This window comes from Schistocerca gregaria, chromosome 9, assembly GCF_023897955.1.
Source record: "Schistocerca gregaria isolate iqSchGreg1 chromosome 9, iqSchGreg1.2, whole genome shotgun sequence".
Lineage (NCBI taxonomy): Eukaryota > Metazoa > Arthropoda > Insecta > Orthoptera > Acrididae > Schistocerca > Schistocerca gregaria.
In genome coordinates this window covers 173393020-173537198 of record NC_064928.1, presented here as the reverse complement: position 1 = coordinate 173537198, position 144179 = coordinate 173393020, and the positions used below count along the sequence as shown (strand labels likewise).

At 41.4% G+C, this 144179-nt stretch overlaps 1 protein-coding gene across 1 annotated transcript; it reads left to right on the top strand.

The window, feature by feature from the left end:
• Positions 1 to 39547: 39547 nt before the first annotated feature.
• LOC126292019 (delta-like protein 1) lies at positions 39548 to 140951 on the top strand. The gene is made up of 7 exons (XM_049985812.1): positions 39548 to 39688; positions 103539 to 103716; positions 109833 to 109952; positions 117719 to 117910; positions 119466 to 119526; positions 124223 to 124353; positions 139867 to 140951. Exons 1-7 carry the CDS (start codon positions 39587 to 39589, stop codon positions 140100 to 140102), a joined length of 1020 nt encoding a protein of 339 aa, XP_049841769.1. The 5' UTR covers positions 39548 to 39586; the 3' UTR covers positions 140103 to 140951.
• The last annotated feature ends 3228 nt before the right edge of the window (positions 140952 to 144179 follow it).

Sequence of the window (144179 nt, the reverse complement as noted above, 5' to 3'; positions counted from 1 at the left end):
ATAATAATAATAATAATAATAATAAGTCTGGAAACAATTCTGTCTATAAGCTCAAGTATTTGAAACACTTCAAGCATGCCTAAATTCTTATACAATGCCATAGGCATTTATAACCATATAATCTCTGAATCCCTATCGAGTTTTTTTATTGCAGTGCAAAAATCCATAACAGATTACAAGCAGACATCAGGTAAGAAACTGAAACTACTCAGCTATTTGAATTACTGTCTCATCAGCCATTCCTGTAACTTACCAGTATGTTTGTCTGTGTGATGTAAATTTCATTGAACAGTTAAATATATCTTAGTATATTTGTTGCCATCTACTGTCATATTTCTGCTTATAATGACTACCATTTTCATTCAAATTTAGGACACCCTATAGATCTGTTGTAATTATAGAGTAAGCCATGAGTCATACCTGTACATGATGAGCTCAGCCTCCACGAGTCACTAATGGCTTAGTGACACATCTGAAGATGTCCTAAATACAAGTGAAAATGGTAGTCATTATAAACAGAAATGTGGCAGCAGATCGCAGTCAGAGTAATGGAATAATTGTTATCATTAATATATCTCCATTTCACATCCTGAGAAGCTGTACCTCCTAAGAGTCATTAGGCACATTTTCTATGGTGTTTTTGCAAATAATGGCAAAATTGTTTCACAATGTGTAGATGGAGTCACCCCCAAACAGATACTGCTTGCCACATATTTCAGACAACATGTAGAGTCAATGGGAAGGTTTGGTTTACTTGCTTGTTATGAAAAAACTGCTTTTCAAAGTGAAATTTTATGTGCCCATTTATAACACTGGTCCAAATTATTCTAGTGCAGTGGTTTCCAACCTGGGTGTAGTTACCACCTAAGAAGTAATTTTCTGAGGGGTAAAAGCATAACAGTGCAATTACACTTCAATCTTGAAGCTAGATAAATTTTAAATACCATTACTATTACCACTATTTTGTAAAACTGTAATACTGATTACATAAATTACCAGTAATTACAATTTATTTTAAAATACTAGCATTAGCTTGAGACACAGTATGTTGGAGGTTATATGAACAACATTTTCCTCACATAGTCTACCCACTAAACACATTTCTTTGTTCTTTGTACTACACATCACATGTATAGAAACATCTTATTAAAATGAATTTTCAGAATGGTTGATAGTTCCCAGAATAGACTAGAAATTGCTTCATTATGCACTTTGTGTCAATAAAAGAACTAATTGACAGCACAACAGTGAATGCACTGAGGTATCAGTCATGGGATAGCGCTATGCACATACACAGATGGCATTAGTATTGTGTGCACAAGGTATAAAAGAGCACTGCTCTGCCAAAGCTGTCACTTGTATTAAGGAGATTCACGTAAAAATGTTTCTGAAGTGATTATGGCACCACAACAGAAAATAACAAACTTTTAACATGGGTCATTCCATTTTGGAGACCGTTAGAGCATTCAGTATTCGAAGATCCACAGCTCAAGAGTGTGCCAAGAATACCAAATTTCAGGTATAACCACTCACCACGGGCAATGCAGTGGCCAATAACCTGCACTTAATGACCAAGAGTAGAGGCTCTCCATAGAGTTTTTAGTGGTGACAGACAAGTAGCAGTGCCTGAAGTACCATCTCAAATAAATGTGGGACATTTGATGAATGAATCTGTGAGAACAGTGCAATGAAATTTGGCATTAATCGGCTGTGGCACCAGATGACCAATGCAACTGCTTTTGCTAACAGCATGGCAATGTCTGCAGTACCTCTCCTCACCTCATGACCATAACGACTGCACCATAGGTGACTGTAGAACTGCAGCCTAGTCAGACGAGCCCTGATTTCCGTCGCTAGGAACTGATGGTATGGCTCGAGTGTGGTGCAGATCCCACAAAGCCATGGACCCAAGTTTTTGAAAAGACAGTGGGCAAGCTGGTGGCAGCTTCATAAGGGTGTAGGTCATGTTTACATGGAATGGTCCAACTGAACCGACCACTGACAGCTGCTCATTGACTTCATGCTCCCAAACAATGATGGAATTTTTATGCTATGACAATGTGCCATGTCACCGGGCCACAACCTTTTGTGATTCTGGACAAAGATTTGGTCACCCAGATCACCCAACATGAATTCCATTGAACATTTATAGGGCACAATCAAAAGGTCAGTCCATGCACATAATCCTGCACCAGCAACACTTTTACAATTTTGGATGGCTACAGAGGCAGTATGGCTCAATGTTTCCACAGGGGACTTCTGACTTTTTGGGTCTGTACCACACTGAGTTGATGTGCTAAGCCAAAAGAAGGTCCGACATGATATTAGGTGGTCTTCCAAGACTTCTGTTACCTCAGTCTATGTAAAGACTACTAAACTACAGTAGTGCCAAAACATTATTATTATTACTATTAGTAGTAGTATTAGCAGTAGTAGTGGTTCCAGAATGAGATATTCACTCTGCAGCGGAGTGTGCGCTGATATGAAACTTCCTGGCAGATTAAAACTGTGTGCCCGACCGAGACTCGAACTCGCGACCCTTGCCTTTCGCGGGCAAGTGCTCTACCATCTGAGCTACCAAAGCACGACTCACGCCCGGTACTCACAGCTTTACTTCTGCCAGTACCTCATCTCCTACCTTCCAAACTTTACAGAAGCTCTCCTGCGAACCTAGCGGAACTAGCACTCCTGAAAGAAAGGATATTGCGGAGACATGGCTTAGCCACAGCCTGGGGGATGTTTCCAGAATGAGATTTTCACTCTGCAGTGGAGTGTGCGCTGATATGAAACTTCCTGGCAGATTAAAACTGTGGGCCTGACCGAGACTCGAACTCGGGACCTTTGCCTTTCGCGGGCAAGTGCTCTACCATCTGAGCTACCGAAGCACGACTCACGCCTGGTACGCACAGCTTTACTTCTGCCAGTACCTCGTCTCCTACCTTCCAAACTTTACAGAAGCTCTCCTGCGCAGGAGAGCTTCTGTAAAGTTTGGAAGGTAGGAGACGAGGTACTGGCAGAAGTAAAGCTGTGAGTACCGGGCGTGAGTCGTGCTTCGGTAGCTCAGATGGTAGAGCACTTGCCCGTGAAAGGCAAAGGTCCCGAGTTCGAGTCTCGATGGGGCACACAGTTTTAATCTGCCAGGAAGTTTCAGTAGTAGTGGTGGTGGCAGCAGCAGCAATGGTCAAACACAAAACATTCACAACCCAAAAACTTCTAGTTTCTGCTAGTTCAGAAGTAAAGAGTTCCACAACCAAGTGATTTACAAACAACAAATGTAGTGAACAAATTTTCATTTGGTTGATATTAAATGGGGTATGCTAGATGGGTGAAGTAAGTGACAGAAAGGAGAGAAGTGGTACAGAAGAATCATGTTTTGTAACACATGTCTACCCTCAACGCGGATAGTTGTTAGCTTCCTTAATCGTAAAGGAGTTGTTGATAGATCTTATGATTCACTGAGAATTGTTTCATCATCATATAAAAAAGGGTTATTAGAAATAAGCATTTCCAATTGTCCAGCTGATCAATAGTTCATGCTAAAAAAAAAAAAAAAATATGTCATTTATCATTTTAAAAACTGGAGTGTTCAAAGGAATTGGTTAGAAACTTGGAAGACTTAATTCTCAGTATATCTTGGTCACCACATTTATTTCAATATCTTCCTGTTTTTGTTTGCTGTTTGAAACTCAGTGGACTGAGTCTAGTTAGTATTAATGGAACCAGTCTAAAGCTTCTATGAATATAGTGATCACAGAGTTCTCTAGACTACTGTTTGGTACTTTCTGTATCACAATGATTGTGTTGTCTGCAAATAGGGTGAAGTGTGCTTTTATGTTTTTCTTACACAATGGCACATCATTGATAAAAATTAGAAAAAGTAAGGGACCAAGCACTGAGGCCTGTGGTACTCCAAATTTCGATATGACCCAATCAGAGGAAGCAAGTTCAGTTGCTGAATTATTCAGTACTACCTTCTGCCTTCTGTCATCTAGATATGATTTGAGCCATATCCCCACTTTACCATATAAGCCACAGTGTTCAGCCTTTGTAATTAGGCTTATGTGATCTACACAATTGAATGCTTTACACAGATCAAAAAACATTCCAACTGATTACATTTTATTGTTTATCAATCTGAGAAGTTAGTTGACAAATGATAAAGTGGTGTGTTCAGTTGAAATACCCTTTTGGAATCGACACAGTTTTTTTTTTACTTTTTATTTTTTTATCAAGGATGTTATGTTTATTCAGAGATTAGATTAGATTAGATTAATACTTGTTCCATGGCTCATGAATACGACACTTTGTAATGATGTGGAATGTGTCAGGTTAATGAAAGATGTCTGTACACGATATTACATTACACAACATATTGCATGACACTAATGTTTAAGTTATATTAAAAACAATGATTCCAAGACTTACCACTGTGTGTGTGTTTGCGTGTTTTATTCATTGTGCCTATCTACCGGCACTTTCCCGCTTGGTAAGTCTTGGAATCTTTGTTTTTAATATATTTTTCCCATGTGGAAGTTTCTTTCTATTTTATTTACCTCATCATTAATGTTTAAGTTAGTTTTTTTTCCCCTCCCTTAATTTATATCTAAAAATTGAGCCAATGAGTAGAAGGAGTTGTCATCTAGAAATTCTTTTAATTTATTTTTAAATGTTGGTTGACTATCTCTCAGGCTTTTGATGCTGTTTGGTAGGTGACCAAAGACTTTTGTGGCAGCCTAATTTACCCCTTTCTGTGCCAAAGTCAGATTTAACCCTGCATAGTGAAGATCATCCTTTCTCCTGGTGTTATAGCTATGCACACTGCTATTACTTTTGAACTGGGTTGGATTATTAACAACAAATTTCATAAGTGAATATATATACTGTGAGGATGCCTAGATCCTTAAATAGATGTCTGCAGGATGATCCATGATTCTCTTGAACATAAGTTTCTCTAGGATTTTAGAGAGAATTGTTAGCAATGAAACAGGCCAGTACTTGGAAACCTTGGCTTTATCATCTTTTTTGAACAGTGGCTTAACAATTGCATATTTCAGTCTATTAGGGACAGCGACCACTAATAATGAAACGCCTCTGTAGTTATTACAGTCTACCTTGTTGATCTTTTGTGGAATTGGTGAACCAATGCACATTTCCAGTCCTGTGAACTTTTCTGTAGAATCTTTATTTTTGAGAGAATTTTATGCATCTTTCGGTGTATGAGTCTCCAGATCATGAACATAAATCTTCACCTGAGGCTCTGTTGTTTTATAGTTGTTTTATGATTTCCTCTGTCTGTGTGATCGTAGGTGGTTTCAAATCTAGATTTGGTATTGTCTTCATGAAGTGTAATTTTTCTTCAGAGTTCTCACAATTGAGAAGTTTATAAAACTACTTTTTAAGACTTTTTTAGTTTTCTTTAGTATTTATTTCCAGACATATATCTGTTCTTTTGAAGTAGACATTTGAAAGCTGAAAACCCTTCAGATTTTCACTGAATATTGTCTAGAAATTTCCTGCCACGTTTCTGTTGTTCTGTTACTGCTTAACTTCTTCCATGCCTGGAATGTATGTCCAATGACCTGATCACAAGTTGCAATCCACCATCTATGTTTGTGTTTTGTAGGAGGCTGACATCAACATGCTGCATTCCGAATTGTCTTTGTGAGATCAGTCCAATTTTCAACTGAATTTTGATTAATTTCTTCAATAATTTTGTCTTTATTTATTTTTAAGTATTCAGCACCTGATCTTTTAATTTTGTCCTGTGCTGTCCTTGTGCTCCTTGGAAAGAAACTAATCTTTACTTGCAATAGGTGATGGTCAGACATGAAGAATCTTTTGCTTGTTCTAACATTCAGTATTTCTCTTGTATATTTGTTTTTATGGCTACATGATCTATTTGGATTTCTTACCATATCTTTTTGGGGATTTCCATGTCCTCAGTTTTGGCTTTTGAAATTGTATTGCCAAAATTTTTAATTTAAAATTTTGGCAATTATGTATGAAATGTTCCCCATTCCCACTCATGTGTTTGTTTGCTGTGTATGGACCTGTGATTTGCTTTTGCTTCTTCTCTTTAACTAATTGATCGTTGAAGTCTCCCAATACAAATTTAATATGTGTTTCTGGTATTTTGTTCATTATTTCTTCCATGTCTTTCCAAGAGTCTTTGACTTATCAGTTTCTCTTGTTATGATCATTTCTCAGTGCATGTGTGTTGATGATTCCATGCCTTTTTTACACTGACTTGAGGGCTTTGGTGGAGATCCTATCTTATAGTGAACTTATATGTAGGATATTGTCTGTAACTGTTCTGTGTACTGCAAATCTTATGCCAAACATTGTTTGTATTCCTCTTCTGACAGTAGGTTTTCCTTCACATATCACATAGTTTTTCTATGTAGAAGTGTTTGTTTGTCTATGAAATGTGTTATTTGTATTGTAAGGATTTTCCTGTGAAATTTTTGTAGTAAAATTGTAAGTTCTTTAAGTTTGACTAGTTTGACCACTATATCTGCAGTGTACTGTTTGTAAAGAGCTTCCAAGAAGCTTTGCTGTTCTCCTTTTCATGATGTTCTCAGAATTGATAACCAGAAAAGTTCAATGTTTTAATGGGTCCTGGGGTAGCAGATATTTTCCCTGTTGTTCCATAATGATTTTTCAATTTGAAGGTGGTGATGGTCATCTCTGTTAACTTGATTGTTCAGATCAAGCCATATTTCTGGCAACCGCACCCACTTGGTGGGCAGGTGCTGATCACTAGCCACTGGCAGGAGGAATGGTCAGTATTCAGGAATATAACAGGAACGGTCATTTGAAGCAAAACAAACCTAGTGAATGTGGGCTTATTCACAACTGTACTAAATTTGAACACATAATCAAAATTAGAAATCTATTATATGTACATGATTCAAGTAAACTCTGGCATTAACAAGTAATTTTTTCTATATTATATTTCTGACCAGGTGGTTCATAAGTGTATCAACTTTACATAGATAACAATTTTGGTTTATTTGAATTGAAGAGGTCATTTATTATATTAATTTCTTGTGGCAACTTATTGGAGATAATCTCACCATTTCCTTTTTAACAAAGACTTTTGTCACTTGGTTCATGAGAAAATTTGTTTCCTGTCTCATGTAATGATGAGTAATGTTTTGATGTTTAGGGGCAACATTAGAACATACTGATGTATATTTGTTAACAAACACCACACTTTCAAGAAACTAAATAGATGGTACAAGAAGAATTCCCACCCTTTTAAACAGTAGTCTGCAGAGTTTGATTCTTTTTATTCCTGCTATGGCTCTCATTATTCTTCACATGAATCCAAATGCTCCAATTCTCCACCTGCTCTTTAAAATAATGGATAACCTTCCTCTACCATGTATTTACAGGGTGTTTCAAAAATGACCGGTATATTTGAAACTGCAATAAAAACTAAATGAGCAGTGATAGAAATACACCGTTTGTTGCAATATGCTTGGGACAACAGTACATTTTCAGGCGGACAAACTTTCGAAATTACAGTAGTTACAATTTTAAACAACAGATGGCACTGCAAGTGATGTGAAAGATATAGAAGACAATGCAGTCTGTGGGTGCGCCATTCTGTACGTCGTCTTTCTGCTGTAAGCATGTGCTGTTCACAACGTGCAAGTGTGCTGTGGACAACATGGTTTATTCCTTAGAACAGAGGATTTTTCTGGTGCTGGAATTCCACCGCCTAGAACACAGTGTTGTTGCATCAAGACGAAGTTTTCAACGGAGGTTTAATGCAAGCAAAGGACCAAAAAGCGATACAATAAAGGATCTGATTGAAAAATTTCAACGGACTGGGAACGTGACGGATGAACGTGCTGGAAAGGTAGGGCAACCGCGTACAGCAACCACAGAGGGCAACGCGCAGCTAGTGCAGCAGGTGATCCAACAGCGGCCTCGGGTTTCCGTTCGCCGTGTTGCAGCTGCGGTCCAAATGACGCCAGCGTCCACGTATCGTCTCATGCACCAGAGTTTACACCTCTATCCATACAAAATTCAAACGCGGCAACCCCTCAGTGCCGCTACCATTGCTGCACAAGAGACATTCGCTAACGATATAGTGCACAGGATTGGTGACGGCGATATGCATGTGGGCAGCATTTGGTTTACTGACGAAGCTTATTTTTATCTGGAAGGCTTCATCAATAAACAGAACTGGCGCATATGGGGAACCGAAAAGCCCCATGTTGCATTCCCATCGTCCTTGCATCCTCAAAAAGTACTGGTCTGGGCCGCCATTTCTTCCAAAGGAATCATTGACCCATTTTTCAGATCCGAAACGATTACTGCATCACGCTATCTGGACATTCTTCGTGAATTTTTGGCGGTACAAACTGCCTTAGACGACACTGCGAACACCTTGTGGTTTATGCAAGATAGTGCCGGGCCACATCGCACGGCCGACGTCTTTAATTTCCTGAATGAATATTTCGATGATCGTGTGATTGCTTTGGGCTATCCGAAACATACAGGAGGCGGCGTGGATTTGCCTCCCTATTCGCCAGACATGAAACCCTGTGACTTCTTTCTGTGGGGACACTTGAAAGACCAGGTGTACCGCCAGAATCCAGAAACAACTGAACAGCTGAAGCAGTATATCTCATCTGCATGTGAAGCCATTCCGCCAGACACGTTGTCAAAGGTTTCGGGGTAATTTCATTCAGAGACTACTCCATTTTATTGCTACGCATGGTGGATATGCGGAAAATATCATACTATACAGTTTCCCAGACCGCAGTGCCATCTGTTGTTGACAATTGTAACTACTGTAATTTCGAAAGTTTGCCTGCCTGAAAATATACTGTTGTCCCAAGCATATTGCAACAAACGGTGTATTTCTATTGCTGCTCGTTTAGTTTTTATTGCCGTTTCAAATATACCGGTCATTTTTGAAACACCCTGTAGCTTATTCAAAGTTGAATGTCTATTAACAGATTTATAACAATACATCCCAGTAACTTTCTTAAAAATTAAAAATGATTTTCATAGCAAATAAAAAAACATTCATTTGATTTAGATTTTTTTATTCATCCAAGGATTATCTTATAATGATGTAGCATTTGTTGCCACAATATATTGAAAATAAATACCTGAAAATGTAAACACACATAGAATATGACAAAAGAGCCATACCAGCATTTGCCAGAAGTGATTTAGAAAAGCCATGGAAAACCAAAATCAAAATGCAAAGGCAAAGCAAACTCCATATTCCCAAATATTAAGTCATTGTCTAAGCAACTGCAATGTCTTATTCATTTGGTCCACATTGTACAATGAACTTTGATTTACACGTAATTTGCTCCAGATAATGCTGTAGAATGTGCCAGTGAGTATGGGCAAACAAAGACCTATAGTTCTCTACTGTCAATATGGGGTGTCCGTACACTCATGCTCTGAAGTCCAAACATTGAACAGAATAATGAACATGGAAAAATTATGGCAATGACACAAGGTAGCGAAATAAACTAGCTGAATAACAGTTGGATCCAAAGGACAATAACAGAGCCTAAACGAGATTGCTTTTGCATCCTTAATTAAACATCCTGAATTAAACATTTATTTAAAAATTGCATGATATATGCAGGTGGTGGCTGCATACAAAATACATATCTCAATGGACATCTAGCCAGTGTTTCAAACAGCAAGCAAATGAAACTAATGTTCACATGCACATGCCCTTATTAAATCGACTGTTGAATGAGACCAGAAGCCAGAAAATTACAGAAGTTCACACATGACCAAAATTATTTTAAGTCCGCACATGAAATATTCATGGCACACGCACTGCCATAATGACTGTAGGTTCTAGCTCCATGACACAAGACCCAAAGACTCATGCAGTCCGTTGTGCATACAGTCTGGGTCACATCACCACTACTTGACTCAGTCTTGATGCTTTTACACTGACCACAATCCAATATTAATACAATAGTTTCATATAGGTAGTTATGAAAAACGTTTAGTAATTCTTTATGATCGATTTATAATGTCTGAATTAAACATTTATGCACTATTTCATGAATTTATAATGAATCTTATACCTATACTTTGCTACATCCAGCACCCTGGTCGCTACATTAACTTTACTTATTTCTATATCTCGTGCATATTAATAAAGAAACATCAAAAATTAATAGATTATTCAAAGAAATATTCATGGTGATAATATATTTGTGTATGTTCAGAGAATTTTGTAGTTATGGTACCATATACGTTCAGTCAACTAAATTGACTATGATATTTCTAGTTTTACTGGAATAATAATGTGTTCATGATATTACTGGCATTATCCTCTTACATCTGGTGCACCAGAAGCGTTACTTTTGTAAACGTTCAGTCATTACAATTTAAAATTAACAATAATAGAAAATATGGTAATAAGTTTTTAATTGTTAAACCTTGCAACATGGATTTATATGCTGTGAGGTTGTCCCATTGACACAGTGCCATAGTTACCAGTGCTTTTTTAAAGTGTTCTTTTAAGGCATTACATGTATTTTCATTAAAATTATATTAGTGATGATATTCGATGTCACAAGTCCATGCATCTTAGCTTACCCAGTGACCTTACCACCAGAACTCAGACGCACCTCTTTCCACACAGGAACACCCAATGACCTCTGTGCCTAATGCTGACCACCCCAATAAACATTCATGCCAGTCCACAGCCAACATGTCAGATTCAGCCCACCCTGCTGCAATCAAGCAATGTGCTCATAATGTTACAAGCCCTCAAAGAGTGGTTACTGATCCACTGGTTGTATAGTCTTGGAAAGTTCCTCCAGAAATCTTCAGTCAGAAATCTTCATAATGAATATCACTACAAATTCATATGTCATTAATTCAATCACAATTAACTTTGAGATAATTGTTCATGAGGCACTACAGTAATCTATATAACAGTGTAAATATAATAAAGAAAGTTCTAGGAGAAAGTAAATATTTTACTGAATACCAGAAGCAGTGAGTCATTGACAGGCAAACACAGAACTGATTATTCACAGCACAAATGCCAAGTAAACAAGGGCTTTAAAAGGAATACCTTAAGAGTTCATCTTCAACGCTGTGAAACAAATCTCTTCTACTACAAGCTCTTTGCTTTTCTTTTTTGGAGCAAAACAAAAAGAAAAATTCTAGTAAACATGGGCTCTAAAACGTATACCTTAAGAGCATTGAGCACTTGTTCAGTAGAACAGATGTGTTTCACAGAGCAAAGATGAGGAACTGCTCATAGCTGTTAATGTACGCACTCCAGAGACCATGTTTACTAGATTCTTTTCTTGTTTCAGTCTATACTATCATCTCTTAAAATATGGAAACCTTTAGTGGGCTCTTCTGTGTGTACAGGATGTCCAATGAGAAATGATCACTGTTCAGGGATAGGACAGGAATTATCATTTGAAGCATAAAAGTCTAGTAAACATGGGCTCTAAAATACATACGTTAAGAGCTATGAGCACTTTTACAGCTTTGATACAATGAAACAAATATCTTATAATCCATGCTCTTTGCTTTCCATATTTTGAGAGATGATAGTATGAACCAAAACAAGAAAAAGGTCTAGTAAACATCATCTCTAGACTGCGTACCTTAACAGTTATGAGCAGTTCCTCATCTTCGCTGCTGTGAAACATGACTTTTTTGCATGCTCAATGCTCTTAAGGCATGCATTTTAGAGGCCATGTTTACAAGACCATTTTGTTTCTTTTTGGTAAAAAAATATGGAAAGCAAAGAGCCTGCAGTAGAAGCAGTAGAAGAGATTTGTTTCACAGTGTCAAAGAAGATAAGAGGCTCATAGCTCTTAAGGTAGGCATTTAAAGCCGATGTTTACTAGACATTTTGTTCTGAATGATCATTCCATTCCTGTCATATCACTGAATATTGACCATTTCTGCTGGGACATCTTGTAAACTTACTTTTTGTTATCTGAATCAGAATGTGTAATAATTTGGTAAGACTGTGTGTGTGTGTGTGTGTGTGTGTGTGTGTGTGTGTGTGTGTGTGTGTGTGTGTAAAAAAAAAATTTTGCATCCCCCGGGTTCCCAGAACACCCAAAGATAGACATTGACTTTGGATATCACAGACACAGTCCCTTTGACTGTTTACAGATGTCATTAAACCATCCCAAAGATGTAAGTAACCATGCAGAAGCAGCGCCTACTTGACGGAGGGGGTCCGATGGAAGTACATGGCTCGTGTTGTCTTTAGTTCAACCATGCCTAGATGGTCAATACCACTATTCAATCATGTCTGCATTGTTACTTTGTGCCAGGAAGGGCTCTCACCAAGGAAATGTCCAGGCATCTTGGAGTGAACAAAAGCAATGTTGTTCTGTTCTGACATGGACGAGATACAGGGAGACAGGAACTGTGGATGATATGCCTCACTCGGGTCCCTCAAGGGCTACTACTGCAGTGGATGACTGCTACCTATGGATTATGGCCCAAAGAAACACTGACAGCAATGCCACAATGTTGAATAATGCTTTTTGTGCAGTCACACTATCCAGCGAGTGCAACAAGGTAGAGGTTCCCTGCTGTTTTGGGGTGGCATTATGTGGGGCTAACATATGGCACTGGTGGTCACGGAACATGCCGTAATGGCTGTATGATACGTGAGTCCCATCCTACGACTGATAGTGCAACCACATCATCAGCATATTGGTGAGGCATTCGTGTTCGTGGACAACAATTCGCACCACCCATCGTGCACATCTCGTGAATAGCTTCCTTCAGGATAATGACACTGGTCGACTAGAGTGGCCAGCATGTTCTCCAGACATGAACTCTATCGAACATTCCTGGGACAGATTGAAAAGGGCTGTTTATGGACGACGTGACCCGCCAACCACTCTGAGGGATCTATGCCAAATCGCTGTTGTGGAGTGGGACAGTCTGGACCAACAGTGCCTTCATGAACTTGTGAATAGTGTGTCATGATGACTATAGGCATGCATCAATACAAGAGGACATGCTACTGTGTATTAGAAGTACTGCTGTGTACAGAAATATGGACCACCATCTCTGAAGGTCTCACTGTATAGTGGTACAACATGCAATGTGTGGCTTTCATGAGCAATAAACAGGGCAGAAATGATGTTTATGTTGATCTCTAGTCCAATTTTCTGTACAGGTTTTGAAATTCTTGGAACCGAGGTGATGCTATACTTTTTTTTGATGTGTGCATGTGTGTCTAAATATATTCTCACACACACATACACACACAAACTTTTGCTTAATAGCTTGACAATGGACTTATTTCAATTGCTAACGAGTTTTATTTCTCTTTTGTGTGGGCCTGTCAATGCTATTCGGCGAGCAGCTTCCCTTACTCCTACTGCCTTACACGCATCCTAACTGTGTCAATATTGGGACAAGCTCACTGAACGTAAATTTCCATTTCAAGCTTTAACAGTTAAGAACTTATTGCCAATTATACTATTACTTTTTAATAACAAATTGTAATGACTGAAGCTATTACAAAAGTACCACTTATCATACAGCAGATGAAAGAGGATAATGTCAGCAAAATCATGAACACATTACTTTTCCAATGAAAGCCACATCTAAACCAGTATAAGATATTGAATTTATTGAATATAAATGTGCTATAACTGTGAAGTTCTCCACAGATACACAAATATGTTATTAGGATGAACATATCTTTACATAATGTAACTTTTTTTATTTTTCTTTGTAACATTCATGAGGTATAGAAATATGTAAAGTTAATATTATAACTAGAGAGCCAGATATGATCATTCCTCATGGGACATAATAACACACACACACACACACACACACACACACACATGCTAGGTGCTGGTATTAGTGTGGCACCATAGGGTTGCAACATGCTTTAATGTGCATTACAGTTGCAGACAGTCAGCAAGAATCAGGACAAGATAAGCAGGGCTTTACTCATGAATCTGTTGTATCAAAACAAAACCAGTAATGCTTCTGTTTGCAAGTATCAGTGCATTAAAGGTATATGGAGAGGTCCTATTTCTGCTCCAGGTTTGAATAACATGACGTGGAAGTTTGAATTAACTGGTGATTTGGGAATTGCTCTTGAGAGAGAACGACAGCCAATAGCATCACAAATTGTTGAAGAAGTTTCTGTTGCCATAGCTGAGAAAGCTGAAAGCAATATGTGATACTACATGAGTTGTGTCATAAAACCTGAAAGTTCCCTCCAATCTTTGATGCTTTGGGCAGTACTAGGGAAATCTCTTGTACAATTCCAGGCTGTTGTGGGTGCATTTGGTCATCACTCTGAGAACCATTTGTAACCTGCAACATAGTTGTGGTACACAATTAATAAAATATGTTACCCTGTCATGTGAAAATTGGGATGAGTTTCTCTGAATGTTTTATTTGTTTTTCCTCTTCTGCACATCCTTACCAATATTTCCACAAAATTTCATTGTCATGCAATCTCTTGTTTTTCATGAGGGTCTCTCAAGTAAGGAAAATTTAATTATAACTGCTCTTTAATTACTACAATTATTAGTATGAGTAGATTAGCACTGTCACTAATTTGTTGTTTGTTTACTTTATGCTTTTACATCCATAATCATTTAATTTATTCATCATGTCCTCTTGATACTATGAAGAGAGAGAGCCCTCAGAGAGGTGGAATGAGTTAATGAACACGTTATTGTAAGACAAAGATATTGTAACTCAATTTAACAATGAAAACTCCAGATTGGAATACCAACAATACAAGGTAAAGGTTTCATTGCTACTCACCATAAAGATGACATGTTGAGTTGCAGACAGACACAATGAAATGCCTGTTACATATTTATCTTTTGGTCAATGCCTTCGTCAGAAAGGTTGTGTGTTTACTTTCCTGAAGAAAGCTTTGACTGAAAGCAAAATGTGATGTGCTTGTCTGCAACTGAGTGTGTCATCTTTACTGTAATTATCAGTCCATCTTTTTTCCTTATATTAGCAGGGTATGTAAATTACCACTATACTGCTTCCTACTATTCTTGCTTATGTCATCTATATTTAATCAAGTAAATTAAAAAGTAAGCTGCTTTTTATCTGCTGTCTGTAGATTAATGTGTACTCGATTACAATGGTATTCTTCAAGGAAAATATAGACCCACATCTCCAAATACTGAACCCTACTTACATTAGATTATTACTTCTCATCATGTTACTTGCCATGTAGCTAGCAGAACTTTGGGATCACTGAATTGTAGTATTAGTTAATTTGTGAAAGAGAGGCTGATGAGGTGAGTTTTTAGTTTTATTTTGAATTTATAGGGTTTCCCAATTTCTTGCATTATGCTAGATGGTGACTCATTGATTATCTTACCACATAATAATGTAACTCTATTCTGACCTCTGAACAAGGAGGCGAAGTCTATATGAAAATTAATTTTGTGTATTGTATTGGGGCTGTATGTATCCCAGTTCAGTAGGAACTGGAATTTATTTTCAGCTACAAAAACCATTGAGGGATAAATGTATTTTGAAGTGAGTCTAAGAATTTCAGCTCTCTGAAAAGGCTTCTGCAACATGTACAGTTATGTGATTTACACAATGTTGCTACTGCTCACTTGTGTTGAATAAACATTTTATTTATTTAAGGTGTGCTGCCATAGAGGAAACTTTCATAGACAACAGGGAATGAAAATGCATAAAATGTTAATACTTTTGATTTTGGATTAACACAATGAGACATGCTTCTAGGGCCATCACAGGTGGTATTGATTTTCTTGATTACTTTAGCAATCTGCTGACTTTTTTAACTTGTTGTTCACCTGTACTCCCAAGGAATTTTACACTGTGTGTTTCATTTGGTGTATGGCCATTGATGTAACTTCTGGTATTAAACTGCTGTTACTTCTGGTTTGAAATTGAATAACATCAGTCTTTGTCAAACTGAAACTGTTACCTGTAAACCCATTGTTGGTTTCTTCAGTCATCATCTGAGCTGTGTACACTAAGTTTGAATTTGGGTACTTACTTAGTATGCTTCTGTCACCAGCAACCATTGCAGGTTTTGAACTGCCCTTTGAAGTCACTGGAAGATCAATTATGTAAGAAACAAGTGTGGAACCAGTACTGACCTCTATGGCATTCCACATTTTCTGTTCTTCCATTGAGAGATTATTTTTTGACAGATACATTCTGCCAATGAGACCATCTGTTTTCTGTTATAGTGAAGACTCCAACAACCCAAGAGGACTGCCATTAGCACCACAATGTTTTAGTTTGCCAAGTAAGAGTTTGTGATTTACACATTCAAAGGCTTTAACAAAATCAAAAAATATACCAATAGGATATTTTTTCATTGGTTAGCTCTGCTAGCGCTTCATTTCCTTGTTTTGTTCACTCTGTGAAAAATTGTTTCTAAAAATTTTATTTTTCTGACGTTCAAGGTCTTAACATGTTTTGAGAATGAAAACTAGGTCCAAGTAGCCTGTAATCTGTTTATTATCCATGCAATTAGCCAGTTTCAACTGTGGGTTACTTTACAACACACATTTTAAGCTTCACATTTCGTTTCATATTTTACATCAGTGGAGCATGTGGACAAGTATACATCATATTTCTGTGGATACATCACACAAAAACAATACAATAGTGTACATGATTACATCCATTAGCAGATGCATATTGTTTCCATGTTGGTTCAATTTTCAAGATCTCTTGCAACATAAAAATGTCTGCTTAAGTTGCATTAACATTTTGTGTGTATTTAAAACATTTTGTTCATTCTTAATTCAAACATGCAGTTAACATGAGCATTGAAATTTGTTATGATACTCTTTTTGTTATTTGTAAGTAACTAGTCCTCATGGCCCACCTGCTGATTTGCTTTGTGACACATTTTACAGATTGCTGTGCGGTATGATTGCAACTCAAGGCTTCTAGTAAGAGTAGCTAAATACCAGCAGCATCAAGTTGCCTATCCTCCTCAGTGTCTTGTAATGTTGCATTGGGTTTTTCTTAGGATAAGTTCCTTTCTAAAAAAAATGCTTTCAAAGCAACTTTATCCATGCACCAAAGAAATGTTGTTCATGTTCTAAGTAATGACCTGACAGACAGTATTAAAAAAAGCCTCAGATATTTTGCAGATGATGTAATAATATACGAGGGTCACTCCAAAAGAAACGCACACAATTTTTTTTTAATCCATCTTTTATTCTACATGTTTGAAAGTTTTACAGTGTGTAGATACATCCCCTAGAAACAATATTTTTTATTTCTCCACATAATTTCCATCCCTCTCACCTGCCTTATGTCATCTTGGAACTAGCACCTGAATACCCGCACGGTAAAATTCTGGACCAACCTGTTGGAGCCACTGTTTGGCAGCATTCACAAGGGAGTCATCATCTTCAAACCTTGTTCCACGGTAAAATTCTGGACCAACCTGTTGGAGCCACTGTTTGGCAGCATTCACAAGGGAGTCATCATCTTCAAACCTTGTTCCATGGTAAAATTCTGGACCAACCTGTTGGAGCCACTGTTTGGCAGCATTCGCAAGGGAGTCATCATCTCCAAATCTTTTTCCACGAAGAGAGTCTTTCAGTTTCCCAAATAGATGATAGTCATAGTCACATGGAGCCAGGCCAGTAATGTAACGCAGGTGTTTCAGTGTTGTCCATCTGAGTTTTGTGATTGCTTCCATGGCTTTTTGACTGACATGTGGCTGTGCATTATCTTGCAACAGCAAAATATCCTGGTTTTTGCTGATGTGGTAGATCACTACTCAGTCGAGTATGGAATTGCTTCAGTGTCGTCACATATGCATCAGAATTTATGGTGGTTCCACTTGGCATGATGTCCACAATCAAGTCCTTCAAAATTGAAAAACACCGTAGCCATAACTTTTCCAGCAGAAGGTGTGGTTTTGAATTTGTTTTTCTTGGGTGAATTTGCATGAGGCCACACTATTGATTGCCTCTTCGTCTCTGGTGAAAAATGATGGAGACATCTTTCATCACCTGTCACAATTCTTCCAAGAAATTCATCTCCACCATTCTGGTACTGTTCCAAAAGTTCGCTGCATACCATTTTTCTTGTTTCTTTGTGAGTAACCATCACCATCCTGGGAACCCACCTGTCACAAACTTTTCTTAATGCCAACACTTTCAGTATTCTGCAAATATGTCGTTCCCCTATCCCAACGTAGTGTGAAAATTCACTCACTGTGATGCGTCTGTCAGCAATCACCAATTTGTTAACTCTCTGCACATCATCTGGGGTGTGTGCAGTATGAGGCCTGCCACTGCCAGGACAATCCTCAATATTGCTGATCCTTCTTTCATTGCGTAACCGGCTTGCCCACCAACTAACTGTACTGCGATCAACAGGAGCATCTCCATACACCTTTTTCAAGCTCTTTTGAATGTTTCCCACTGTCTTGTTTACACAGCACAGGAATTCTATGACAGCACGTTGCTTCTGACGAACATCAAGTGTAGTAGCCTTCTTGAAGGCATGCTCTGATGGCGCTACTCACAGGAACAGGTTGAACTAAGTTTGATAGCAAGCAGGAAGGATGTATCTACACACTGTAAAACTTTAACACATGCAGAATGAAAACTGTATTTTTACAGAAATAGTGTGCATTTCTTTTGGAGTGACCCTTATAGTATGAAGCTGCACACCTATTCAGTAAGACTTTAGTAAGATTTCAAAGTGGTGGAAAGACTGACAGTTTGAAGTAAATTTTCAGATCTGTAAAGATATACATGTCACAATATGCAGAAACATAATAATATTCTACAACTCCAGTGACTGTAATGTCAATAAGTCAGATCTTACTCAAATACCTGGGTGTAACAGTTTGTAGGACTATGAAATGGAATAATCACACAGGCTCAGTTATAGGTAATGCAGCTGGCACATTTTCAACCATTGATTGGAGATGGCAAGAGTGCAACCTCCCAAATATGGAGACTGCTTAAAAACACTTGTGTGACCCATCCTAGAATACTGCTCAGGGGTGTGGGTCTAGCACCAAAATCTACTACTAATGGATAATGAATATCTACATAGAACGGGAGCATAAATGGTCACAGGTTTGTTTGTCTAACAGCACAGCATCAGGAAAACGCTGATAAACCTGAACCAGTAGGTACTTGAAGCTAGATGCCAATAATCCTCAGAAGCCTATGTGCAAAGTTTCAAGATGAATACACTACAGCCTCCAATCTGTTACTCCTATAACAACCTAAAAAAAAGGATTACATTAAGTACATCATGCACAGAAGCATTTGGGCAGTCATACTTGCTATGCTCCATAGATGAAGAAACTGTGAAGAAACAGGTGCAAGGGGTAGAATCCTCTGCCATGCATGCTACATTGGTTTACATAATTACTGTATGTATAATTACATTTACTTTGGAATGAGCTACCAGAATATCAAAAACTGCTACCTCAACAAATCTTCTGGAATAACACTTATTTAATATCTTTCAAGAAAGCATAACAAGTGTAATAAATCAGAACTGTTGACTGCTAATATCAATAGAGAACAATTAAAGGACAAGGGGAATATCATATTTTACACATCATAATATTACTTGGTAGGAACTGAACTGGACAGATACAGCTAGAGTGATACAAGTTTATACAATTATATTCAGTAAATCTGTCAATCTGAAAGTTGCTTTGAATCCCTCAGTGCTTTAATAGGAATGGTTCTATTAGATTACCTTGCATTTCTCTACCCACACAGCTATAGTAGTTGACTCCAAACCATGGATCAACTTCACATTTTTCACACTAACCAATCATTAGAGTTTTGACTTCATCAGAATGGAATGGACTGTAGAATAACATATTAACAGAAACTGATGTTGAAGCCAAAAGGCTCTTGTCTAATACACTGTGCTTATCAACCACAAATATAAACAGATAAAATGCATAATTGGAGATAGTAGCCCAATGTTGAAGGGCATTCTCATTTTTAAATAGTTCTTTAGAATGAGCCTGATTACTACTTTCAGTAGTCAGAAACCAAACTTTCACATGTAGCACATAAAATGAAATATTTGCAAGAAAGGAACACTACACTACGGTGAAAGTATTTGTAATAAGTTGCTAAAACAAATTCTTCTCCATCTTTTCATTGGATCGCCAATATATCTCTTACCAGCTGGTGATTTATTTCTTGCACTTCTCAGTATCATCCTTTGTCTTTTCTGTGTGTTCATCCCATTCATGCTTTCTCTTATGTACCCACTTATCAATTGAGTCTGCTTTACAGCTTTTTCTAATACTTTCACTTCTGTCTGTATTTCTCAGTGTCTTCCCTCTAATCTTTCGTAGAATTTTCATTTCTTTGGTTTGCAAAAGTCTCCCAGTTTTTATGCTTGAGGTCTTATCTCAGCTGTGTATGCCATAACCAGTTTCACTATTTTTTTATTTTTTTGGTATATCTTGTCTTTGTAGCTTTGTATGTTTGTTTTTCGAAGTAGTGTCATTTACATAACCTGTCACTCTGCTTCTGCTACCCATTCTCTAACTTTAGTTTTGACACTTCCAGTGCTGGTCAGTTCAGTACCAAGATATTTTAAATGACATTAACTACTGAATAATTTTTCCATCCATTTCTAGTTTGCTTCTTGTTGGTTCCACAGGTATGGTCATACATTGTTTTTTTGTGTGAACATGACCTTATTTATATTTTTTGGTTGCCACATTAAATATATTTAAAAGTTTCTCTTGGTTATCTTCACTGTATGCTAGCACAACTGCATCATCAGCATCACAAATAATTTTTATTTTTTTGTCAGTCATTCTATAGCCAATCCCATCCAATACCTTCTTCATCACCTTGACCATAACTGTATAAGAAAGTAGTGGGCTCAGAGAGTCACCTTGTCTAATTCACTGTTAACTGCTATGCAACAATTTAACCTGGAACTAATTTTTCTTGGATGTAGTAGCTGGAATGAAAGTGTTTCTCACAGGATTAATGTACTATGAAGATGTATAATGGTGATCAAATGTGTTGTTTAGTTGTTATAATGAATATGAACTTAAATCAATACAGTTGTAATACAGCTATGAGTAGAACAGAAATGACATTTAAGGCATTTACTAAACATCTGACTCTATATCTCAAGTTGCATAATGTTTTGTATTTCCTAACTCTTCGGTATGTCAGAACTGTACATGACTCTGATGGGCCAGGAATATCTTCATCTCATTCATTGCTAAATATTTTGTTAATTAGTTCAAATCAAATGTGTGTGAAATCTTGTGGGACTTAACTGCTAAGGTAATCAGTCCCTAGGCTTACACACTACTTAACCTAAATTATCCTAAGGACAAACACAAACACCTATGCCTGAGGGAGGACTTGAACCTCCGCCAGGACCAGCCGCACAGTCCATGACAGCAGCACCTTAGATCGCTTGGCTAATCCCGTGCTGTTAATTAGTAGTGGACACAGGTTTACAGAGCAGCTAGGATGCAACTGTTTGAACATTGCTGGTGGCAGCAGCTGAAAACATGATGCCATAGTCACGAAGACCACCGACTTGGGCCAATATGCATCAAGCAGAACTACACAGCAGAGTGACTCTGCTGTGGGGACAGACAGTAGCACCTGTTTATATTACAGCTTGAGGTTTTATTGTTTTGATTTTAATAAATTATGTTTTACAAACCTGAAGTTAACAACAGTATTTTGAAAAAAAATATTTCTCATTGTGAGTTTTATCACAAGTTTTCATAAATCGAATTCTTTGATTCTTATGGCTGGGGAGATGGGTGTTGTATGCTTAAAGGGGTCTAAGTATCCAGAAATTAATATTCATAAATAAATCTGGCTCAATGTCGCAAAAGAGAGAGTTAATGTTGTATACTAATTTAGGGATGGAACCCAACATATAGAATTATATTGCCTTACGCATTATAAAGTTTACTGAGATCCCTGTCATGACTCTTTTCCTAATTACTGGAGATTAACAGCTAAATGTTTCTCTTTGATATTAATGACTGGGTTAGATGTAATTATGTACCCTAGCACAATTAAGTTCACCTAAATGTCATTTACTCGTGCGTAAATAATATAATCGAAGTACCTTTCTCACATGCACTTGCTTTCTTGACCGATCGAGGTAGGGAAGACTTTTCATATACGAACACCATTTCATTTTTCATTCGTTGTTCTAGAGAGTAGAAAAGAATATCGCACGGATCCCTAGATTTCTGGTCATATGGTGTCTCTGAATTTCTGCTTGCACACCAGCAGTGATGAAAACCCCGCTAAGTACGCTCTCGCAACTTTATCCATTGAAATGAAATGAAATGTCGTGTGACGATGGCCTCCCGTCGGGTAGACCATTCGCCTGGTGCAGGTCTTTCGAGTTGACACCACTTAGGCGACCTGCGCGTCGATGGGGATGAAATGACGATGATTTGGACAACACAACACCCAGTCTCTGAGTGGGGAAAATCTCCGACCCAGCCGGGAATCGAACCCGACACCTTAGGATTGACTTATTACTACTCTAGTTCTAATACTTTTGGATGTGGAATCTTTTTTTACATTTTGTAAACATCATTGAGAAACCTTCGTCTTTCTTGCTACATTATTTTGGTTACACAAAACTGCTAGTCCAACAGCAACGAAATTTTTCCTGCTACTACACTCCTGGAAATTGAAATAAGAACACCGTGAATTCATTGTCCCAGGAAGGGGAAACTTTATTGACACATTCCTGGGGTCAGATACGTCACCTGATCACACTGACAGAACCACAGGCACATAGACACAGGCAACAGAGCATGCACAATGTCGGCACTAGTACAGTGTATATCCACCTTTCGCAGCAATGCAGACTGCTATTCTCCCACGGAGACGATCGTAGAGATGCTGGATGTAGTCCTGTGGAACGGCTTGCCATGCCATTTCCACCTGGCGCCTCAGTTGGACCAGCGTTCGTGCTGGACGTGCAGACCGCGTGAGACGACGCTTCATCCAGTCCCAAACATGCTCAATGGGGGACAGATCCGGAGATCTTGCTGGCCAGGGTAGTTGACTTACACCTTCTAGAGCACGTTGGGTGGCACGGGATACATGCGGACGTGCATTGTCCTGTTGGAACAGCAAGTTCCCTTGCCGGTCTAGGAATGGTAGAACGATGGGTTCGATGACGGTTTGGATGTACCGTGCACTATTCAGTGTCCCCTCGACGATCACCAGAGGTGTACGGCCAGTGTAGGAGATCGCTCCCCACACCATGATGCCGGGTGTTGGCCCTGTGTGCCTCGGTCGTATGCAGTCCTGATTGTGGCACTCACCTGCACGGCGCCAAACACGCATACGACCATCATTGGCACCAAGGCAGAAGAGGCTCTCATCGCTGAAGACGGCACGTCTCCATTCGTCCCTCCATTCACGCCTGTCGCGACACCACTGGAGGCGGGCTGCACGATGTTGGGGCGTGAGCGGAAGACGGCCTAACGGTGTGCGGGACCGTAGCCCAGCTTCATGGAGACGGTTGCGAATGGTCGTCGCCGATACCCCAGGAGCAACAGTGTCCCTAATTTGCTGGGAAGTGGCAGTGCGGTCCCCTACGGCACTGCGTAGGATCCTACGGTCTTGGCGTGCATCCGTTCTTCGCTGCGGTCCGGTCCCAGGTCGACGGGCACGTGCACCTTCCGCCGACCACTGGCGTCAACATCGATGTACTGTGGAGACCTCACGCCCCACGTGTTGAGCAATTCGGCGGTACGTCCACCCGGCCTCCCGCATACCCACTATACGCCCTCGCTCAAAGTCCGTCAACTGCACATACGGTTCACGTCCACGCTGTCGCGGCATGCTACCAGTGTTAAAGACTGCGATGGAGCTCCGTATGCCACGGCAAACTGGCTGACACTGACGGCGGCGGTGCACAAATGCTGCCCAGCTAGCGCCATTCGACGGCCAACACCGCGGTTTCTGGTGTGTCCGCTGTGCCGTGCATGTAATCATTGCTTGTACAGCCCTCTCGCAGTGTCCGGAGCAAGTATGGTGGGTCTGACACACCGGTGTCAATGTGTTATTTTTTCTATTTCCAGGAGTGTAGTTTCAGAATGGATCAGACACCTTGGTGGGCAAATGCCCAGGCCAATCAACCCACATAAACTGAACCATCAGACAGGGCGCAGGATCCTGACAGGTGGCGTGTGCTATGCGGTAAGCCGTTACTGCGAGTTGATCCACCACTTGCTGCAAACGATCATCGATTTGAAAAGAGACAACATTGTCGAAGGTTGGGTTGGGTCTCACGTCCAAATGGAACTTCCAGACTGCGTACACCATCGCAAAACTCTTTCCGATTTTGCGTTGAGCAGCTGTCAACGTCTTGGAAGCGTAATATAGGCTGTTGAACATTGCCAGCATTTTTGTGAGCGGAGACTGTTCCAACCCCCTTGCGGGGAGAGGTCTGTGAGTAGGACACGACAGGCGTAGAAGTACCAAGGCATGGCGATGACGTGAGCAGTGACTCCATGCTGGCGAATGCCTTGCCACAAAAAAATGGTTCAAATGGCTCTGAGCACTATGGGACTCCGTGGGACTGCCGTGGTCATTAGTCCCCTAGAACTTAGAACTACGTAAACCTAACTAACCTAGGGACATCACACACATCCATGCCCGAGGCAGGATTCGAACCTGCGACCGTAGCAGTCGCACGGTTCCGGACTGAGCGCCTAGAACCGAGAGACCACCGCGGCCGGCGCCCTGCCACAATCTGCCGACCAAACGAAAGGAACATCTTTCCTATTGAAGCTGCTGAGTGGATGAATGATCAACCACCGTATAGAGGACAAATTCTGAATAATAACCGAACTTCACAAAAGACTGAAAAACTACGACTTTTGCAAACTGCAAACTGCAAGTGTCGTCATCTTCATAGTTTTCACAGCAGGTTAGATCCCGCGTTAATTGTTAAAAAAGCTCTTAAAAATGACGGAGGCATTCGCGATGCCGAAAGGAAGGCACTTATATTGGAATAACCCGAAGCGAGAGTTAATGGCCATAATTTGTTTGGAGGCAGTATCGAGAGGAAGCTATATTTAAGCCTCGGGCGAGTTTTCTAAAATCACTCACTATCCGCCAACTTTGCGAGACTTTCGTTGATGCATGGAATGGGGTGTCGGTCTACTATCGACTGGGCGTTGATGGTGGGCATAATCCCCCCTTCCCCCATCGGAGCGGCCCCGAAAGCTTAAAAATAATGACCAGAGGTGGAGCCCATTGTCTGGAAGCAACTGGTTCAGTGATGTCCAGGTCTTCCAGCCTGTCCATTTACCCCTTGACAGCCTGCCGCAAAGCAAAAGTGATAGTCCAAGCACGACAGACTTTGGGAGTGGCCACAGTTAAAGCTGATGTGAGCCTCTCAGTCTTTTTGGGTGCCCAGACGTGGCCAAAACTGAGACCCAACTCACGGCAGACAGAAACAAGATGCACAGAATCCTGAACGCGACATCCGAAAACGGTGAATGCGTCGAGACCAAAACTGTTTTCCACAGCCAAAAACGTGATCGTCCTCGTGACATGCTGATAAACAACGTCGATGCTGAACTGGCTACGAACAGGTAGCCGTAACCGAACAAACGACGGTGGGTCGAGGAAAGAGCGGGGGAGCCCCAAGCGGCGACAGATTTCACGAGATACACATTGGGCCCGGTGTCGACCTCAAACGGACCGGCTGCAGCTGAATGTGCAGCGTAATGCATGTCTGGCTGGGAACGCCGAGCTTCCGGTAACGCACTGGTGCAGCGCTACGGACTTCGTAAACTCCACGTCTGGCCGCGTGGGCAGCTGCAGAAAACAGCTGACACACGGCCTTGTCCGTGAGAAGTAGCGCACCGCGCCCACCGCTGCGGGCAGGGACTGAGGGCGTGTGCACGGAAACAGTCAGGACATCACAGGAACCTGCATTGGCAGGGGGCACCGTCCGACCCTGAACGGCCCCAACCCGACGAGCAGGAAGAGGGTGTCGGCGAACGGCGCCTCTGCTGCGAAAGCGCACGTCCGTGACGTGCTCAGACTGTTCCGTCCCAGCCTGAGACACCTACAACGCCTGAGCGATAGCAAAAACTTCCTCTGCCGTCGGATCTTCTAATGGCACTGTTAAGCCCAGTTTACACGACGACACTAGGTTGTAGGCAACTCGCTACCGGCCACTGCGCATGCGCGCGCACGTTTGCGTTTCTCGTTGGTGAAGCTAAACACTTTCAGCGTTTTCCAACTTTGGCGACACTAGATGCATGAGTTTTTGAGGTTATGTGTGTTATGAATGTAGACAAACTGAAATATGAAGTGGGGAGCAGAGAATAATGTTCGCTCTTTGGATAGCTATGCTTTGCATAGGTGTTTGTGGGATTTCAGTGATGATGATTACAAAAATAAGCAACATATTGCTGCCGCTGAGACCGTTATGTGCGATCAGAACATAGATGGTTTGACAATATCTGAGCTGCAGGGCAAAATTTATTGAGTTAGGAGACATGTACAACTGAATTAAGAAAAATACAAGCAAGTGTAATTCTAGATGTCGCAATGCTCTCTTTTGCAGGACTGATATCCCAGCGTTCGGTTTGGCCAACTCTTTGTTAAGCAATATTGTTGACAGAAGGGAAGGCCATACAAATTCAAGAAGCTACATTCATCTGTTTAAAACGTCGCTGCAGTGCTCCCCTTTCACATATGTTACAAAATGGTTCAAATGGCTCTGAGTACTATGAGACTTAACTTCTGATGTCGTCCCATAGAACTAAGAAATACTTAAACCTAACTAACCTAAGGACATCACACACATCCATGCCCGCGGTAGCATTGGAACTTGCGAACGTAGCGGTCGCGCTGTTCCAGACTGTAGCACCTAAAACTGCTCGGCCACCCAGGCCGGCCACATATGTTACAATTTTGAAATATTGCCACTGTGTGGATCTTTCTTCAAGAGAGTAGTTTGCAAACCATTCTCTTCTTAATGCGGCCTGCTTCGAATAATTATTGCTGTTAATGTTAATAATTGTTGGTGTTAATGAAAACGCGTCATGACCAACCAAAACAGCATCTTACAGCATGCTGAGTGTTCTCGATTGTAATGCACGCAATCTGATATGTACATTTCAGCTCTGGCGACAGTGCTTCATGCATTACAGTACCTTATCGCACAATTAACTCTATTTAGAAGAAAGGTGAACACTTCTGGTGACATTCTAAGATAATTAAAAGAACTTTTTGGATCTTCCGTTATCAATTATTTCAGCAAGGATGCTGAGCAACCGAGCTGATGTCTTTTCCTCGTCCAGTCACGAATGGAAACACGTTTCTTAATTTTGGCTTATGCATCGATTCCACCCAACAAGCTTTAACTCCATCACAACTCGTGCGACGTGCAGCTGCTACAACTTTCGTTTCAGACACGACTCAGGGACCCACAAAACGACGAGACTGAAATCTATACTGGTGTCGCCATGTCTACAGTAGTATATGAAACCGCTTGTCTGCACCTCATTCCACGCAACGAGTGGCGCGACCCAATGTCGTCGTGTAAACTAGGCTTTATGGTGTAAAGTCAAGCGCCGGCACATCAGTCGGAAACGAGAGAGCAGAGAGGACTGCGAAGAAGACGTCAACCAATGCCACGGTGACCGACCCCTCTTCAGGACGACAACGCGACATCAGCGGCCTCTATGCGAACAGGAAATAAGCGCCTCACCCGACTGGTCGCCGCCCACTTCTACAGCAGCGTCATGATTAGGCACTTCAACACCAGCGACTTAGGAATTGTATATACTGAAGAATATTGTTTATTTTGCCTATCACTCTTTGCTTGCAACACATCTTTTTTAAAACAAATTTAACTGTTGTCATGTACTTTTCGCATTAAAACTCATTAATACGATTTGCTTGAATTGTTGTCTAGCGATCCGAGAAGCAGGTTTCATAGACACCCCGTCTTTGACAAGTAGGCAATATTCACCACGAAGTACACTACTGGCCATTAAAATTGCTACACCAAGAAGAAATGCAGTTGATAAACGGTTATTCATTGGACAAATATATTATACTAGAACTGACATGCGATTACATTTTCACGCCGTTTGGGTGCATAGATCCTGAGAAATCAGTACCCAGAACAACCACCTCTCGCCGCAATAACGGCCTTGATATGCCTGCGCATTGACTCAAACAGAGCTTGGATGGCGTGTACAGGTACAGCTGCCCATGCAGCTTCAACACGATACCACATTTCATCAAGAGTAGTGACTGGCGTATTGTGACGGGCCAGTTGCTCGGCCACCATTGACCAGACGTTTTCAGTTGGTGAGAGATCTGGAGAATGTGCTGGCCAGGGCAGCAGTCGAAAATTTTCTGTATGCAGAAAGGGCCGTACATGACCTGCAACATGCGGCCCTGCATTATCCTGCTGAAATGTAGTGTTTCGCAGGGATCGAATGAAGGGTAGAGTCACGGGTCGTAACACATCTGAAATATAACGCCCACTGTTCAAACTGCCGTCAATGCGAACAAGAGGTGGCCGACATGTGTAACCAGTGGCACCCCATACCATCACCCCGGGTGATACGCCAGTATGGCGATGACGAATACACGCTTCCAATGTGCCTTCACCACAATGTCGCCAAACACGGATGCGACCATCATAATGCTGTAAACAGAAGCTGGATTCATCCGAAAAAATGACGTTTTGCCACTCGTGCACCCAGGTTCGTCGTCGAGTACACCATCGCAGGCGTTCCTGTCTGTCATGCAGTGTCGAGGGTAACCGCAGCCGTGTTCTCCGACCAGATAGTCCGTGGTGCTGCAAACGTCGTCGAACTGTTCGTGCAGATGGTTGTTGTCTTGCAAACGTCCCCATCTGTTGACATCTCGACCGCTAGTGATACGAGGCCGTTGGGATACAGCACGGCGTTCCGTATTACCCTCCTGAACCCACCGATCCCATATTCTGCTAACAGTCATTGGATCTCGACCAACGCGAGTGGCAATGTCGCGATACGACAAACCGCAATCGCGATAGGCTACAATCCGACCTTTATCAAAGTCGGAAGTGTGATGGTACGCGTTTCTCCTCCTTACAAAAGGCATGACAACAACGTTTCACCAGGCAACGCTGGTCAACTGCTTTTTGAGTATGAGAAATCGGTTGGAAACCTTCCACATGCCATCACGTTGTGTGAATGCTCTGAAAAGCTGATCATTTACATATCACAGCATCTTCTTCCTGCCGGTTAAATTTCGCTTCTGTAGCACGTCATCTTCGTGGTGTAGCAATTTTAATGGCCAGTAGTGTACCTTCCAGTCCGGAGCAGAACGGACATCAACGCTGTGCGTCACAGAGTGTGCATAAGAATGTTGACAATGAGCAAAAATATGCATACACTTTCTACTCAAATTGGAGAAGTCAGGTACCGACGCCTGATAGGACTACCCCGGTATCTTTTCTCGATGGTGAAACTCCGTGCGGGAAGCAGTAATGGAGATTTGTTTCAGATAAATTGCACTGAACAACTCATGCATTTCCGAAAGCTTCAACGCTGCCAGGTCCTTTAATGCAGCAATATTCCAAAGCATATTAAATGTCTCTGGTTCAACACAAGAGGTAAGACTTTTGTAAAGACGGGTCCTCTGTGAAATGTTGCTGCAAACGGTCAGGTACGGTTCTCCATCTTCGTTCGCTTCCTGGAACATTGGAAAACGCCGGGGAGCACATGGGCATGCAGAGGGAAGTTGCGGAGAGCCCGCGGCAGTGTGCGAATTCGTAACCAACCGACGAAGCAAATCTAACAGTTCTTGTTGCTGCTGCTCAGACTGACGTTCTTGCTGTTCAAACTGCTGCTGGTGCTGAATAAACTGCTGAACCAACGCTGAATCTGTCATAATCGTCGAATAAGCGCGGAAACGAAACAAGTTCGTGCGGCTGGTCCTGGCGGAGGTTGAGAAAACAGTGCGATTTGCGAACTAGAAACATCCCTCAACTGCCGCTGGAGTGCGTTGCAATCGAGTATACCATGTTGGGGCCCACGTACCGTATGCACAAGTCACATCGTTCCTGAGCGTTCAGCAGCACGTTGAACTTGGCACGCTCAACGTTCACGTTCGACAGCACGGTCCGTGTGCCGACGGCTTTACGCTGTGGTCACACGGACCGTGCATCCGAACGTTGAGCGTTCCGAGTTTCTAACGTCATAGCGTGGAATAACACGCTTTCCGTACGTATAGAGCAATATCTAGCATATCAGATATTCTGAGCGTTGACCAATCAGATGGCACAACGCCATCTACGTCACATGCACGCCATCTCTCTTCAGCACGGAGTTGTAAGATGCCATAATGGCATTCAGTTTAAGCCTCTGAGTTTATATGTCGTTTCTGAGCACCGGCAAATTGGGAAAGCCCGATGTTAACTGTGTGATTCGTTGCAATGAAATACTGAGAAACATCGTATTCGGTCTAGGGTGCTGCAGTCATGGACTGTGCGCTGGTGCCGGCGGAGGTTTGAGTCCTCCCTCGGGCATGGATGTGTGTGTTTGTCCTTAGGATAATTTAGGTTAAGTAGTGTGTAAGCTTAAGGACTGATGACCTTAGCAGTTAAGTCCCATAAGATTGTAAAAAAAATCGTCGCCAAAGAAAGTAGTCCCTACAATCCTCTATTGGCGGTAACAACACACAAGAATATGAAATGGCAGTGAGGCGAGCATCAGAATTACACCAGCACGAGAGAACACTAACTGCAGAATACTCGTGCAGGTCGAGTCTGACCACACGCGGTATTCACTCTGCATCATTGGTGCAGTCCCCGAGTGAGGCAGGCCGCGACCCTCTGATGCCTCCTCACGGACGGAGCCGAGTACGAACGGTTTACTCGTGGTGGCGATGGACGTGGGTGCCAGGTTCCATTATCACTTTTATGATTGTTACGTCGTGAAAATATCATAGATGTAAGACTTGCAGTTTTAGAGAAAGAAAACATTTTAATCGGAGAAACATCCTACCTCCAAAAGCGTTACAGTACAGGGTGCGTGAAAAAAATGTATACACACACTTTGAAGCGTCATAGAAAATTTATTTCCCGTTCTACAGTGTTAAATTTCTGGAAATAGAAAGCGTAAAGTCCAATTGGAAAAATAAATGTACTTTGCAAATGTGATTAATGTTCAGACTGGTGGCCTTCAGCATCAATACATTTCTGAGTACGAGTCACCACTGATTTCGTACGTCGTACCAAAGTGCCCAATGAGATTTCTGTGCACACTGTCTGAATCTCATTCCAAAGTGTGTCCAGACTATATGGTTTACTTTTGTACACCTTATCTTTTACTGTGCCCCATAAGAAGGAATCCAGCGGCGTGAGATCTGGAGAGCGTGCAGGAAACTCGATTGGTACCCTGCATCCTATCCACTGGCCTGGCACATTGTGATCCAAGTATGATCACTATGATAGTGCGGCAGGGCGCCATCTTGTTGGAAATAAAACTCATCATTACCGTATAAGCACGAATGGCAGGGAATATGTAGTCAGCAAGGATTGTTAGGTACGTTTCTCCAGTAACAGTATCTTCAAAGCAGAAAGGCCCAATGAGTCCCCTTGCAGACAAACCACACCACACATTTACACCAGCAAATTCACAGCCTTTTCAACTGTAATGTGAGGATTATCTTCAGCCCAGTACACACAATTGTGCCTATGGACAGTTCCATTGAGTTTCAATTGGGCTTCATCAGACCAAATTATGCTACCCATAAATCCCGGTTCACGTCTCACCATCTCCTGAACCCATTCATAAAATTCTAACCTTCGATCTGGGTCGTCGTCACTTAGCTGCTGCACCAGCCTTGGAATGTACACACGAAGCTTGCCTTTCTTCAGAATGCCTAGCACACTACTAGCACTTACATTACTCTCACCTGCCGCTTGCATTGAAGATTTTTGAGGCGAACGCTGAAACAGTTCCAAGACCCCAGTTGTGGAGTCATCACTTGTAGCTGTACGAGGTCGCCCTGATCGACCTTTATGCACATCACACACTGTTCCATGAATTTCGAATTTGTCCCGTAGACCTGTAATTGTTAACCTTGAAGGGGGTTCTGTGCCATACTCACTTCTCCACTATCTTCGAACCGCAGCTACATTCCCAAACTTCCAGTACCACTTAATTACCTGCTTGCGCTCTTCAAAGCTCAAACGCACATCCGCCATGTTGCACTTACTTCCTTGCCACTGCTGCCACCTGTTGAAGAAACATAACATTACTTTCTCACAGATATTTAAAAATGGTTCAAATGGCTCTGAGCACTATGGGACTTAACATCTATGGTCATCAGTCCCCTAGAAATTAGAACTACTTAAACCTAACTAACCTAAGCACATCACACAACACCCAGTTATCACGAGGCAGAGAAAATCCCTGGCCCCGCCGGACAGATAAATAACCTTGTAGAATGGGAAATAAATTGTTTATGACAGTTCAGTGTATACATTTTTTTGACGCACCCTGTATTTGTACTTAAAACATTATTTAAAACACTGAGATGCTTTTGCCTTAATGAAACATGCGTATTCAATAATATTTAGGCCTTCTCCAAAATTTTTTGCAAGCCCTGTAATTACTGACCGATTTCAAACACGAAAAATTCTCTTAAAACGTACCCATTAACAGGTATAATGCTATGTTAAGGATTTAACACAATAAGTATTACAGCTATCAACTGTGTATATTCAACTGGTATTTGATAACGCGATCACTTAAGGACTTTCAATGAATTCTATACATAATTTTAAACCTGTACGGAATTACAGACATAGACACGCACACGCACGCACACACAAACACACGCACAAATTAATGAAAGGAGAAAAGTTTATTACTCTTCATGCATAACGATTTGATTTATCAGTTCTTTCCCACTAATTTTATTCCCAAGACATTTTGCAGACGGAAACCACTCGTACCACTTAATGTGGCTACAAAATTATGTCACCGTACAATACGTAGTTCAGAGGATGTGGCGTCATAAACATTGAGATGCGTGGAAAACTGGCATCTAAATGTGAGATGCTATTGATGTGTTTAATAAACGTTTTACGTAACTTTGCAACAGAACTGTTGCATTACTGAATAATTTAGCGTAGATATTATTTAATCGTCTGTAATGGTGTTCTGTTACTACGAGTCCATGCTGACTGGTAATAACTCTGAATTTTTTATGTGAAAACTGTTAAGATTTTCAGCAAAAAAATATCGTTATTAACATTATATATCTTTATTATTCGTGTCTACATATTTGTAGCCCTCTTCCGCTATACGGCTCTGAATTGTAGAATGTAACAAGGCAATGTGTAATGTAGCTATTTCGATGCTTAAGAAATATGTAGAAATGAAAAACAAAGAAATATATTATTAATAACGTTTGTTTTGTTTAAAAAACATTAAGAGTTTTCACATACAAAATTCGGAGCAATTACTTTTCAGCCCGCAGATGTACAAGAACGAAGAGATGGCTAAGAGTGAAGTGCTAGTATTAAAAAGGGTATAAGACAGGGAAGCAACCTTTCACCCCTACTGTTCAATGTGTACAGCGAAGAAGAAATGAGGAAATAAAAGAAAGGTTCAAAGAATGGGATTGAAACTTATGGTGAAAGGATATAAATGATAAGATTCATTAGCGACATTGTTATCCTCACTGGAAGTTGAGAAGAATTGCAGGATCTGCGCCGGCCACTGTGACCGAGCGGTTCTAGGCGCTTCAGTCCGGAACCGCGCTGCTGCTGCGGTCGCAGATTCGAATTCTGCCTCCGTCATGGATGTATATGATGTCCTTAGGTTAGTTAGGTTTAAGTAGTTGTAAGTTCTAGGGGACTGATGACTTCAGATGTTAAGTCCCGTAGTGCTCAGAGCCATTTGAACAGGATCTGCTGAATGGAATGAACAGTCTAGTGGATACAAAATGTGGATTGAGAGTAAACCGGAAGATGGCAAAAGTAATGATAGGTAGCAGAACTAAGAATAGTGTGAAGCTTGATAGCGGAACTGGTGACCATGAAGTAGATGAAGTTAAGGAATTCTGCTACCTCGGAAACAAAACAGCCGCCCCTACACAGAGAAAAATACTTACGCCCTTCATTTCGGCATAAATGTACCACCAAGTAACTTAAATCTATCTGCTAATCGTAATAACAATAATAATAAATAGATGCATAGCGAACTCACGACACTCTGGCAGAGGTGTTTCTTTGCAGCAGATTCGTCGATCCCACCTTCTTTCTTAGTGTAGTTGCTGTCTTATGTCAGACAGGGCGACGATCCTTCTAGAAAACCTGCACTTCTCAGCGAACTACATTTTACCTGGAAAAATCAGATTTTCACAAATCTCAGGGAATTCTGCATTTTGAACATAGCACTGAATTAAATTGAGTTTTATAAATCACTAATTATAAAATACTTACTATTGCAAAGCCTGTTAATTATATGTTATTCCATATAAATGACCGATTTTGAAAACTGCAGTTAAACGTCTATGGCTAGTGTATAGCTTAACTGAAAGGAGAGAAAAATCATTATTATCGTATGCTGCATCCCCCGCACACCATTAATTTATGAGGACCTTCGTGACGCCATCTTCGTCCTCACACCTGGAATTCTCAGGGATTTTTTTTTTTTTTTTTTTTTTTTGACGTTTGGGCAGCCAGCGTGGTCGGCGGAATTCATGGACAGGTCGGCAAGAACGTTGAATCGATCCAGGGGCATGGATGACCACAAATAATTGCTGAGTCTTTTGAGGAGAGTGAAATAGCGCTCGCCCGATCAGGCGGTTGCAGTGGTTGACAAAAATTATTCGTAGTGCAATCTCCAAATTAGGAAACAATTCTTGGACGCGGTTTCCACGCAACACTCTATACAAATTACTTAGCGAGGAGGTTTCTACTTCGGTTTTATGTTATTCATATACATTTCATTGTGCTTTACGTTCACATTCTCTTTTCAAGAAACAAAACAGTAATGGCTTATAAGCCACCTTTTAGAATCTGCGGCCGGTCGCAGTGGCGAAGCGGTTCTAGGCGCTTCAGTCTGGAACCGCGCGACCGCAACGGTCGCAGGTTCGAAACCTGCCTCGGCCATGGATGTGTGTGATGTCCGTAGGTTAGTTAGGTTTAAGTAGTTGTAAGTACTAGGCGACTGATGACCTCAGATGTTAAGTCCCATAGTGCTCAGAGCCATTATTTTTAAAATCTGCCGCCCCTTATTATCCGCCGCCGTAGGCAGTTGCGTAGTCTAAACACATGTCTGTATAAAGGATGAAGCAAGAAGGACGTAAACAGTGTACTGGCACGGGCAAAGAGGGCATTCAAGTTAGACAACAAAGTATATGGAGAGCAGCGACCTGGTGCTATATTTAGCTTAAAATCAACAGTCGAGATCGCAATAATGTTTGTTTATTTACCGGTTTCGGCTTACTTAAAGCCATCTTCAGAATTTTTGGCCCCCTATGGCTGGTGCTAGGCAAGGGCCGTGGCGCAGTGGATACCCCAGTTCCCGTGAGATAAGCGAAGTTAAGCGCTGTCGGGCGTGGCCGACACTTGGCTGGGTGACCATCCAGGCCGCCATGCGTTGTTGCCATTTTTTGGGGTTCACTCATCCTCGTGATGCCAATTGAGGAGCTACTCGGCCGAATAGCAGCGGCTCCGGTCACAGAAAACCATCATAACGACCGGGAGAATGGTGTGCTGACCGCACTCCGCGCCTATTCTCAACTAAGGATGACACGGCGGTCGGACGGTCCCGTTGGGCCACTTGCGGCCCGAAGACGGAGTATTTATGGCTGGTGCTGGCGCCCTCTCGGTGGTAGTACGACGAGAAAGCTTTAATTTGTTAAAAAAGGGCATTCCTGATAATACTACTCCACTGGTGTCAAACATAGGCCTTTTATTTATTTATTTATTTGTTTATTGTTCCGTGGGACCAAATTAAGGAGAAGTCTCCATAGTCATGGAACGAGTCAGTACATGAAATTATAACACAGTAGGAGAAACAGATAAAATGAAATATAAGTAAAATATTCAGGCGACAATTCGTAAGTTTAAATAAAGAAAATCAACAATGTAACACTGGAATTTGTTTAATTTTTCAGCTCTTCCAGAAGCTCCTCGACAGAATAGAAGGAGTGAGCCACGTGGAAACTCTTCAGTTTAGACATAAAGGTGTTTGGGCTACTGCTAAGATTTTTGAGTTCTTGTGGTAGCTTATTGAAAATGGATGCAGCAGAGTACTGCACTCCTTTCTGCAGAAGAGTAAAGGATATGCATTCCACGTGCAGATTTGATTTGTGCCTAGTATTAACTGAGTGAGAGCTGCTAACTCTTGGGAATAAACTAATATTGCTAACAACAAACGGCATTAAATATATATATATACTCTGAGGGCAATGTCATAATTCCCAGACTATTGAATAGGGGTCGACAAGATGTTCTTGAACTTACACCACACAGAGCTCGAACATTCCGTTTTTGAGCCAAAAATACCGTTTTTGAATCAGAAGAATTACCCCAAAAAATAATACCATATGACATAAGCGTATGAAAATGTGCGAAGTAGACCACTTTTCGTGTTGAACTGTCGCTTATTTCAGATACTGTTCTAATGGTAATTAAAGCAGCACTTAGGTTCTGAACAAGATCCTGAACATGGGCTTTCCACAAAGCTTACTATCTATCCGAACGCCTAGGAACTTGAGCTGTTCCGTCTCGCTTATAATCTGCCGTTCTGTCTGATCAAAATATCGGTTCTTGTTGAATTGTGAGTTAGAAACTGTAAAAATTGATTCTTTCAGTGATTTAGCTACAAATTATTTTCTACAAGCCACGAGGTTGTTTCATGAACTACATTACTTGATACTGTTTCAGCATTACACACAAGATCCTTCACTACCAAGCTGGTGTCAAAAGCAAACAGAAATATTTTTGAATCACCTGTAGCACTAGAAGGCATATCATTTATATAAATAACAGCAGTGGCCCTAGCACCGACCCTTGGGGAACGCCCCACTTAATAGTGCCCCATTGGAACTGAACATCACTACCACTCTCAATCATATACAACCGCTCGCTCACCCGCAGATCTGTACCTGCAGATTGGAAAATTGCGCAGGTCGGAACAGTGTTTAACAAGGGTAGTAGGAGTAATCCATCGAACTACAGACCTATATCATTGACGTCGGTTTGCAGTAGGGTTTTGGAGCATATACTGTATTCAAATATTATGAATCACCTCGAAGGGAACGATCTATTGATACGTAATCAGCATGGTTTCAGGAAACATCGTTCTTGTGCAACACAGCTACCTCTTTATTCGCACGAAGTAATGGCCGCTATCGACAGGGGATGTCAAGTTGATTCCGTATTTCTAGATTTCCTGAAAGCTTTTGACACCGTTCCTCACAAGGGACTTCTAATCAAGCTGCGGGCCTATGGGGTATCGTCTCAGTTGTGCGACTAGATTCGTGATTTCGTGTCAGGAAGGTCGCAGTTCGTAGTAATAGACAGCAAATCATCGAGTAAAACTGAAGTGATATCAGGTGTTCCCCAGGGAAGGGTCCTGGGACCTCTGCTGTTCTTGATCTATATAAATGACCTGAGTGACAATCTGAGCAGTTCTCTTAGGTTGTCCGCAGATGATGCTGTAATTTACCGTCTAGTAAGGTCATCCGAAGACCATTATCAGTTGCAAAGCGAGTTAGAAGAGATTGCTGTATGGTGTGGCAGGTTGCAGTTGACGCTAAATAACGAAAAGTGTGAGGTGATCCACATGAGTTCCGAAAGAAATCCGTTGAAGTTCGATTACCCAATAAATAGTACAATTCTCAAGGCTGTAAATTCAACAATGTACCTGGGTGTTCAAATTACGAACACCTTCAGTTGGAAAGACCACATAGATAATATTGTGGGGAAGGCGAGCCAAAGGTTGCGTTTCATTGGCAGGACACTTGGAAGATTCAACAAGTCCACTAAAGAGACAGCTTACACTACACTCGTTCGTCCTCTGTTAGAATATTACTGCGCGATGTGGGATCCTTACCAGGTGGGATTGACGGAGGACATCGAAAGGGTGCAAAAAAGGGCAGCTCGTTTTGTATTATCACGGTAATAGGGGAGAGAGTGTGGCAGATATGATACGCCAGTTGCGATGGAAGTAATTAAAGCAAAGACGTTTTTCGTCGCGGCGAGATCTATTTACGAAATTTCAGTCACGAACTTTGTCTCCCGAATGCCAAAATAGTTTGTTGAGCCCTACCTACATAGGTAGGAATGATCATCAAAATAAAATAAGAGAAATCAGTGCTCGAACAGAAAGGTTTAGGTGTTCGTTTTTTCCGCGGGAGTTGAATGGCAAAGAGATAGTATGATTGTGGTTCGATGAACCCTTTGCCAAGCACTTAAATGTGAATTGCAGAGTAATCATGTAGACGTAGATGTAGATGAACTTACACCACATATAACTCTAACAGCCAGTTTTGAGCCAAAAATACCCTTTTTCAATCAGAAGAATTACCCCAAAAAATAATACCATATGAGATAAGCGTATGAAAATATGCGAAGTAGACTACTTTTCGTGTTGAACTGTCACTTATTTCAGATACTGTTCTAATGGTAAATAAAGCAGCATTTAGTTTCTGAACAAGATCCTGAACATGGGCTTTCCACAACAGCTTACTATCTATCCGAACTCTACCGTCTCGCTTATAATATGCCCATTCTGTCTGATCAAAATATCGGTTCTTGTTGAATTGTGAGTTAGAAACTGTAAAAACTGAGTCTTACTGTGATTTAGCATCAAATTATTTTCCACAAGCCACGAAGTTATTTCATGAACTACATTATTTGATACTGTTTCAATATTACACACAAGATCCTTCACTAGCAAGCTGGCGTCATCAGCAAACAGAAATATTTTTGAATCACCTGTAATACTAGAAGGCTACTGGCAAAACAGCACTGGCCCCAGCACCGACCCTTGGGGAACGCTCCACTTAACAGTGCCCCATTGGGACTGAACATCACTACCCCTCTCAATATTGCGGAAAATTACCTTCTGCTTTCTGTTCTTAAAGTAAGAGGCAGTCTTAATTCGAAAAAGAAATTTCTGAGAATAGTTGAGGAGGTAGGTCGCGAGTGCTGCTCTGAGATGAAAAGGTTAGCGTAGGAGAGGAATTGGCACCGGGTCTCTCCAGCCCATGCAAAAGCCTGGTAGAAAGCGTAAAAATATCTAAAATCTGACAAGAGCAACTCCGTATCAGTGGAGCACTAAGGATAAGGAAGTAGCTGAACGTATGTGAAAGCGCCGCTAATTACGCGCTGTTGTTCAGACTGGTGTAGCTTCGCCAGCCGCCCGTGTCCCTGCCCTAGGCTGCGTCCCAGTATTCTGGCCGACCCCGCCGGCGCAGCAGCCGGGACAGTGACCCCGCTAAGTGTGCCAGCCGCGAGGTACAGTTAGGCCGCGGGCGCGCAGTCGCCGGCTGGGGGGCAGCGACAGTCTCGCGCAGACATGCCGGCGAGTCGCAGCAGCTGCCTCCTGGTGCTCGCCCTCTTCTGGGCCACCGCCTGCCTCGCTGCCGCCGGCGGATACGTGCCCAAGTGGAAGAAGCAGGTACTGTCGCCACCGCCCCAAGAACACAGCGGAAGGTCGTAACATGCCGTACACTGTCACAAATCCACGGTAGCTTGCCTAGTAGCTGTGGTCACTAAAGGCCTTAAGCCGTCGGCACACGGACCGTGCTGTCGAACGTGAACGTTGAGCGTGCCAAGTTCAACGTGCTGCTGAACGCTCAGGAACGATGCGACTTGTGCATACGGTACGTGGGCCCCAACGTGGTATACTCGATCCCAACGCACTCCAGCGGCAGTTGAGGGATGTTTCTAGTTCGTAAATCGCACTGTTTACTCAACGGGCGCGCCTAAAATTCCCACGTTAGCTCTATAAAAAAACGCACGTTTCCTCCATTGTCCACATGCTAGTCACGTTGTACTGTACGTAATACACACAAATAAAAACTTCACTGTCCATGAACATGTTTTAAGACGAAAAGGAAGTGCCACGTCCAAACAATAAGAAGAAACACTTATAAACGTTCCACTACAAACAGTGCGGTACAAATTTGGAATACTTCTCCGCATAAGATAAACATTACTTCATCATTCCCACATTTTAGTAAAACTCCAAGGTCACATGATCACTGTTTCTACCCAGTAGCAGAGTCTTTGCAACATGTGAATTACGAAACGTAAAAGAAAAAGGAACAATATATATTTATACAAGTAACGCCAGCTGTCCTGTAGATTAAGCCAATCGAACGGACTCAGTCGTCGAAAAAAGGTGAACTTATATTTACATAACATCATATACTATAATATATACTTACATTAAATTAATAATAAAGTATCAGAAGCCAATAAAAAAGCAAATGTTAGGAAAAAACATTTAGATCTTGCGAGACGTGAACCACCGCCCTGTCATGCATCTCGAGACGGATCAGTGACGTTACTCACTACCCTAAACCAACAATATACTGTCCATCTCCAAACCCAGCATTTTGCCGCTTGCTAAAAGCTTTAATCGTAGCTATGTTACTAACTGAAATTTAATTTTATCAAATTGTACCACAATACGCAAGTTACAATAATATGATGCTCAAAAACCCGCATCTCGTGGTCGCGCGATAGCGTTCTCGCTTCCCGCGCCCAGGTTCCCGAGTTCGATTCCCGGCGGAGTCAGGGATTTTCTGTACCTCGTGATGGCTGGGTGTTGTGAGTTGTCCTTAGGTTAGTTAGGTTTAAGTAGTTCTAAGTTCTAGGGGACTGATGACCATAGATGTTAAGTCCCATAGTGCTCAGAGCCATTTGAATCATTTGATTTTTGATGTTCAAAAAAAGTTCGAATGTGTGTGAAATATTATGGGACTTAACTGCTAAAGTCATCAGTCTCTAAGCTTACACACTACATAACCTAAATTATCCTAAGGACAAACAGACACACCCATCCCGAGGGAGGACTCGAACCTCCTCCGGCACCAGCCGCACAGTCCATGACCGCAGCGACCGAATATGATGGTTCTCAGTATTTTATTGCAACGCATCACACAGTTAACATCGGGCTTTCAAGTGATTCTCAGTTTTCCGGTGCTCAGAAACGACATATATACACATAGGCTAAACTGAATGCCAATATGGCATCTTACAACTCTGTGCTGAAGAGAGATGGCGTGCATGTGACGTAGGTGGCGTTGTGCCATCTGATTGGTCAACGCTCAGAATATCTGACATGCTAGATATTGCTCTGTACGTACGGAAAGCGTGTTATTCCACGCCATGACGTTAGAAACTCGGAACGCTCAACGTTCGGATGCACGGTCCGTGTGCCCACAGCGTAAAGCCGTCGGCACACGGAGTGCTGTCGAACGTTAACGTTGAGCGTGCCAAGTTCAACGTGCTGCTGAACGATGTGACTTGTGCATACGGTACGTGGGCCCCAACATGGTATACTCGATTGCAACGCACTCCAGCGGCAGTTGAGGGATGTTTCTAGTTCGCACTGTTTACTCAACGTGTGCGTCTAAAATTCCCACGTTAGCTCTATTAAAATGCGCATTTCCTCCATCGTCACGAAAAGGAAAGTACCATGCTCAGTCAATAACGACACAGGGCTGTAAAAGTTCCATTACAAACAGTGCGGTACATATTTTGAATACTTCTCCGCATAAGATAAACATTATTTCATGATTCCCACTTTTTAGTAAAATTCCAAGGTTACTCTTATTTCATCACTGTTCCTACCCAGTAGCAGAATCTTTGCAACATGTGATTTACGAAGCGTAAAAGAAAAAGGAGCAAAATATCTTTATACAACTAGCTCAAGCTGTCCTGTAGATTAAGCCAATCGAACAAAGTCGCGCCTCAAAAAAAGGGGAACTTATATTTACGTAAGCTCAAATATTATAACATATATTAAACTAATGACAAAGTATCAGAACCTAATGAAAACGCGAATGTCAGGAAAAAAAATTTCGATGTGTTACGACGCGAGCCACCTCCCCAACCTCACTACGGTGGTTCAAATGGCTCTGAGCACTATGGGACTTATCATCTTAGGTCATCAGTCCCCTAACTAACCTAAGGACTTCACACACGTCCATGCCTGAGGCAGGATTAGAACCTGCGACCGTAGCAGCCCCGCAGTTCCGGACTGCAGCGCCTAGAACCGCACGGCCACCGTGGCCTGCCAACCTCACTACAGGACAAAGACGCTACCCATTACGCTAAACCAACAACACGCTCTTTGGTCTTCGCCATATTGTGTTATACCAAGCTAAAAACGTGAATCGCAGATGATTATGTTGCTAGTTGAAATTTAATTATAACAAATTGTTCCGAGAACAATGCGTTTTGGGTGGATCTCCAGTGTGTTGCTGCCTTCAAATAGCATACTCTCATAATACCCAAGTTACAATAATTATTTTGCCACGAATTTGATCTTTCTCATTATTTTATTGGAATGAATAACACAACTAACAACGGGTTTTCCAGTGATTCTCAATTTTCTGGTGCTCAGAAACGGCATATATACATATAGGCTTGAAATGAACGCCAATATGGCGCCTCACAACTCTGTACTCAAGGGAGGCGGCGTGCGTGTGACGTAGGTGGCGTTGTGCCATCTCATTGGTCAACGCTCAGACGCACGCTCAGAATATCTGACATGCCAGATATTGCTCTGCACGTTCGGAAAGACTCCCGAAGGGGCTATTCCACGCTATGACGTCGGAAACTCGGCACGCCTAACGCTCAACGTTCGGATGCACGGTCCGTGTGCCGACGGCTATACCAGCGGCACGTGTACATTACGTGTGTTACATACCTGTCGGGTGTTACCTCATACATCACACCTTTTTTTCGCACGTAATAAGTGTGTTCCTAGATTAATCTAAAAACCGTATATTTTGAACCGCGGCGGCCCCTGTGGGCGAGCGGTTCTACGAGCTTCAGTCTGGAACCGCGCGAACGCTACGGTCGCAGGTTCGAATCCTGCCTCGGGCATGCATGTGTGTGATGTCCTTAGGTTCTACACAACTGGCCATTAAAATTGCTACACCAAGAAGAAATGCACATGATAAACGGGTATTCATTGGACAAATACATTATACTGGAACTGACATGTGATTATATTTTCACACAATTTGGGTGCATACATCCTGAGAAATCAGCACCCAGAACAACCACTTCTGGCCGTAATAACGGCCTTGGTACACCTGGGTATTGAGTCAAACAGAGCTTGGATGGCGTGTACAGGTACAGCTGCCCATACAACTTCAACACAATACCACAGTTCATCAAGGGTAGTGACTGGCGTATGGTGACGAGCCAGTAGCTCTGCCACCATTGACCAGACGTTTTCAGTTGGTGAGACATCTGGAGAATGTGCTGCCCAGGGCAGTAGTCGAACATTTTCTGTATCCAGAAACGCCCGTACAGGACCTGCAACATGCGGTCGTGCATTAACCTGCTGAAATGTGGGGTTTTGCAGGGATCGAATGAAGGGTAGACCCGCGGGTCTAACACATCGAAATGTAACGTCCACTGTTCAAAGTGCTGTCAATGCGAACAAGAGGTGACCGAGACGTGTAACCAATGTCACCCCATACCATCACGCCGAGTGATACGCCAGTATGGAGATGACGAATACACGCTTCCAGTGTGCGTTCACTGCGATGTCGCCAAACACGGATGCGACCATTATGACGCTGTAAACAGAACCAGGATTCATCCGAAAAAATGACGTTTTGCCATTCGTGCACCAAGGTTCGTCGTTGAGTACACCATCGCAGGCGCTCCTGTCTGTGATGCAGCGTCAAAGCTAACAGCAGCCATGGTCTCTGAGCTGATAGTCCGTGCTGCTGATAACGTCGTCGAACTGTTCATGCAGATGGTTTTTGTCTTTCAAACGTCGGCATCTGTTGACTAAGGAATCGAGACGTGGCTGCACGATCCGTTACACGGCTACAGCCATGCGGATGATATGCCAGTCATCTCGACTGCTAGTGATTCGAGGCCGTTGAGATCCAACACGGCGTTCCGTATTTCCCTCGTGAACCCACTGATTCCATATTTTGCTAACAGTCATTCGATCTCGACCAACGCGAGCAGCAATGTCGCGATACGATAAACCACAATCGCGATAGGCTACAATCCGAGCTTTCTCAAAGTCGGAAACGTGATGGTACGCATTTCTCCTCCTTACGCGAGGCATCACAACAGCGTTTCACCAGGCAACGCCGGTCAACTGCTGTTTGTGTATGAGAAATCGGTTGGAAACTTTCCACATGTCGGCACGCTGTAGGTGTCGCCACCGGTGCCAACCTTGTGTGAATGCTCTGAAAAGCTAATCATTTGCATATCACAGCATCGTCTTCCTGTCGGTTAAATTTCGCGTCTGTAGCATATCATCTTCGTGGCGTAGCAATGTTGATGGCCAGAAGTGTAAGTTCTAGGGGACTGATGACCTCAGATGTTAAGGCCATAGTACTCAGAACCATTTGAACCAGTTGAACCGTTGAACCGTTGAACCGTCAAGAAACAGGGGGATATACTCTGAAGAACCAATAAACTGGTACACCTGCCCAATTTCGAACAGAGCCCCGGCGAGTACGCAGAAGTGCTGCAACACGACCTGACATGGACTCGGCTAATGTCTGAAATAGTGCTGGAGGAACTGACACCATGAATCCTGCACGGCTGTCCATAAATCGGTAAAAGGGGGTAGAGGGGGGTAGAGATGTCTTCTGAACAGCACGTTGCAATGCATCCCAGATATGCACAATAATGTTCATGTCTGGAGAGTTTGTTGGCCATCGGAAGTGTTTAAACTCAGAAGAGTGTTCCTGGAGCCACTCTGTAGCAATCCCGGACGTGTGAGGTCTTGCATTCCCCTGCTGGAATTACCCACGTCCGTCGGAATACCCAAAGGACATAAATAGATGCAGGTGATCAGACAGGATGCTTACGTACGTGTCACTTGTTAGAGTCGTATATACGCATGTCAGGGCTTCCATGTCACTCCTACTGCACACGCCACACACCGTTACAGAGCCTCAACGAGCTTCAACAGTCTCTGCTATTTAATTAGAGAGAAGGTCAGCGTTGGTCGTAATATTGATGTTTTATTAACAGCAAAATCGATTTTCAATGACATAGTGATCATCTTCAGTGCTGTGGTGTACAAATTAAACTCATAGGCACTGGTGTCAAGTTATTAAGGCACTGGTGTCAAGTTATTATCAGTAACCAAAGCTTACGAAACGAAGGTTTCATAAGCTTTGGTTACTGATAATAACTTGGCACCAGTGCCTTAGAGTTTAATTTGTACACCACAGCACTGAAGATGATCACTAAGTGATTGAAAATCGAATTTGCTATTAATAAACCATCAATATTACGGCCAACGCTGACCTCCTCTCTAATTCCACGTGTATGGTCGTAGCGCACACAGCACTCTATAGAGTCGCCAGTCAATAAGTCTATGCTACATCCAGGGAACATGGATTGTGAGGTTATTTCCACACCAGTACACATCCATCTGCTCGATACAATTTCAAACAAGACTCGTCTGACTAGGCAATATGTTTCCAGTCATCAACAGTCCAATGTCAGCGTTGGCAGGTCCAGGTGAGACGTGAAGCTTTGTGTCGTGCATTCATCAACGGTACGTAAGTGGGCCTTCGGCTACGAAAGTCCATATCCGTAACGTTTCGTTGAACGGTTCGCACGCTGACACTTGATCATGGTTCAAATGGTTCAAATGGCTCTGAGCACTACGCGACTTAACTTCTGAGGTCATCAGTCGCCTAGAACATAGAACTAATTAAACCTAACTAACCTAAGGACATCACACACACCCATGCCCGAGGTAGGATTCGAACCTGCGACCGTAGCAGTCGCTCGGCTCCAGACTGTAGCGCCTAGAACCGCACGACCACTCCGGCCGACTACTTGTTCATGACCCAGCACTGAAATCTGCAGCAGTTTGCGGCAGGGTTGCACTTCTGTCACGTTGAACGATTCTCTTCAGTCGTCGTTTGTCCTGTTCTTGCAGGATGTTTTACCGGCTGCAGAAATGTCCGAGATTTGATGTTTTACCGCACTGCTGGTATCCGCGGTGCATTCGTAAAACAGTCGTACGGGAAAATCTCCACTTCATCGCTACCTCGCAGATGCTGTGTCCCATCGCTCGTGAGCCGACTACAACACCGCGTTAAAACTCACTTAAATCTTGATAACCTGCCATGTAGCAACAGCAATCGTTCTAACAACTGCGCCAGACACTTGTCGTCTTATATAGGCATTGCACACCGCAGCATCGTATTCTGCCTGTTTACATATCTCTGTATTTAAATATGTATCCCTATACCGGTTTCTTTGGCGCTTCACTGGATAATGGGTCACGTAACCTACAGAACGTTTTTGTTCAGCATAGTGATCCTCCTGTCTGTTACTTAAAAATAAACAGTATTTATAACAAAATGGATATTGTCAATTATTTATTCGAAAATTGTTGATTTGTAATGTGTAACAGACGGATGTTGTGGTAAAAGTAAAGAAATCAATACAGATTTATCATATAGCGCTAGAAAACGCAATGTCGTCAATAAAAGGGAATGATGTCCGGCTCTAGATACATGGAATAACAAAGCAGAGAAGTTTTGGTAGAGCGGAACTCTACTCAACACTAATCTAGAAACTGCGAGACGGCATTTGATTGGAACAGCGTAAAGTTGGGGTGCCTCAGAGATCTGTGCTGGGACCGATACTGTATCTCATACACAGGGTGAGTCAGCTGCCCCTATCGTTTTATGCAACCCACAATGTAATATCTCGCCTTCATAAACCACGTGCGAGATTTTCGTATTCTCTCGCTCACTGCTCGCAAAATATTAGTCCTACAGAAAAAGCAAACGGGGACTTTTTCTAGGAAATTTAGTAGTCAAATTTTGTACAGAGATACGTTTTAGCTAGAGACCGTAGTTTTTGACTTATCTAAGAAAAACGTACCCCAAGTGTCCTTCACACACACCCCCATTCCCACAATCAGACCCCACCATTCATAATTTCTAGCCTGATTACGCAACCGACTTATTCGAGCACTTACAGATTGTAAATTGACGTTTGTGCAAATTTTACCTAACAATTTTGTAAATTTTAACAGCGTAAATTAACAATTACATGGTTGTAATCGTCTGCCCACCTGACTACTAAACTACTTTGCTTGTAAGCAATAATTTTGGACTGAGTAGTGTAACATCTACAAAAGTCGGTTTTCTGTCATTACAAACATGGGCACATGTTAGCGAAGTAGCTGGCTGTGCTGCTAGCGTAATAGCCCAGTCAGTGGAGTCCAAAGAAGGTCGAATATTGGGAAAGGTTCGTGCAGTCGGAAATATTTGTACTGTGGTAGGAGGGAGCGTCACGAACAACATACTAGAAACCCTAACCGGTGGGATCTGAGTGTGGGAGTAGGCGTGTGTGTGAAGATCACTTTTGTACGTTTTACTTGAATAGCTCGAAACCTATGGTCCCTAGCTAAAAGACACACCGGTCCAATATTTAACTATATTACATTTCATAGGAAAAAACCCTGCTTACTTTTCCTGTGTAATTAATAGTTCGCACTTATCGAGTGAGGGAATATGAAAATCTCGCTCGTGGTTCATGTAGCCCAGCTACAACATGGCGGGTTGCATAGAATGACAGCGGTGAGGGCAGCTAAATCAAATGGTTCAAATGGCTCTAAGCACTATTGGGCTTAACATCTGAGGTCATCAGCCCCCTAGACTTAGAACTACTTAAACCTGCCTAACCTAACGACATCACACACATCCATGCCCGAGGCAGTATTCGAACCTGCGACCGTAGCAGCAGCGCGGTTCCGGACTGAAGCGCCTAGAATCGCTCGGCCACAGGGGCAGCTAAATCACCTTGTATACAGTCTGTCCCATGAGGAATGGTTATTATTTAGCGATAGTACAGCAGAATTCGTTTGAACTAAAACACTTCCTACGAAAATATGCCCTATTACGAATTGTTGTCGACGTAGGAAACATTTAATGTCACTTCTGTATGTTTCTATTAAAATACGGCAACCACGGCTTCTGGCAAAGAAGTGGCGCAGCACAAAAATTAAACTACATTCAGTTAACTACCAAAAAGATTATATTCACTTTTTTTCTCTGAGACTAGTAGTTTGCGTGAACAGAGCGATGTTGTTGTTGTGATCTTCAGTCCTGAGACTGGTTTGATGCAGCTCTCCATGCTACTCTATCCTGTGCTAGCTTCTTCATCTCCCAGTACCTACTGCAGCCTACATCCTTCTGAATCTGCTTAGTTTATTCATCTCTTGGTCTCCGTCTACAATTTTTATCCTCCACGGTGCCCTCCAATACTAAATTGGTGATTCTTGGATGCCTCAGAACTTGTCCTACCAACCGATCCCTTCTTCTAGTCAAGTTGTGCCACAAACTCCTCTTCTCCCCAATTCTATTCAATACCTACTCATTAGTTATGTGATCTACACATCTAATCTTCAGCATTCTTCTGCAGCACCACATTTCGAAAGCTTCTATTCTCTTCTTGTATAAGCTATTTATCGTCCACGTTTCACTTCCATACATGGCTACACTTCATTCAAATACTTTCAGAAACGACTTCCTGACGTTTCAATCTATACTCGATGTTAACAAATTTTTCTTCTTCAGAAACGCTTTCCTTGCCATTGCCAGTCTACATTTTATATCTTCTCTACTTCGACCATCATCAGTTATTTTGCTCTCCAAATAGCAACTCCTTAACCACTTTAAGTGTCTCATTTCCTAATCTCATTCCCTCAGCATCACCCGATTTACTTCGACTACATTCCTTTATCCTCGTTTTGCTTTTGTTGTAACAGAGCGATAGAATATAGAAAAGCTCGCGCGACGTGCATGTGCTGTAGCTTAGGTGTTCTTATATGCCAGTTTGAGGTAGTTTCCCGACTTGGTAGACTACAAGTGTCCTGTATCAGAATGTTCGATTCGACTTCCTCCTAGTGTGGTACGTTGCAAACAATTACAATGTGCCCAATAATAGAGAAAATATGTAACAATGTACACACGATAATTCCTGTCATATATCTGAATATTGACCATTCATCCTGGGGCACCCTGTATTGATCATTGCAGTTCACAAAATTTCATGTAAAATGTACAGTTTAGGTCATTATCATCAGTATGGTCAATGGCTCTGGCTTGGAGTGTGACTGGAGCATTGTTAAGCGGGCGGGGGTGTGTGGAGGGGTGGCGTTCTTCCTCAGGGGTCAGTGCTGGGACCGCTACTGTTTCTTATATATTATAAATAATTATTTTAATATGACAGGTGATTCTAAAACATTTAACCCGCCAGGGTAGCCGAGAACGCTAACACGCTGCTTTCTGGACTCGGGTAGGCGCGCCGGCACCAGATCGAATCCGCCCAGCGGGTTAACAACCAGGGCCGGTGTGCCGGCCAGCCTGGATGTGCTTTTTAGGTCGTTTTCCACACCCCGCTAGGTGAATACCGGGCTGGCCCCCCACGTTCCGCCTCACTTACACAACTCGCAGACATCTGAACACACTCGCATTATTCCATTAATTACACTCGATGCAGACAGTTGGGGTACACTAATTCCGTCCCGGGGGGTACGAGGTGGCGATAGGAAGGGCATCCGGCCACCTCTTTCCACTAACCTTGCCAAATCCGTTCCAGCATCAGCATGGGACATAGCACCAGTGAAAGAAAGTGATTCTAAAATATTTCTGTTTCCTTATGACAGTAGATTGGTAGAAGGGTGCTATGTAGAACATAGACAGTGCATCAAATATACTGGTATCCAAAATTAAGGTAACAAATGGAAATTTCGCAACGTTGCGTTTATTTTACCATACAACAGTACAAACAGGTGACAGTGAAGTAGAAATAATGTAAAGAATAGAGAATGTAAACTACTGCAACATGCATAACTGTACACAAAAATGTTCTTTGCTTCTTCTTACTTAACGAATTTGAACAAACATTTCGACAACTGGTTAAAACGCACTGTATGTTGTGTGACCTCCTCTGGCAGCAATATAGGCCTGACAACGACCGTACAGGCTGTCTGTGATGTCGTCAGCCTCATGTTGAGGCAATAACGGCCATTCCTCCTGCAGAGCTGCTCACAAGTCTTGGAGAGAGGACGGTGAATCCTGTCGTGATGGAAGCCCTCTCCCTAGTGCATCCCAGACATGCTCTGTGGGATTGAAATCGGGAGAGCGAGCAGGCCACGCCATGCGTGCAGTATCTTCCGTTTCCATGAAAACATCAGTCACCCGTACTCTATGAGATCGAGCACTATCGTCTGGACCCACAGCACCTCGCAACAACTGAACACGAGGTCCCAAGATCTCGTCTGATACCTGACAGCAGTTAAACCTTGCCGATTCACCCCTACAAATTTCATGAAGAAGGGGTTCGAGTGACAAACGTAGTCGCTGCCTATGCCATTAGGGATCCTGCTCGATATCGGTCTCTTTCCACAATGTTTGGGTCCCGAGATCGTGTTCCACGTTCCCTCCAGATGCGAATTCATCGAAAATCACTCTCCAGACTAAATCGACACTCATCTATGAAAACAACATTGACTCACTCTTCGACCGTTCAGGTGGCATGTTCGTCACGCCACTCTAGACGTTCCCTTCTTTGAAGACGTGTCACAGGTAGACAAACAGCACTCTGCCAAAGCCTTCTGTAAACCTTTTGTCTCGATACAACACGACCAGTCGATGCTGCGACCTCATATGCCAGTTGCCGTGCAGTACTAAGACGGTATTGTCGTGTCCTTACAGCCAAATAACGGTCTTCTCTTATGAAGTCACACTTGTTCGGCCCTGCCCTGGTCTTCGGGCTATAGTTTAGGCCTCTAGAATCTGTCATCAAAACTGAGAAACAAAAAAACGATTTACATTAAGCCATCAAGCCAAATCAGTTTGCGACTGTCCTGCTTCCTTTCTTTTTATGGGCGTCCACCGCAGGGAGTCTGTTAGGTATCTTCCCAGTGCCACACTACAACGTCTGTGACTGCGTGCACAGCAGTTGTGGATATGGGGCTACATCTACTACATCTACATCCATACTCCGCAGGCCACCTGACGGTGTGTGGCGGAGGGTACCCTGAGTACCTCTATCGGTTCTCCCTTCTATTCCAGTCTCGTATTGTACGTGGAAAGAAGGATTGTCTGTATGCTTCTGTGTGGGCTCTAATCTCTCTGATTTTATCCTCATGGTCTCTTCGCGAGATATACGTAGGAGGGAGCAATATACTGCTTGACTCTTCGGTGAAGGTATGTTCTCGAAACTTTAACAAAAGCCCGTAACGAGCTACTGAGCGTCTCTCCTGCAGAGTCTTCCACTGGACTTTATCTATCATCTCCGTAACGCTTTCGCAATTACTAAATGTTCCTGTAACGAAGCGCGCTGCTCTCCGTTGGATCTTCTCTATCTCTTCTGTCAACCCTACCTGGTGCGGATCCCACACTGCTGAGCAGTATTCAAGCACTGGGCGAACAAGCGTACTGTAACCTACTTCCTTTGTTGTCGGATTGCATTTCCTTAGGATTCTTCCAATGAATCTCAATCTGGCATCTGCTTTACCGACGATCAACTTTATATGATCATTCCATTTTAAATCACTCCTAATGAGTACTCCCAGATAATTTATGGAATTAACTGCTTCCAGTTGCTGACCTGCTATTTTGTAGCTAAATGATAAGGGACCTATCTTTCTATGTATTCGCATCACATTACACTTGTCTACATTGAGATTCAATTGCTACCTGGCAAACGCTACCTAGTTTCATAGGTGCCCTGACGTCATCGTTGTCATGGTTGTCCGTTGTCCAGAATGGCATCTCCCGTGCAGAAGACGATCGACGGAGATCTGGTTGACAGCTGACATTATTATATCGCGAATTAGTTACACGACGGAGAAATAGTGCTTTAATTTTGGACATCAGTGTAGTAAAGTTCAACAAATAACTTCAGAACTTGTAGGAAGTAAATTCATGCTAAATTACAACAAGATTCAGTCTTTACGGATTCTAAGACGCAGTCCGACTAAAAGTGAGAGCATATGATTAGTGAGCCTAAACAATTAAAATTCCAAGGTGTCCAATTGGATAGAAAGCTGTCGCGGAAAGTCTGTTTTCAGGATCTTGTTCAAAAACCGATTGTTTCTGTATTTATTGTTAGAACTGTATGCATTAGTGAAATTAGTCTACTTTGCATAGCTTGTTTCGCTTATGACATACGGATTTACACTTTGGGGCAACTCTTTCCATTCACGAAGAGTATTTTCGGATCAGAAGCGGACAATTCGAGCAACCTTCTCATCACAGAGTAGCAACCGCAATGCCTACATTCTCTATTATTTGCTGTGCTGAAATATAGTTTTTCACCCCTATTGTTCCCTGTAATAGCAAGGACGTTATTGCCTGATGTGTTAACAGATGTCCTATCATCCTGTCCCCTCTTTTTAGTGTTTTCCAGATATTCCTTTTCTCGTCGATTCTACGGAGAATGCCCTCATTCACTACCTTATCAGTCAACCTAATTTTCAACGTCCTTCTGTAGCACTACATCTCAAATGCTCAGATTCTCTTCGGTTTTCCCACGTCCATGTTTCACAACTATTCAATGCTGTGCTCCAAACGTACACTTTCAGAAATTTCTTCCTAAAATTGATACTTATATTTGATACTAGTAGATTTCTATTGACCAAGGAAACCTCCTCAGTACATATTTTCTTTAATTTCGTTTGTTGTTAACACCTTTCATTCAGCTAATAATAGGCAGAAATCGAATCTGCAATTAGACGACACCTCCTTGACTCTTATGCAGAATGGCGTGTAGTAGACTGCTGCATCCATTTTCGATAAGCTATAAGCAGTACGTAAAAAAATCTTAGCACTAATTCTCTCAATTTTATGTCTAAATTGAAGAATTTATTCATGGCACTCTTTCACTGTTATGTCGGAGAACTCCGGGGGAAAAGATTAGCTAATTCTTGAGTCATATTGTTGATTTTTTAATATACATTCAACAGTTTGTCGTCTGCATGGGATTCGTAAAATTTTTATCTTATCTATTATTAACTTTTCTGATGTCAATTTCATGCACTAAATCGTTCGATGACCAGAAACATTTGCTCCTCAGTTTGATCTTATGCAAAGGGACTCTTGAAATAAAAATAAAATGAAATCAGAGCTCCAGAAATGGTCACCTGTTAACAGCGTCTCATTGTTACCCGTCTGTCTCATGTGGTTTCAGCCAGTTGTCTTACAAAAGCAGACCTCCACTCTGCAAAGCATTGTGAAGCGAATGGCGTTGTAGCATTTATTACGGTTTCTTCCAGTTCCATTCACGCATGGAACGCGGGAACAATAACTAGTTAAGCGCCTCCTTGCCGCTGTAATCAATGTAATCCTTTTTTCACGATCCCTACGGCAGCGATACGAACGCGGTCGTTTGGAGGCTCTTCGAAAAGTAAGTTACACAGTATTGTGGCAAGCGAAACTAAATTAATCGAATGCTCCGGAACATGAGTGGATATTGTTCAAAAGGCCATTTGCAAGTCTTGATTAAAACGATAGACTAGAACAATTTACTATTTATCCTGGTAGTCATCGATCTTCTGAAAGCATCTGACTACTGGACTTACAATTCTTGATAAAGAAACCATTGACTTACTACTGATAATGTACTGAATAATATATACATCATTTTTACATGTTCCATTAGATTTGACCAGGACAGTGAGATATATAGGATTGCTCGAAGTCACACAGATATGTGACAATGCTTTTAAGCAGAGACTCTAAGTACCTGTGAACAACGGTAGGAGCGTTCTACCAGTCGTTCAGTTCCTCGACGACAGGGATGCGCTCCTCAGTCACGGAGCCATTCGAGAACTGCTGTGTGAAGGTCCTCATCATTGGGAAATCTCATTCCGCTCGGATGTTCTTTCAGGTCGCGAAAGATGGAAATCGTTTTCCGCAATATCTGGACTTCCCACTCAGCATCATTCACCCGCGTCTATGCGGCCTTGGCCAAATTGTCGGCACCATTTCACTGCGGCTGGGTGCGACTCTGCGTTAGGTCCACGTACCTCCAAAATCTCACGGTGAATATACGTGCAGTTTAGATGTTTTTCCCACAAGGATCACAGTGCTCCGAGTATAGCCCAACAGAGTGCCACAGCCAGGAGAGGCGGCACGGCAGGGCACGCGTGGGGAGAGCGGTAGTGGTGGGGGTTAAGGGCAGGCGCTGTAGGGGGAATGCTGAGTGCTGGAGGGGAAGTGCTGTTCTAAACCGAAGCCCACACTCACATTTTTTTGTTGTTGTAAATATTAAGTGGAACCCAACCGCATGGTGAACATTCAAAAAGTTCTACTGTCACCTCTGCTTTGGTTACTATCTAAAAATAATTCCGCCGAAAATGTAGCGATTTATTTTCACCTGGATCATTATCCATTTGTAACTTTCAGAGAAGCCTCACTAGTGGCAAGTTTTGAGTAAAACCTACACGTTTCTCTGGTTGCCGTGTTACAATTTGCTTCCTTTGCCAAAACACAGTGGAGTTCACAGTCTCAAATGGCTCTAAGCACTATGGGACATAACATCAGAGGTCATCAGTCCCCAAGACTTAGAACTACTTAAACCTAACTAACCTAAGGACATCACACCACATCCATGACTGAGGCAGCATTAGAATCTGCCGCCATAGCAGCAGCGCGGTTCCGGACTGAAGGGCCTAGAACCGCTCGGCCACAGCGGCCGGTACACACAGTCTCACCTCACAAACATGTCATGCAGATGCAACTCTGTGAGAGAGTTCTGAAACAGTGGTTTATTAAGTTCATGAAGTGGGGAACTTAGGAAAATTAACGTCAGTAGCTTATGAAAAAACGCGTCCTCGGTACAAAGAAAACGTGTAATGGCTTCACCTGTGTTATTCCAAAACACACGGTATTTCTCGTTTCAATAGCTATCGATGGCTCTTAAAAATTACATTTCTCATAGAAAAAGTGTGAAGGTAGTGGAATAACACGGTAGATAATGAAGTTTTACACAATAACGATATGGTAAAATACTCTGCTCTTTGCCGGCTATCATTTGCCAAAATCTCATTTCGATATCTGAAACCGTTTCTGACACATGAGGAATGTTGTGGATTTTGTGGCTGGCGTTGCGCGATCGCAAATGAGTGTGCTACATTAGGTCAATTTTCTCAAGATTGGTCTACCCAAGTCTAAAGAAAAATTCAAACTGTTAGTTAAGTTAGATACGCAACAATATATTATGTAATACGCACCAAATGCAAAATCATACCGACCTCCATTTTTCGTAGGAAGCTCTTGAGAATGCCTTGTAGTGTCTTACTTTCACATAAATATCACTATAACTATGACCATTAACGAAATGATGGGCACATCTTCGGGAACCTGACATATAAAGCTATAAGTAAAGCAAAAATGAAATTTGTTGCCGATTAGTTTCTGCAGAAACGTTTGAGAAAGATTTCAATGCATGCGGCTCAATTCTGACATCGAAGACCGGCCGGAAGGTGGAAGAGAATTGTCAGCCTCCTCTTCCAAACAAACAAATGAACTCGCCCACCGCTTTGGAGGAAAACTGAGGTTGACACGCCGTTTCATTCACACACTGCGGTGCACCTGTTATCCGCATCACAGAGAACTGTTTCTCCAGGAAACCCAGAACGTATAGTTTCTTATGAAAAGGTGACGCTCTTGTTGCAGAACGGTCTTAGTATGTCTAACTTACTTTGTGAAGTCTGTATGTAGTATATTCCTCTATTCATCACTTAATACTACTTACTCAAGCTTTTTTATTGGCTATTGCTGAAAAGTGTGGGTCTAGCTTGAAATACCTGCCACTTCGCCCCAGACAATGAGCTAGCTCACCTTTGTCTGTCAGTTAAACCACATCTTGCAACTGATTCTTTTGTAGTAATGAATCTCCGTGTCAAGGGTACCAGCATAGGGAAGTTTGTTTAGGTTAGGTCTGCATCTACATCTACACGCTGAACCCAAACTCCACCACCAAATTTTGAAGCTGTTTTCTGGATATTTTCTGCATATTTTGATGTCTGAGAACAGTGGCTTCTGGTGACTCGTTACAGAGTAATAATTTACTTGTGGTTTATTCCATTTGATATCTCAATCGCCTGAAGGTACCTTGACTATCGTGAAAAATTTGCCAAAAGTGAGTAGGTTAACCACTTTGAGGGTTCCATGCGAACTTCATTTTGTGTATAGGTAGTTCATCCAACCCACGGATTGAGAGTCTCGACATTGTTTGCCTGTTATAGGTATTGGTACTGGCAAGATGTCGGTCCCAGGAATTTCAAGATTTTTGTGCAATATAGTTACAAATTAACAATTTTCGGATTTTTTCCTTTACTTATACTGTAACACCTTGCTTCTTGCCAACTTTCATGATGGTAAATCGGTGCCAAGCACCATATAGGTTTTAATAAGCGAGTTTGCGAGTATCAAAATATGTGACATGAATGGCTGAATCTTTTGACTGAATTGGCGTAGAAGCTAAAGTTTTTACAATGACAAGGGTCCGCAAACCATAGTATGGCGACATAAATATGAACTCGATTCGTCTATCCGTTCTTGAGAAAAAGACTTCCTAACAGTCGGACAGGCGGACGGCAAAGTCATCCTATAACGCTTCCGTTTTTACCTACTAAGACACAGAACCCTAAAGTATCCTGTAATATGCAATCAGCAAAACGCACAACACAAATAAATGAGCAAACCTGACATGGAAAAGTCAGACTGAATTTTCACTCTGCAGCGGCATTTTCGCTGACGTCAAACTTCCTAGAAAATTGAATACTGTGTGCTGAACCTGGTAACTTTGCCTTTCGTGAGCAAGTGCTCTGCCGACTGAACTATCCAAGTACGACTTAATATGCCCTAACGGTTTCGCTTTCTCCATTAACTCATCTCCCACCTGTTAAATTTCGCAGGAGATCCCTCACATATGGAAATTTGGGTCCTCGAACCGTCCTCTATTGCCGTAGTTGTAAAGTTGCGACGGAGGGGAAACCCGGTTTCGCGTCCTGTTGTAGCACGAATTTCCATGTGTTTCCAGTAAATTGTACAGCTGCTGTGGTACCGTATTCACAATCTGCGAATACATGTCGTGAAATACTAACAGACCACCGGGGACCCAGAGCTACTTATACCAAAATACCCAGAAAATATAGCTATTTCACCACAATTGCATCCGGCGCCCCTTGGACGTGTCACGCAATGGGAACGTCGTTGCACCCCCTCTCACCCACATTTCACGCCTTCTTTCAATGCTTCTATGATGAAAGTCAGAATTGTGAAAATCACGCAGTTTACTTACAGGTGGCCGAGGAAAACATTTCAGACAAACTGCCGCTCAGAATCGACGCAGATAGGTTTTAGGGTGCCGCCTAAAGGGTGTCAATGAAGCACCCCTTCCCTTGGAGCGTTGTCGAAAACGACAGTTCGCAGGGCAATGAGCAGCATGATGACATTCTTGACAACCTCTGATACAGCTGCCACCCCCCCCCCCCCCCTCCCGCACCAGACGAATCAACAACTCAATTCAGACATTACGTGTCAGAAACCCCACTGAACGTGATCACGCCCCTTTGGAATCCAGTGTGACTGCAAGTTTTGCTCTTGTGTACAGGGTAGCTCTACTAGGAACCATTTAAAACAATTGGACACAATCTAAGCACTTTCAAAATGTACCTCTTAAGAGACAACCCGTGACGAGAGACCCAGGTTGCCCACAGGGAGGCTGCGGTGATCTCTTGGAGCTGCTAGTAACCATGTGGGATCGGAGGGGTGTCCAGGGGTAGCTAGTCTGCAAGTGGATAGGACTCAGCTACATGTTGTATTTGTGATGGCACATTTTTTAAGTGGGTTGGAAAGAGGAGGTGGGATGCACCGAGGTTGCTTATGATGAAACGCACAAAGTTGTATTTCAGCTGGATTTGGACAAAATTGATTGGTAAGAGTAACAGAAACTCCACTTTCTCAATGCATCTGACGGGTGGGCTTCAACATCCTTAAAAATGATCTCTCCTGATTCGCTAATGCGATTCTCAGCATAAAGGAAAATCGCTCTGTTCACCAGAAGGGGTTGATTGTTGTTATAGATTGTAAATACAAGGTTATCATAAATGATCATAGCTGTTTCACAGTCTTGCCCGAGTTATATTACACTGAAGAGCCGAAGAAACTGGTACACCTGCCTAATATCGTGTAGGGCCCCCGTGAGCACGCAAAAGTGCCGCAACACGACACGGCATGGACTCGAATAATGTCTCAAGTAGTCCTGAAAGGAATTGACGCCATGAATCCTGCAGGGATGCCCGTAAATTCGTAAGAGTGCGAAGGGGTCGAGATCACTTCTCGACAGCACGTTACAAGGCATCCCAGATATGCTGAATGATGTTCACGTCTGGAGAGTGTGGTAGCCCACGGAAGTGTTTAAACTCAGAAGAGTGTTCCTGGAGCCACTCTGTAGCAATTCTGGACGAGTGGCGTGTCGAATTGTCCTGCTGGAATTGCCCAAGTCCGTCGGAATGCACAATGGACGTGAATGGATGCAGGTGTTCAGACAGAACGCTTACTTATGTGGCACCTGTCAGAAACGTATATACGTATAAGGGTTCCCATATGAGTCCAACTGCACACGCCCCACACAGAACCCCCAGCAACCTGAAGAGTCCCCTGCTGACATACAGGGTCCATGGATTCATGAAACTGTCTCCATATCCGTGCACGTCCATCCGCGCTTGATGCAATTTGAAACGAGACTCGTCCGATCAGGCAAAATGTTTCCAGTCATCGACACACCAATGGCGGCGCTGACAGGCCCAGGCGAGGCTTACAGCTTTCTATCTTGCAGTCATCCGGAGTACACGAGTGAGCCGTTGGCTTCGAAAGTCTATATCGACACTGACATTTGTTGATGGCCCAGCATTGAAACCTTCAGAAATATGCCGCAGGGTTGCACTTCCGTGACGTTGAACGACTTTCCTCAGTCGTCATTTTTCCCGTTCTTGCAGGATCATTTTCCTGCAACAGCGATGTCGAAGATTTGATGTTTTATCGGATTCTTGATATTTACGGTACACTCGTGAAGTGGTGATACGAGTCCCCACTTCATCGCCACCTCGGAGATGTGTGCCATTTCTCGTGCGCCGACTATAACATCACGTTCAAACTCACTTAAATCTTGATAACCTGCCACTGTAAGTACCAGTAGCCAATCTAGCAACTGCGCCAGACACTTGTCTTATATAGGCGTTGCAGACCGCAGCGCCGTGTTCTGCCTGTTTTAGATATCTGTCTATTTGAATATGCATCCCTACACCAGTTTCTTTGGCGCTTCCGTGTATTTGACATTTTGTCACATGGCTTTGCAAACATATGGAAAAACTAAAAAAAGTACATTTTTGAGATATCAAAAGCACTCGATATGTCCTTCCCTACTGAGCCTGCAGATATATAGCCGATAATTAAGTTCTTCCCATGCCCTGGGCAGCATGTTCCTATCACTCTGTTCAAAAACACTGTTGATGTCAGCTCACAGTTCTGGTAGGAACAGAGGAAGCGTGAACAATGAGTCTATCATATTGCTCTCGTAGGTCGAGAAAGTGTGGTGACCATGACATCAATTGCTGATCATCAATCGTATTGTGACCGATTCACACGTTTTTCAATTTCCTGCCTAAGAATTCACGAAGATCATGATGGAAGTGGGGTGGAACACCATCCTGTTGGAAGATAAAGTCCACACTGTAATTATCTAGCTGTGGCATGAGGCAATTTTCCAACATGTCCAGGTACATGTGCCCTGTAAATCTCTTTTCACAGAAGGGAATGGGACTGTAAAGTTTAAACCATGAGATTGTACAGAAGACATTAACTTTTGGAGAATCTTGAATGTGCTGCATGATAGTGTGGGGATATTCTGTCCACCACGTTCGCAGATTGTGCCTCTTCACTGTCCCATTCACAAATAAAGTTGAGTTTCACACAAATCTGATCCTCTTCCATGAGCTGGTGCAACTGCACTGAAAATTGAAAGTGCTTGACTTCGTCATCAGGAGTCAGGGCTTGTAGCATGTGCTAACGCTTCAGATTCCATCGTTTCCTTAAGATTTTCAAAACGATCAGTTGTGGTATGTTTGAGTGCTCTGCTTCTTCTGCTCGTGGAATTCTGTGGGCTAAGTGCGAGGCTCGCCCGCAAGCGGTTAACCGTTTCTTCACTCACTGCAGGCCAACCCGTTGACTTCCCTTTGCAGAGGCATTCTGAATCTCTGAACTGTGCTTATAATCGCCAAATCGTAGATATTTATCGAACTTTGGCCTGAAGTGTCGTTGCAATGTTGAATGCATTTCAAGCACAACATACGCTTTCTCGGCGCCTGTCGGCATCAAGCCTACCTGCTCACTGCCGCGCCCTCATGGCAGAAATCTGAAGTGCGGCTACAACACTACAAAATTTTGAGTTTTTCCATAGAATGTTGAATTTTATGATAACCTGTCAATTAGCGTAGACACTGCGAATTTATGTTGGTTAAAGCCATCCTGTAAGGCATTTCTTTAAAGTCCGCATCGACTACACTGATTCAAGAAGTAAACACAAACTCTCCAATTTTGGAGGTAACTTTGAATAAGTTTGGTGAGACCATGATCTTTTGTTAACCTTCTGGTCGGTGACTGATAGTACCATAAGCTGCAGTCATGTCGATAAAAGCTCCTCCTGTAACTTTCCGAATTTGAAAGCCTCAGTTCGAATGTAGATTTGAGCACATGATACAACGAAGATATTGGCCTGTAATTTTCGGACTCAGCTGAAGATTTTTCAAATGTCAGTATAGAAAACACACGTGATCTTCTCCATGTTTGGAGAGAATTACATGCTCTTTTTTGCAGTTGACAACAGTAAGCACATTCAAGTTGGTGTAGGTTGCGGCAGTTACGCAGAAATGAAGAGAATTGCACAGAATAGACTATCGCAGAGAGGTGGAGTCAGTGGACTGCAGCGAGAGCAAGTGCGAAGGAAGTATGGGGAGGGGTTTCGGGCGGGAAGGAGCGCCTGGTCCCCGGCTCGAATATGCCCGGCGGATTTGTGGGCGAGGTCCGGTGAACCGGCCAGTCTGTGGATGGTTTTTAGGCGGCTTTCCATCTGCCTCGGCGAATGCGGGCTGGTTCCCCTTATTCCGCCTCAACTACACTATGTCGGCGATTGCTGCGCACTTAAGTTCTCCACGTACGCGTACACCACCATTACTCTACCAAGCAAACATAGGGGTTACACTCGTCTGGTGTGAGACGTTCCCTGGGGGTCCACCGGGATCCGAACCGCACAATAACCCTGGGTTCGGTGTGGGGCGGCGGAGGGGTGAAGTGAACTGCGGTAGTCGTTGTGGGGTTGTGGACCATTGCGGCTGCGGCGGGAACGGAGCCTAACCGTTGTTTCTAGAGCCCCTGTTAACATAGAATACAATACATGGTTCAAATGGTTCAAATTGCTCTGAGCACTATGGGACTTAACATCTAAGGTCATCAGTCCCCTAGAATTTAGAACTACTTAAACCTAACTAACCTAAGGACAGCACATATATCCATCCCCGAGGCAGGATTCGAACTTGCGATCGTAGCAGCAGCGCGGTTCCGGACTGAAGCGCCTAGAACCGCTTGGCCACAACGGATGGCGGAGGGGGGGGGGGGGGGGCGACTTGTATAGGGGTTCTTAACGGCGGGCTGCGAGAGGCGCCTCCGTTACGATAGGCTAGGCTAGGCCGGGCTTGCATCAGCAGTGACCGCGGCTGTGGACCGTGGGCTGGCCTCAGGTAACGGCATCCTGGAAAGCAGGACCGGGAAGGCCGGCTACGTCGCGGCTGTGCAAAGCACCTCAGGCCCGTGGTTGCTTTGTTTCGTCGTAGGCGCTAGTGGTTGTTTTGTTTCACCGTAGACCCTAGTCGCGTTTTTAAAGCAAGTACCGTATTAAAATAAAAGTTGAAAAAGCAGCAACGAAAATAAAGGTATAAGACTGACCTGCTGACAGAAAAATAATTAGAGTCAACTGCCTGGCCTTTGGGATGACTGAGCGATACAGTTAGACCACGGACTTAAGCGATAGGTGAAACCTAGCGATAAATCGTGTAAGTCGAATTCGTTTAAGTCGGGGTCCAATTTTGCTTATAAATACATGCAAATTAGCCAACAAATTAGATTGCAGTACAGTATTATGCACAGCAAATATGTAAACCGACTTTATTGTGACGCAGAAGGCTTCATAAAATCTAACAATGTTGTCGAATCAGTTCCTTTTTCTTCTCTCGAAATATTTCCTCATAGCACGCTAGTAAAATTACGGTATATTGATAATGTTTGTTTTTTGGACCGTCTGACAGAAACTAAATGAAAAAATTTTCGTGCCATACGCGTTTCGCCTTTATTTTCTGCAAGCCATCTTCAGTGGCCTGGAATATGTACATATGTTTGCTATATAGTTTACATTTTGGTCACTGTACCTGTAGGTTATAAACAGTTTTGGTGGTTGGTTTTTGCTATTATGAAGTAATATTTTGAACTGTACTTACAGCTTACGTAAGTTTTTTATATATTACGCTCCTGTTACATTTTTGGTGTTGTTCTTCTTCTCATAAATGCCAATCTGTGGTCCATAGTGCTGCGAAATGTGGAAAAAAACACAAATTGGCATTAATAAAAAAGAAGAACAACACCAAAAATGCAACAGGACCGTAATATATAGAAAATCGTCCACGCAACCTGTAAGTACAGTTCAAAATATTACTTCATAATAGCAAAAACCAGCCACCAGAACTGTTTATAACCTATAGGTACAGCGACCAGAATGTTAACTCATTTTTACAGAAATGCGTATTTCGTTGGAGTCCATTTTTTCCTAAAATTGTAGCCCATTTTCAATTGAACTGAGGCGCTGCGTCAACTTTGCAATCGTCATTTGATCTTCTGAGTGAACTGGATGTAAACAATCAGGTTCGCCTCGGCCAATTGCCGCCCGAGTACAACCCCACCAGTGGCCGGACGACAACGAACAGAGGCCTGCTAGGGAGATAGGAGAGCAGTCCTCGCCCACTTGCTTGTAGATCATCGTCCAGAGCTGACTTAGACAGGGAATGTCGTTTACTCAACTCCTAGAAGTAAAACTGCTGTAAATTGCATTTGCTATCTGCTGTGATGTTTACCTACGATTATTAGCAGTTAGGCACTGAGGAACTTTTCTTGTGTTACATTACAAGCAGTGTTGCGGGCTGCATATTTCAGCTAGTCACAAAGACAAGTAAACCTTTTAATTCATTTGTGTGACTTTCATAGTAATTTGTTGGAATGTTGTAGAACCTCCGTTCTCCTATCCTGTTACGTGACCCTGGGGCATAGCTGCATAATAGTGGCAGGAAAAATTGACTTACCGGTGCACTGCACCAGAAGCCGTTTCACGAACCCACAAACTCGACCTACCATAACAACAGTGCCAACTCGGTCTCCACAGCAGTAGAGACGAGGCCTTCACGAAACTGGGGTTGGGGTTGTTTTGAGGGGGGGGGGGGGGGGGAGCTGACAGCAAGGTCATCGGTCTCATCGAATTGGGGAAGGAAGGCCGTGCCCTTTCAAAGGAACCACCCCGGCATTTCTCTGGAGAGATTTAGGGAAATCACGAAAAACCTAATTCAGGATGGCCGGACGCGGGATTGAACCGTCGTCCTCCCGAATGCGAGTCCAGCGTGCTAACCACTGCGCCACCTCGCTCGGTGCAAAACTAGCAACGAGGGTTTATTAAAGTGCGAATTCACTATTTCTTTAACGTCATAATCATCCACCTCCAAATTTGTCTTGCAAGATGGATCACTTCTTCATTCATAGTATCTGGCGCTGATTTCCCCTGAGTTTCAGTGAGATTACATTCCAAGATTGTCCAATGACTTGCACAGTATGTAAAACATCGAATTGGTTCCAAAAATCTTTAACAGAGCTCGTTGTTTAGTTTCAGAGCTTCATGTAGACGCGCAAAAATAATCTCGTATAGTAAGCTTAAAACAATCTAATAACTCCCTGGTCCATTGGTTGAAGCAAACAGAGTAACGGGAGCATGATTTGGTGCATTGTCGATAAATAGCATCACTTTAAATGAAATTTGTTTTAAGTTGGAATAACATTCCAACTTCATGTATGACGTGATGACCAAACCTGTCCTCAAAAGGGGAAGCTGCCACCGAAGCTTTAGCATTCCACTTGCAAATCAAGGGCAGCCAGCTTTAGATGTATTTTTTTATTAAATCTCTTGGATTTTCTCAGAGAAAAATTACGAGGTATGAGCTGCATTCGGCCAACCACTATTTGCAATCTATCTTTGGCGGCTTAAAGTCCTGGTAAGCTTCTCTCTTCACGAGCAATTAAAGTTCTTTTCACGCGTTATGCCAGAACAGACCAGTTTCATCTACGTTGAAAATGGTTTACCTGGCATAGCAGCCTCCTTCTATCATTGCCTTGAGTTTCTCTGGATAGAGCGACGCAGTAAAAAGAGGGAGATTGTACTACAGACTTACGTTACGCTGTACATTGTTTTGAAGCCAGAGTGGACAGGACCTACCGCCATCTTAAACAGCTCAAAACATTAGTAGACTACTATTTACAATTGCTTCTTGTTCATTATTTCTGTCATATACACTCGGCAGCTATCTTACACAGTAAAAATTACAGTGCTTTCGTGAATAAATAGTGCCAGGGAGGCAACTTCGAACGTTTTTTCTGTTCTTGACTGCGTACTTACTCTAGTGGTACGACACATTTGGCTTCGTTAATGTATCGTGTTTTTTCTTGATGTATTTCGAATAACCAAGAAAGTGAAAAGGATGCTTTCGTAATCAGTGTAATTCCACTTTTACGGTATTTGTATCGGTAACAAATGAAGCTTCAACTCCTAAAACCAATGCGTGTTTGCTGAGTGGTACTGCTTCTTACATTTTCATCTTTCAGCTCGTATGCACAACATTTTTTATGTTCATATTTGCAAAAAGCACCGACACGCAAGTCGCCTAGTGTGGCGTCAGCTGAAACAAGACTTGCGACTCGGTGGTCAAACTCCCCCAGAAGGGGCCTCCTGGCCAACAATGCCACACTATCCTCCTCATTACCTACAAGTTCTTTGTTAGCTCACACGTTGAGGAACGGATCAAGGCATGTTGTAGTACCGGGTGATCTAAAAGTCAGTAGAAATTTGAAAACTGAATAAATCACGGAATAATGTAGATAAACAGGTACAAATTGACACACATGCTTGGAATGACATGGGGTTTTATTAGAACCAAAAAAATACAAATGTTCAAAAAATGTCCGACAGATGGCGCTTCATCTGATCAGAATAGCAATAATTAGCATAACAAAGTAAGACAAAGCAAAGATGATGTTCTTTACAGGAAATGCTCAATATGGCCACCATCGTTCCACAACAATAGCTGTAGTCGAGGAATAATGTTGTGAACAGCACTGTAAAGCATGTCCGGAGTTATGGTGAGGCATTGGCGTTGGATGTTGTCTTTCAGCATCCATAGAGATGTCGGTCGATCATGATACACTTGCGACTTCAGCTAACCCCAAAGCCAATAATCCCACGGACTGAGGTCTGGGGACCTGGGAGGCCAAGCATGACGAAAGTGGTGGCTGAGCACACGATCATCACCAAACGACGCGCGCAAGAGATCTTCCACGCGTCTAGCAATATGGTGTGGAGCGCCATCCTGCATAAACATCGTACGTTCCAGCAGGTGTTTATCATCCAGGCTGGCGATGATGCGATTCTGTAACATATCGGCGTACCTCTCACCCGTCACAGTAGCAGTTACAAAACCAGAATCACGCATTTCCTCGAAGAAAAACGGCCCGATAACGGTAGTGGTGGTAAATCCAACCCATGCCATGACTTTCTCGTCGTGCAATGGAGTTTCCACGACAGTTATAGGATTTCCGATAGCCCAAATTCAGCAGTTGTGGGCGTTGTCAGACCCTCGGAACGTGAAATGAGCTTCGTCGGTCCACAACACACTACTCAACCAATCGTCATCTTCCGCCATCTTTTGAAACGTCCAAACCGCAAATGCCCTCCGCTTCACTAAATCGCCAGGTAACAGTTCATGGATTTTGTACGGATAGCATCGGAGGGTACGCATAAGTGCCAACCAAACAGTAGTGCATGGAATGCCCGTGCGACGTGCGACTGCACGAGCGCTGACTTCCCCGTGCACAGACGAACCCGCTACAGTCTCCATTTCTTCCTGAAATGTCTCAGCACCATTACGCCTTGTGATGGTCGGCCACTACGGGGTCTATCGTCTAAACAACCCGTGGCTTCGAACTTCGAAATCATTCTCGCCACAGCTGCATTTGTCAACGGACCTTTACCCGCTCGAATACCCTTCCTATGGCAATAGGATCGTAACGCTGAACTAGCACATTCCGCATTCTGATAATACAGCTCCACTAAAAGCGCCTTTTCAGGTAACGTCAAAACGCTGCGACTGCTGGCGCATCTGATTTTCTCTCTCTCTCTCATTACAGCTCCTTTTATACACGACTGTCATGCGCTGTCACTGACGTTTTGCTGTCCAGCGCCATCTGTCGGACATTTTGTGAACTTTGTTTTTTGTCGGTTCTAATAAAACCCTATGTCATTCCAAGCATGTGTGTCAATTTTTACCTCTCTATCTACATTATTCCGTGGTTTATTAAGTTTTAAAACCTATACTGACTTTTTGATCACCCGGTATATTGTGCAGGTCAGGAGGAAGTATCACCGCTGTGAGCCATGGATGTATACATGCGGTGAGTCTAATGTTTTTTGGACTACATAAGATGGCGGACGTCGGCATCACGTTTGTGACGTAATGACAACCCCCTTCTTTTTTTACCTCCATGTCTTGCTAACTCTCCACTTTCTGCGATGCTATGCAAATTACAAAGCCTTTTAAATCACCGAAACCAACCGTTAGTAGCTTTTAAACATTTCATCTTTGGCCGCCTTCCCAACTCTTTTCAATCGATCAACTTGAGAGAGCGCACCGTCTTCCAATCAACAGGACAATGTTTCATTCTTACGTGATTGCACACCATAATTTTAACATTGTTTCCATATGAGCGAACTTTGGGATCAGGCAAAGTATGCAGATCGCAAAGCTCCAACTGCCATATTTCAAAACGGTACCTACTTACAAACGCGCCTCGTACATCCATACTCTGCAAACCATTGTGAAATAGATGGAACAGTCTTATTCTCAGTGCACCACGCGTTACGCAATCTTCCCATTCAGTTCCGTATGCAGTGTGTGAAGATGATTGCCTGAAATCGTCTGTACGATTTGCAATTAATTTAAGCTTGTGTTTCCGTTCCTTGCTTGAGTAAGAAGCAACACGTTGGGGCTTGCAAAGTATTCCTCTCTTAACACTAGTTGTTAACAATTTATAGGAAGGTGTGCTGGAAAGTAATGTCCCCGACTTTTATATGTGAAAAGTCTTAAAGCTTTTAAAATAAAACGAACATTATTACTATTCTACATCGTTATTCTTCAGGTCTAAGTATTTATTTCTCAACACAGTCATTCTGATGACGAACTTGTTTCTCCCAACGAGAGACCAGTTTGTTGATACAGTCACTGTAGAACGTTTGACTATTGATGGAACCACAACTTCATCTCTGATTGCACCGCTTCATAACTGTCAAAGTTAAGTTGTCTAAGGTTTGGAAACGGATGGGGCCAAGTCGGGTCTGTATGGAGGATGAGCGATGACAGTGAATCCAAGCCTCGGGTTGTTGCTGATGGCGCAGCGGTCGTTTGTTGTCTGACGTTGTCTTGCTCAAGGAGCGGGTGCTCCATGGGTGGGAGAACTCTTTGAAGTCGAAACTCGATTAGAGCACGTTGTTTCACACGCAGCGAACTCTACACACCGCCATGTCACACGCTCCAATCCTGAGCCCTCTAGCAAAGCGGGAAAGTCGACAGAGTAATGTGAGTGCATGTAATACCTCAGCCGATACTGAAAGCAGAATAAAAGATTCAGAGGCATTACTTTTCAGCATGCTTCTGTAAATTCTCTTTCGAGGGAGTGTTGCCGTCTACTAAATCAGATTGTGACGCTGTCGCTTGTGTCAAGCCAACCTGAGACCATTTGTGCTGCCCATCCCCTGTTACGGCTATTCGGTTAGTGTGAGAACACTTTACCAGTGTTCCATGATTGGTCAGTGGTATGCTTTGTAAGGAGTCTGCTCTGCACGGTAATTGCGTACCCCAGTATCCTGCCAACGAATCGTAGTCAGCCCTTGTTTTACAAGAGAGCCTGTTTGATGATCCAAATTCGTCTCGCTACAAACTGTGAAATGCATGTATTTGTATGAGATGACTAATTCCAAATGTGACATTGATATTGGAGTCATAGGATACTATGTTTCTCCATTTTGTGAAGTCGACAATTTTACATTTCTGAACATTTAAAGTAAATTGCCTCTCTCTGCCCCAGTTTTAAACTATCGGCGTCTGTGCCACTGTGGCAATTTTCATATTTCATAACAGATAACTGCACCATATGTGAAAAGTGCGAGTTTACTATTGATACCGCCATGTGTTTATACGACATGACCAGTAACCGTCCCAACACACTTTCTTGGGGCACATCTGAACTTACTTGCACTGTACGTCCTTTGATGAGTCCTCTGAGAAATTCTCAATTGAGTAACGAATTTCGCCTCATACCCCCTATGATCTTACTTTTGTTCACAAGCGTTAGCACGTTTCTGGGTGAAATGCTTCCCGGAAGTGAAGAAATGCTGTATAAAGACCCTAACACCCTCTTTCCTATCTATACTAATAACAAATCTGTAAGAGCGTCGGCCGGCCGATGTGGCCGAGCGGTTCTAGGCGCTACAGTCGCAGTTTCGAATCCTGCCTCGGGCATGGATGTTTGTGATGTCCTTAGGTTAGTTAGGTTTAAGTAGTTCTAAGTTATAGGGGCCTAATGACCTCCAATGTTAAGTGCCATAGTGTTCAGAACTACTTGAGCCAATATGTAAGAGCGTCGTGTTTTCTGTTTATCTTTGAACTATTAAGTTTTTTTTTTTTTTTTTTTTTTTTTTTTTTTTTTTTTTTTTTTTTTTTTGCAGGGATCTTGTGCATGGCTCGGGGCACCGTGTAGTTCATCAAAAACAGATCACAGAAAGAGCACGACGTTGGGATTGTGGATTTACTTCAAACTTTTTACACCTTTACTGCACCATTGAAACAACATGATGTGCACCTAGTAAGTTGCACTATTCTGACAAATGGCTCTGAGCACTGAGGGACTTAACATCTCTGGTCATCAGTCCCCTAGAACTTAGAACTACTTAAACCAAACTAACCTAAGGACATCACACACATCCATGCCCGAGGCAGGATTCGAACCTGCGACCGTAGCAGTCGCGTGTTTCCGGTTAGAGCGCCTAGAACACTATTCTGACAATTCCAAAAAAAATTGCAAGAGAAGTTTTATGCGTCAATTATGACCTGCATGTATTGTGCGAAGGCACCAGTTGTCAGAAGTCGCTGTGATTGAGTGGTTAGCTTTCGTAATTTGGTGGAGAGTCGTGAACGAGGAGACGGTGCGAATCCTGCAGACACTTACCTTATAGTCTATACGTTTTTTCATCACTGGCCGCATTACTTAATTTATATGACATTTGAGAGGTAACACAATGAAGAAGAAAACGACTCGCAGTTTCATGAAGTTGTGGTGAAATTCACGTTATTTGACTATTTATCTATAATTACATTTTCAAGGTCGAATCACAGGCTTGGAAAGCCCATGTCAAACCTCGATAAATAATTATGCGAATGACATTATTCACGTTCAGTAATATAGTAAGTCACAATGTGCCAGACCACAACAATAATGCTCTATTATTTGTCGGATGTGCTCCCCACATCACACTTTGCAAGATCGCATTTGCCATTGGACATGCAAAATATAAATTGAAACTTCATTCAGATACACGTGGCCTTTTTAATTATATTACCTCTAAAAGGTCATAAATTAAATAAGATGATCAGTGATGAAAAAACAGATTAATAATTAAATTTGAGCGCGTGTCTAACCGTAATGAAAGCATCGTCTGCAAACGGTGTAAGATGGTTGCTCAGATTGCCTCTTTTATATAGACGAGTAACAGCAGAGGGCTTACAGCACAATCTTGGAGGACGCCAGCAATTACTTCTGTGTTGCTCAATGACTTACCGTCAGTTACTCCCAACTGTGATCTGTCTCACAGGAAATCACGAATCCAGTCGTCCAACTGAGACGATACTCACTAGGCACGCAATTTGATTAGAAGTCTCTTCTGAGGAACGCTGCGAAAATTCTTCTGCAAATCTAAAAATATGGAATCAGTTGCAGCGTTCTGTATTTCACTCAACTCGCTGCGACGCGTCGTTGTTCTTGTTACAGACTGGGCGGGAGAACCTTTGCGTACACTCTCCTCTTCTTCAAAACATCTGGCCAGCGTCTTGACTACTTGATTTAGAGATATTGGACATTGCCATTTGCGACACAGTAAGGTTGCCATAGTAGGGCCGCACGTCCACCGCCTAACACTGCCTGCTCGCAAGTGACTTGTCGAAAGCATGAAGGTGTTCGGAAGTTCCCGTTGCAAAGTTATTGGATTGGTATAGGCGAGTGAGTAGATAATATTTTAAATTAGAACCCATGTCCGTAAAAATACCATTTCCGTGCTACAACGATTTGCAAACGTGCACTCCAGCATGACACGTGAATGAAGTTCGAACCAGCTCAGAGAGGTAGAGCAGACGTCAAATGACATCAGTCAATCCGATTTAAGCACCCCACCATGAATACCCCATTGAATACCAACCTACCAAACAGGTTTTCAAATGGCTGTAGCACGGAAACGGTACCGGTTTTCGGTTATATCGGTTTTTTTTTCACGCCAGTTTAACGTGAATGTTAAAATCGCTCAAAATAACCGATTGCTCAAATAATTGATTTTAGTTTTTTTATTCCTATTATTTCCTGTAATAAACGCATAAATCGAACAAAGACTAAAAAATTTGGCTCTTTCAGTTTCAAGATGCATAGAATCAAAGTATGAAATCAAATAGGCTAATAAAAGAAGAGTTAGTCCGTCCATAGTTCGCAGCTATTCTCGAAATGTGATAAGTGGCTGAATACTACCAAAAATCACTAGTATTGTGTTGATCCTAAATTTTTGAAACTCTGCTCTAAATCATGTCATAGTCGGTGAAAGTTGTGATGGGGACCTGTATGTTTCTTCAGTGAAATACTTAGTGTCCGTTAAAATCGAATGTGTTCTGGGTGGTGATAAGGAAAATGTAGTTCCCAGCAATGAATGTCAATTTGACAGACTTTCTTTTTGTACCTATCGGGTGAAACTTTTATGCTCAAATTTAAACCCTGGAATTTAAATTTATTTGGAAATTTATTTCCTACAGAGATTATATAATTTATCAGGAGGTAAAATTCAGTAGTCAAACAGATCATTTACCTGTACTATTTCAAAGAACCACACAAATTAAGTGCTTTTGTGTGATAATTAGTAAAATGCTGCAGGCTTTGTTTATTGCTATAAAATAAACTGGAAGCATTTAAAAACACTTAAATAATGGTAAAAATAAATGTTATATAGCATAAATTAAAAATTTCGTATGATTTTTGCCTTAAATCTCGGTTTAAACATAAGGGTCTCAGAAACCCTACCCTGTGGTATACCTTACAGAAAAGTCACCTCACTAGTTAAGGGTTAAACAAGGTCTATTTAAAAACGAAGCATTTTAGCACTGCTGCTACGGCTAATTGATATTTCGTATTTTCTTCTCGATTACTATACTCTGATTAAATTACTTAATAGTTGAAACTTCATGTCTTCTTCCAATCACAGAGCTCAACGCCATGTCAGAACTGTTCGCCGTTGCCAAAATGCTAAAAGAAATTATCAGCTGATTTCCAGTTCCTTGTCTGGCTTCTTTTCTTGTGTTTGGATCCCGAATCCGGAATCTTGAGTCCTGATCTTTTATTTCGCATTTCATCACACATGATAAACACACCCTAAAACAGCACACAAGAAACGACGGTAACGAAATATGCACATTTCGTAGACTATTGGATTCTTTCGAACAGGATGCGATTCGGGTTACATATTCAGATATTATCATCACACAGATCGGGCTACAGTAGGTAAACTTCATACGACATGGCGTAAAACCGAACTTTTCGTAGGCTGTGATGTACAATATTTTTTGTTCGCTTTGAATACCTAAATCATTTAAATGTGAAATTTATCAAATATGTGTTAATTAACTCATACTTAACCATCATTTTTTCAAGAAAAGTGCCCGTTTTTACGTTCCAATTACATACCACACACAGAATTCTGGTTTCATTGTAAATACACATTCTTAGTTATCGATATATTATAAAAAATTGTTAAAGATTTTGAAGTTAAGAACACATTTCACAATTAAAATTTTTTGGAGAAAAATAAAAATCACACACTCTGTGCTTAAATACGGCCACTGTTTTATAGGACAGGTGTGGTCTCACACGAGCCATGGTGATAAGCGTCGTAGAAACAGTTTTCACGGCGTGGAGCACACTGTTCACTGTACAAATGATGCATTTTTACAGTTGTCACCTTAACAGTGCAATCTGAACCCAACAGAAGTGATCTGGGGCCAAGTTAATAGATATGTCGTGAAAAATAACACGACATTTAAGCTGCCAAACTTAGTGGAACGAATGCACGAAGCTTTATGACACATCACGGCCGAATGGTGGCGAAATGCGGAAGAGCCCGTCATAGAAGAGCAGGTGCAGGAAATGTGGACTTCTTGGTGGCTTGGGATTCTGTTGCTGATCGCCTCGTTATCAACGTTCCGGTACTGAAACATACCGCATTCCTCGGAGTCCGATATGGAAGAAGTTCCGAGATTACCAGACGACTGACTGTAATACGTTCAGTGGCTTCAATATTTAACTACATGGTGAAATCCCAGCAGTGCGTTCTTACGCCGCACACAGTTCATACAGAAAAATTGCCCTTGTTAAAGTGAGGAATTTTCATCTCTCTCAATTTATTTAAAGTACTATGTTAGCTAAGATCGAGAGCATGTTATATTTCCGTCAGGTCACCTAAGAAGCGTATCGCTTGAGTTTTGCCGTTATTTCCTTCTCTTCAAAAATTAAATAACATTCAAGGCTATATTGTTCACTACTTGTCTCTTTTTACGCCTTTACTACAACTGATCACATCACTGCAAATTAGTTGGACAAGTTGGCTCGTCAGTGCTTTCCAAGTTAAATGCGTCGGTAAAGCTGTTGCACCTTAATAGCACTGAGTCGGATGTGCGGCCAGCCGCTGTGGCCGAGCGGTTCTAGGCGCTCAGTCCGGAGCCGCGCGACTGCTACGGTCGCAGGTTCGAATCCTGCCTCGGACATGGATGTGTGTGATGTCCTTAGGTTAGGTTTGAGTAGTTCTAAGTTCTAGGGGACTGATGACCGCAGATCTTATGTCCCACAGTGCTCAGAGCCATTTGAACCATTTGAATCGGATATGCGATTGACGCACAGCATCAAACTCGAGACAGCTTGGCTCCTGCTTAACTTGAACCGCTCAAGAATACATATTATAATATTTACATTAGGTTTATTCTTACAATGAATGGAGTATAGTCCTGCCGCGTGTTGCCGACCGCCGTTTTCTTGGATACGTTGCACATCAAGATGTTGTGGTTAGTTTAGGGCACGAGTGTACACTACTGGCCATTAAAATTGTTACATCACGAAGATGACGTGCAACAGATGCGAAATTTAACGTACAGGAAGAAAATGCTGTGATATGCAATGCAGAACATTCACACAAGTTTGGCGCCGGTGGATCTCAACGGCCTCGTATCACTAGCAGTCGAGGTGACAGGCATCTTATTCCCATGGCTGTAACGGACCGTGCAGCCACGTCCCTATCCCTGAGTCAACAGATAGCTGCGGTTGCAAGACAACAACCATCTGCACGAACAGTTCGAAGACGTTTGCAGCAGCATGGACTATCAGCTCGGAGACCGTGGCTGCAGTTACCCTTGACGCTACATCACTGACAGGAGCGCCTGCGATGGTGTACTCAACGACGAACCTGGGTGCACGAATGGCAAAACGTCATTTTTTCGGATGAATCCTGGTTCTGTTTACAGCATCATGATGGTCGCATCCGTGTTTGGCGACATCGCGGTGCACGCACATTAGAAGCGTGTATTTAACATCGCCATACTGGCGTATCACCTGGCGTGATGGTATGGGGTGCCATTGATTACACATCTCGGTCACCTCTTGTTCGCATTGACGGCACTTTGAACAGTGGACGTTACATTTCAGATGTGTCACGACCCGTGGCTCTACCCTTCATTCGATCCCTGCGAAACCCTACATTTCAGGAGGATAATGCACGACCGCATGTTGCAGGTCCTGTATGGGCCTTTCTGGATACAGAAAATGTTCGCTAGCTGCCCTGGCCAGCACATTCTCCAGATCTCTCACCAACTGAGAACGTCTGGTCAATGGTGGCCGAGCAACTGGCTCGTCACAATACGCCAGTCACTACTCTTGATGATCTGTGGTATAGCGTTGAAGCTGCATGGGCAGCCTTACCTGTACAGGCCATACAAGCTCTGTTTGCCTGACTGCCCAGGTGTATCAAGGCCGTTATTACGGCCAGAGGGGGTTGTTCTGGGAACTGATTTCTCAGAATCTACGCACCCAAATTGCGTGAAAATGTAATCACATGTCATTTCTAGTATAATATATTTGTCCAATGAATACCCGATTATTATCTGCATTTCTTCTTGATGCAGCAATTTTAATGGCCAATAGTGTAAATTAAGGACTACGAAACGCGTTGTCTGCCGCAGTTCAGTCATTGGCCATTTAAAATCAGATGTGGACAGAGCACCTTCCGTTTCCTTCATACCTATGGTAGCAGCGTACGACATTGCTCTGCGTTACAGGAACAACATTTCAGCACTTTTCCAGTTGATCTTCTGGTGTATACGTGTCGCCTTTAACCGAACGGCAACCGTGTGGCACCAAGTGACAAACCTCAACTATCAACTACTTTAATCGGACTACAGTAAAAAAATAAAAAATACATCTGTCACAACCGAGGCCAAACAAACACCTAAAAATACCAGTTATTCAGAACTAAAACACCAGTATCAGTTTGAACCGGTCGCTTTTTCCCATACATAGGCCGGACACAAAACCAGTCTCGGAACTTCTTGGATGGACGGTGTATATGGGTTGTGCTGCCTTGACCCGCCTCGATAGACGGGGTGTTCCACTGTTGCCGTGGCCAACACCTCTCCAAATGTCTCACGCACTAGAAACATGTGGTCATGGGTCGCCGGGAGTGCAGCACTTCTCCACTCGCCAGACACCACGACTGACGAACTCTGGCACGCAGCCGCAGCAGCACCGAATGTCGTTCTGGTATATGCCACACGAGCTGAGTTAAGCTGTCCTCTCACGCGACGTGAAAGCGCACGTGGCCGAGGAGCTGTGACGTCACAGCGTGGAATTTCACGTTCCATTACACTGCAGAGCGTGGAATGAAGAACCTGGCGTGCCAGATTTTTTTGTCTCTTGGAAAGGAACGTGGCTAGTGAGATGCTACACGGTTTTACGTCACAAACAGAACATTGGAGCCACGATATTGTGTGGCGTTAAACGTCATATTTGTTTTTTTTTTCTTTTTTCCTTATAGAGTAACTGGTATGAATATAAGCTGTTTTAAAGCATCACCAAACTGAGTTTGCCACGAAAATGTGTCATTTTGGTAGATTTGTTATAATAAAATGATATTAAATTACCTATCGGTAGGTAAAGGCTTCCTGTAGTCAGTGTTTTTAGTGTTATAACTTGTGCGCTACGAATGTATACCGTTTCGATGCTACGGCACAATTACGGTTCAGATGGCTCTGAGCACTGTGGGACTTAACATCTGAGGTCATCAATCCCCTAGAACTTAGAACTACTCAAACCTAACTAACCTAAGGACATCACACACATCCATACCCGAGGTAGGATTCGAACCTGCGACCGTAGCAGCCGCGTGGTTCTAGGCTGAACCGCCTAGAACAGCTCGGCCACACCGCCCCGCGGCATAGTTATGATCAAACAAAAGTGCATCTTTTTGGTACAATTTATATGTTAAACATTAAACTATGAAATTTTTAGTTACAGTCGTTAGACAGTCTTTGCCGTATCTGGAGGGCCGTTTGTTATGTGGAAGTCGTAGCGCAGTTGGTAGTGTCGTATGCTCGTGAGATAGGTAACGTGTTCGCCTTACAAATATTTTTTCCATCTTTTGTTTTCTAAAAGCTTCTGCGTCTTTCTTATTCTTTTTTATAATTATTACCTCAAACGTCGATTTATTGCAAGTAACGTATTTGTTGTAATTCTTGATGCAAAAAGGGGCGATTCTAGGAGTTGGTCAAGGGGGTGGGTAGCTTATGGGGGGAGGGGGTTTGGGGGAATGCAATATAGCTTAACAAAAAGGAGAGTTGGGGTCCTCCACCGATCAACTGGTAAAATTTTGTGTTGCTTAAAATAGATTTTGGTAACTGTTTTCGAGTTCAGGGTAAAAACATGTCTACAGAATGTGTGTGCCCAGGAAAATAATACGATTTGACCCACATTTCGAAGTTTTCCTCTGGGGTCAGCAGTTTAATTGTTGGTAGGCGTACACGGCATATTTAGCTTCCCTGATTATTGTAAGTGGTACTCGTACATTAGTACACATAAAATGTATATAAATAAATAATAAGACGCCCATTTTAAGTTAAATGATATTTATTGGTTTAGATACTAAGCTATTTTCCGCTCTTATTCATTTGTTAAAATGTGTTTGAAATATACTGCAGCCTATATTGCTACATAATTATAAAAAAATGATTGGATCTGTTGTAATATTTTTACTGATTTCGAAAGTCATTCTATCCTGTGTAATATGATACTCGATTTGGGGGGGGGGGGGGGTAGCCCTCATAGACACCGCCCCCCCCCCCCCCCCCCGCCTCCGCCCCCGTTGCAAAGAGCAACGATTGGGATGTTTTGTTAGTGACCAGAAATCTTAATGTGACTGACAGTGTGTCAGAAAGAAAACATAGTCACACGCTGTAAGTTTCTGCAATTGTGACACTTTGTGTGAAATACGCTTTACTATCCCTGGGTTTATGTACTGTCTCCTGTTTGCACCTTGCCGTTAAATATCTTTTCCAATGATAGTGAGCAGCTGCAAAAAATTTCTCCTCTTGCATTCGAATGAAATTACGAAACAAGTCCCGATCATGAAATCTATGTGACGAATAACGGTATTTGAGAGTGTTGGTACTCAATCCAACACCGAGAACATGGATATTATGCATGCGCAAACGCATACTACTACATTTCGACTACAATCGTAAAACTGAAAATGAGACGAACATTCAAGTGAGTTAATAAGTAGCTTTCACTGGTCTCTCTCTCCAAATATTTATACAGCCTAGGCGGCCCTTACCCAGAAGCAAGGGCGGTCGGCGGTTACCCCCCCCCCCCCCCTCACCCAACTCTAAAAACGGTTCAAATGGCTCTGAGCACTATGCGACTTAACTTATGAGGTCATCAGTCGGCTAGAACTTAGAAATAATTAAACCTAACTAACCTAAGGAGATCACACACATCCATGCCCGAGGCAGGATTCGAACCTGCGAACCGGCTCCAGACTGTAGTGCCTAGAACCGCACGGCCACTCATCCCGGCCTCAACTCTCAGTTAAGGGAAAAAATATAATGTAGTCAACTGTCTTCTTTGAAGAAAATGAATTAAAGGTCTGTATTACGCATGTTTTTAACTGGATCGGAACTGGAACTTTTTATGGCTTTTTACAAGTAGCCATTTGAGTTCCAAAATTTTGAAAAGTCTCGATATCGCAGTTCTTACTCCTCCCCCTAAAAACTGTAGCATGGGGGCCTGTGTGTACAGCAATTCGCCGTTCAAGCCGCCAACGAGTCCAGAATCTTCTTCGCGGCCTTCTCCGCTGTTCTTCGACAGTCGCAGCTACTTTGCACCCGTCGATTTCCACATAAAAATCTGTGTGGTTTGCGAACCAAATAGAGCTGACAACGGCCGCTGGGGAGCGCTGACACTGAGAGCGCAAACCGCGTTAGCCAACTCGTCCCGTGTGCCGACGGCGGTGTATCTCGTTAGCTCGGACGTCCCCACCAGACGTGGTCCCGTGTGAGGGACTCGATGACCAGCGGACTAACAGCCATTATTGCTGCCATAGCTGTATGCTGAGAGTAAAAATTTCCGCACCCAGTACGCCCCCTACTTCGTTACTTGCTATCGTTGCTATTTTATTGGCCAGCAGTGCTCCTGTTCATGCGACGGGGAGATCGAGCTTAAGCCCTGCCACCCTTATACGGTACCTGGCAGCTCGTTAGACACGGCAGATGTACGCAAAGTAACAGGCCGCAGCTGCAACAAGCCTTAGCGCAGACGGAGCTCGTGCCGGAAGGCGGTTGGTGGAACTAAGTGGGTCGCGGAACTGTGCCGTGGGGGCTTTTCCTCTGCACTCCCACTCACCGCGACCTCAACCTTCCACGTAGCGTTCAAGAACACGCTTGTTAGTACCCATCACGATGTCGGGCGCAAGTCCTACTACAAACTGCAGCAAATCGTCCCTTTCACTTAGAGTAGAGCTGCACTGGTGGGCTGCTAGCATATCAGTGGTTCGTTACATTGATCCTAATGTAGTAGCGCGTTAGAATCGCATTTCAGCTACTGAGAAGTACGAGGGACACTCCAAAAGAAATGCACACTATTTTTGTAAAAATACAGTTTTCATTCTGCATGTGTGAAAGTTTTACAGTGTGTAGACACAACCTTCTCGTTTGTTTTCAAACTTAGTTCAACCTGCCCCCGTGAGTGGCGCCGTCACAGCATGTCTTCAAGATGGCTGCTACACTTGACGTTCGCCAGAAGCAACGTGCTGTCATAGAATTCCTGTGCTGTGAAAACGAGACAGAGGGAAACATCCACAGAGGTTGAAAAAGGTGTATGGAGATGCTGTTGTCGATCGCAGTACAGTTAGTCGGTGGGCAAGTAGGTTACGTGATGAAACCGGGCACGGCAATATTGAGGATTGTCCTCGCAGCAGCAGGCCTCGTACTGCACACACTCCAGACAGTGTGCATAGTGTTAACGAATTGGTGACTGCTGACAGACGCATCACAGTGAACGAATTGTCACGCTACTTTGGGATAGGGGAAGTAAGTGTTTGTAGAATACTGGAAGTGTTGGCGTTAAAAAAGCTTTGTGCCAGGTGGGTTCTCAGTATGTTGACAGTTGCCCACAAAGAAACAAGAAAAACGGTATGCAGCAAACTTTTGGAACAGTACGAGAAACGTGAAGATGAATTTCTTGGAAGGATTGTGACAGATGATGAAACATGGCTCCATCATTTTTCACCAGAGACGAAGAGGCAATCAATGGAGTGGTACCATGCAAATTCACCCAAGATAAAAAAAAAAATAGTCGAAACCACACCTTCTGCTGGAAAAGTTATGGCTATGGTGTTTATCGATCCTGAAGGACTCTTGCTTGTGGACATCATACCACATGGAATCACCATAAATTCTGATGCATATGTGACGACACTGAAGAAACTTCAAGCTCGACTGAGTCGTGTTCGACCACATCGGCCAAAGTAGGGTGTTTTGCTGTTGCACGACGATGCACGGCCACATGTCGGTCAAAAAGCCATGGAAGCGATCACAAAACTCGGATAGACAACACTGAAACACCCGCCTTACAGTCCTGACCTGGCTCCATGTGACTCTCTCTATGTGGAACAAGGTTTGAAGATGACGACTCCCTTGTTCACGGTGCCAAACAGTGGCTTCAAACAGGTTGGTCCAGAATTTTACCGTGCGGGTATACAGGCGCTGGTTCCAACATTGCGTAAGGCAGTTGAGAGGGATGGGAATTATGTGGAGAAATGAAAATATTGTTCCTAAAGGATGTATCTATAAAACTTTCAAACATATAGAATAAAATATGGATATTACAAAAATAGTGTGCATTTCTTTTGGAGTGACCCTCGTATGGTCAATCATTTCGTACATGCGTTCTCAGGTATGCCCATTGACACCAAGCAGTTCGAATTTCAGCTGTTCGGCAGGAAATGTGTTTTAGTACAATTTGTCTTTTCGAATATCTCAGGTGCGTAAATCACTGTTATATCTTTATTACGATACGAAAATTGAAATATTAGACAAGCTAGGCTGTGATTTTCTACACTTACTCGCGATGGGGTTGAGAGCTGAATGGTCCCCTTAAATGGGTCAAGTGTGCACTATACATCAGTTATCCACATAGCTGACTGTGTGTAGGGTTCACACAAGGGTTATTTCGTTTAGGTGACTCTCCACCCAGTCCAGATAACGACAGCTGTAGGAGACCAGAAGTATTACAGTAAGATCCAAAGGAGGGCCCCACAGGTAAGAGTATTGAAATCCTAATAGTTAACAGCAGAAGCATTCGCAACAAAATGGCCAGAATCTGAAGCGCTACTAAAAGGCAGTGAAGCTCACGTAATACGGAAGGCTTTTTAAAACCCAAAGTTGACAGTGGTCAGTTGTCGGCTAAAGTTAAATGTATACCGAAAGGGTAGGCTAACGAGAAATGGAGGTGTACAAAAGAAGCAAAAATTCACCAATGTTTATGCTGTAACTGCATGCGAGATTGATTGTTTGGGCAAGACTCGGTATCAAGAGTGGTCATAAAATTATAACTGGATCCTTTTATCGATCACCAGACTCACCTCCTGGTGTAAACGAAAACTTTAGAGAAAACCTCAGTACGCTTCTACGAAAGTTCTCTAATCATATTATAATCATTGGACGAGACGTTAGTCAACAGACAATCATCTGGGATAATTACAGTTCTGTTGGCGGTAGGCGTGGCAAGACATCGTGTGAAACATTACTAAACGCTTTATCTGGAAACTACCTATAACAGATGGTTTACGAACCCACTCGTGGTGGGTATACATCAGACCTAATGTTAAGTAGACCTGACTTCTTTGAGGACGGATATATCGAAACTGGTATCACTAACCATAAATCACTTTTGGCAACAATATATATCAAGGTACAAAGGGCAACTAAAATAGCCAGAAGAATTTGTAGGTTCAACAAACTGGACAAAGAAGCAGTACTGTCGTATTACAATGAGAAACTTGAAACGTTTAGTGTAGGACACGATAATATAGAAGAGCTGTGACTCAAGTTTAAAGGAATAGGTGACTACGCGTTGGATGGATTTGTGCCCCGTAGAACAGTTTATGATGGCAGGGACCTTCCATGTATCTAAGGAAACGGAGATGACTGCACAGTAGACGTAAAACAAAGCGTAGGGCTGTAGATAGAGAGATGATCAATGAAACACGTTTGGCTGTCAACAGAGCAATGCATGAAGCTTCCAATGACTACTGTATTAGAATACTGTCGAAAGATCTTTCACAAAACCCAAAGGAATTCTGGTCGAATTAAAAGGTTGTTATTGGCCAAAAGTTAGTATCCAGTCACTCAAGAGCAAGACGGGGATTGAAATTGATAGCAGCGGAGAAAACGCAGAAATGCTGCTCTGTTTTCAAATATATCTTTACAAAGGAAAACCAAGGGGCATTGCCCCAATTAATGCTCGTAACGCTGAATAAATGAATGAGATAGATATAAGTGTCAGTGGCGTTGAGAAAGAGCGGGAATCGTTAAAATTAAACAAAACCACATAGCCCAGTGGAATGCCTGTCAGATTCATTGCCCTATTTGCGGCTGAGTTAGTCTCTTTCTAATTATAATCTAGCGTAGATCTCTCGAACAAAAAACTACGCCTAGTTAGTGGAAAAAGGCAGAGGTCACACCCATCTACACACAGGTTAGCAGAAGTGACCCGCGAAGCTGCTGCCCAATGTCTCTGACATGCATTTGTTGTAGAATCTATGAACATCTTCTGAGCTCAAACATAATGAAGTATCTGAAAGAGAGCAACCTCTTCCATGCCACCCAGCACGGATTTCTAAAATATCGAACGTGTGAACCCCAAATTGCACATTTTTTCCACGGCGTAGTGAAAGCTTTTGGCCGAGGCAGTCAAGTAGATGCAGTATTCCTCGATTTCCGGAAACCATTCGACTCAGTACCACACCCAGGCTTATTACCGAAAGTACGATATGTGGGGTATCAAGCGATATTTCTCACCGAATTCAGGATTTCTTGGTAGGAAGGATGCACCAAATTATCTTGGAAGGAGAGTCACCGACAGAGTTAGAAGTAACTTCGGAAGTACCCAGGGAAGTATAGTGGACGTCTTCCTTTTCATGTTGTATATTAATGACGTCGCGGACAATATTAGTAGTAAACGCAGACTTTTTGTAGGTGATACAGTTATCTATAATGAAGTACAGTCTGAGAAGAAACTTCACAGACATTCAGTGAGGTCTTGATAACATTCCAAAGTGGTGCAAAAATTGTCAGTTTCGTTTAAATATTCATTAATGTAATATTGCGCACTTCACAAAACGAAAAGAGGCAATATCCTATGACTGTAGTATCAGTGAGTCAGAGGTGGAATCGGACAACTCATACTAATAACTGGATGCAACACTTCGTAGGGACATGAAATAAACGATCTCATGAGTAATGTAGGTAGCAGACTTCCGTTTATTGGTTAATACTAGGGAAATACAATCTAGGGAAATGCAATCAGTCTACAAAGGAGATTGCTTACGAGTCACTCGTGCATATCATCCTAGAATACTGCTCAAGTGTGTGGACCTCTACCTAACAGAACTATAACAAGGGATATCTAACGTATGCAGAGAAGGGCAGCAAGAATGATTTGATGTTTGTTTGACCCGTGGGATAGTGTCACAGAGATATGAACTAGCAGAATCTTGAAGATGTAAACCATGCCGAGAAAATCTGCAAAGTTTTAAGGACCGTCTATAAATGATGACTCTAAGAATGTACTAAAAGTCCCTACATTTCGCTCCCATGGGGATCGGATGGATAAGTTTAGACGGAGTATAGCACTCACACAGGTATTCAAGCAGTCAATCTTCCCGAGCTCCGTCTGTGAACGGAAGGGGAAGAAGCCCCAATAACTGGTACAGTAGGATTTACCCTCTGCCCATCAGTGTGAGAGTAGAGCATAAGTCTGAAACTTAATCCATTTAAAACGCTAGCAATCTTTGTCGCTCACCAAACAATTACCACCACTCATTTCAGAGAATGTCTTCCACCGTTAATCCTAAACGGCACGGAATCAACCTTTCTTCGTCTGCAAAGAATTTGGTGATAATTCTGGACCATCAGTTAGACCGGACTGTACAGCGCCTGTAATCAGATGTCAGCATCACTTTTCTCACATTCCAAAATATAAGAAAGCATTCCCTTCAGAGCTTCAAACGAAGCTCATAGAGACTAATACTCCCCACACTTAACCATGGTGTTGCCATGCTCCAAGGACTTTCGTACGAAAACTCATACAGGCCGAAACTGTCCGATGAATGCTTGTGCACCATAAATTAATGATGTACAGTTCTTCGACCGTATCACACGAACAATTGTCATGGCTATGTGCCAATAAGCGTAGAGGCTATCATACTCTATGTTTCCTCCATCGTCTTCCAATTCACTGCTCTCCCTCTTATTTGTCTTTAACTCTTACTCTACTATCTGAACACTACAGCAGAAATACTCGTTTTCAAAGTAAAATTGTCTCTGTTCCATCACATAGCACTGCCATGTTTTCTAAATCATGGGTTCCCAACAAAATTTTCTCGATGACCCCCTCATCGAGCATGATTGGTACCTTGTCGTATCACATTATCAAGTACCTAAAACAGCCAAATTAAGAGTCTTTTTATACGTTTTCTACTTTTGGTACTTAGAAAAAACATTGACATATTCATTATTGAAAAAAAAATGTTGAGCTTAAAACTTTTTCAATTTAGCCATCATTGTCATTGTTAAATTTTTGATTATTGCTCAAAATATTACAAACACTACTGTTTTAATACAGGATATTGAATATGTGAACAACACGGTCTGTGAAAGCACTGGCAGTAAATTAACAACGACGGTTTGTCGTCTGAAATGAGAGTTTCTGTGCAAAGTGACTGTCAGTTGTCAGCTGCAAAGAGGCAGAGAGCGCAGTCTAACGGTATACAGCAGAACTATTTGCTTCTATCTAATTCTAATTTCGCGCTAGAGTGAGCTACAGTCAGTTGGCTCCAGGAAGACGCTAGACGCAGAAGTTAGCGTTCGTTAAAGCTCTGCTCATGCAAGAAGCGGGCAAAACAAAAGATCTGTTATCCTACGAAATATATTTAATATATTTTTTATTCTAATAGCATCTTGCGGACACCTTTGTCATGGCTCGCGGACCCCTGGGGGTCCGCGGACCACCTGTTGGGAACCACTTTCTTAATCATTCTCTGTGTCAGGAATTCGACTTTGGAACACTCTTCCTCAAAAATCAGATAAATTCAATTCCTTCCAAATTTCAAAAGACAGCTGACAGCCGACCTATCACAATGGCCATCTCTCCTACGCGCTGCGCAGCTCCTAAGGGAAACTCGCCATCGCACCTCACTCAGATTTAACTACAATAAAATCAATACCATTAGCTGCTGACGAGCTGATATACATCAACGGGGACAGTTGAAAATGTGTGTCCCGGCCGGGACTTGAACCCGGGATCTCCTGCTCTGTTCCCTCGGTGTCTCAAATGGATAGAGCGTCTACCATGTAAGCAGGAGGTCCCGGGTTCGAGTCCCGGTCGGGGCACACATTTTCAACTGTCCCCGTTGATGTATATCAGCCCGTCAGCAGCTAATGGTATTGATTTTATTGTAATTTCATTGTAGAGAGCTGCACGGTCACCAATCGCATCTGTTCTTTCGGCCATGCCATCTTCTTATCACTCAGGTTTAGTGGTAAAATTTCCCAGTGGATAGCCCGTCAAAAGCTGGGCACAGATCAAGCATGAAAACAGGGAGAAAATACACTGAAGTAAGAAGAAAAAAGTCAAATAGAAACAATGAACGCTCCAAGCTTAACAAGTGCAATCTCGAGGGAACTTGTAGAGTCGTGTCTTGGTGGTTGAGTGGTCACGGTGTTGGAAGCTGAGGCCGACGAGCTGTGTTCAAAGTTCCTTCGTGCCCTTTTTTTCGGTATCATGAACTGTCTGTCCGGTCACTGAAATGTTTGTTCTCTTTTTGTAGTCTTAGCAGTTGTTATAATGTACATTCGTTGTAGAATATGAGTCATGTGGTAAGAATAAGCTTCCGTCGCGAGTAAATGTGATGGACAGTAAAAGCAGGCGAGATAGAACATAGACGTCTCTGAGAAATGAAAACAACGGTTGAACGAAAAATGGTTCAAATGGCTCTGAGCACTATGGGACTTAACTTATGAGGTCATCAGTCCTCTAGAACTTAGAACTACTTAAACCTAACTAACCTAAGGACATCACACACATCCATGCCCGAGGCAGTATTCGAACCTGCGGTGCGCGGTTCCAGACTGTAGCGCCTAAAACCGCTCGGCCACCCCGGCCGGCAAGGTTGAACGGGTGTGAACTATTTTACTGCAAAGAAATTCAAGAGTCAGTACTTCCAAAACGGAATGCAACTCCAAAACTGTTAAAACATATTTTTGACACAGCACAGAGAAACTGTGTGGTTGTGAAACTGTTTCGATCATTTGTTGCAGCTTATTTGACAAACTATAATGTTTTCGTAATTGTCTTCGGAGTGATCACATCGGGCAAGGGGGCATACCTCACTCACTTACCAAGCATACAAGTGAGGTGCGTCGATAAGAGATTCCTATCACATGACACACGTACTGTCACTAATACCGTGTGTGACACACCCGACATGGTTTCCGGTTGGGGATTCGGTTGATTTGTCGCCTTGTCATCGAACGTCACAATGCGCCAGTCACTACTCTTGATGTGGTATCGTGTTGTCTGGTCAATGGTGGCTGTACATGCCATACCAGCTCTGTTTGACTCAATGCCGGCCGCGGTGGTCTAGCGGTTCCAGGCGCTCAGTCCGGAACTGCGCGACTGCTACGGTCGCAGGTTCGAATCCTGCCTCGGGCATGGATGTGTGTGATGTCCTTAGGTTAGTTAGGTTTAAGTAGTTCTAAGTTCTAGGGGACTTATGACCACAGATGCTGAGTCCCATAGTGCTCAGAGCCATTTGAACCATTTTGACTCAATGCCCAGGCGTATCAAGGTCGTTGTTACGGCCCTAGGTGGTTGTTCTGGGTACTGATTTCTCAGGATCTATGCAACCAAATTGCGTGAAAATGTATTCACATGTCAGTTCTAGTATAATATATTTGTCTAATTAATACCCATTTATCATCTGCATGTCTTCTTGGTGTAGCAATTTTAATGGCCAGTAGTGTAGCTTTTGCTTAAAACGGAGCGCTAATTATCCAAAGCACAGTCGACTAGTGTTTTATAGTGAGACCACTGATCAATTTCCCACAAACATTAAAAATAAATTCTAACATTTTGTTAACACTTTCTCTGTTACATGTTTAACGTCAAGTATTTAACACATTGACGCTTCTTGGTTCTCCTTAAGGTGGTTCACCGAGCTGTTGCGCAATCCCTGCGGGTGAGTGTAGTTGTGCCAGAGACGACCTACACAATACTGCTGTAGGCGGGACGTATTGTCTGCGTTCGGCGGACTCGCGTCGCTCCTGTGTGAGTCTCGGTCAGTCCGTGAGTCCCGTTAGGAGACGTCGGGTATTCCGGACGCGGGTGAAGGGCAGACGACTGCGGCACACGCAGACCCGGGCGCCAGGGCAGAGAAAGCTGCCCGACACACGTCTGATGACGCATTCGGCACAACCCGCTGCAGTGCCCGCACTTTGGTTTCCCGGAGGAAGCGACGGCCCGGACCCCGTCTGGCACGAAGCTCTCTGGAACTTGACGCCTATGACGTGCCCGAGCATATGACACAGATCTTGTACTCGTTCCTCGGGGGAATGACTTTCTACGCTCACACGAGCAGAGCCGGCAGTAGTGGAAAATCCGTAGACGCCGGATATCCCAGGATTCTGTGCTTGGGCCGGTTCAGTAACTACAGTACACAAGTGACATTCCTAAGGATGATATTACACATCAAATATTCTTCAAATTTCTTTCACAAAGATCCTAGACGTGGCGCTAAAAAGGGGTATTACACTGTCATCATATTTTCATCAGATTTCAAGATGGCTGACAACTTGATATTATCCGCTGTAGTTGCTAGTACCACAATTGCACTGTGTCTATATTTGGAAGAAAAGCGGTGGAAAAAAGGAAACATACTTGGATGAAGCCATATGTATTACGTTGAGACAGTAAAAACATTCAGCAACATTTGTTTCGTGAGCTGCTAGTGGAGGACGTCAAGTCTTATATATAAATTACTTACGAATGGATGAGAACTATTTTTATTTTTGAACAATTTAATTAATGCAATTAGTGTTCCAACAACTACAAAAGTAATAAAAAGTACGAAACAGATGAAGAGGTTTTTAAGTTGTTGGCATTCAGAGTTCAAATATAAACAAAGTAGAAGCGAAAGCTAAGAAAGAATTTTTCGGTTTAGAATGTGACCACATCCTATATTCCGGCTATCTGAATAGCTGCCTGGATGTTTCCAGATGTAGAGGTGGATGGCTGTAGTTGTGATTGTGGACGTGAAGTCGCCTGCAGCATATTCCACCTGCCCATCAACACACAATTAATAGCATGCACTGTGCCCCTTGCTCACCTCCTACACCCCGCCCCCCCCCCCCCCCCCCCAGTCGAAGCAAGTTTATTAAAAAAAAAAGGTCGAAGGAACACACCTTTGAAGCCATATTTACAGACACACTACAGAGACGTCATGTAGCTGTAGCGACGCCAGCGCTCCAAGCGGTTATATTTCACATTGCAGTGAACAGAAGACGAACGAATTTTATGATAAAATCTACGGCGAAGCCCTAGATTTGCTCCTATTTATTTGACGACAGGTGATATTTGACAAAGTTCCCTATTACAACATTAAATTTCTTTCGTATATCGACTTTGACAAAGAAATATGATAGTGCAATACCGGCCTAAATACCAAGGAGATGAAATTGCGCTGCACGGTAATTATTCAGCAATATATAGATCCGACACAAACTTTAATTATATCACGATGACACTTCAATGATAGCTTTGAGCAAATTACTCAGTGGTGCATGCTTTGGAAAATCAAAATTAATCCCACCAAATGCCAAGTAATAATGTTCGCTTCCAAGAGACGTCCTCCACACTGCTGTTTAACCTGAATGGCACAGACGTCCCTTGGAAGAATTCGGTAAAATATTTAGGCCTTGTAATTGACAGTAGATTAAGCACAAAAGCCCACTATATTTTTTTTTAATCATCAGTCTTCTGACTGCGTTGATGCGACCCACCACGAATTTCTCTGGTGTGCCAACCTCTTCATCTCAGAGAAGCATTTGCAACCTATGTCCTCAATTATCTGCTTGATGTATTCAAATCTCTTTATTCCCCTACAGTATTTGCCTCTGCAGCTCCCTATAGTACCATGGAAGTCAGTCCCTGATGTTTCAAGATGTCCTATCATCCTGTACCTTCTCCTTGTCAGTGTTTTCCACATAGTCCTTTCCTCTCGGAGTCTCCACAATACATCCTCATTCCTTACGTTATCAGTCCACCTAATTTTCAACATTCGTCTGTAGCACCACATCTCAAATTCTTAATTCTCTTCCGTTCCAGTTTTCCCGCAGTCAGTGTTTCACTACCATACAATGCTGTGCTCCAAGCATATATTCTCAGAAATTCCTTCCTCAAATTAAGGCCTATGTTTGATACTAGTAGACTTCTCTTGGCCAGAAATGCCCTTTTTGCCATAGCGAGTCTGCTTTTGATGTCCTCCTTGCTCCACCCGTAATTGGTTATTTTTCTGCCAAAGTAGCAGAATTCCTTAACTTCATCTACTTTTTGACCATCAATCCTGATGTTAAGTTTCTCGCTGTTCTCATTTCTACTACTTCTCATTTCTTTCGTCTTTCTTGGATTTCCTCTCAATCCACATTCTGTACTTGTTAGACTGTTCATTCCATTCAGCAGATCATGTAATTCTTCTTCACTGTCACTCGGGACAGCAATGTCATCAACGAATCCTATCATTGATATCCTTCTACCTTGAATTTTGATTCCACTCGATGAATCTTCCTTTTATTTCTATCATTGCTTCTTAGATGTACAGATTGAACAATAGGGGCGAAAGACTAAATCCCTGCCTTGCACCCTTTTTAATCCGAGCACTTCGTTCTTGGTCATCCATTCTCATTATTCCCTGTTGGCTCTTGTACACATTGTATATTACTCGTCTCTCCCTACAGCTTACCCCTATTTTTCTCAGATTTTCGAAGATCTTGCACCATTTTACACTGTCGAACGCTTTTTTAAGGTCTATGAACGTGTCTTGATTTTTCTTTAGTCTTTCTTCCATTATCAACCGTGACGTCAGAATTGCTCCTCTGGTACCTTTACCTTTCCTGAAACCAAGCTGCTCGTCATTTAACACATCCTCAATCTTCTTCTCCATTCTTCTGTATATTATTCTTGTCAGCAATTTGGATGCATGAGCTGTTAAGCTGATTGTGCGATAATCCTCGTACTTGTCAGCTCTCGCAGTCTTCGGTGGATAATATTTTTCCGAAAGTCAGACGGTGTATAACCAGACTCACGCATTCTACAGACCAGCATGAATAGTCGATTTGTTAACACTTCCCACAACGATTTTAGAAACTGATGGAATGTTATCGATCCCTTCTGCCTTATTTGATCTTAAGTCCTCCAAAGCTCTCTTAATTTCTGATTCTAATACTGAATCCCCGGTCACTTCTAAACCGAGCCCTGTTTCTTCTTTATCACCTCAGACAATTCTCCCCCCTCATTGAGGCCTTCAGTGTACTGCTCCACCACATTACTAACGCATGTAATAAAGGTAAAGCCAGAATCCTACAACGCCGGGTCTCACGATCAGCGTTAAGCTCCTCTACAAGACATGTCTGCGTCGGAAGTTTGGAGGATGACTTCTAATATACACCTCAAAAAGATCTAGAGTTTGCTAACCCGATTCCCAAGATCATAACGGACGCGCCAAGTTACGAGCTGAGCACACTGCGACCTTATCATGCAGAAAAGATCACTAGTCATCCAAAATAGAGCCACTACTTTCTATGAAAAATTCCAACTATCCCATTTCGCACTCACTCACTGATACGACACATGGACTTTCGACAAACATAATATCGAACACAAAATTCAGCAACACAAACGACACCTATATCCGACGCACAGACTTTAGTCATTCGTCACACACAAAGCCATCTCATCACAAATCCCTACGGCAGACAGGAGGCGGGGGTTGAATTTCCTGATCCTTCAGATACAGTAGGGTGAAATACCCAATCCGATTAGCGACAGTATGTTCTCAGCAGACAAGCAGTAACAACAGAATGTGTAGATCAATGGAAATGCCGTGTGGCGAGGGCTTCCCGTCGGGTAGAACTGTCACCTGGTGCAAGTCTGTCGAGTTGACGCCATTTCGGCGACTTGCGAGTCGATGGGGATTAAATGATGATGATAAGGACAACACAACACCCAGTCCCTGAGCGGAGAAATCTCCGACCCAGGCGGAAATCGAGCCCGGGACATTAAATATGACATCCGTCGCGCTGACCACTCAGCTATCAGGGACGGATAGAATGTGTAGGTCAGGAGAGGTCAATAGCTTCGAACGTGGACTAGTCATTGTACCTCACCTGAATAACAAATTCATCAGAGACACTTTCAACAGTTCTACAACAGCCCGAGTCGACTGCTGACAATGAGATCGTTCAGCGGAAACGCGAAAGAATAACCACAAGTGAACCGAGACCAGGCAGACCTCATGTATTGACCGACAGGGTCCGTCGACCATTACGAAGGGTGACTGTTAAATTTTTTTGATGTCAGTGGAAGAATCATTCGTGGGTTCCAAACTCCTCCCAGTAGTCCAGGTATCACAATGACTGTGTGTAGGGAGTTACAATGTTGAGCAGCACCTTACAAGCTACACATTTCTGTTTGTTGTGGTATTCAGTCCAGAGACTGGTTTGCTGCAGCTCTCCACGCTACTCCACCCTGTTCACTTTTGTTCATCGCCCAGTACCTATTGCAACCTGAATCTGTTTAGTGTATTCATCTCTTGGCCTTTCTCTACTATCTTTACCCTCTGCGCTGTTCTCCAAGACTAAATTGGTGATCCCTTGAAGCCTCCGAATATGTCCTACCAACCGATCCCTTCTTCTAGCCAAGTTGTGTCACAAATTTCTCATTCCCCAATTCTATTCAATACCTCCTCATTAGTTATGTGATGTACCCATCTCATCTTCAACATTCTTCTGTAGCACCACATTTCGAAATCTTCTATTCTCTTCTTGTCCAAACTATTTATCGTCCATGTTTCACTTCCATACATGGCGACACTCCATACAAATACTTTCAGAAAAGACTTCCTGACACTTAAATCTATACTCGATGTTAACAAATTTCCCTTCTTCAGAAACGCTTTCCTTGCCATTGCCAGCCTACATCTTATATCCTCTACTTCGACCATCATCAGTTATTTTGCTCCCCAAATAGCAAAACTCATTTCTTACTTTAAGCGCCTCATTCCCTAATCTAATACCCAGGTCCTTTTCTGTCTCTGATAGATTTACAAAGTCATCGACGAACCTCAAAGTTTTAATTTCTTCTCCATGGATTTTAATTCCTACTCCGAATTTTCCTTTTGTTTCCTTTACTGCTTGCTCAATATACAGATTGGATAAAATCGGAGATAGGCTACAATCCTGTCTCACTTCCTTCCCAACCACTGCTTCCCTTTCATGTCCCTCGACTCTTATAACTGCCATCTGGTTTCTGTACAAATTGTAAATAGCCTTTCACTCCCTGTATTTTACCCCTGCCACATTCAGAATTTGATAGAGAGTATTCCAGTCAACATTGTCAAAAGCATTCTCTAACTCTACAAATGCTAGAAACGTAGATTTGCCTTTTCTTAATCTATTTACTAAGATAAATCGTAGGGTCAGTATTGCATCACGTGTTCCAACATTTCTACGGAATCCAAACTGATCTTCCCCGAGGTCGGCTTCTACCAGTTTTTCCATTCGTCTGTAAAGAAGTCGTGTTAGTATTTTGACACATTTCTGTAGTCAATGGTAAATAACGCTTGAGGTGGTGTGACTAGGGCCTCCCATCGGGTAGACTGTTCGCCGGGCGCAAGTCTTGAGATTTGACGCCACTTCGGCGACTTGCGCTTCGATGAGAATAAAATTGTAATGATTAGGACAACATAACACCCAGTCCCTGAGCGGAGAAAATCTCCGACCCGGCTGGGAATCGAACCTGGGCCCTTAGGATTGACTTATATTGTACTGGCCATTCAGCCACCGCGGGCGGACTTGGAGGAGGTGTAAACAGGGATGCCACTGGTAACGACTGATTTGGAGAGATGAATCCTGCTATACCCTGTAGTAATACGATGGAAGCCTTTCGGTATGAAAAAAAAGTCAACTCTCATCGTGTGTATTGCCAACGTAAGGAAGTGTATGAACACTTTTTGCAGCATTGTGTACTCCGTACAGTAGAAGAACGGTTCGGAGATTATGATTGTTTTTATCACCATAGCAGCAGCTGTGAGCTAACGTTTGTGGACTCGCCTACCTAGATTCACTACCTAAAAGCAATGGAACACATTTGGGATGAATTGGAATATCGCACCAGATCCCAAGCTTCTTTGCATTAGGTTCTTGACGAAGAATAGGCTATAATTCCTCCACAGACACCTGATTGAAAGTGTCGCTAGCAGAGTTCAAACCGTCATAGGCGAAGGGTGGAGTCACATTATATTAGCGTCCACTGATAGGTGCCCAGATACTTATGATCAAATAGTGTATCAATTTAAAGGCGAGTATTTTGAGAAACATAAAACGCTGTGCACCAAAACAGTGTTTTCTTTGATTTGTTTTGAACCAGCCCTCGCAAATAGTTGCTGGCCGGTGCTAAGAACTCGTTCGCATGGCATTGTTGGCGGCAGCTCAACAATGCTCCATTAATGAAGACGCGTATACAGTGTTGAAGCTGCTAGCAAATTAGATGTGCTGATGCTTAAGGCTACTATTCTAAATGTTTAGGAGGACATCACTATCCTTCCAGTGCGACGATCGAAGCTGTGAATATGATGAACTATTTCTCAGCGAACGAATGTTGTAAGGTACAGTTTAGTGTATAAGCCTTCATTTCATCAGTTTCCGTTTCTATGACTTGTTTTCGCAGTTCGTCATGTAAGATCTTACATTTGAATTAATAGAACTGAACCAAACTGCTTACATTTGTTATGATTCAGAAGTTCGTTTAGCTTTTGTTTATTGGCAAGGATTCTGTTTAAATTTACCAAGCAGCCTACACTGCTCTCGTAGCGATTTTTTAAATGCATTGTTAAGCTAATAATTTGTAGCAATCCCGCGGGGGTGGGGGGGGGGAGGGGGGGGAGGATGCAAGATGGTTTACTAAACGCTCCACCCTGAAATCTGGAGTTAAGATATGCCTACATCATAGAACTCTCACACACCTCTAATGGTTAACCATTAGTTCTTTGGGATATGATACGTTTGTTGTGTCACCTGTAAAATATACTTAATGTGGCATGTCACGTCTCGAAAATGACAGGCTGATTTATAACAAAAATGGCAATTTTAGTTTTTGGCCACCCTCCCTCTCGTCGCCAATAAATTTGTGCCCTATCAAGTAACCATAATATAGATAGAAATAAGAAAATAAAATCAGGGTAGTGATTCTTCTGGAAAACCAGTAATTCTCAAGGTATTACATTTTACCTGGAAAAATCAAGGAATTTCTTGCGTTTCATAAAATCTCAGGTAACTGCCTTTTTAACTTAAATAATTGAAATGGAATTTTATTGAGTTTTATAATTCACATTTCTTTTTATTTATGAATTTGACCAGCTATGGACCGCATACAACTTAAGACTTACGGTGTTTCTTTTTCTTCCGTTCTTCCCAGTACTTCTTCATTTTCTAGCCAACTGCTCGTCTCTGCTCATCTATCCACACTCTCCTAGGTCGAGGTTTTAGCTCATCTTCTTCGTAGTTCGCGTTTTCTATCAGTAGCCTGAAGTGATTCCTGTCACGTATTATTTCTTATGTAACACCTATTTTGTTGGCGTCTTTCTTTACTGCTCCTATCCATCCTACAGTTTTTTTCAGCTTACTAACGTAATTAAAAATTTTCTTTGTAATCCATGTTTCTTCCATTCTTTTTAAATATCCATAGAATTTTAGCCATCTCTTCCTCATCGTATCTGTGATCTTTTCTGTATTTTTATATAAGTCCTCATTTCGCCTTTTCATCCACCTATTTTCCTTATTTTTCTCAGGAGCTTGAATTTTTCTTAGTATTTTTCACCCTCTTTTTTCTAGTTCTCTTAATTCGCCTTTCTTATTCAATGTTAGGTACTCTGATACATACTTGGCTTATGCCTGAATGACTGAATTATAATGTCTTGTATGGATAATGATTTTGTATTGTAGTAGTTTTATGTTGATTTATATGTAAATTCTAACTTCTTTTCTTTCTTTATTTGTTGTGTTATCCAGTCCATTGGCTTGGATCCACTCTCCCAGGTATTTGAATTTATCAACCCTTAATTTTTCCATACTTTGTTTTCATAAACTTTCCTGTATTTTTTTGTTTTTTTTTTGTTTTTTGTGTTCTATATACTCGGTTTTTTCATAGGATATTTTTAGCCCAGTCTTTTCAGCAATCTTGTGTAACAGATCAAGCATAACAGTTGTGTCACAAATTTCATAATACTTAATATTTCAAAGTACGTTAATTATGTGAGTAATAACTCCATGTAAATTATCAGTGTTTAAAAAACTGCAGTTAAACTCCTACGTATGGTTAAAATACAGCCCAACTGAGAAAAGAGAAGTTATTATTGTGGTATGCTGCCTTCTCACCTCCTCTCACCATTAATTTCTATTAATTTAACAGGAGCTTCTTGACACCACCTTCCTTCTCAAACTTGGAATTCTCAGGGAATTTTTTCCAATTTTGAGTAGCCACACTGAAAATAAATCTGAAATTTCCTAGAAATGTGTCTAAATATGATAGTTGCTACTAACCATATAAATGGACGTGCTGAGATGCAGATTGAGTGTGGCTGCAATTGCCTGAGGCTCCAGTCGTGTGTGTGTGTGTGTGTGTGTGTGTGTGTGTTTGTCTTTGGCAAAGGCCTTTCTGGCTGAAAGCTTTGTTGTGCCCATCTGCGGCTCAGCATCTCCGTATCTCCGTTATATGGTGAGTAGCAACTTTCCTTTTCATAATATTGTTACATTCCATCCTGGATTTTCCATAAGCTAAATATGATTAATTTCATACATTTTGACAAAATCACCACAGTCACTTTTAATATTGCTAAAGTTGTGGGACCCATACCAAGTAGGAATAAAAGGGTATGCTAAACATATATAAAGAAGATTTCTGTGGTTGATCAGTGGTTTGTTCACTAGCAGGAGAGCATCTACATCTATACTCTGCAAACCACAATGAGGTGCATGACACAGGGTATGTCCCACTGTACCAGTTGTTAGGAATTCTTCCTGTTCCTTTCATAATGGAGGGCAGAAAGATTGATTGTTTGAATGCCTCTGTGTGTGCAGTAATTATTCTAATCTTATCCTGACAATCCCTATGTGAGTGATATGTTGGGGACTATAATGTAAAGCTGATTTTTGAAACTCTGTTAACGGAGTTTCTCAGGCTAGTTTACATCTATCATCAAGAGCCTTTCAGTTCAGTTCCTCCAGTATCTCTGTCCCACTCCCCCATAGATTAAACAAATCTTTGACAATTCGTGCTCCCCTCCCATGTATACATTCAGTATCTCCTGTCAGTCCTATCTGGTATGGGGTCCACACATTCGAGCAATATTCTAGAACTGGTCACACAAGTGATTTCTAAGTCGTCTCCTTTGTAGACCAATAAACCACCGTCTACCACCTGCTTTCCTCATTACTAAACCTATGTGATCATTCCATTTCATATCTCCACAAAGTGTTACACTCAGGTGTTGTACGAGTTGGCTGATTCCAATACTGACTCATTGATATTATAGTCATGTTTTTACATTTTGTGAAGTGTAAAAGTTTACATAGGTAATTGCATCATTTGTAAAAAGTGTATTGTTAATATTGTCTGCAAATTCATTAATATACAATATGAACAGTAAGGATCCCAACATACTTTTCTGGGGCACACCCAAAGTTAATTCTGCATCTGACAATGACCCTCCATCAAGATAACATGCTCCATCCTCCCTAACAATAACTTCTCAGGCCAGTCACAAATTTCATTTGATACATATATGATTGTATTTTTGACAATAAGTGTAGGTGTGGTACTGAGTCAAATACTTTTCAGAAATCAGAAAATACTGCATATACCTGATAGCCTTGATCCATAGCTTTCAGTATGTCATGTGAGTAAAGTGGAAGTTTGGTTTCAAATGATCGATGTTTTCGAAATCCATGCTTATGGCATTGTGAAGGTAGTTCAGCTGAAGATGCCTCATTATGTTTGAGCTCAGAATATGTTCTAAGATTCTAAGACAAATCAGTGTCAAGGATATTGGATGGTAGTTTTGTGGATCACTTCTGCTACCCTTCTTGTAGATAGGTGTGACCTGTGCCTTCTTCCAAGAAATGGGCTCTGTTTTTTGTTTGTGGGATCTACAATAAATTATAGTTAGAAGAGGGGCTAACTCAGCTGCAAATTCAGTATAGAATCTGACAGTGGTTCCATCAGATCCTGGAGCTTTGTTCAAGTATAACAATTTCAGCTGTTTCTCAACACCACAGGAACTAATACTTGTTTCATTCATCTTGTCAGTGGTATGAGGATTAAACTGGTTTTTTCCTTTGTAAAGGAACATTTTAAAATTGAGTTCAATATTTCAGCATTTGCTTTGCTACCCTCAATTTCAGTTCCTGTCTCATTCGCTAGAGTCTGGACACTAACTTTGGTGCCACTAATAGCCTTTACATGTGACCAGAATTTCTTTGGGTTCTGTGAAAGATCACTTGACAGTATTCTGCTATGGTTGTCATAGAAGGCATAATACATTGCTCTCTTGACCACCAAATGGATTTCATTGAGCATCTGTCTACCTATAGCCCTATGCTTTGTTTTCACCTCTTATGCCATAATCTCACAATTTTGATGGTTCTTCTCAAAACGGTCTTCTTTGGATGTCATGCACTTGTTCCAGCTTCTCTCTTAATCTGAAGAGGCAAACTGGAAATCATCTTTTGATAGGATAGGTCCTTTAGAATCACCTCCACAGCCTTCATTACTGCTTCTGATGCTGGAAAATGTCTGCTACGAATGTGTGTTTCTTCAGGTTAGGGAATAGGAAAAAGTCACATGGGGTTAAATTCAGGCTACAGGGATTGTGAGGGATGCACTTCACATTGATTTTTGCAAGATATTCGAGTAACAACATTTTCAAGATGCAGCTGTGCATTATCTTAGTGTAGCATACAGCCTGTTTCACAGATATGTGGTCTTTTGCACCTGATATGGATTTACAAAGTTTTCAGAACATCCCTGTAGCGTTGTTGTTCTGTCAATAATGTGTGTGCAGATAGAACAAGCTGATAAACCAGCCCATGAATATAAAAAAGAGATGACTGTATAGATTTTCCAGGAGAAGCAACCACTTTCGCTATTTGTGGCTTGATTCTGAGTGAGATTTGAACACTGAGCTTTGATGTTCGCTGTTACGATCAAAATAAGGTAGGCAAACAGTGGCCCTTATTTACTCTGAAAGAAACTCTGGAATTCCTCTACTGCCAGCTTCAACTGCATGCAAACCTACATTTGAGTGTCTTTTTGTTTGGAAATCAGTAGTCTTGAACCAACCATGCACAAACGTGTCTCACATGTAAATTTTCTGTCACCAGCTTGTCAGTGGCACATAATGAAATTTTCAGTATTTCAGAAAGTGTTCGTAAGGCTATTAATTGATTTTGCCTCACTATGATAGCAGCAGTGTTGAAGTTTCCTTCCATTAGAGCAGTGAATGGAATGGAATGCTGGGTCTACCTTCTTTGAAAAACTGTGTCATCTCTTTAAACAATTTAAACAAACTTTGAGCTGTGCTGTAGGGAAGAGCAGAGTGCCCAATGGCCTTTGTCATTGCATAGACCTCAACTGAAGATTTTCTGAGAAGAAAGCAGAATTTCAAAGGTGTGTGTTGTTCATCAAGTGTCACCTCCATTGTTGCAGCAGGTGATACTCAAAATGTCTCAGCATACTCACCTCTCACAGGTGGGAATCAGATATAGCAACAATGAAACTAGTATGGTGTGTTCGTTACACATCAAACTAATAATAATAATCGTAAGACCAAATTCTAGTGTGATAAATTGTGATTATAAAAAATTATGATCATTCTTTATTAAACAGTCCCCCTCTATTTCCCCTCCATGTCTTTGTGTTCATACTGCTGCATCAAAAGTAATCAGATCTCCAGCATGCATCTCCAGTGATTTCTCAGTATTTTTCTGCTGTGTTTTCAAATTAAGCTCTAAGCAGTACCACTTACCTTTTTGTTATGAAACAAAGGCTACAGTTTCTACCATACTGCTGTAAAGACAGATAATTGTTAGAACCAAACATATTTTTCCAATTAGCCTGATTGCTTTGGGGTTATGGAATTCATCCTTCCAAAATATTCTTAAAGCAGGTTGACGCACAAGCACATATAAAAGTTCCTAATAAAACATGCCATTCTATAAAGCTTTTTTTTCTGTTACCAGTTATCAGCTGATAAATTAGTAGAATCGTATAAGTAGTCTTGGGAGGAAGCAAACTCACCTTCATAAGGTCTAATCGTTCCTGTGGCAATGTTCCCCAGTGCATGACTGTACAATTGGAAAATTCTGAAATATTCAACCTGAATGAGGTTCATACGATCAAACTATTAACACAGAGGTTTTTTCCCCTCTCGTGGTCACTCATTATATGATGCTGTCTGTATACAAAAGTACTAGTAAATTGTCACAGAAAATCCTGTGAAATGGTTCATGTCATCTCTGGCGTAAAGAAAACTAAGAGAATCAATAGGAAACAGCCCCATATTGTACTATCAGTCTTCATTGAAGTGGGAACAAAGTGTTGTGCCGTGCAAGCTTCCTACTTAGAACTGTAACTTTGTCTTGTATATATTATTGAACTTTAAAAAGTGCCATTACTGGATAACACTGGTTTTTTTTTATTCTCAGGAAGTGCAAACACATCAATAAATCACACAATTCTCATGAGTTCCACGGAAGGATGCAATGAGCTCTGACGTCATGTTCCATCAAATCTCACATGTGCTCGATTTGTTTCAGATCTCATGAGTTGTGGAGGGGGGGGGGGGGGGGGGGCAGCACCTCAATTGGAACTCAGCACTGTCTTCCCCAGACCACTCCATCACACTCCTGGCCTTGTGACATGGTGCATTATCTTGCTAAAAATGCACTACCATCTGGAAACATGATCATCATGAAAGTTTGTATGTGGTCTGCAGCCAGTGTACAATATTTCTTGATCATCATGGCGCCTTTCATGAGCTCCAATGGACCCATGGATGCCCACATGTTTGTTCACCAGAGTGTAATATTCTGCCACCAGCTTGTGGTTGTCCTCCAGTACAGATGGCAAGGAGGTGTTCCCTGGAAGATGACAGATTCACAAGGTATCAGGATTCATCAGATCATGCAACACTATGCCACTACGCCAACATCTGGTGCCAATGGTCATGTGCCCATTTCAGTCATAGTTGCTGATGTTTTGGTGTTAACACTGGCATATCCAGATGTCACTGGCTATGGACACCTGTCGCTAGGAGTGTTCAGTGCACTGTGTGTTCACATACACTTGTACTCTGTACAGCATTAAAGTATGTTTTAGTTCCACTGCAGTTTGCCAACTGTGCTGTTTTACCAGTCTGTCCAGGTTACAACATCGACATCTGTAATGAGTGGTGGCTGCCCAACCCTAAGATGTCTGGATGCAATTTCACCTTGGTTTCACTGCATGTTGAAGAAACTCACCACAGCACTCCTCGAACACTCTACAGGCTGTGCAGTTTCTAAAATGCTTGTGCCCTTGGTCAAATAAATTGCATGCCTTACCCATCCTACACACGGGCAGGATGCACACTGATACTACATGCACCACGCGTGTGTCTGACAAGCAGTCATTCCTCGCCAGATGACACTGTAATCATCTGGATGTCAATCATAGTGTGCTGGCTAATCAGTGTACTTTTTCCACATCCTTGAGAATCATCTTGCTTAGGCTTAGCAGAAGTAACATAAACATGTCAGTTCCTGTGTCAATGTATTATGTATTTTGGTTTTTTGACATGCTCCAACCCCCCCCCCCCCCCCCCTTGAGCAGTGATAGTTAGCCTGGTCCCTGTCACCCACTAGTGGGAGTTCCTGCTTCCATGCTTCCATGGTAGGCAATAGGCGGTAGTGATTTTTGTTTTTCTTTTTAAGTTTCATTGCATACATAATAATATGAACAACAGTGGAGACAGGTTGCAGCCTTGTCTTACCCCTGAAACAATAGACTGGCTAGGTGAGATCAAGATATGTGAACAGAAAATAAGCAGTCTTGCATATGCGGATGACTTAGTTGTGATGGCAGATTCGATTGAAAGTTTGCAAAATAATATTTCAGAGCTAGATCAGAAATGTAAGGACTATGGTATGAAGATTAGCATCTCCAAAATGAAAGTAATGTCAGTGGGAAAGAAATATAAACGGATTGAGTGGCAAATAGGAGGAACAAAGTTAGAACAGGTGGACAGTTTCAAGTACTTAGGATGCATATTCTCACAGGATGGCAACATAGTGAAAGAACTGGAAGCAAGGTGTAGCAAAGCTAATGCAGTGAGCGCTTAGTTACGATCTACTCTCTTCTGCAAGAAGGAAGTCAGTACGGAGACTAAGTTATCTGTGCACCGTTCAATCTTTCGACCAACTTTGTTGTATGGGAGCGAACGCTGGGTGGATTCAGGTTACCTTATCAACAAGGTTGAGATTACGGATATTAAAGTAGCTAGGATGATTGCAGGTACTGGTAGATGGGAACAATGGCAGGAGGGTGTCCACAATGAGGAAATCAAAGAAAAACTGGGAATGAACTCTATAGATGTAGCAGTCAGGATGAACAGGCTTAGATGGTGGGGTCATGTTACACGCATGGGAGAAGCAAGGTTACCCAAGAGACTCATGGGTTCAGCAGTAGAGGGTAGGAGGAATCGGGGTAGACCAAGGAGAAGGTACCTGGATTCGGTTAAGAATGATTTTGAAGTAATAGGTTTAACATCAGAAGAGGCACCAATGTTAGCACTGAATAGGGGATCACGGAGGAATTTTATAAGGGGGCTATGCTCCAGACTGAACGCTGAAAGGCATAATCAGTCTTGAATGATGATGATGATGAAAGTTTCATTGCATTTTCATAAAATTTTGATATAAAGTATTTGCTAAGGAATTGTAATTAAATGCTTTAATCTGCTGTAACTCTGCACTATATATATTTCATTAAGTAAAGTTAATTCCCTAGTTTATAAACCACTATTACTGTGGAATCGGGCAGTTAAAAAATTTCACTACCAACAGAGCTACGAAAGTGGGCAGTAGATAAAAAATACTCACTACCTTCGCCCATGAGGTTCTCCTCAGTATGAATGTGCAGAACAAACAGTGTGTCTGATCTAGTCTAATATAATATGATGCTGCTCTGATAGACTTCTTGCAGTCATCCATCTCTCCAAATCTTCTGCACCTCTAGCATGTAATCTGTAGTATTTCCCAATTTCACCTATGTTGGATGCACTTAGGTCTTGAGCCACCATAAGAATTTGTCAAGAACAACTAAGTTACACATCTGGCTGAATATGTAATGTTCACTTACTCCTCGTTACAGCACACTGTAAATCAGGATGCCATGAATGGCAAATCACAGCTTTTTGTCTGTGTGGCATTTGCATATATTTCTGGATAATTTTCATGAAACTTCACAATACTTTGAAATGGTTGTTGTGATGTATTATGGCAGGACTTTGTAACCTAAGATAGTACACTGATAAGAACTGTGCCAGCTTCAGCTCTAAGGTGAAATAAGGAGAGATTGAGGAACAAGAAGTGGATAGAGGAAGGGAAATTAGAGGTCAAATGATTAGTGTGACTAACATCTGAAAAGAAGACGGGAGAAAACATAGAGCAAGAAGGGTGGGGGTAGTGGAGAGGATGAGGTAGATATATGAGGACTGAGGGAATAATTAAGTATATGAATAACATATATCATAAGAAGAATAACGTTTTGGGGGTGTTTTATGCGACCCGATGTTAGCCTAAGGCCAGAGCAGAAGGATATGAGGATACGAGGGAGAACTGGTTCCTGTCTCCAGAGTTCCAGGAACATCTCACTTGATACATGCTTCTCTGGCAGCTCTGGTACATCTTTATGTCATATATATGTGGGTTATATGTACGACTATTAACTGGTCTGGCCCCTTTCCCCCATGACTTGATGTACTATGTGATACATAGCATCCAATGATGGAGCAACACTCTGCAAAAGAGTTGTGCTATTAAAATGTCATTTGCATCTGGAGCAGATTTCTCTGTCTCATCAATATGATACTCAGTTGTGGTTGTTCTTCAAATCAACTTTGTGTCTCACTGGGAAGACTGAGTGACTTGCCACTTCATTCTAATTTTTCACATCCTTTCACTCCTTCCTCCTGTGGGAAGGAACTAATATGTGAGATATTGCAGCATTGTGGACAAGTCCAGTTTTGTTCCACAAACCATCTTCCCCTGAGGTGCTCATCTGATTTCTCTTTGTATATTCTTGTGTACCTTTATGATTTTTCTGTGTGCATCACAAGTGATCACTGCGTCGGTTCGGCAGGCATGCGAGGTTCCGGCAAGCCAGAGCGAGCACAGCCACTACATGTGCAGCGACTCTGGGGAGCTGAGCTGTCAGCCGGGCTGGACAGGCGACGTGTGCGATGTGCCTATCTGCCGCAAGGGCTGTGACCCACTGCAGGGCTACTGCAAGCGGCCGGGGGAATGCCGCTGCAAGATGGGTGAGTCAGTCTAGTAGAGGGACAGTCTGGCCGGTGTCTGACTGCAGCGGTAGAGGGCAGGCAGGCAAGCAGTAACTTAATTGGAGTAGCATATCTGCACTTTGCTAAAGAAAAAATTGTGATAGACTCCTGCAAAAGTACACAGTTCTACGTATTTCAGTCCCACTAACAAAGGCAAAAAGTTAGCTTTATGATTAGAAAGATATAAAATGAAAAGCAATGCATCTATGGGAGGTACTGTGTGCTGAGGAAGCTGGAATGCAGGAATCAGCATAATGTCTCTCATAAATATCTAGAAAATTACTGGATGTGCCTTATGTTTCACCAACTACATAACTGATTGACCATTCATGCAGAGTAACACAGGTGTTTACATATGGTGTTAAAAACATTTAAAATATAAAACGGAATTCAAAGTCCAGTAGCCCACAATAGCTGTATTTGTTGGAGTCAATTGGAGACTCCCACTTTGTGGGGTGTAAGTAATCCACATACAGTTTCCTAACTAGATGCATAATATTCTCTGCTTAAATCTATTCATTCAGTAAATATCTTAGAAAACTTCAAGGTATTAATTTATAAAAATATCTGTACAGTTATACACCAGAAGACACAATTTAGAAGTTGTGAAACGAGTTAAAAATAGTAAGTAATTGACTACAACAAATTCAGTTATTGCAGGCTATTAGACTCTTTATTCAGTTTCATGTTTTAAATGTTTTAACAACTGTATGTAAACAACTATGTTATACTGTAAGAATGGTCAATCAATTATGTATAGTTACTTTAGCTGTGGCTGCCCTTGTTCTATAAACCATCTATTCACAAAATGCCCTCAAGGAAATAAAAATTAAAAAGTAATAATAAAGACATTATTATTTACCATCCTTATTAATAGCTGAGGAATAATTTATGTGTATAATGAAGTTACAAGTGTGTGATTCTCAAGATTACAATTTTTAGTGTTCTCTATCTATCTACCCCTCAAGCTCTCTCTCTCTCTCTCTCTCTCTCTCTCTCTCTCTCTCTCTCTGTGTGTGTGTGTGTGTGTGTTTAAAAATTGAGAAGTATCAATGAAATTTATCAGAACATAGAAAATGTATTAGAAACAGTATGGAAGAGAATATTACTAGTTTCTGGGCTTATTTACAGAATTTATGACAAAAGCAACTCAAAAGAATTTTCAGATTGCAAAAGCAAGGCTTATGTATTTTTTGGTATCCAGAGAGGCTTGCTGTACATGGCTAGATACTTAGAATTTACATGTTCCATGACTGTTATTGTGACCTCTCATTATGAAATGGAATCAGTCTGACTGACAATTGTAGTACACTTCTCTGGAAAAATTGTAGCAACATGCTGATCATTTACATGACTTTTTATGTACATAAAGTGATTTTTACTTAAATATGTTCAGCCTCTTTCTGTTTCCCTCTCTTTGACACACACGTGCAAAAAAGATTTTTGTGGTTGAATACCTCACTCTGTTCTATGCCACATTAAGACCACCGAGCGAGGTGGCGCAGTGGTTAGACACTGGACTCGCATTCGGGAGGACGGCGGTTCAATCCCGCGTCTGGCCATCCTGATTTAGGTTTTCCGTGATTTCCCTAAATCGCTCCAGGCAAATGCCGGGATGGTTCCTTCCAAAGGGCGCGGCCGACTTCCTTCCCCATCCTTCCCTAATCCGATGAGACCGATGACCTCACTGTCTGGTCTCCTTCCCCAAACCAACCAACCACACTAAGACTGAGGTATGGATGGTGTAAATCATTTCTCCTTCACGTATTATATTTGTGAATGCTACTTCCATTTCCAAGCTGTGATTGATTGTTGACAAGAAGATTCATATGGGTATAGTATATACCACACCAAGAAAGTCAAGTGGAGGTGTGTTCACCGTCAGTGACACTTTTGACTGGAATAGACAATCTGATCAGCTTTGGTGTCACTATGACTACCTTTCTCTTCTTTCTTCCCTAGGGACTTCTGGGGATCATGATCCAATTAAAATACTTCCAGCTTTGGTGTTCATTCCCTTTGTGCTAGTATTTCTTCATTTTTTCACTGTGTTTCTTTTCCTTTTCTCCCTTGAAAACCTACTTTTAAAAATTTCCTCAAATATTTCTCTTCCATAAATTCTTCTTCTCTTATGTTGTTTCTTCATAAATCTTTCATGACCTCCTTATTCCAGGTGACTGTTGCATTTTCCCAAGAATATTTGAAAATTCTTTTGCATAGTATGTTGTCATCAATTCTGTAAATATGTCCAAAAATAGCAATCTTCTCCTCAATGTTGTTTCTGATAAATTTTCTGTGTTCTCATAAATTTCATTGTTATTTCTTAGTTTGCAGAATTCTGAAGTTTTCAGAGGGCCTCGTATTTCCTTATTCTTCTGTCTGATTTTTATAATTTTCAAGCTTATAATTAAGTACTTTGAATTCTGGTATCGTTACTATATTGTGGTGCTTTATTGTAAGGTTTTAGGTAAGCACACATCCCCTCCCCCCTTTTCCCCTTAATACCTTGAGTCGCTGATGGACGCTGTTATATATCAACGAGGACAGGAGAAAGTATCCATACAAGAAGAGAGAGAGAGAGAGAGAGAGAGAGAGAGAGAGAGAGAGAGAGAGAGAGAGAGAGCACTAACAATTATAATTTGATTGTGACTTTATCATATACAAAAATTATTCCCACATTTTTTAAGAAATGAGGTAATTAATAAAGTGATAAAATGTGGTGTTATTTCTTTCTTAATTTTTTATGCGCTTATGAGTATTGGTAAAACAAGCCATGTCCATGAACTACCTAGATATTTCTGCTGACATCAGCACCAGTATAAAATGTGCAGCTAAGACACATACGTTGATTTCTGCATTCTGGCTTCCTCGGTGGATCGTACCTCCCACAAACATGCTGCTTTTAATTTTGTGTTCATCTGTTGACAATCAGTTCTACACTCCTGGAAATTGAAATAAGAACACCGTGAATTCATTGTCCCAGGAAGGGGAAACTTTATTGACACATTCCTGGGGTCAGATACATCACATGATCACACTGACAGAACCAGAGGCACATAGACACAGGCAACAGAGCATGCACAATGTCGGCACTAGTACAGTGTATATCCACCTTTCGCAGCAATGCAGGCTGCTATTCTTCCATGAAGACGATCGTAGAGATGCTGGATGTAGTCCTGTGGAACGGCTTGCCATACCATTTACACCTGGCGCCTCAGTTGGACCAGCGTTCGTGCTGGATGTGCAGACCGCGTGAGACGACGCTTCATCCAGTCCCAAACATGCTCAATGGGGGACAGATCTGGAGATCTTGCTGGCCAGGGTAGTTGACTTACACCTTCTAGAGCATGTTGGGTGGCACGGGATACATGCGGACGTGCATTGTCCTGTTGGAACAGCAAGTTCCCTTGCCGGTCTAGGAATGGTAGAACGATGGGTTCGATGACGGTTTGGATGTACCGTGCACTATTCAGTGTCCCCTCGACGATCACCAGAGGTGTACGGCCAGTGTAGGAGATCGCTCCCCACACCATGATGCCGGGTGTTGGCCCTGTGTGCCTCGGTCGTATGCAGTCCTGATTGTGGCGCTCACCTGCACGGCGCCAAACACGCATACAACCATCATTGGCACCAAGGCAGAAGCGACTCTCATCGCTGAAGATGACACGTCTCCATTCGTCCCTCCATTGACGCCTATCGCGACACCACTGGAGGCGGGCTGCACGATGTTGGGGCATGAGCGGAAGACGGCCTAACGGTGTGCGGGACCGTAGCCCAGCTTCATGGAGACAGTTGCGAATGGTCCTCGCCGATACCCCAGGAGCAACAGTGTCCCTAATTTGCTGGGAAGTGGCGGTGCGGTCCCCTACGGCACTGCGTAGGAACCTACGGTCTTGGCGTGCATCCGTGCGTCACTGCGGTCTGGTCCCAGGTCGACGGGCACGTGCACCTTCCACCGACCACTGGCGACAACATCGATGTACTGTGGAGACCTCACGCCCCACGTGTTGAGCAATTCGGTGGTACGTCCACCCGGCCTCCCGCTTGCCCACTATACGCCCTTGCTCAAAGTCCGTGAACTGCACATACGGTTCACGTCCACACTGTCGCGGCATGCTACCAGTGTTAAAGACTGCGATGGAGCTCCATATGCCATGGCAAACTGGCTGACACTGATGACGGCCGTGCACAAATGCTGTGCAGCTAGCGCCATTCGACGGCCAACACCGTGGTTCCTGGTGTGTCCGCTGTGCCGTGCATGTGATCATTGCTTGTACAGTCCTCTCGCAGTGTCCGGAGCAAGTATGGTGGGTCTGACACACCGGTGTCAATGTGTTCTTTTTTCCATTTCCAGGAGTGTAGTTTCCCCACCACAGATTTTGGAGAAGAACTGCACACAGTCAAATCAATACAGCACTATAAACAACTTTTTTTGATTGTACTGTTTGCTCCTGACAACTGCTGGAGAAAGATGTGTATTACCATTTGTTGCTAAATTGTCTACCGAAATAGGCAATATTCCGAAGAAAAACAGATTTTGAGGGGCCTAATGTACAATGGAGATGATAGGCAGAGATTTGTTTAACCTACAAGATTATTTGCAAAATGTGTAGTTCATACCAGACAAGAAAAACTGGTAGATCAGTGTGCTCCAGGCTTGAATAACACATTAGAAGCTGAAAGCTGCAGAAACATAACAGCTTTGTGCACCATTGTGTGGAAAGCAGACCCAGTCATGTAGTAGGTGCAGAAGCAATGCATTCTGCATGTGAGGGCTGGAAACTGACTGCTTGAAATACTGGAGATCAAGAGGCACTGGAAGAGCCTACCTGAATAAAATACTGAAAAAAGGGACAGACTTCAGTTAGTCTACACTTCTTGATACTGCTAAACTGAACTGACTGCATACTCCATCTTTGTTAAATCCCTGCTAGAAAGGAAGTAAAATCCGTCTTTGTTAAATTGTGCCATACTATAGTTAAGTTTTGCCCTACTACAAAGGGATTTCCCAATACTTTATTTTAGTATTCTCTGATTCTCAATGTATCCATCATTGGCTTTGTGCCTTTGTCTCACTTCAATCCGGAGGATGGCCTTGTTACTATCGATTTGGTGATGTTAGTGTCAGAGTGTGGGTGGATGACCTTCCTTTTGCCACCCTGTACCCCCTGTTGTGTAATTAGTGTACTCCAGCTGTCTGTATCGAGTGTAAACCATGAAATAGTGTGAATTTTCTGCAAATGTCTGCATGTTGGGTAACTGATGTGGGAAATGGGGACCAGCCTGGTATTCATCTAGTGGGATTTGGAAAACTGCCTAAAAACCACATCCAGGCTGGCCAGCACACTTGCCCTCATCGTTAATCCGCCAGGCGGATTCGACCCAGGGCCAGTGCACCTAACCAAGTCCAAGAAGCAGTGCATTAGCTCCCTTGGCTAACCTGGCAGGTGATACTCAGTGTATTAAGTTGTGTATCTAATATTAGCAGTTAATTTCTTTCATAGTTGTAAATTATTTCTCATTTTTCACTTTTGTAGTCCTGTCTTCCTCAGTTGCTTGTAATGCTATGGTATACTGACAATTTTTACTTTTTGGACTGTCTGACTACAACTGAATGAAACACAATTTTCATGCCATATACTTTTGCCTTTATTCTCTGCAAGGCATCTTCAGTGGCAGGTTGCACAGACAATTTTCTACATATTACGCTTCTGTCACAGGTTTGGTGCCATTCCTCTTCTTATAAATGCCACTTGCGCTTTTTCTCCCACATTTCACTGTTGTAGTCAGACAATCCAAAAAGTAAAAATTATCAATATACTGTAATATTTCTCAATTTTGTTATTATCATTATGCACAACAGTATCTTTGTGAGTAATGCTAGACAATGTGCTTAACAACCTGAAACCTAGGTCAAAAAATAAATATTTAGTGTAATAGATGGCAAATAATAATGCATTTTACATACAATAATGGATTACTAGCAGGATTGCATCATTTACTTGATGTATCTGTGAAAGAAATGTGTGTGGCTCTTCTTCTTGGGTCACAGTACCTGATTCTTTGGTCGCAAAGTGAAGTGAAATATTTTCCAGGTTTCTACGGTGAGCTGTGCAACAAGTGCATAACGATGTTTGGCTGCCAGCACGGCTACTGCAACAACAGCTTTGAATGCCTATGTGAGGAAGGCTGGGATGGGCTCTTCTGCTCTGAACGTAAGTACACAAATAGACTTTTCTGTTCCCCTAATGGAGTTCATGAGAAATGTCTCAGATATTTGTTTGTGTTATGTTCATAGTTATTTGTAATGTACTTTTTTTGCTAAGAAGGCAAACCCAGTGGCCAGTGTTTGACACGTGCACATTTCTTTTTTTATTCTTCATTTAACAACATCTACAAAAATGTTAAATTTGAGTCCAGGTTTACATAATCCTTTCAGTTCACTTTTGTAAAAATGTGAAAGGGTCTTTCTGACAATTAGGCCTTCATCTGGAGTTATGTAATAACTGACTGAATATAAACCACACATTTAATTTTGGGGGAGGGGGGAAGAAGAGACAGGGTCAGTGGAGAAAATGTTTTGTCACATCACCCATTTTTGATTTATCAGAGTCACTGTTTTCACCACTCTCCTCCTTGTCCTCGCTACCTTCCGGGGCAGCTCTTCTTGAGCCCTTCAATGATAGTGTGTATACCATGAAGAGAGAATCCACCAACACATATTGCTGATTGATGGATTTGTGGTTGTAATAGATGAACTGACCAAACAAACACCGTTTAAAAGCCAGTCTGGATAATGTTTTCAGGGACTGTCTTTAAATGGCTGGTTTGTGATTATATATAGTGTCTGCAGATTTTAATTCATACCTCCAGGTGGAAGACCTAGATTTAGCTTGAATGTAGCTTCAGGTGTGAGACAATCTTTGAAGGCGTTCAGCACTAGCATAGCTCTCTTACCGAGTGGCTCATGAGGTCTGCAGTTCCAAACATTACCTGGCCTGTCTATCATTAATTCTGTTGCCACCCTGACTTTTTGTTGACAACGAGTCACTGACATCATAGGAAAGTTTTCCTTGGGCTTCTCAATAATGTGGGGGGAGTGGGACAACTTTTGTATGTCATGTCACTTCTCACCCTTTTATAGTTCACTGTCATACTCCTCAGTATGTCTCAATTTTTGTATCCCTCCTGGAAGGCAGCAAGTGGGTAGGAGCAGGATCAGGAAAAATACGTTGGCACTGCACGTAAGTAAAAGTGGTTTACTGTGCAAAAAACAGGTTAATACATGGTTACATAACTTGTAATGAGGTGTGATGCTGAGACCCCTTGTATGTAGAGCAAAGCTGAAGCGAAGTGTCCCGGCCATCTGCTCTCGATCAAAATGGGGAGAATCAGGAGTGCAGCTCGTAGATCTCTCCCGCTCTGGCTAGAGTGCGCTGTCGTCGGTGTTTCGTAGTAGTACCAACTTAACTTACGCTGTGGCATTGTAACTATCAATGCCACATCCCTCCCCCCTGAAACAACGCACCGTCATTGAGTATGGCTTCTGACGGCGGGTGGAGGGACCTAGGGTGGTGCAGCTGATGGGGCGGACAGCAGAACTGCCAGGGTGCGCTGTCCACACGTGCAATTAAAGTCACACTCAGAAGTTTGCCCCTGAAGGTCCGCTAACCAAGATTTATTGGACTGAGTAGGGCCATGCCGGAGGCAGAAAAATTTGTAGCGTGCAGCTACCACATTTACACTGTCATGGAAGTGGGAGCTCAAAGCATCAATCTCTTCATCATAAGTTTTAGTGTCTAGGCGGGTGTTGGGAAACAATTTTACGAGCACATGGTACAACACAACACCCGCGTTGGCAATGAAAAAACCAGGCCGCTCTGTACCTGGTATTTTGTAAGCTGCGAAGTGTGCGTCGAGCTGGGTGATGTATTCCGGCCAGCGTTCAATGTCAGGATTGAAGGTATGAAATGACAGTGCCATCGGCAATGGCATCGCTTCAGGTGGTGGCACCATCTGAGCTACCGAAGCAAGGTTCGCAGGAGAGCTTCTGTGAAGTTTGGAAGGTAGGAGATGGATACTGGCACAAGTAAAGCTGTGAGTACCGGCCGTGAGTCGTGCTTCGGTAGCTCAGATGGTAGAGCACTTGCCCGCGAAAGGCAAAGGTCCCGAGTTCGAGTCTCGGTTGGGCACACAGTTTTAATCTGCCAGGAAGTTTCATATCAGTGCACACACTGCTGAAGAGTGAAAATCTCATTCTGGAAACATCCCCCAGGCTGTGGTTAAGCCATGTCTCTGCAATATCCTTTCTTTCAGGAGTGCTAGTTCTGCAAGGTCCGCAGGAGAGCTTCTGTGATGTTTGGAAGGTAGGAGACGGATACTGGCAGAAGTAAAGCTGTGAGTACCGGCCGTGGGTCGTGCTTCGGTAGCTCAGATGGTAGAGCACTTGCCCGCGAAAGGCAAAGGTCCCGAGTTCGAGTCTCGGTCGGGCACACAGTTTTAATCTGCCAGGAAGTTTCATATCAGCGCACACTCCACTGCAGAGTGAAAATCTCATTCTGGATTCTTGGAATAGTTCACATTTATCTTCAAGAGTCTGTCAGTTCAGTTTTTTCAGCATCCCTGTAACACTCTCCCACAGGTCAAACAAACCTGTGATCATTCGTGCTGCCTTTCGCTGTATATGTTCAATATTCCCTGTTAGTTCTATTTGGTACAGGTCCCACACACTTGAACAATATGCTAGAATGCATCACACAAGTGATTTTTAAGCAATCACCTTTGTAGATTGAGTGTACTTTCCCAATATTATACCAATCATTCCTTTTCATAACACTATGAAGTGTTACACCGAAGTAACTGTATGAGTTCCCAGTTCCAGCTGTGACTCACTGACATTACATTCAGACAAATATGATGACTTGCATTAGCTGCTTGCCCTGCATACTGAGATTACTTGTTCATCTCATTCTCATGTTAGATAGTCAAAGGAATGTAATATATCTATAGTGTAAGCCAAAAATGGTTTATTTACATCCTTTTAAAAGTGCAAATGCAGGTGCAAATTATAAAATATAATCTTTTACCAACTCATTCTAACCTTAATTCAACAAAAATCCTCATTATACATAAAATGCTTTTAATTTCTCCTCCAGGTGCATGAATAAATAAATTATTGGGTGAAACCGTTCTTGAACAGACAACATACATAGCAGTCAAATATGATAATGACTGGATTTCATACTATACTTTCTGATTTTGATTACTGTTGCATCTCCACACATGCATGCAACAGCTAAAGATGCGATGGATGTTTTACTCCAGTAGTAGTATTTTTTCCAAACTGTAACACATGTGGTTACCAAGTTTGGCTGAAATTGCTCAAGTCATTCCAGAGTTTTACAGGAACAAATCCACCCACCTCCCTTTTCCCCTTTTTCATATATACACACACATACTTGTGTGTGTGTGTGTGTGTGTGTGTGTGTGTGTGTGTGTGTGTGTGTGTGTGAGAGAGAGAGAGAGAGAGAGAGAGAGAGAGAGAGAGAGAGAGAGAGAGAGAGAGAGAGAGAGAGACTTCTTCATTCATTTTTCCATAAAGGAACTTCAAATTTCAACCAGAGATGTGTGTTGGAACCCTTGTTGTTCATGTTTATGTTGCTGTGTTTATTTTACTGACCTAGCAGACAATATTAATAGTAACCTCTAGCTTTTCACAGATTAGGCTGTTATCTATAATGAAGTTATGCTAGGAAAGGTGGACAACTATTTAGTCAGATCTTGATAAGATTTCAAAGTGCAATGATTGTCAACTTGCTTTAAGCATTCAGTAATATAGAATAGTGTACTTCACAAAATCAAGAAGATATAAAACTTCCTGGCAGATTAAAACTGTGTGCCCGACTGAGACGCGAACTCGGGACCTTTGCCTTTCGCGGGCTAGTGCTCTACCATCTGAGCTACCGAAGCTTCGGTAGCTCAGATGGTAGAGCACTTGCCCGCGAAAGGCAAAGGTTCCGAGTTCGAGTCTCGGTCGGGCACACAGTTTTAATCTGCCAGGAAGTTTCATATCAGCGCACACTCCGCTGCAGAGTGGAAATCTCATTCTGGTAAGAAGATATAGTTTCCTATGTCCAGTATAAGTGAGTCACAATTGGTATCACCAAATTCTTGTGATTACCTGGGAGTAACAATTTGTTTATGGATCTGAAATGGAATGATCACATAAATTCAGTCATAGGTAAAGCAAGTGGCAGATTTTGATTTATAGGTAGGAAACTGGGAAAGTGCAGTCAGTCTAGCAAAAACTCATGGAATCCTTTCCAGAATATTGCTTGAATGTGTGGGACTTGTACCATATTGGGATAACAGAGGTTATTGAACACACACAGAGAAGGGGAGCATGAATGGTCACAGGTTTCTTTCACCATCCCAGAGATGTTGCAGTGCTTGAAGAAAAACACAAATTTACCCACCAACAAATATGTACAAAGTCTGCATTACTTCTTACTCCAAAGGTCACTTAATGGTTGTGGCAGAGAGTACTTCTGGTATTATTAATTGGTCCTCCCTTCCCTGTTCCACTGCCAAATGATGTGTGAGAAGAATAATTGTTGATGAACCTCTGTAATAGCACTAATTTCTCAAATTCTCTCGTCTGGGTCGTCTAATGAGATGTATGTGAGAGGAAGTAATATGTTGTTCAACTATTCCTGGAAAGTGCGCTCTCAAAATTTCATTAGTAAATGTCTCTGTGATGTAGAATTCTCTCTTGCAACTTCTGCCACTGGAGTTTTATGAGCATCTCTGTAATGCTCTCATGCCAACTAAATGATTTCATTATGAAACTCACCACTCTTCATTATATCTTCTCTGTTTATTGTACCAGTCCTACTTGGCAAGGATCCCATATTGATAAACAGTAATTAAGAATTGGTTGAAAAGTGCCTTGTAATCCCTATCCTTCATGGATGACTTACATTTGCTTAAGAGTCTTCCTTTGAATCTCAATGTGGCATCAGTTTTTCCTACAGTTTGCTTTATTTGATCATTAAGTAGATACTGTTTCCAGCAATTTATCATCAATAGTGTAGTTGTACTACAGTGGATTTCTTTTCCTATGTACGCACAGTATCTCATGTTTATTTAAATTCAGGGTCAACTACCAGAGCCTGCACCATTCATCAATCTTCTGGAAATTGGTACTGTCTGTTGGCATTGGTGCTTTCTTATGGACAAACACATCGTCTGAGCAGTCTCAAAGAGCTTCTGACATTTTCTAGTGAATCATTTATATACACTGTAAACAGTAACAGACATCTCACACTTCCTTGGGGTAGCCCTGGAATTATCTTTTCATCTCTTGATTTTGTTCCTTTTGGAACAACGTGTTGAGTTCTATCTGCAATGACATTTCAAACCCAGTCATGAATCTTGTCCAACACTCTGTAACCTCAAATTTCATTCACTAAATAACAGTCTGGGATGGGTTTCGAATGTCCTCCTGAAGTTAGGAACACACCATCAACCTCTGTAAGTGAGGAGTCTAGTAATGTTCTGAAACCTACTACATATTGCTCCCATAGGGATTGCAAAGATCAGATTTGAATTATTATAGGATTTACATAGGTAATTAAGTAAATACCCTTTTCACAGCCCATATGTGAATGGAGTTTGAAGAAGCCCTGATAAAGTGAAGAATGTGATGTGCCAACTGCCATATATTTCACTGTGGTTTATAGAATATTGATATAGATCTGGACATGGATATCAAAATTGGCCTTAACTGTTACAGTTGTTATTGAGTTGATCACACCTGTAAACCTGATTGACACTTCCATTGCCAGTGATGTTTTCCTCCTACGATCTCTGAACAATAAAATGGAAGTTGTCTCCCTGGGTATGTAGAACAGAATAGCAACACTGCACGAATGGATTGTCGCTACATGTGTGTAACACAGCTGAATTGAATTCACTGAAATGAAATGATTGGAGTCAGTGGAGATGTAGTAAATGAGGATTCAATGAGACAAAGTCTTATCAGTGAAAACTGTTGAGTAATTCTGAACCAGCAGTGGACTTTACAAGGAGGGATCCATAAGTAATGTGACCAAATTTTTCCTGACAATGATGCACCACAACACATTCTAAACTGCTGGGCAAAGCAGGGGAGGGTGTTAACTTCAAAGTGCACTCAAAATCCATCACCTCCTACTGGAGGGTCGGGATGTGGATTCTTGTGAACCAATTATGAAGTTACATAACATGGCACAATAGATCATTCTGTGAAGCAATGTTACATGATCAAGTTTTACTATAAACTTAAGAAGTTTGCCAGTGAAACATTTCCATTAATTCAACAGGCCATTGGGAGTGATTTCTTGACAAATTGACAAGTCCTTTGATGGCACAAGTGATTCATTGAGGATCAAGTGGACTTTACTAATGAACCTTGCAGTGAAGATCCATCGATCTTCTGAATCCGGAGAAATGTGACATATGTGTATGACTTTGAATTCTGACTGATTGTAAAGCCTTTAATGGATAGCAGAAACTCTAAACAAGGTCAAATATCGGTTTATCTCATTCTAGCTGAAGATCTGAACATGAAAAATATATGCACCAATTTGGTTCCATAAGTCTTGACCAAAGGACATGTGAATGTTTTGGTGCTAAGAACTCTTGGTAGTGTGTTAAAATTATCCTAATTTTTTTAAACTTAGTTTTCACTGGTGATGAATCATGGATTTATGAATATGACTTGGGGATAAAAGGTCAAACTTCTGAGGAGTGGCACATTCCAACATTGCCCCATCCTATGCATGAGCAAGCCCATTACAAAAACCATGCTCATTGCCTTCCTTGACCCTGGAGGCGAATTGTTGACAAGAATTTATACCTACCAAAACTGCTGTGAATGTAGTTTTCTACTGAAAATGCTCAAAAGACTGAAAAGGAGGGTTGTCTGCAGCCAAAATGACATCAAGGATGAGTGGAAACTGCATAATGACAGTGCATCAAGCCATAGCATCTTTGTTGTCAATTAATGTCTGGCCAGAACCCACACGCTACTACTTCCCCATCTTCTCTACAGCCCTGACCTGGCTCCCCCATATTTTTGTTTCCTTGCTTATAAGTGAGCCTTAAAGGGAACAGAGATACACTATTGAAAACATACAGACTAATGTTACACAGGCTGTAAATATGATCCCAGAGGAGGCCTTCCAGAATGCCCTCTAGGCCCAGAAAAACCTTTTTCTAGAACTTTATCAATACAGGAGAGAGCTACTTCGAAATATTTTCATTGATTGTTTGCATGTGTTCACTAAATGCATTTTTTTATATATAAATTTGGTTGCAGTAGTTGTGAAACCTACCTTGTATGTCTTGACAAATGAAAATTTTGTGACAAACCGGGGTTTTAATCAACGATAAGTGCAGGATCCAGGGTTGGTCCTAGTCAGCATAATTTCCATTTCTCTTAACTTATTCATTGCATTGGAGTTTAACATTTGCCTGGTCTAGTTCACTTAAATCATATCATAATGCTGCAGTTCATTCAATTCATCACCACTGGTTTCGTCTGACTGAATGTAATATCATTTTTATTCATCAATAGCTTGCAGAATTTATCCATCATGTATTACTGTCATCTGTATGACAGTTGTTATCATCAATCAACGTGAAAATGCATGCATTATTCCTTGCTTTTTTGTTTAAGTGTGTATGGTAAGACCTGCAGAATGTACCATCCCTGCCCACTCCACTCTCTCCCTCTCCCTCCACCCTTCTCTTTCTCTCTGTCTCTCTTTGTTTCTCTCTCCTGTCTTTCTCCCCAACACCCACCCCCTCCTAAATGTATATCTCTGTGTGTTGCAAATGTGCATGAGACCGCAATTTGTTTGTTTGTTTGTGTGTGTGTGTGTGTGTGTGTGTGTGTGTGTGTGTGTGTGTGTAATGCCGTGGTATCGGTGTCCCACAGCTATCTGCCGGAAGGACTGCCACGCAACCCGGGGCTACTGCGATGCGCCGGGCGAGTGCCGGTGTCGGCTCGGCTGGGCGGGCGAGACGTGCCACGAGTGCCAGCCACTGCCCGGCTGCCAGCACGGCACCTGCACCCGCCCACTGGAGTGCCGCTGCCATGCGGGGTGGACTGGTCTGCTGTGCCAGACGCGTGAGTTGGACACACCTCAGTAATGGTAGTAGCAGTAGCAATACTTATAGTAGAAGTAATAATAATGTTCCACATCATTTTTAACTGCAGCTTCTGTATTACTAAATGGGTAAACTGGTTGATGGTGCAAAGGCCCAGTTGCAGATTACCTACCTAACGGCTTCCAATGGCAAGAAAATTTTGATTTTTAGCATTTTGTTTAATTTTTGAGTGAATTTAAATATTTAAAATGCTGCCATAATCTGCTCATTCAGAGGTGTAATGTTATGCCAAAGATTTAACACAATAAGAGCAGTGTTGCAGTTAGAAACTTTGTAAATGACTTGGGGCAGTGTAACTCATGGAGCACAAACTACCCAGACTATATTCATCCAGCTTTTGAGAATAATTTCAACAAACTTTTCACATGATTTCAAGTGTTGATTAAACTTTTTCTTGCTGCCCCCTCCCTCCCCCTCCCCAAACACACACACAAAATAATGAAGGAAAAATTTAATTTATTACTTCTTTATGACCTACTATATTCCCAACACCTATTGCAAACAGTATCTACATATACCACTGAATGTATGTGCAAAATTATGTCATTCTAAAACACATTGTTCATGAAACATAATGTCATAAACATTGAGACATGTGAGAAACTAGCTTTGATTAAAACTGAGTGCAGGTCATCCCAACTATATCCATCTGGAGCAGTTACTGACTACCAATAACCTTAAACATAATATCAGATATTTTTGAAAATTACTTACTTGTCTGTTTAATGTCAGATATTTAAGACATTAACTTATTTGCAAAGTAATCAGATGTTTGAGGCTTTTTTACATATCTGACTTCAGTTCTTTACAGAACAGGACATGAGGAGGTTTATTGATGATTACAATTCAACAGTGCCAATGGATAAATGTATTTCTACATAGAAAATGTGGCCCATCTTAGGATACAAAGTAAGGCCTATAATATGAAACATATAAATAAGGAATAGTCCAGTGCCTAGGTAAAATCCATGTCTAGGTTTATTAGGAATTCTGTGATAATAGAGTGTACAGGATCTAACTGAGAAGATCACCTGGCCATAATGTTTAATATGAAGTGCTGAATGGTGTATAAGATAGTAAAAATTAGCGAAAACTGCTGAAACCCTGTAATTCTCATTACTTTTTATGTAACTAGCCAATATTTCCTACTTAATAAAAATATAAACAGGATTAGGAAAATGCAATAGGTCTACAAGCTTGTGCAACTCATTCACAATAAGCAATCACATCTGGTCTCACATCATTCTGTTCTTTGTGAGTAACCACTCACATGGTACACTGAGTATACAGTAACATTTTGTGCACTTCCTTCAGAGTTAGTATTGTAAATTGGTTTAAAAGTTATAAACTGACGAATGCTAGAAACATTTACACAATAACAGACCCTTTAATTGTGTTAGGTTTGGTTTTAAGGGAAATACTTCAGATAAACAGCATAACAACTGACCATAAGTTTGCTTCCTTGAAATAATAGCAGTTTTACATGATTTACTAAGTAGATATTGTTCTTGCAGCCATCTGTGCTGAGACCTGCCATAAGGAGAGAGGCTATTGCAGAAAACCTGGAGAATGCAGGTAAGATGCAATGCAAGGAAGAAAACATGAATCCATATCTCAGATTGTAAGTGCACTTTTTTCTTACAAACACTAGTTCACCAACAAAAATTGTTACACAGACAGTGAAAGCAATTATTAGAATGGTGTGTAAGTGAATGAAATATAATAAGAGAACAAAATATTTATATGTTATGATAAGGGGGAGAAAGAGCACCTGTCATTTCATTCCTTAACAGGTTTTCAAATGCTGACAGTATGTTAATAAAATAACTTGACATTCTATCCTATTTCCTGAAAAGGAAACAAAATTCCTTAAATAAAACACAAGAGAATAAGAGGAATGCAACATAAATTACAAAATCAAAGAACTGATTGAGAAGATCACTACAAAAACTAAGTCAAAAGTAATCTTCTATGGGGAAGTATCAGAACCTTTTGAGATAGAGACGAAAGTGACTTAGGTCAACAGGTTCTGGCCAGTGCTATCTAATGAAATTTTTACAAAATAATCTGGGAATTGTAAGAACAACGCCAGAAAGATGGCACAACAAGCATAAAGTTGAGATCCAAGGACAATCTGAATGTATTCACTGATGATACAGTAATGCTAAGAAGAACAGACAACCAGGAAAATATGATGCTGCAAAAGCTACATGAGATGGTCCAGAAAACAGGCCTGAAAATATCACATGGAAAGCCAAAAAAAGTGATGAAACTGATTTTTTTTTTTTGGGGGGGGGGGGGGGGGGGAGAGAGGGAGGAGTTCAGCACACCTAATAATCAAGGAGAACAAGTTCAGATACCTGAGAGAATGGATATAGCCAACTGGACAAGGCAAAGAAGTTAATAAATGTAGTATTAGGAGGCTTGCAAGACTATGCAACATATTTACAACAAGCAATCAAAACTAAACACAGGTAGGACAACATGTTGATAAAATGAGGAGCACTGTATGCATATGAATGTCTGTTCACAGCACATAAACAGAGACAAAGGAGATGAGAAAGACAGAGAGAAGATATTAGGCCACAGAAAGGAAGGTGACATTTGTGAGGAAAGAAGAAATCAGGAGCTGTACTCACAGAGCAGTGAAGTGATAGACAAAAAGAAGAAAGGATGGTCAAACTTTGCCAAGCATATCTGTAGAATGAGAAAATTGCCCAAGAGGATATGTGAATACAGTTAGTGATGCAAGACCACCCCAATATGGTGGGAAGAACTTAACAAAAGACTTGAAGGATCTACACCTAACCACAGAAGACACAACAGATAGATGTGTGTACAGAAGAGTAAGAGAGATGTACTAAAAGTTCAGGAAAACTGAGGAATGGCAGAAGACTCTAACTCATCAAAGGACAAGTTTTGTAAATGGAAGGGGATGGGGATGAAACTGAAAAGCTCAAGCTAAACATGGCCCAAACAAGGCCAAAGAGAAACAAAAAAAATCTAGAGAAGTTATTTCCATTTAGAGACACTTCGTATTTTTCCTTTAGCCTTGCCATTGGTGTAGCATCTCTGCTAGAGTTTCAGAAGTTTTGAAAGTAGCAAATATATTTTATTTATATGCATTTTGTGGTTTTGTTTGTCTGGCATAAGCTGTAAATTTTCCCCATTTGCAGAGGCATGTGTAAGATTATTTATTATATGATAATCTTCCTGTCAAAATTCTACAGTTAGAAACTTGTAGCCCTGATTTTTCTGATTCCAGGATAACAATTTAGTTACAAAGATATTCAAATTACAGAATATTACTTTCCAGAAAATTCTTGGCAGCCTTTTGAAATCCTGGTATACATTGAAATGTCAACATCATATAAGAGTACCCAATGCTGTGTCATTTTTTGATTATACAAATTATAGTTAATCAACATAGGTTTGCTGTGTCATATGGTTTTGTATTTTTTACTTTTGCTGTCTTAATATCTAAAACATATTACCATGTTGTCATTTCTGTGTATTTATATGCCCACCTCCATAGCTGATGTCACTAACACACAGCTGTGCAGTGATGCTCAACTCGGAGGTGAGATTCTTTGAATCCCAGTGGTGGGGAATTTTCACTGCCAGTAATGGCCAGTGAGTAGAGGAGGGGTGGTGGTGCAAAGTTTCTCATCATCAGACTTTGTGCCAATGTCCTGGATTAAATTTCAAACATGTCCGCAGTGTCTCATGAAGTGAGGGTATGTGTCATTGTTTCCGGTGGTCCTCCCATCAGATGGCGACGTTAGGTTTGGCAGACCCATTGAGACTTTTGGAGAGAAGTAGGCTGTGTGCTTGCAGTGGGTTTCACTCTTCCTTCCCTTCATTCATAATGACACACCCCTTATGCTCTACTGTACCAGAACGCATCACAGTTATCCACACGGAGTAGGTACACTCTTGACATAAGGGGCCTTACTAAGGCATAGGCAAACCATCTCCACTAGGGTTCTGCTGTGAGTGGCACTGCAGGCTTCATTCATCTACTTCCCTGCTGATTTCCTGGGAATGGAACCACTTTCACTATTGATGCCTTTACGTAGGCATCGCACACAAAGTCAGATGCAGTCTGGAGTGAGCGTTCAATCAGTATCATCTCCACATTTTCCGCTCAGTCTGTAGTAAGTATTCAACATATGTGGTTCCAAAGTAGTCTACGGTGAGCACCCAGTTGGTGCAAAACTACGTCGCTCAGTTTGTTAGCCAGTAGTGTTAGGGCAGTTGGGATGTTAGTTAACTGGGCTGCTTCTTGTGAATTGTTGCTAGAACACTCCCAGACCCTGTAAGTTGTTAACATTTGTTGTGTACCTGTAAAAATTACTATTTCAAAGCTGATTATGTGTTTAAATGAATTAAAAAGTAAATTCATCAATCTTCTGATGAACTATAATCTATTGTGTAATTCATTCAATAACTATCAGTGGAAGACTGACAAAACATTAATATCTATGAGATATGTGAAAACATAAAAGCAGGTCAGTAACTTTACAAGGACAGATTATCATAGAGAGCTGCATCAAATCAATCTCTGGACTGAAGACCACAACAACAAGAAATTTAAAGAATTACAACTTAATAAAGAATTTTGATACTTTATGTGTATGTGGTATATGTACTTGAGTTGTATGGTAAGAAAAGTTCTGACAGAATGCAAATAATTTAGCAGTAAAGGCGAGAAATCCTGAGACAGTAGAAGTGCTGATTCATTGATAGGTGCACAAAAAAGAATGAGAACTTCACTAGCTTTCAGACATATCTTTTAAATGGGCTAGAGTACACATACAAGGGCATCGTCAAAAGTAATGCTTCTGAATTTTTATGTGAAACCACTTAAAAGCTTTTTAAATAAAACGGATGTTATTAACATTCTTCATGTCTATGTATTTACATAGTCCCCCTGCTGACAAACAAATTTCCCTCATTTAGAAACCAGTTTCTTGATACCGTCACTGTAGAGTGTTTGCCCTTGTAGGCAGAGCCACAACCTCACCTCTACTGGCATTACTTCATCACAATCAAAATGAAGCTCTCAAAGGTGTCCTTTAAGTTCTGGAAACAAATGAAAATCAGATGGGGCCATATCAGGACTCTGTGGAGGATGACCACTGTCAGCGAACCCGAGGTATCGGATTGTTGCAGATGTCACAGCACTTGTGTGTGGTCTGGCATAGTCATATTGAAGGAGAGAGTGCTTCATGTGTAGTCAAACTCTTCCAGTTTGAAATTCTATTACAGCACATTTCTCACACACGGGCATTGTTGTATTACACATCGGCATGTTACATACTACAGCAGCAGAGGGCTGCAAATATGTAGACATGAAGAATGAATATCTAGAATGTTAGTATGTTTTATTCAGAAGACTTAATAAGTTTTCACAAAAAAAAAAAAAAATGTAGATGTTACTTTTCAGAACACCTTTGTATACACACAGGAATTTGCTCCCTCCCTCCTCAGTCTCCCCTCCCTCCTCCCTCCCCTTACACTAAAAGATAGGAAAGCAACATACAGGTACTGAAGTCAGTGAGGTCTGTAATGATAATGACACAGTGGCAGGAGAGACTACAGGGCAGAGGGTATGAGTGTAGGTATTTAGCACAAATTGAAGCCAGGAAGGTTACAGGAATGAAGGACATATTGCAAGGGTTACTCCTTTCTACATAGCTTAGAAAAGCTGGTGCAGGGCAGAATTCAGATGGCATAGGTTGTGAAGGAGCTGTCAAAGTTAAGCATGATGGGCTCAGCAGCGTACTCCATCACCGGTGGCCAACTCTGCTCTTGGCCACAGTTTGACATTAACCGTTCATTCTGCTGGACAGCCAGTCGGTGGTTGTTCCGACACAAACTGCTTAGCAGAAATTTATGCAGAACTGGGCAGTGTCATAGCTGGTTTCACAGGTGGAGACAGGATAAACCTGTGATATGGATGTGGTAGGATTTACTCAGTGGATGAATCAGGCCGATCTTGCACATGGATCTTCCACAGGGATATGACCCCTGTGACAAGGAGAAGGGAGTGGTAGTGGTATAGGAATGGACCAGGATGTTGTGTAGGCTGGGTACACAAAAGAAATAAGGAAAGAAAAAATAGTATTTATGTTGGGAGTGGTGCCAAATCAAGTGGCATTATTCCACCTTTCTATGTTTTACCTAAACTGAAGAGTGCTGTCCAGCCACGTCTGGTTGCAAACACCAGCCCAGCACACCCTCTAACACAGGCCCATCTCCTTCACAGGTGTAAGACTGGCTGGATGGGCGACAGGTGTGATCAGTGCCACCCGTACCCTGGCTGTGTCCACGGATCCTGTCGCCGTCCGTGGGAGTGCAACTGTGAACCCGGATGGGGAGGAATGTTGTGTGATCAAGGTAAGTAAAAGTTATGACAGTTATTTCGAAAGTAAGGAGCAATTCCTTATAAGACATGCAGCATCACAGATTTTTTTCAAAAAATGTTTTTATTTAATTTCATACATGTTTCTCTATTTTTCTACGTAGTTTCCATGTTTGTTTAAACATTTGACATAACACTCCACAAGCTTTTGTACCTTAAGTCATAGATGTCTGCTGCCTGTGAAGGTAACTGGTCTTTAACTTCTTTTTCACATTATCACCTTTTGCAAAGCACTTGCCATGTAGAAACTTCTTTAGGCAGTGGAATGAGTGAAAACCGCTTGGCACAAACTCTGGACCATACGACTGGTGGATAGTCTGTTCCCATCCAAAAAATCTGATAAGATTTTGGGTGCAAATGGCACAATGGAATCCAGCATTGCCATGCAGCAACAAAACTCTATGCATCAGAAGACCACGTCGATTACTTTGTATTGTACGTCAAAGTTCAGTCATGGTAGTGCAGTAAGCAGCTGCATTTATTGTTGGCTCCAATTTGGAAGAACAAACAGTCTTGGTTACAAAACTGGATTTTTTATTTTATTGATCTTCCAATGACATATTCCACCTTACACAAGGCATCTTCATATTGGCCTACGAGAAAAAATACAAACTTTCATATAATGGCATGACCCCAATTTAGCAAAACTGGACTAGCAAGAAAAAATGAAACATTTTGCTGACAAAATATGGTGTTCCATATGTAGAATGCCGTGTATACAAATTTTAAAATTGCCAAAATTTGAAAAATATGGTGCTGCGTCCCATAAGATAAGAGCAAAATGAGTTAGAAAATGGCCAATAAAATGGTCAGAAGCCAGTAAACAGTCTAATGTACTAAAAGTCCAAAACACACTAAAACAAAATTTAAAAAACAACATAGTGATACAGAAGTTGTTAAGTACATGGGAAACTGCACCTAAAATCACATGAAAGGTGCAGTTCATTTTTTTTACCACACGGTGTCCTACAAATCATATCACCTTGAGAACAGTTAAGAAGTATACAGAAGCAAATAAGTGGCTTAGTCTAATAAGAAGTATGTATATCTGTATAAATTGGCAGAAGATTATCTTGTCAGATATGCAGCGCCCTTCAAATCCACTAAAATGGAATCAAGTGTACATAGATGCATCACACAGTAAATATGTAGGAGATTCAAATTCTCATGCTCCCACTCAATTTTGTTGACCTTCGTGGCAAGCAATCTTGGGCTTACATTTCACCAAGATAATAGCCACCTGCACATGGTTGTGTTTGTGCTTGCCAAAAATCTACATTGGTGTGCAAGGTTGCCAGATCTCTCCACAATTGACAATGTTTCCAGCATTACGGGCATGGCCCTCCAACCATCTTGCGATTTTCATTATCTAACATGCCAAATGGTATTCCTCATGAAGACATCCAACAGCTCTGTCAAGCAATGCAAGACCAAATAATTGGTCACATAAGGCCGGAGGTGCACCAATGCATTATTGACGTACTTGATTTGTGAAACACTTTCTCTTCAATGAATGAATCATGTAGTATTTCTGAAATTATACTCATTTGTTTTTCTGTACATTTACACACTTCTACTGATTCCTGTCCCATTTGGACAATTTTGACCTTCAAAGTAGTCACCAGCATTGTGTATAATCCATTGCCAGCGATGTAGAAGTCGTAGGATACTCTTGGCAGTGCCAGTTGTGTTGACAGTTCAAATGGCACAGTTTATTGCCCGACAAATTTGTAGCAGTTCTGAAGTGAATGCCGTGAAGTGTTTCCTTCAGTTTAGAAATTGAGTTGAACTTATGAGGGCCTAAGTCAGGGGAGTGCAGTAGGTGGTATAGCACTTAGCAGCCCCATCAGTCAAACAAATCAGTAACAGCTTGTACTGTGCGTGCTTGAGCATTGTCCTGCAAAATGTTGGTCAGGTCCTGCAGAAAATGTCATCACTTCTGTCTCTAAGCTGGTCATAGGTTGTGGAACAAATTTGTCTGGCAGCAGACTGTGCTGCTTGAACTATCAACACAACTGACAGTGCCAAGAGTATCCTACGACTTCCACATCACTGGCAACGGGTTATAAACAATGATGGTGACTGCTTTGATGGTCAGTAAAACTTTGAAACACGTATCTATTTTGTATGAGCTGTAAATAAATAGTTGCCACTATTAAAGTTCCAACCCTCATAGTAATTCAGGGAAATACAAAAGATCATTGAACCATACAATAAATCTGTGGTGGGAATTACCTGTGTATGAATACTGATGCCATCTTTAGATTTATAATCAATAGTGTAAATTTCAGCAAATTCTGAGCTGCCAGTTTAATTAATTAGTGAAATTATGGCAACTAAAATATAGTGGTAATATCTGCAGTCTAACAGAATTAATGGTGCAAACAATGAAAGTAATTTTGGGTGTATCCAAATCTTGATTACAACTATTTCTGAAGTTAGTTTTGCAGATATTAAAATACATTATTCCAAGCACAGAATGCCAGTACTTGTAATGAGTGTTGTCAACATGCCCACTTGAATGATTAGCTCTATTAGAATTCCCTGTCTCATACTGTGGTAATAACTTGTAATTAACACAAAATAAGTTACATTAATGAAATCAGAGTACTGAACATAAAAGCCTGAATAATATGTTTGAGTGAGGCAAAGCCTGATTAAAGTTTTGATAAATGCAGGTTATACTACACAAGTATTTTGCTCATACTCTACTCAAATGAAAAGTTAAAAAATTAGTTATTAGTAGTGTGTACATCTACATCTATACTCTTCAAATGACCGTGAGGTGCACAGCACAGTGTACATCCCATTGTACCAGTTATTAGAGTTTCTTTCTGTTCCATTCATGTATGGAGCTTGGGAAGAATAATTGTTTCAGTGCTTCTGTGTATGCAGTAATTATTGTAATCTTATCTTCATGATCCCTAGGGGGTTGTAGTATATGCCTAGAGTAATAATTTGAAGCCAGTTCTTGAAACTGTGTTATAGACTTTCTCAGTATAGTTTGTGTCTCTCTCCAAGAGTCTTCCAGTTCAGTTCCTTCAGTATATTTGTGACACTCTCCCATGAAACCTGTGACTGCACTGCCCTTCTCTGTATACGTTCAGTATCCCCTGTTAGTCCTATCTGGTATGGATCCCAGACACTTGAACAATATTTTAGAACTGGTCACATGAGCGATTGTAAGCAATCTCCTTTCTAGATTGATTGCACTCCCCCAGTATTCTACCAATAAACTGAAGTCTATTACCTGCTTTACTCATGACTGAACCTATGTGATCATTCCTTTTTATATCCCTACAAGGTGTTACACCCAGGTATTTATATGAGTTGATCAATTTTTATAGTGACTCATTGCTATTACAGTCATAGGACACTACGTTTTCTTGTTTTGCAAAGTGAAAAATTTTACATTTCTGAACATTTAAAGCAAGCTGCCGATCTTTGCACCACTTTGAAATCTTATGAAAATGAATCTAGGTGTGGTACTGAGTGAAATGGGAGGCTACAGCTTGCCCTGCTGGAGCTTTACACCTTGTTCTTGCTTTTGACTTCTCCAGAACAAACACTTTATTTACTTTAGGTGCACTGCCCTAGAAGATAATCCCATAAGGCAACAGGAAGTGAAAATATGCAAAATAATCCAACAGTCTTGTCTTGAGGTCCACGCTATGAGAGCTGTTTTAAAGGCATAATACACTGAACTGAGTTTCTTGATTAGTTTCTCCATTTGTTGACTTCATGTTACCTCATTATGCAACTGAGTTCCCAAGGAATTTACATGCAGTGATTCATTCTGTGTACAACCATTAATGTCTATTCCTGGTGCTAGATGGTCATTATTGCTTGTTTAAAACTGGCTATTATGTGTCTCTGTGGGCTTAAGATATATGCACTTAGCTGTGAAACTCCATTCGCCTATCATCTGACCTTTGTCTGTTGGAACATATAAGTTTCCCATGTGGGCAACTGCAGCTTAATCTATGCATACTTAAAACATTTCTTAAAAATTTTCATGGTAAAATCTTCTAAAAATTGTAGAATCCACCTGTAGCTGCTAATCCTTGTTTACTGTGGAATCAAGGTACAGCCAGTTGCGCAATAGTGAACTGCACCTTCAGGATAAAATTGGCTGGATTACATTAAGCCATTAAACAACATGATGTCCCAACATTCTTTAAGGCACATATCCTGGCGTTGCCAAATGCAATGCCTGTTGAATGATTGATCAATAATCTTTGACAGTTGTGGGTCATCTATGACATACTGGCAGCTATATCTGTACATTGTGTTATCATTTCTTCATCACTAATGGGATAGCTGTTTTTCTAAATACTATTACAGGTTGCATAGTACCCTGAACAACCGGGAGATCTGGGAAAAACCCAGGATTTTTTTCATGCAGAAGAAAACTGGGAAAAGCCCGGAAATCTTTTAGAATTCTAGGAATTTTCCATTGTTTTCGTTTTCAGTTAAATTTTTGTAATTTTGACTGGTAAGAGCCGATACTCTAACCAAGGATATTACTGGATCCCACTACTGCAGAATACTGCAGCAATAAAACATGAATGAGAGAACAAATGAAAATAAAACTTAAATTGCAAAAGAAATGTGCCGCATATAATAAACTAAATGCAGCGCTCGTACAAATATTTGCCAACAGCAAAATGTGTCAAAGGCTTTAGGAACACTTTGTGATGCTTTGTAACAACAAATTGCCTCTGATGAGCATGACATGACAACTGTTTGCATTAGATTTGTTTTAGCAGTTACGAGCGGGATCATGCACATGTGCCACTAGTCAACTGCACTTCTGGCTACAGAAATGCGGCTGTTGGCTGTGAAACCAGTCACAGCAAGCAGCTAGATCCTATTAGGAAACTTTTACTGGCACGCCCAAGCTGCCAGATTCATGCATGCCCAGCAGGCCCGGATCTAGGAGATGGGGGGGCAAATTCATATTCTTGAGGGAAAAAATCTCGTTACACAAAGTGCCAAGCATCCAGCGCATGTTGCTCTATCAATTATTCATATGACTTTGAAACACATTCTAAATTGATTTCTGAATGATTTGTGAATGTGTGCATAGTGTATGTGATGTCTCTGTCAGGGGAATCCTCATCGCAACTAGAAATAAACTTTGCTCCACACAAAAGGGACGATACAAGCTGAGTGCAGTAAAACCGAACAGATGAATGTCAACTGCTATCCGATTATGTGGTCGATTCGGTTTGTCAATGATGAGCGTTCTTATAATTACAAGTGAAATCCATAGATTCAGACTCCCAGAGTGGAAATAAACAACTAACAGGAAAAACAGGTAAGAAATATTATGTATTATCTTCTTGGTGTAGCGAATAAAATGAAATTTTGGCAGAAAATGTTTAGCCAGGTCGCTATACTAGTAGTGGCCAGTTGTATAGTCCCTCCAGCTAACAGACACTAAGTTCTGTTCTGGAAGTAGTGTGGAAAACGCATTGTACGAATATGTAACAAAGCCCAACTGGAGAATAAACAAAATGGTTCAAATGGCTCTGAGCACTATGGGACTTAACTTCTGAGGTCATCAGACCATAAAACTTAGAACTACTTAAACCTAACTAACCTAAGTACATCATACGCATCCCTGCCCGAGGCAGGATTCGAACCTGCGACCGTAGCAGTCGTGCGGTTCCAGACTGTGGTACCTAGAACTGCTCGGCCACCCAGCCGGCAGCTGGAGAATAATTGCAAGATAACTCAACCGGTGATTCTGGAAGTGTTAGTGAAGTTAAATGGTGAACAAGCTTTGACATTGGCAGTAGTAGTTACAGAATTAGTAATGACAAGACTGTTTATTAGAACGAGGAAGGAGAAGAACCAAGGACATCACACAAATTATGGAAGAAAAAAATATGATGATTCCAAATTTGTATAAAAATTTTGTACTACTACTTTTCTATATCATATTTGAGAAACTGGAGCACATGAATGAAGTGTGAAATTATTTCCAAACAAAGATTTTTGCTGGTTGTCAGCTGACTAGAAGTAGGAGAGGCAACACTGCAGGGCATTTTAATTTCCACTGTCCTGAGTATATTTTGATGACCATAGATCCGGGACTAATGCGCAGGGCAGTCTGAGTTATAGTGGGGAAGTGGGTAGTATCCACATGGCCCATGTTTACATTTAATGATTTTCCTGTTTCCTCTTCGTTTACTGCTCTCACATCAAATGGAAAAATGGATTTTTGTGGCCAGGAGCTATCAAGTAAATTAAAATACATTCACATAATTATGGAAGGAAAAATATGTTATTAGCTTCAGATTTTTTTTATTTTCGCTTTTGTAATGCTCAAGCATTAATTTCCTTGCAGAACAATGAAGTATTTTTGTCGGTTTGTTAAGGAAATTTTATTTTATTAATCTTTTCCACCGAGGCAGTCAATATATTTGGAACTAAATGTATAATTCCACACTATTGGCTAGTTTCAACTGTTCGCTGCATGTTTTCATCTTCTAGCACATATGATAAAGAACCAAACATGAGATAACATAGTACTGGTGCTCCAAGAAAATTTACATCTTGAAAACCACAATGAAAAGTTTAATATTAGGTCAAGGCCTACTTCATTGGGAATCTGGACATACGAATGTGCACTTTAAATGTGCACATTTTAGTATGAGTCATGAAATTCCAATGCTCTTGTAGTATTCTCTGATGCCTTGTTTCTTTTATGAAATAATATAAGATCTTTTTATGTTTTACGCATACTAACATATGGGCCTCTTATGTCATCGTAGCTGTGCAAGCGTGGTGGCGCCTGTTATCTGTCACTCTCTGGCAACTGCTGAAATTGACATGTTTCTAACAGGTTGCAGGAAAATACTGCGAATGGTGGTTTGAAAAGCATTACTTTCAAAGTAAATTTCCTTTTACACAAGTTGAACTATGTGTGAGAATGTATGATGAATTTCTTAAATCACAGAGCATTTGACTCATTTAAAAATCAACTCATTGATGACAAGCCATTTAGAAGAATGTTGAGCCCAGAAGATCAGACATTTATGTCATTATTAAAAATTTTACTGGCACATTTGTGTGATACGCGCACTAAAGACTAACATTATATGTGAAAGGTTAACTTCTCTTGCAGCATATTAACCTTAGAGATCAATATTGTATGTGAAAGCTTTGATTTTCTTGTAGCAACACTGTGTATATTAATTTAAACCATTAACTTTTACTGTTTGTGTGTTCTTGCTACTTAACAGTGATGTTGCTATTGGCTGACTACTTCATGTGTTCTAAGCTCTGAATATCCGTTGTCATCAGCTGGCAACATCACATGCCATGACCTTTGACTGTCTTATGAAACTACATGTTAATCTCGATTTCATGCTTTGGAAAGTAACATTCCCTGTTTGGTGGAATTCAAATTTATGCTTTAGTAATGCAAAAATATGCAGCATACATGTTGCTGCACATCAAAGATCTTTCCAAAATGTGTTTTTCCCCCTGAATTTCATTTTCTAAAGTGCCAGAAATTATGCCCATCTATAAAACCATAACCATTCAAAGGATTGATGAGTTATACAGTTCTGAGAGAAAATATACTTTCAGTTAACAGGGAAAAACTGTGTTTTCACCCAGGAGAATGTTTATTTATAACTGGGAAATCCAGGAATTTTTTTCCTTGTGTGCGTATACATCCTGTATTAGAAGTTCAACACTGGTACAAACTAGAATGTCCATCAGTGATGACCTTTAATTATTTAAGGTTATTGATGGATTTTTCAACATCCATTGCATTTGATGATGTTAGGATATGTGCCTTATAGAATTCTGAAAGATAATATTGGTTTAACGGCTTAACATAATGCAGTCAAATTTAATCTCAAGATGCGAGTCATTATCACAAAAACCAATTGTATCTTCGTTCCACAACAAACAAGTATAAGCAGCTACAAGCAGACTCTACAATTTTTAGATTTTACCAGAAAAATTAAAAATAAAGTAACTGTGTCTGCTGGGATTGAGTTTGGGCCCATGATTAGTAGGCTTGTGCCATCTACAAACATTAAAGTTTTTGAGCTGCCATTTAAAAGTCACTGAAGGATCATTTATGAATGTTAGAAACAAATTGGCCCAGTACTGATAGTTGCGGCATTTTACAGGCTATGTTCCCCCATCCTGAGGCTACTTTCATGCCTTAGGTACAGTCTGAGACCCTCTGATTTCTATTAGGGAGGTAAGATTCCATCCATCAAAATGGATGCCATTGATGCTATAAGAATTTAATTTCATTAGTAGAATTTTCTGATCCACAATATCAAAGGCCTTGGCAAGGTTACGGAATATACAAGGCAGGATGTTTTTTTCTTGTTTAGCTGTGCTAGTACTGCATTTTTTATATTTTGTATCACTCTCTGTGTGGAGAATCTTTCAAGAAAGCCTAACTGAGGAGCAGTTAACAAGTTCTGATCAGTTAAATAAGTCTGTATTCAATCATAGACCACAACCATTTCTCAAAAGACTGGAAGTAGTGGTGTATGTTTGCAATAAGAGGTGGTTTGCTACCTTCAGATGTGTAGGTGGGTGTTACTACATCATATTCAACTCTGTCAGGAAATATGCCATGAGTGACTGCCTGATTAGAAAGATAGCTTGATGGTAATAATGTTAAGTCAGCACAAGATTTTAATATTGTGCTAGAAACACCATTACAGCCATCAAAATTACTAATTTTTGATGAATTCTGTACATCCTTAAGGGTTGTACTTTTGAAACTTATGATCTTTGGTGGTGCGTGCAGTGTCTGCACACATAAATCCATCACATCCATATATGTTTGTTCATTACTGGTAGCAGTGCTTGCAGCCATTGTGAGTTTAATCTGATGGTCAATGATTTGAAAGTGTCACCTTCCCTTCCAGAGCTATTTCATAGAGGATCAGTTTCATTTGATCAGTATTTATGTTTGTGTTAATAAAGTTCCAAATAGTTTTTGCCTTAACCTTGGCGTGTTCTAGGTTTTGAGACAAGTATATGGGTTTTAAATTTTTGAAATTCACAGTGTTTGGTACTCAGTGTGATAAATATTTGATGCATATGTCACTGATAACTGAGAATATTTACAACATTTCATGTAAGAAAGAATTTGCATAATATGTTGGTACACTATGCTCCTGTTGTAAGTTTACTGATGTGTTTGAATTAGAATCTCCCAAGAGTCCTAACCTTCAATTGTCAATTGCTTGGAGTTTTAACTAATTATTAAATAACTTTATACAATATTATCAATGTATAATTTCATTTCTAGGTATTTATGTCCATAGCCCAAGTTGAAGGTGAGCAGCTTTTTATATAAGGGGTGTTCAATATATAATGCAATACATTTTTTTTCTTGGCCAGTTGCAGTTGGAAAACTACATTTGTTGTGGGACATTGTGGGATATTTCTGGTTCAGCCCCTGTAGTTTCATGAAATTTTGATAGGTGGCAGCATGTAACGGAGGCACATTCTAAGCAGAGAGCTGTCATTGAGATTCTTTGTCTGAAAACCAGAGCATCACAGATATTCATAGGTACTTGCATAATGTCTGTGGAGGCCTGGCAGTGAACAAAAGCATGGTGAGTTGTTGGGTGAGATGTGTGTCCTCACTGTAACAAGGTCACCAGACCTGTCATATCTTCCGCATCCCAAGTGCACACAGCTGTGACTTCTGCAATGTTGGAATGTGTGGACACTCATTTGAGTTGTTAGACAAACCACAATCAAACAGCTCACTGGTCAACTGGACATCTCTGTTGGTAGTGCAGACACATCCCTCCACTAGTTGGGGTACTCGAATGTGTGTGTCCACTGGGCTCTTCATCGAAGAATAAAAGACCATAAAGAGTAAAGGAGGACCACCTTTGTGGAATTGCTTATGTGTTAGGAGGCTGGTTGTGACAATTTTCAGTTGAACGTTGTTGTTGTTGTGGTCTTCAGTCCTGAGACTGGTTTGCTGCAGCTCTCCATGATAATCTATCCTGTGCAAGCTCCTTCATCTCCCAGTACCTACTGCAACCTACATCCTTCTGAATCTGCTTAGTGTATTCATCTCTTGGACTCCGTCTATGATTTTTACCCTCCACGCTGCCCTCCAATACTAAATTTGTGATCCCTTGATGCCTCAGGACACGTCCTACCAGCCAACCCCTTATTCTAGTCAAGTTGTGCCACAAAGTTTTCTTCTCCCCAATCCTATTCAATACCTCCTCATTAGTTACGTGATCCACCCACCTAATCTTCAACATTCTTCTGTAGCACCACATTTCAAAAGCTTCTTTCACTTCCATACATGGTTACACATCATACAAATACTTTCAGAAATGACTTCCTGACACTTAAATCTATACTCGATGTTAACAAATTTCTCTTCTTCAGAAATGCTTTCCTTGCCATTGCCAGTCTACATTTTATATCCTCTCTACTTCGACCATCATCAGTTATTTTGCTCCCCAAATAGCAAAAATCATTTACTATTTTAAGTGTCTCATTTCCTAATCTAATTCCCTTAGCATCACCTGAGTTAACTTGACCACATTCCATTATCCTCATTTTGCTTTTGTTGATGTTCATCGTATACCCTCCTTTAAAGACACTGTCCTTCCAAGTCCTTTGTTGTCTCTGACAGAATTACAATGTCATTGGTGAACCTCAAAGTTTTTATTTCTTCTCCATGAGTTTTAGTACATACTATGAATTTTTCTTTTGTTTCCTTTACTGCTTACTCAATATACAGCTTGAATAACATCTGGGAGAGGCTACTACTCTGTCTCACTCCCTTCCCAACCACTGCTTCCCTTTCATGTCCCTCGGCTCTTATAACTGCCATCTGGTTTCTGTACAAATTGTAAATAGAATTTCGCTTACTGTATTTTACCCCTGTCACCTTTAGAATTTGAAAGAGAGTATTCCAGTCAACATTGTCAAAAGCTTTCTCTAAGTCTAACAAATGCTAGAAACATAGGTTTGCCTTTCCTTAATCTTTCTTCTAAGATAAGTCGTAAGGTCAGTATTGCCTCACGTGTTCCAACATTTCTACAGAATCCAAACTGATCTTCCCCGAGGTCGGCTTCTACCAGTTTTTTCATTCGTCTGTAAAGAATTTGCATTAGTATTTTGCAGCTGTGGCTTATTAAACTGATAGTTCGGTAATTTTCACATCTGTCAACACCTGCTTTCTTTGGCATTGGAATTATTATATTCTTCTTGAAGTCTGAGGGTATTTCGCCTGTGTCGTACATCTTGTTCACCAGTTGGTAGACTTTTGTCAGGACTGGCTCTCCCAAGGCTGTCAGTAGTTCTAATGGAATGTTGTCTACTCCTGGGGCCTGGTTTTGACTCAGGTCTTTCAGTGCTCTGTCAAACTATTCAAGCAGTATCGTATCTCCCATTTCATCTTCATCTACTTCCTCTTCCATTTCCATAACATTGTCCTCAAGTACATTGCCCTTGTATAGACCCTCTATGGGACTCAACGTCATTACAGGTGATGAAACATGGGTTCATCACTTTGAACCGGAGGCTATGTGGCATTCTCCTCTGAAGAAAAAGTTCAAATCAACACCCTTGGCTGGTACAGTCATGGGACAGTCCTCTGGGACTCTGAAGGGAATATTCTGTTTGATGTCCTTCCTCATGGTACAAATGATTCAAATGGCGCTGAGCACTATGGGACTTAACATCTGAGGTCATCAGTCCCCTAGAACTTAGAACTTCTTAAATCTAACTAACCTAAGGACATCACACACATCCATGCCCAAGGCAGGATTTGAACCTGCGACCGTAGCAGTCGTGGGTTCCAGACTGTCGCATATAGAACCACTCGGCCACCCTGGCCGGCCTCATGATAGAACCATCAGCTTTGAAGTGTTTCTTCCTACCCTCAGGAAATTAAAGAAACAACTTCAGGGTGTTCAACACTGAGATGTTATGTTGGAAAATGGGGTTTTGTAGCTGAAAGAGTGGAGAGTAATGTGGTGCATTGGCAGCCTGAATAAAATCAACTTGCTTTCAAAAAAAAAGGGGGTTACAGTACTTGTGGAACCTCCTTTGTAGTAAATTTCATAATTGTAACATGACATATCAGTAAACCACATAGGCTTTGAAGAAACTACAGTTGATCAAAATACCTTGTCCATGTTCAATAAATTTTCAGTTGAATATTTATGCAAGTGACTGTATGTGGTGCTATCTTGAAACTTTACTTTGAAACTACTCAGTTGTATATGTCTGATTGTGTTCTATAGTGGCTCACTGTGGTCTGTCAGAGCGATTGCCAACTACACACATTTGGTGACAGTTATTGAACTACGTGAAAAAAAAAATGTAAATTACTTACAAACTATGGCATGCGCACACTTTATTCTATATGTAAATTTGGCTACAAATATTCAGATTTACGTTATGACCTGTTCGATATGCCTGCCCAATTGACAATGGTATGGTGCAGACAAATAGCGAAGTACTGCATATCTGCTGAAGTGTCAGAACATCGATGCTGTTGATGACCCCCTGAATGGCTGTTTTCAGCTCAGAACTGGTTTTGGGGTTATTGCTGTGCAGCTTGTCTTTAATATAGCCCCACAAAAAGGAGTCGCATGTGTCCAGATCCGGAGAATATGACAGCCAGTTGAGGCCTAAGCCAGTGGCCTATGGGTACCCAAGTCTCAGAACACAGTGCCCAGAGAGCTCCTCCAGGACATGAGACACTCTCTTGCTTTGATGGGGTTGAGGTCCATCTTGCATGAAGCACATCTTGTTGAAATCAGGGTCACTTTGGATAATGGAGATGAAATCATCTTCTGAAACCTTCACATACTATTCGGTAGTCACCTTGCCATCACAGAAGATCCCACCAATTATTCTGCAACTGGACAGTGCACACCACACAGTCAGCTGTTAAGAGTGAAAAGGCTTCTTGATCATGAAATGCGGATTCTCAGTTCCCCAAATGCGCCAAATATGCTTATTGATGAACCCATCCAGACAAAGAGGGCTTTATTGCTAAGCCAAACAATAACGTGCTTACTAATTCCCATTGTGTCCTCCGGCCAACCATGCAGCTTGAACATTGTAATGCACACCATTTAGAAGTTATGACAATTTTATTTTATATAGTTCAATAATTGACAGCCTGTAAATATGCATGTAGGTCGAGTCCACAAAATTTTAAAATATAGTCATTACTTCTTCAAATGTAACATAAACGACATGAACGAGAATTGATACAAATAACCATTAGGTAATGAAGTTACCAAATGTTCTTCAAATGGTCTAAATCAGTGGTAGTCAACTTTTTTTATCTACTGTTCACTTTTTATCAGTGTCATAAAATTTTCAAACCATCCCCGGTTTCTGAGTAATAGTGATTTCTAAAGTAGAACTTACCAATTACATTTTCTCAAAACTTTATGAAAACCTATTAAAATGTTTGTAAAACCCCTACTATCTACCTGCTAATGGGCAGTAGGGACCAGATTGACTACTGCTCATCTAAATGATGGTTTCTATTTCATATAGCAATATTCCAAATGGGGATTATATCCAGGATTAGCAAAACACGTGGAAAATTTTCTGGAAATTTAAATTCTCTGGCTGAAATATTTCATTAATCTACAAGTTATTTTAGTAAAAGTATACATTTTTGGAAACAGAGGAATTTGCACTACAGGGTAATAACACCGTATTTCAAAAGGATTATATTCGATGATCCAAGCATCCCTGAATTCTTATGATGACAATTTTCAATAAAGATATTCTCATGACCACACCATCTCCAGAATATATATGCCAACAGATAGCAATGAGGGCTTGTTGTCAGCAGGCTGCAAACTATGTGATTTGAGTCTTCTTTAGTCTGAAGACTGGATTGATGCAGATCATCTTGCTAATGTATCCTGCACAAGCCTGTTAGTTCCTGTGTAACCACAGCAACATACATCCATTCAGACCTGCTCATTTTATTCAAGTTTTGATGTCCTACAATTTTTATAGCCCACACTTCCCTCCACAATGAAACTGGCAAGTCCATGGTGCATCAGGATATGTCCTACCAATCTGTTCTTGTAATCAAGTCATGCCACAAATTTCTTTTTTCCTTAATTTGATTCACTATCTCCTCACTAGTTAATCTACCTGTATAATCTTCAGCATTCGTATGCAGCACCACATTTCAAAAGCTCCTTTTTCCTTGAGACTGAACTGCTTATTGTCCACATGTTACTTTTACATAAGAGTTTGCTTCATATAAATAGTTTCAGAAAACACTTGGTAACAATTAATTTTATATTTTTGTTAACAAATTACTTTTTCCCAGAATGTTTTTCTCGTTATAGTTTGTCTACATTTTATATCATCTACTAATCTCTCTCTCTCCCTCCCTTTCCTCCTTACCCTTCCTCTGCTCAGGGACTGAGTGTTACGTTGTCCTCATCACCATTGACATGCAATGTCACTTAAGTGGCTTCAGATAAAAAGACTATCGCCAGGCGGATAAACTCCCAGAAGGTGACTCCTCACCAAAATAGGGCATACACACATTTCAGTTCACTGAAAACGTTTTGATAAAAATTTTGAGATCGCAGTCTACCTGATATATATGTATATATTTATTATTGAAGAGAGGAGTTAAAAAAAAAACAACAGTATTTATGCCAGTATTAGCATTATAGCAGTGGAGCTATTCCACTTAGTATATTAATGTGGTATGTACTGTAGGAAGTAAATTTTAACATGGAAATAAAGTTTCTTAAGACTCATCCAAACTTAACATACTTCCTGTATGAGGTGTAAATAAAAATTAACAGGAACTTTTGTTTTTCTTAAAGAGTCTTTATTTATTTATCGACGTTAACTTTGTCACTTCAAAGTAGTCCTCCTCAGATATAACACACTTGTGCCAGAGATTTTTCTAATCTTGGAAGCACTTCTGGAACTCACTTTTTGTTATGGTGTTCAGCTCCTTCAGTAATACTGTTTTATCTCATCAATGGCAAAAAAAAGGGCATCGTTTCAGTTCTCTTCAACCTCGGGAATAGGAATAAGTCACAGGGAGCCACGACTGGTAAATACAATGGCTGAGGCAGAGGCAACATAATGGTTTTGCTTTTTTCCAAAAAAATCACAAACAAGCATTGAGATGTGAGCAGAGGAATTACCATGATGCAATTTCCATGTGTGGTTTTGTTACATTTCTGGTCATTTTCTTCTGATTGCTTCATAAACCTTTATGACTGTCAACAATAACAAAATAACATTAAAAACATCTGAATATGCAAATGCATATGAGGAGCAAGTGTACCACCAACACATTTTAAAATCAGATGCATAAGGCTCGTGAAATATAAAAATTCTCATTACTTTTTTGATCACATCTTGTATGTGAACCGTGTGTTCAAAATAAAAACAGTGTAAAGGGAAAGTGTCATCTTATATTTTCAATTCTCTCTCCCTTTTAGAGCTCACCTACTGTGAACAAAACGAAGATCTGTGTGAAAATGGTGCAACATGTATCAGCCTGACAGAGGAAGATGGAAACTACCGCTGCATATGTGCCGAGGGATTCACTGGTCGTAACTGTGAAGTGGCCAAGTTCACCACAGCAATGTCCATGGTTAACATGACTACCACCATGAAGCCACCTACATCCCTGCTTCCTGGTGAACCACCTGAGGAAGAAAATGAAGCTGCTTAAGAAATATCACAATTTCTTGTCAGAAATGTAATACTGTTTTTGCTGAAAACCATTATTTTAATATATAAATTGTAAGTCATTTGAAACATAAAAAAAGAACATTAAATTTGATGGGGCTTTGGAATGAAATATGGTATCCTGAAAAGGCTGACACAATATTTCTGTGGGATAAGTGCTCAGTAATACAGAAAGTATTTTTTTTTTGGTGGCAATTAAATAATGAGTACCCATTCATTTTGGAATATGCAAAATTTTGATCTTGTGGCCTTAATGTGATTATTTGTATATTATTCTTTTTTTCTATCTATTGGAAAAGTACTTGTCTAAGAAGCCTGAATAACTGTGTGTGTACAGCTTAATCATATGTTTACAGTTGTGTCACTGATGTTTTTTAGTATTACAAAACAAATTTTATGAGCTTCAAATATTGTAACAGTAAACTGTTGTTCTTCAAAAGCAGACATTTCATTCCAGTAGTTTTAATTTTCCAACAATCTTGGTTGGAATATCAGCCCTTGCAGTTTTTGTTAAACTGTGCACATGATTGTTTGTTGATCAGTTGTTATTTATTTGTGTAGATGCTTTTGTTTAGCTTATGTATTGTAATTAATTTATCAGTTTATTTATTTAATTTAATTTAATTTATTTATATTTATTTATTAATGTATAAATTTGATTAATTTATTAATTTGTTTCAAATTATTTATTTTGTTATTTATTTTTATATTGTTGCAAGACTTCATCTTATGACTGTAAGAATTTGAGAAAATTAAAATATTAGTTGAAATGAGATTTATAATTTGAGGAGTGAATAAATAATTTGAATAAAATGGATTGGAAACAATGAAACCTGAAAAAGACATCAAAGCCTATCCCTCTCTCTTAGCATGCTACTCATAACAACAAAAATTACAAAAGGAAAATATTTCCTCTTGGCCTTTTGATAGTATCAGTAAGATTCAGGAAAGATTAACAAGGCTCCATACCATTAAAATATTTCCCTAACTCAAAGTTCCAGGTGTTAGGTGTTGGTAAGTTATACATTGCTGGCATTATTAGACAGTAAATACATTTTGGTAATCTCTATAGTTTCCTGCCAATCTATGTGATTTTAAGGAAGTTTTCTTTTTGCATTGTTGAATGTATCTGATAAATCTGAAATAACTGTCATCAGAGTCTATCACTGCTAAGTTGCACTTAGAAGATGGGTTAAGGAAAGGTAAATCTATGTTTATAACGTCTGTAGATTTGGAGGAAGCAATATAGCATTTGAAATTATGGAGGTATCAGGGGTAAAATACAGGGAATGAAAGGTAATATACAATGTGTACAGGAACCAAAAGTAGTTATAAGAGTCGAGTGGCATGAAAGGTAAGTGTTTGAGAAGGAAGTGAGACAGGGTTGTTGCCTATCTATGATGTTATTCAGTTTGTACATTGAGCAAATAGTAAAGGAAACAAAAGAAAAATTTGGAGAAAGAATTAAAGTTGAGGGAGAAGAAATAAATACTTTCAGGTTTAATCAAACAGTGGGAACTCAAAGTAGGAATATCAACAATGTAGGAAAAGACAGATTGCTATTTATCTTAAAGGACACACGTTAAGTTGCATACAGACACAATTAGAAGACACTTACATATAGCTTTTGGTCACAGCTTTCATCATTCATACACATGTCATGCACATGTGACCACCAACTCAAGCATCTCGGGAACTTTGAGGTTTGCTGATGTCATTGTAATTCTGTAAGAAGAGCAGTTGAATGGAATGGGCAGTGTCTTGAAAGGAGAATATAAGATGAACAGCAACAAAAACAAAACAAGGCTAATGGAATGTAGTAAAAACAGATGATGCTGAAGGAATTAAATTAGGAAATGTGACACTGGGAGTAGTAAATGAGTTTTGCAATTTGGGCAGTAAAATGACTAATGATAGATGAGGCAGAGAGGATATCAAATATAAACTTAATGGCAAGAAGTGCATTTCTGAAGGGAGAAATTCGTTGACAATGAATATAGATTTAAATGTAAGTAAGTCTTTTCTGAAGGTATTTATCTGAAGTGTAGCCTTGTATGGAAGTGAGATGTGGATGATAAAAGAGTTCAGACAAGAAAAGATTAGAAGCTCTTAATATGAGGTGATAAAGGATAACACTGAAGATTATGTGGGTAGGTCATATAACCAATGTGAAAGTACTGAATAGAAGTGGCGAGAAAAGAACTTTGTGGCATAACTTGACTAAAAGAAGGGATTGTTTGATAGGTTGCATTCTGAGACATCAAGGTGTCAGCATTTCAGTACTAGAACGAAACATGAGGGAGAACAAGAGATGAATTCAGTGAGAAAACTCAAAGTAAGAGATGTAGATTGCAGAAGTCATTCGGAGATGAAGGGGCTTGTTCAGAATAGAGTTGCGGGAGAGCTACATCAACCCAGCATTCAGAATGAAAACAACAAGAATGGCAAAAAGCTGTACTATGATTATTTAACATCCTAGTCATGCTTCAAATCGAAATCTTGATCTGCTTAATGAACACATTACCCATATTTACTATTGCTCTATTATATCTCTAAAACTGGAACTGTTCTCAGAATGTTTTGAAGTTGTAGAGCATATGTTATCAATCGATTTCACAGAGGGATGCCACTGCCCAGCAAGCAATTCATTATCTCAGTTTTTACATACCATGTGGAAGAGTGTAATACAGAGATACTATGAACTGGTATGGTCATGACTGAAATACAAATGATTGGTTATCTGTGGAACATAAAGTCTAAAATTGTGTATTTATTAAAAAATCAAATGATCTTATTGGTTTCCTGAGAGTCCAATGTATATTAAAATAAATAACCCATTGTGAAATTTCAAAAACTCTATGTAAGAATTTGAGCTGCTGAAATCATATCTCCAGCTTCTTACTTATCAAGCACCACTGGAGGAAAAAAAAAGTTGTACTTCAATGAAATTTATTGACAAAGAACAATTTTCTATTTTTATCCTGATATTTCTCTTATGTTTAGCATACCAACTACATAAGGAAAAGATAAGATTGCTACTCACCAAAAAGAAGACACATTGAGTTGCAAACAGGCTTAACAAAAAGACAGTTCCACATTAGCTTTTGGCCAAAGCCTTCTTCAGAATAGGAAACACACACACATTCATTCACACAAGCAAGTGCACCTAATACACCCATGACTGTTGTCTCCTCAGCTCATATCTGTCTGATCTGCAGAGGTGGCAATCATTTCTATGTGAGGCATACTTCCTTGTGTGAATGAATGACTAGATATTTCTTTTTTTGAAGATGGCTTCGGCCAAAAGATTGTTGTTGTTGTTGTGGTCTTCAGTCCTGAGACTGGTTTGATACAGCTCTCCATTCTGCTCTATCCTGTGCAAGTTTCTTCATCTCACAGTAGCTACTGCAGCCTACATCCTTCTGAATCTGCTTAGTATATTCACCTCTTGGTCTCCCCTACAATTTTTACCCTCCACACTGCCCTCCAATACTAAATTGGTGATCCCTCGATGTTTCAAGACATGTCCTACAAACCGATCCCTTCTACTAGTCAAGTTGTACCACAAGCTCCTCTTCTCCCCAATTCTATTCAATACCTCCTCATTAGTTATGTGATCTACCCATCTAATCTTCAGCATTCTCCTGTAGCATGACATTTCAAAAGCTTCTATTCTCTTCTTGTCTAAAATGTTTATTGTCCACATTTCACTTCCATACCTGGCTACACTCCATACAAATACATTCAGAAACGACTTCCTGACACTTAAATCTACACTCGATGTTAACAAATTTTTCTTCTTCAGAAACGCTTTCCTTGCCATTGCCAGTCTACATTTTATATCCTCCCTACTTTGACCATCATCAGTTATTTTGCTCCCCAAATAGAAAAACTTCTTTACTACTTTAAGTGTCTCACTTGCTAATCTAATTCCCTCAGCATCACCCGACTTAATTCGACTACATTCCATTATCCTCATTTTGCTTTTGTTGATTTTCATCTTATATCCTCCTTTCAAGACACTGTCCATTCCGTTCAACTGCTCTTCCAAGTCCTTTGC

Excerpts from the sequence above, each read along its gene's own strand:
- LOC126292019 (XM_049985812.1), top strand. The coding sequence starts at position 39,587 with ATGCCGGCGAGTCGCAGCAGCTGCCTCCTGGTGCTCGCCCTCTTCTGG. Across the intron at positions 39,689-103,538 it reads TGCCCAAGTGGAAGAAGCAG|GCATGCGAGGTTCCGGCAAG; the intron begins GTACTGTCGCCA and ends TCGGTTCGGCAG. Across the intron at positions 109,953-117,718 it reads TGGGCTCTTCTGCTCTGAAC|CTATCTGCCGGAAGGACTGC; the intron begins GTAAGTACACAA and ends GGTGTCCCACAG.